Source organism: Molothrus aeneus, chromosome 11 (genome assembly GCF_037042795.1).
Source record: "Molothrus aeneus isolate 106 chromosome 11, BPBGC_Maene_1.0, whole genome shotgun sequence".
Taxonomy (NCBI): domain Eukaryota; kingdom Metazoa; phylum Chordata; class Aves; order Passeriformes; family Icteridae; genus Molothrus; species Molothrus aeneus.
The window spans coordinates 12,351,321-12,469,791 of NC_089656.1; the positions used below are offsets into that span (position 1 = coordinate 12,351,321).

The 118,471-nt window shown below is 39.6% G+C and overlaps 1 protein-coding gene across 1 annotated transcript; it reads left to right on the forward strand.

Moving 5' to 3' along the window:
• The first annotated feature begins 12,294 nt into the window (after positions 1–12,294).
• On the forward strand, positions 12,295–114,223 carry SMPD3 (sphingomyelin phosphodiesterase 3). Its single transcript, XM_066557534.1, has 8 exons — positions 12,295–12,469; positions 78,382–80,005; positions 91,841–91,916; positions 98,224–98,379; positions 102,318–102,407; positions 103,313–103,376; positions 108,678–108,840; positions 109,661–114,223. Exons 2-8 carry the CDS (start codon positions 78,674–78,676, stop codon positions 109,760–109,762), a joined length of 1,983 nt encoding a protein of 660 aa, XP_066413631.1. The 5' UTR covers positions 12,295–12,469; positions 78,382–78,673; the 3' UTR covers positions 109,763–114,223.
• Positions 114,224–118,471: the final 4,248 nt, after the last annotated feature.

Below are 118,471 nucleotides of genomic sequence, written 5' to 3' on the forward strand. Positions count from 1 at the left end.
CCTAATGACAACATTCTGGTGTTTAAATAACAACAAAAAGCACATCTATGTTATTTTATGACCTCTGATTAGTTCTGCACCTCTTCTATATTGCCATTAGATTAAATGGTAAGTAAATATATTTCTTGGCAAGTTTTCATATCAAGTGACACTGACAGCTTTTGGTAATGGTGATTATTATCATGAACAGTAAAAAAATTAAAAAATCCATTTTACCAGATTCAGAAAACAGAGAAACAGTTAAGGTTGTATTCAGTGCCTCAGCTGACTTACAAGAACCAGCTGTTCTTGATTTACAAGCTCCACTACTTGGATGGTAGCTTACCTCAGAAGAGCACAGATCATACCAGAAGGTAGAGAGGATCAAGTACAAAGAAATGTTTGTGGGTTTTTTACGAGGAAATAAATGTGGAAAGGAGAATTGATATTGTGTTAAGCTTGAAATGAAAGTCAGATAATTCAAAGTTATGATTCTCATAATTAGAAATGGCATTTCCCCTTCTCTGCCATGACACTGCAAAGCACCTGCTCACAGGAGCTTCACAGCAAACAGATGAGAATCTTTTGCTTCGGAACCCACCTGTGAGCTCCTAAACCAGAAGATGTCTTTGCTGAGCTTTCCTGGGATGCAGAGGAGACTGAACGGTTCCAGTAAGAGCTGATATGACTTAACCCAGCTGGAGCTTTTACCCCACTGTAACCTTTTGCATAGATGAGCTCTTGAGGGCCCAGACTTCTCTCCTGGGTGAGTGCTGAGCACAAATGTGAAGTTTTGGTCTGGAGCAAAGCCTGTGGGTGTGGCTGGGCTTTGTGCAAAGCTCTGCCTGTGGAATGAAAAGGTTTCCTGCTGCCTGTCTTGGCTCTGAACTTCTGCTTTGTTCAGCCCCTGAGGAAGCAACCTGCAAAAAATGAACTTGCAAGATGTGGGAAATAAAGTTTTGAAGATGCAAAGCACATAGCATTAACAAAAGCAGAACTGCCAGTTGGTAAATAAGCTTAATGAAGAAATCCTACATATCTTGACAAAAATCTTCTGGACACAATGTACAAGAACAAGCAATGAATATCCCAACAGTCAGTCCACCTCTTTTGGCTAATATTGAGCCTGCTCTTATTAAGAACAAACTTTTTAAGTAAACTTTACACTAAAAGTTTTAAAACCCTGTTATATGAGCTAATGCTTTTTTCAGTTCTTATTCCCTCTCCCAGGAGAAATGATCTTCATACTGCATTCAACAAATATGCATAAGCATGATCAAAAGGGTATATATTATTTATTTCTGCATAAGTTGCAGAATTCCCTTGCTTACTTGGGCACTCTTAAGCATTTGAAAATGAAAGATATTTCACTCATCTGCCAAAGTAGGTGACAGAACCTTTGACACCAATGATCTAGGGGAATGCACAAAATAAATTAGGCAGGCCTGTTGCAATAAATTGACAAATTGCTTTTACAAAACTGCTCAGCCCCAAATCATATGCAGTAATTAGCAGAAGAGGTTCTTAGCACCTCGTCAGCATAAGGAAATTCAACACTTTGGATGTCACTGCCCATGGCAGGGGATTGGACTAGATGACCTTTAAATATCCCTTTGAACCCAAACTATTCTATGAGTAAACACTTTTTCTAAAATTGAAGTACCATATAAAAGAATGCTTACATTTTAAGTATACAACTTGACTATTGGAAAGCTTCTTTTAGCAGGAAATATTCCAATAGCAATGGGGATTAAATAGCTTAAAATCTCTGGCACTTCTGCCATCATGTCCCTTGAACTGTTATCTTGTTACTTTTCCAGAACACATGCCTTTATGGAAACCATTAGTGAAGAATGGGGCAAAATCTTCCTTGGAGGAAATTGTGCCCAATTCCCCTTTCCCCTCAACCCCCTCAGCCCCTAAATTCAATTATTGATTCCAATTTCAGTGAAGATACGACTATTAAAATGAAAAAAACATTGAGAAGGAGAAATGAAGAGTTATTTAAATGGCTTTAAACAAAACCACATTTCTGTTCATTCTCAATTTCACATCTAAATGGCTTGCAGCAAATGCTCAGCATAAATAAAAGTTCATAATCCTTTTAATAATAATTTGCCTGCTGTTTAAATCCATTTTATTTTTTGGTTAACTGAAGATACTTTGGAAAATACCATAAAATCATAAGAAACCAATTACATTGTTTGTTGGCACAATCCATTTTTTATGTCACAGGGTGTGAAACTGCTAAAATGCTAAAATTGGAAATTCAAGGATGAAGCCATGCAGAAAAAGAACTCTGAGTAATAAATTATGGTGTTAAGTGTCATCTTCATATTCTTTTAGTTAGCATTGGAGAAAGGAAGTATTTAGCACAGAAATCCAGTCTGAAGCCTTCAGTTAGCATCCAGCCTGGGCAGTGTTTTGAGGGTGAGATGATCTTGGACCTATTGTACAGTTTGAGGTACTTGTGCACCTACCACAGTGAACACTTTCAAAAAATGCACTCAAGTGCCTGCAGGAGATAAGAGCAAGGAGCTTGGCAGTCTATCAGTTGAAAAACAAATCTCTCTGATAGTAGAAAACAAAAATGTTTCACTGGAGGAGAATATTATGTCTTATCAGGAAAAAATGTTAACATCTCTCCAATTCTGAGTCAGCAAGTCACTGAGATTTCTACCAAATTCATGTGCTTAGGTTCACCCTCCCTCCTGATTCACTTGTTGCATTGTCCTTAGAGGAATTAAGGATTTAAATAATCAGTAAGTTTTTAAAACTGACTACCTAGTGGGAATATCTTTAATCAAAAAATCGTTGAACACCTAGCTCTAAACACTAAAATCTTTCTTTCAAATCCAGAAAGAATCACACAATAGAGCCAACTAGAAAGATCAGCCCAAGTAGCCACAAATGTCTTCAAATGCTTGCTTGTGGATTTTTTGGTTTGGTTTTCTGTTTGTTGGATTTTGTTTTCCACCAAGAAAATTAGAAAGAAATAGAGAAGCTGTTCAATTCTAGACTTTGATCTGATCTTTTTGATTTGTTTTTATTACACAATGTGTTCATTTTGTCTCATCTCTCAAATATTTTTCCTCAGAGATTTCTGCTTTAGCAGACATTGAATTTGTTTTATAATGCTCATTAAACTTTTTCCTAACTATTTATTACAGTAATTTTTTCACCAGATAGGCAGTATATGCCTTCAGTATGGACTAATACTTAATGAATCTTGTTTTAATCAGCTTAATTCTTTCCCTCCTCCCTGTACTACTTAATGATCTATATTCAGATCAAATATTTTTGAAATAATCTGTTACTCAATGTTAATCTGAGAATCAAAGTAAATTTTTTTACTAGAACCTAATAAGGCAAACTGTTTATGGCAATTATTCAATATTAAACTAATTTGAATTACAAAGCATTCTGAAGTTTCCCAACTTGGATGTCCAAATGTAGGCAGCTTGATCTATGCTTAGGAATCTAAATTAATGGTCTGGCATTTTAAGCATGCTAAGTAATTTTTTTCTCTAATAAGGCTTAACTAATTAAATCTAGCCCAAACTTAGTATTTTTAAAGGATTATGAAAGGGGCAAATACCTGGTTTTCAATTCACAAATAGCTTGCAAAATGAATAATGATATTTTAATGTTTTTATACTAAAAAATACCATGATAAGTGGCTTTCTACTCCAACATAAATAAAACATTAAACAAAACAATAAAACCACCCATAACATCAATGGAGTTGTCTTCTAAAAACCAAAACATCCAATTCAAATGAATAATGAAAGGCTTCAGCACAGTTTTTATGCTTACAGTATTTACTTATAGATCATCTAATTTCCTCCTAAGGCTAATGTGGAAACTGGAAGCTGCTACCATACACAATCAATAATCCTCTTAGAAGCTCAGTGTGAGATACAGGAGACATTGCCAAAAGTCGTCAGCCAGAAATTAAATTCATTTCAGTTTTGTTGCTGTTGTTTTAAGGAGAAAGCAACTCAAACATTGCCCAGTATCTCTCATTTTGCTTACTGACTTTTCTTTGCAAAAGATGATGCTCAAATCTTCTAAAGCTTTTTCTGACTGGCTGGACCTTATTAACACAACTTGAATTTGGAGAAAAAGCAATAAAACATTTTGTAGTTCATGATTTCTGTGAAATGTTGATTGCAACACAGAGGGCAAATTCAGCTCGTCAGTCTTTACTGCTATTAAAAATGCCTTGGGCCCTGAAGAAGGCTGAGTCACTTTGTGGGGGAAGAAATTACCTGGTTGCATTAGAAAGTGGAATTCCAATAAAAGATCACATCTGACAAAAGGCGCACACATTCTTCCTAGGGACAGCAAGAGGCAGAACCAAGTAGACTCAAATGTACCAGATGTTGCGCATTTTAACTAATGCTGCTCTCTGACAACATCAAATATCCCAATGCTCTGTGTGGATTGGCCTCTTGCATACTGGGGGAGAGAACCCATTTCAGGCCAACATGAAAAAATCCAGTTATGCAAAGCAACTGAACCTCTGAATTTAACTATAGTGTCCAGCAGTATTTTCCAGTTTGTGTTCTTGAGGTCAAGCCTAGAGAGTTACTCTTCTAGAAGTGATCCAGCCTGACTCATTAAAATAATAACATTTTCAGAGAATGATTAGAATGGTCCACCATTAAATAGCTGTACCTGGCACTCCTAAGGAATGAAGTATTCAAAAGAATTATCCTCTTCCTCTAGAGTCACTTAAATGTCTAAGTTATTAAAATATTCATCCCAAGTGTTGAGTGATAAATCTGTAGGCACATTTAAGTTTTCCCACCACTGGGCCATCCAGAAAAATAAACATTAAGCATGATTTGAAGAGCTTTCAAGTCAAATGTAAGAACAAATTCTTAGATTCACTGAAAAATTATTGCTCTGATGTTATTTTTTCAAGCTTTGAACAAAAGCTCTGCTAACTCCTTGTCTCCATAAGGGAAATTCAGACACTAAGAACTGAAGGGAAATAATCAATACAATGTGAGTTGTAGGGAGGAGGTAGTCTGTTATTTTGAAATGTCTGTAATCCTCAAAACTTGGTAATGCTATGCAAGGGGAGAGAACTGCCAAAAATCAAGTTAGGAGATTGCACATACCACTTGGTATTACTTTCAATTCTGATTAAGTGGCAAGCCCAAAAATCTGGAAAAGACAAGCATTTCATAAAAATCAACATAAACTAGTAATCACGCAAAGTACAAAGGACTAATCAGAAAAATCCTTAAATTTAGTAACTGAGATGTTAGAGTATTTTGTGTACTGCACTGATTTCTGGTTTGCTTCTGTTTTTTAAATCAAGGTTCCACTTTACTGGGGACTTTTATATGTTATATAACTCCAGTAATGAAGGAATGTGTCTGCATTCCCAAGGATGGGCAGTGAACAAGAAGGAATACAGATGAGTGTACAGCTCCAAACAGAATGATCAAAAATCAGAGACATTTTTATTTGCCCAGAGAAACCAGGTCTGTATTGTCTATTTCATGTCATTAAAAGTGCTCACAGGACAAGAGCTTGAGATGCCCTGATGTTTCTGGTTATTAGGACAAGACTAAAAGCAATCATCATCCTCTATTGCTCACTTGGAAGCTACAATTATCCTGGCCAGTAGGACTTGAAAAAGGATACCCATTCTCCCAGAAATCTGAAGCATAGTCTACTAGTCTGGATAATTACACTGCCTAAATTTCAGATCCAACCCTAATTATTCAATTTGCTGAGCAACAAAAAGATCTGAAGCTGGAAATGAACATTTGGCTCCTGCTTTGCTGTCTTTTGTACATTCTACCTAGGAACATAAGAATGGATTGTGTGCCTTCACCCTAAGCCTATGTGTTTTTCTGAGTGACTGTCTAAATTCACTTTTACATTTTCTTCCACTAGAAGCTTCCTAGATCTCAAGATATCTGTCAGATGGGCTTTAAGATGAGATTTCTTAGACTTCTAATGTAAAAATAAGAGAAATACAGGTCAAGAGAGAGAAAAAAAAAGAAAAAATTCAGACTGCTTTCCAATCCTGATGAGGTAAAAAACAATTTTCCTACAAACTTCAGAACATCTTGTTCCCGGAAGATATCCAGATACTGGATAAATCATTCACCCTCATTACCTTATAAGAGGTAACAACACCTCTTACGATTTTGAACTCAGTACATTTTTTTGGCACCAGATAGCTGATGGTAGCTAACTAAGCTAAGTGTAATACTGCTGTCTTGAACTTAATATTTCTTTCAACTCTCAGAGTTTAAGTGAAAAAAAGTACAAGAAGTTGCTTTAATTGTGCTATTTTTAACTCTCAACATTTTATAAATGCAATCTGCTCTATGCAGTTGATTTGACTACAATTTATATTAATGAAACATTTCAACAGCACAATGCTTTGTAATAAAAAGCATGTAGCTATGAGCACAACACTGATTAAAAATTAAGGTTTTGGTGGTGGTCTGAAGAAAGCTTTGTTGGGTTGCACCCAGTAACTGAGAGGGGTTGTGGTGCTTTTTTTCTCCCCCTACACAGAAATAACCTGTCATGGTTAAGAATTATCTCAGATGAAATGTATTGCATTTTTTTTCCCTGTTAGAGGGAGATAATTCTCACCCATCCACATAAAAATTCCATCCATAAATTATAGGCAGCCTCAAGCTTTAGTACCATAAATACCAAAAGAAAATACTTCCTGTCAACTACCAGATGTCTTCATATCTTAATCTATGGTAACTTGCCTTCTGGTTGTGTGGTCCAACAGGTGATTTAAAATAAATTTTGTAAGGCTGCAATAGTGGTTTTGTACGCTGCAGGCCTTCAGCTCTTGATGGTAAGCTGAATTTAGAAGTAATTGCAACTCTCTTGTCAAGCAAATCCAAGTAATTTTGAAAGCCAGGGTTTATGGGCATTATTCTCATGGTATTTAGGAAGATGAATGAAATAATTTTATTTTTAAGGATTCAGTGTTTAATTAGCACACTTGTTGTACTAAACTCAGTTGTAGGGACATGAATTGTCTGCCTGACTTTTGGAAACTAGCACTTGAAATTCTGCTCTAGAGAAGCTAAACTAAAATTGCAGCAGGAGATAAAGCACACTTGCTTTTGGGGGACCATGTCAGTAAAATATTTTTCATTATCAGTACAACACTATTAATGAAAAACTACCTAACTCTACTCTCTGGATCAAGTTTTACCTTCTAGTACCTTCAGATACTCTTCAGAGACCCCTTATCCTTCCTTGGTGACAGCAGGACAGTCAATATAAAACATCATCTTTACTTTACACAAAGCACAGGTGCCTTATAATTAACAAGACATAGATTTCGTTCCTCAGACAAAAAGCATTCCTGCTTCAAGTTTCTTTCTGTTCATGTAGGCTTCACAGCGAGGGTGTCAGAAGCCATAGCATAAAGTCAGACTGGAAAAATTAATTTCCCACTGTGGATACTAATAAATGGAAGTATGCAAATAAATCATATATCTAAAAAATGTCTCTTCATAGCAGTAACAGAACAAAATTTTCTGGCAACAATTCCAATACCTACGCCAATGCCTCACTGTTCACTATACCTTGCTTTCTTTGCTTTTTTCATTCTCTACTTTTATTCGTCTACCTGACTTTTTTCCCAACAACACACTCAATTAGAGATACTGCATTGTGCTCCATTTCATTCCTGCAAACATGACAACTGTTGTCACCTTCTGTGAAGCCCACTTGATCACCTTCTTGGATTCGCCAAATCTCGGAGAACTACAGTAAAAGATTGGACTGTCTAATTAAAGCCTTTTAGCATTATTGTCTGACAGTTCCCTGTCATAATTCTGAAGTCTTGCACATTTACAACTATTTCACACTTTTTTTCCCCTCCTGGTTTGTTAACTGATGCTCTAAAATCAACTGTTTTCTCAGTTCAGTCTATTCTGTCTGTGCATTTGACATCTACGCTCAATCAGTGATAAACAAACCATTACAACTCCATAGATAGAATCCTGTGCCTTGGTATCGCTTACTGATAAAATATTGAACCTCCAGTGGCAGAATCATGAAAGGCTTATGCAAGACACATCAAACCAGTTTGCAGTACTCTCTATGTGAATTGGAAGGTCTAAAAATAATTTCAAAGCCCTATTTAGGTAGCGACTATTTAAGGCCTGATCAAGGCTGTATCTATGAATTTTTAAAAACAGTTATATTTTTTAGCAAATACCTTGAATTTCTTCTTTTATATATCCTTTCAACTTTATGAGACTCTAACTGTATATGGCTGTGCCATTTATTTTAGTTATACCATTTGGCACAATCTCAGCTTTTCTATTCTGTTAACAACTTAAGAGAAATATTCTTACTTTATTCTGTCAGTTTACTTCTCTGCAAGGCAAAGAGAATGTTGGCCCTGTATGGTTATAATTTACTGAGGATGAGAAAATGGAGGTAGTGAGGGTGAATCATCACATCTGCTGTTCTTTCATTTAATAAGAACAAACCTTCGAAAGCATAATTGGGCAGTCCTTAGACAGAATGATCAGTGATCCTTCAGTATGTCTAATTAAATGTTTACTAAGTCCATCAATAAGAATTTGGATGTACAAAACCTAAAAAGAAGAAACATTATGGTATCTGTTGAAAATAACAGTAATTTTTTCTTGCTTTCCTTCATAAGATGGATGACCTACTGAGATAAATGCAGGGATTTCATTGAAATTGGGAAGAAATTTAATCTTCTATCTGGGTTTCCCTGAATCTATCTTATGTGTGCAGGAAAATGGGAGTCACTGTCTCCAGGGTAAGCAGATTGGTTGCTGCTGACAACAGCACACTACAGCTGCGGTTAGCAGAAACCAGAATCCACGAATCCAGTGATTCAGCTGTACTTGAATGGCTGATGGCTCCTTGTGTAAGAGCTCAAAGAACTTTTCATATTTGATTTGATAAAGATATCCCAATTTTACTTCCATCTGGAATCAAGTGTAACTGTAAAAACCTTAACCTAGCCAGACCTAATTCCAGATTTGAAGGTGGTTCTCAGGAATTTCTATGAAAGTTTGGAAGCATAGCAATGTTTGTTCTTCTATTTTGGTGCTCAGAAAGTTACAGTTCAGAACAGGGGGTATGAAAGAAGAGAGTAGGATTGATGTGAGCTTTTGATTAACTAAGTTACAATGCATTTAAGTTACTTGCATTAAATTCTTTCAGGCACTAAATCCTTTAATTAAAGATAATTTGAACTGTGTTACAGCTTGAACTAATATATTTTGATTATTCACAACTATTTCAAAAGTATTTTTAATGTGTCTATATTTCTATTTTTCTTCTTTGCAAAGCAGAACGTGGTTAGCAGTTTAGCAGGACACTTTCAGCTAACAAACTTGGAACAAGAACAAACTCGGCTTCATTAAGATGAATAGGGTGGGAAAACAAAGAGCAATGAACAGGAGTAGTGGTAGCTGTCCTCCACATTAACACTAAAAGGTTTGCTTACTTGTGGCCTTGTAAATTGGGAGTTCCCTATAGCTGCCTACACTCTTGAAGGTTTTCCACAGGCCTCATGTTGGCCTCAGCCAGGCTCTTTGGCAGGGCAGGTTTCCACTGCCTCCATCTCAGGCAGCCTTCTGGAAGGGGAGCCCCAATTGCACACTAAAGGCCAGCCTGGAGAAAGTACACTCAATTGTTATCCAAACGAGATGCCAAACGGAAGAAATTGTTTCTGTAATTTGTTCTTTACTATATCAAACCCACATCTTGAATAATACCAAAAACATTTGCCATATATTTTCATAAGTGCTTTCCACATGTACAAATGTGTTTCAGCCAAACAAAAGTTGTAATAAAGTAAATGCTGTTTTAAACTCACCTACTATACTTTGCTACAACTTCCTTGTTGTCATCTTATTGCAGGGATCCCATGCTGTTGTCTCCTTACCACAAAAGTTTCATACCTTCTTGGTGTTTCTCATGGGTATCTCCTCCAAGCACTGACTCATTCCTCTTCACAAAACAGCCAACTAAGTGCAACACCCAGCCACCCCACTCTTTTATGGCACCCTTCTTCTCATTGGTTTCGGCTGTGGCCTGTTAAAGTCAGGCCTGTTCCTAATCTTTCATAATTGGCCCAGCTGCAACTCCTTAGGGGTAAGATTACTTTCTGCACTATCTTTATTTTCTTATATTCTATCCCCCTACACTTTCTAATGCTGAAAAGTTCAGCAAGGTAGGGAACAGCATAAGTAATTCTGAGCTGAGTGAGTCGTGTGGAAACACTGGGGAAGGTACTTCAGGAAGCAATTTAGCAGTCAGCATGTAGCAAAGATGAGAATAATTATCAAACAGCTGTATATACTCCAAAGACTTATGCTGTGATCAAGTTAACATGCTGGTGGCATAGAATGTTGTATCATATCAGGCATCCATTACAACAAATCTGGCAGTACTTTAAATCCATGAACCACTGTGCAAAGTGTAACATCAGTGTCAACTTCTCACCCTTTCAGGATGGCTGCACAAGAGACCTTGCTCAGTAGGGTGTGACTGTGTGATCCAGTTGCTGTCTGGGAAACCTACTACATTTAAGAACTGCCCAAAAAAGCATCCAAAAGTAGGCAAGAAATCATTATAATATCTACCCATTGAATAAAGAGAAGCAGTAAACCTAACTCCTACATCACTGATTTAGAAAAAACCACATAGGAATGAAGACAACCCAAAGGGAGGTTTTGCAAAGACAGTGTAAATAAAACATATTGCTCAGTTTATTTGGCTGCCCCAGATTTCTGTCATATTTCTTGAAAGCTGGCAGTACAGTAGCTAAAACCTTCTCCTAGATGAGGGCAATGCTTGGAAAACAGGATTTCACAGCATCAAAAGCAGGGACCTTCGTGCAGCTCAAACATACTGGATCCTCCACACAAGGCTTCAGCATCTTTCAGCGCCACATTATTCAGGTGAGGTGGGAGCCCAAATATCTAATTTTACTTGTTAACTATTTTTTTAAAATAATACTTGATTCTTCTATTGTAGTCATTAGCAAAGGAATAAATGAACTTCTAATTTAAAACTACACTAAATAATGATTTTTCTTTTGATGTCCAAGTAAATAGAAAATGCTTGGAAGTACTGTACCATTTCATTTGTAAGTTAACTAATAACACATCCTGCTTCAGAAAATTCTTCAAAACTACATGAAAAGCCCTGTATAAACAGAGATATCAGAGACAGCTTTCTAAAAACCATCTGCAATTGGATTACAGGCTTTTTTGCTACATTTTCTGCAGTGTTTTGCTTTTGATGAGACAGAGACTGTTTAGCTGCTCTGAACAGCTACACATGTATCATACAACATACAATATGTATCTTCTATCTTCTGAATCTTGGTGGGAGGAAGGGAGGCAGTACAGCTTTCAGGACTCTCTCAAAAACCATAAGAACTATACTATCACTTCTTTTTCTGCCCCCAAAAAACTGACAAAAATGGACAGTCAAACGTTATGGAAATGCCCCCCATATTAAACCAGAAGAAGAGCCAGAAAGACAATAGTTGGGAGCAGTAAAGCAAGTTTAAAATCAAGATAATGTGACTTCCAGCAGTTCTGATGTTATTAGAGCTTCTCCAGTCTGAACAGAAAGATTGTACTTCTTATATTCAGCAACTTGGCTTTTATTATTATTTTTTTTAACTTATGCTTAAGGTTAAGCCACTGTAATTTATTTTCAAGATAGCATACATTCAATTTGTCTCATATAGGCTGCAGAGTAGCAGATTTTGTGCTTTCCTGTACTAAAAAGAAGTTTTTTCTGCCCCCACCAAAAAAACCCAAAAAAGGGCAGAATCAAACATTTTGGAAAGTCTCCCCACAAAGCGCAGCGCCGCAGTGCCAACACCCCGGCGCGGAGCAGCCGCGGGCTCCGGGCGGGCGGAGCTCGCCGCTCGGGGGGCGGCGGCTCCAGTCCAGGCGTTCTCCCGGGGGGCTCCCGCCCGGGCAGCGGCGCTGCGGCCCCCGGCACCGCCCGAGCGAGCCGGCGCTCTCGGCGCTCCGCAAGCCAGGACTACACCTCCCGGCTGTCCCCGGAGCGAAGCCGCCTCCTCTCCGCAGGGCGGCTGGGAAGCGTGGTCACCGCCGCCCGTTCCGCTCGGGCACCGCCCGGGCCGGGGCCCCGCGGAGCGCAGCGGGGCGGGGCGGGGCGGCCGCAGCGCGGCGGGCGGCGGGCGGAGCGCGGCCCCCCCGCGCCCAGGGGCGGGAGCGCGGCGCCGGCCCCGCCCGTGGCGCTCCGTGGAGCTGTTCAGCGCCCAGGTGCTGAGTCTCCCCGCGGCTTACGGAGGCTCCGGCGGCGCTCCCTTCTCACCGCTCCCCGGCGCGGCCATGGCCCCGGCGCTCAGCCGCCTCCGCCAGGCGTTCTGAGCGCTCGCCCGCCCGCCGCGCCCCGGCGTGGATGCAGCAGCTCCAGGCGCCCCTGGCTCCGCGGGGGAAGGCGGCAGGTAAAGCTTTTCCCTCCCCGCCCCATCCGCATTGCATCTCCGCCCGCCCTCCGCTCGGAGCTGCCGGCTCGGGGGGCTCTTGCCGAGCCGAGAGCCGGAGGCTGCCGGAGGCGCGAGTTGTGTGCAGGGAGCGAGCTCCGCGAGGCGGACCGCGGGGAACAAAGCGGTGCGGTCCAGATGCCTTCTGAGTAGTTTCGCTATTTTAGTTTCCGGGGAGTGGGGAAGGGAAGAGCGGGATGGCTGCTTAACTGCAAATATCTGTACTTAGTTAGATGTAGGGGGAAAATACCCCTACGTATATTAATGGAATCATGGAATCACATTGTTATTCTCATGGTTCAGCCGGGGAAAAGATGTGTTTGTCATACAGGTAAGATAGTGCTATAGTCAAGCCTGCAAAATGGTTTCCTTAAGTACCCTCCTCAACTGTAATGCTTGTATAGATTTTGCACTGCAATGATTTCTTACTTCTTTTCATGTGGATTACCAGCCCCACTGAAGAGCTAGGACAAGCAGCAGAAGGTCAGAGTGGCAGCCACAGTGTTTCTGTGACAAGGTGTCAGAAGAAGAGAGGAAAAAAATCCGCTGTATTTAAGGCCAAATGGCAAGTTGCACCCTACATGAAGTCATTTAGAGCCAAGCATTGTGCTGTTATGCCTGATGCTTCAGGCTTCCTCTCAGTGCTGGCTGATGAATAGGGAATTGAGCAAGCGTATTAACCATGCATAATCAAGCAGCAAGTGTTCTTCAGTGCTTGTATGTGTAGCACCTTCTGTCACAGGATCAGTGAGTATTCCTGAGCTATCAAAAGACTGATTCACCCTAAATTGAGTAGGATGCAGCTGCACCCTTTTTGTGTTGTGGGTAAGACAGGTTAACTTACCCTTCTGAGAGTGCCAGGGGAAGGGGAAGCCTGGCAAAACAGAAACTCAGCACTTTTCTCAGGTGTAGATGGTGAGAAAAGTTTAACCCAGGAGACTGCACGGAGTCAGAGCAGGAACTTTTACAGTTTCTGTGCTGATTTTCAAAAGAAACTGAAGAACCAAACTAAGATTCAAAAATTGCTTCCTTTAGAAAATCAAATGCAATCTAATAAGGATACTCTTAGCATTTTGTTTTAACTTACTTCTGCCCTGTATCGAGAATTTCTTTGTGTATTAAGTATCTCCTCTCCCTATGTTACTGTATCATTGTCAGAAGAAAAGAGCCAGAAAAAAAATTGCAAGCAGCAGTAAGGTAAGTGTTAAAAGGCAAAATCGTGAGACTCACATAAATTCCTATAATATTAAAGATATTAAAGATTCTCCAGTCTGGACAGAAACATAGTCCTTCTCATTTTCATTATTTTCATTGACTTGGCTTTCTTTTTTTTTTTTTTTTTGTACTAATTATTATAGTTCAGGTATGTAATTAATTTCTAAGATAGTGTGCATTCATTTTGTCTTATAGAAGCTGCAGATTAACAGATTTTCTACTTTACTATAATAAAAAGAAGTTGAATAGATTGAATGCAATCTGACAGTCATCTCACATCCAAAAGCTCTCCTTCCAATATGCACCTTGGAAATGCAGGGGCATAACATCTGGCTTTTAACAGTAGCCTTTTAGGGATCAATTGAGTTAATAATTAAAATAGTGCTTTACTGTAAAATTAAAAATCAATTTGTGATTGATTTTTAATTTTACAGTAAAGCACACATGACTGTGTGCAAGGCAAGCTTCCCTTCACACCAGCAGAATTAGATTTCCTGACACAGCTCCTCCCCACCTCTGCCTTTCAGTCTAAGAACCATCGAAGCCTCAGAGCACGTGATCACTATGTGTGATTTAAGCGATGCTATTGAATTTTTTCCACAGGGAACAATTACTATAGAGTGACAAGTCAACCATTTTGATCTTAACAGATTCAGCTCTGTTTAGTGATGGTAACCACAGCATACTCTGCCTAACCCAGTCTGAATATCTCACTGTAGCAGTTTGCTTCTCATTTAAAAGGACACTGTTAAACCTTAACATAGGTTCTCATTTTTGGGTAGGAATAAGAGGCTTTATAACAGAAGGATGTTGTAGGTGGTTCAGCTCTATGTTTGCAGTTTGCTGCTGCCTGCAAGAGCCCTCAAGAAGCCACTAAAATATGAGAAAAGCTAAGCAGCATGCTCTGACCACACCCCTACATTGCCATAATTCATAAACCAAGACTCTGTGCTTGCTGCCACATTCTTATTTCTACCTGGTCAGTTAGGACAAAGAAAAAGCTGCTTTGTCCTAATGAAGCCACTGCAGCATGCTTTTAATAGAGCCAACAATCTGGGCTTCCCAAAATGTATTAAAAAGGGCTCTCGTGTTTCCCAGCATTGTTTATGCTAAAGGCTATTGCGAATAGAATATTTCTGCTAATTACTTGTATGTCAGCTTGGGCAATAAACAATCAATATTTTACTGATGTAGAATTCACTGCAACTTTCTGTGTCCAGTTATCATGCCTTCAGCACAGTAAATTAAATCTCAAGTTGCAATTTCTTTGTGGAAATGTTTATTTTAACTTCCAAAGGAGACTGCTGAAGTCATGGAAATCTTTCCATTACACTTCAGTAAAAGTCTATTTTTCAAAAAGACTTGCCCAGAAACCTGACCTGGATATATTTTAATGTCAGAGCCACTGTTATGATCGCACTACACAGCAACACATTAAGGGTAAAGGTTTTTAAAGATTAAAAAAAATTATAAGGACAATCTGTACAAAAATGATATAGTTAGTAATCAACATGTGCTATAGAAAAGCAGAGACTTTTTAACTGCTGTCTGTATGAGGGAGAATGACAGGACACATACCTTTATATGGTGTGGAGAATCAAAGTACTCTGTATTACCAAAACATCTTTTTAATATTGTCCCCTAGGTATGGCTGAGATGGCTTATGTATTTTCTACAATTCTGAAAACCAAAAAATAATTGCATGTATTGTGTAGTGCCAATTTTCTACTGAATTGTAGCAATTCTTAGCATTAAACATAACTAGATTTTACTTACCCCCATAAATGCCTGTAAATTGTTATATGATACTCCCAAGTCTACTCTTTAAAAAAGGCATTTAAATGCACACTGCAATAAGCAATTATGTACTGCTTAATTTTAGAAGAAAGGGCCTGCTAACTAAAAAGGAGCAATCCCAGTGACTTGCTTCAAGTATCAAGTAATGTTTTCAGTGATTTTTGAAGGTATAGCTTCTAAGTATATGACTGTAATGTTTAAGCATTAGTTTTAAGTTCTCCACAACACTCCCTAACAGAAGAAAATTGTAGCTGCACTCCAGGCATATTGCTATAATCATGTACTTTCATGTCTCATAGGTCAAAGCCACTCTAAAATCTGGGAAAATGTTAGACTGTGATTGAATTGTGACATTGTTGTAAAAGGGACAATCCATAATTTGAGCTGACAGCACAATGCTGACAAGATTTGCAGAAATATTCACTTCCATTTTATTTTGTCTTGAACAAGTAGTTTCTGAGAAATGGGCAGTTTGGAGACAGTATTTATGTAGATCACAATGAATACAAGGTTTTCCTCCTTGTGTAAGTTCTACTCAGCTTTGTTTCTCAGCTTGGGATGGGCGCAAGAAGAGAAAAACTATGGGACAGAGGGCAAGCCCTGCACATACAGTTGTACTTATCCACTGGGAAGTCACCAGATTTTGGTGATTCCTGACTTGGTCATGCACATACTGAGCCCTTTGAGGGCTCTACTGTCAGCCACTCCACTTTTACTCTAAAAGGAGGTAGAATGCTGTCACACCTTAAAGAGGTGACCAGCAAACATCCTCTTGAGTTAAAGCAGGAGCAAGCAATTTCATGATTATAGAAAATTTCAGTGAATGTGAGGGAGACTGAGAAATCTCTCAGTCTTGGATCTTGTGCTGCAAGTTTGAGGTTTAACAAGCATATTTAAAGAACAGATCAGTGTGAGCTGACCCCAGTCTCCTCAGTGGGAGTAAGTGCCTGGGCAGAATGCCTGCTTCTCTGTCAGAGATGATTATTCTCTCTGGCCTAATACTTGATAGTTTGCATTCTTCACTCACCTGCTATTTTACAGAGCAGAGGTGATAGGCCTGGACTAGCACCTGTTTGCAAGAACTGCACAAAACAATTTGTTCTGTTATTTTTCAGATTTCTTTCTTTGCTTTTTTTGAGATGTGTCTGAGGCTGTGTCAGCTATCAAAAATTACACTTGGGTTTTTTTAGATCTCTTGCTACTTGTCCTCAAAAATGCAACTTGACAAAATTTGCAAATACAGACACATGAGGTATTCCACATGAGACACACAGGACCAAATTATTGAAAATTTCTGAAACAAACGGAATTTCCATTAGTTTCCATTTAAGATGGTTATACAGTCTTGTTCAAATTTGGAACCAAGATGTCTCAAAAATTATAAGAGAAGAGTAATCTATATACAACCAATATTCCACTCAAAAGAAGTTTATCCTCTGCCTGTCCACTTATCTTTGTGCCAGCATAAAAGGATTATTCTTGCTACATTTTCAGTAGAGAGTTGCTCTGGTGACATGGTTTGCTATTTTTGCTTTGGAAGTGCATTAAAACTTCAGCATCACTAACACAAAGCAGAAAAACTGGTATCCTAAAAGTATGGGAAATTATTTTTAAAGATGCCCTTTGTTAACATGATTCACACAGCATCTGTTGAAACTTGCACTTTGGAAAGTAGTGTGTGACCTATGACACAGCTCAACTACAGAATAAAAACAAGATTTAACAGTTCAGTTTTGAGATAATTAAAAATGCATATTCTTCATATAATAAGAGGATGTTTACTCTAGAAATATGTTACCAGGGAACAGGTTACAGTTAAAAAACATAGGCTGAGAAATTCTGATTTAAAAATGAATTACATCAATGCTTAGACTTATATCACTGTCTTATAGGGAAAAAACCCACAAGATGCACTATGAGTTCAGAGCAAACTGCAGAGAGCGTGTTCTGGGCTCTGTTCTGGGTAGCTGATTGCTGTCTCAAGGAGTACTGTTAAGGAAAAAAGTTTAACGTGGGTTTACTGTACAATCACACCCCCACCCCCACTCCCTTGTCTTCTAAAAGGCATCAACTTGAACAGCATTCTATTACTGTTACATAATTGCAAAGTTTAACCACATATAGCTGCTTAAATCTGAAAGCTGAGATAATAAATGTAAGGCAAGTATTTTCTCTGAGGTACTTAAGACTTCTGTTAACTGCTTTTCCTCAATCTATTTCAGTATTAACAATAGCAAAAATACACTTTAAAGTGACAAGCCATATCTGCCACTCAAAAGTATACAAGCTTCAATGTATTTTAAAACTCACTCAAGCAAAAGAGAGATAATAACTGGATTCCATCTGTCCCTCTTGACTATTTCTAAATGAGTTAACATTGATTAACAGATTTGCTTTAAGAACACGGTTTTGGTGATTTTTTTAGCTCTTTCCCACCTATACTGTGCTTCAAGCACAGTAGAAGTTTTTCACTTTTAAGCAGGATGTCTTGCTTCAGTCTTTTCTCTGCCAATAGAAGAGTTAAGTGGTCATTTTATTTCTTTCACTTACTCCAAACATTGGTACAGCCATGTTGGAAAAAGGGGTAAAATTCCATAGATTTCTTTTGGGTAACTGCATTGCAAATAGGCTAGCAGGAAAATTCATGATCAGCAAGCTGTGAAACTTTGTTTTCCTACTTTACTAAGAAATTACTGTCTGGAGAAAAAGTGGAGTTTAACCCTTTCTGGGAAGAGATAATATCTAAGGAATGTAAGCAGCTATCTGTTGAGGGGCTGTAGTTTTCTGTGCAGGCTACTCCATCCTTCCCATATGGCTAAGCCTAACTGCCTGTCATTGAAAACAATCAGAAATTCTGTCTCAGTGAGAAATGACAAGTGAAAATACATCAGAATTATAAGTGTGCCCTGAAACACTTCAAATATCACAGACTAGAAGAAAAAATACTCAGTTCCTGACTCCTTCATCACAGTTAATTCTGTGGAATCAGCACTGCCATACAGATGAGAGATCAGAGATTTATAGCTTTTCCTCTAGCAGTCCTTCACTGAGCTCGAAGCTGAACTCCATGGATGACCCTGCCTGCAGAAAGAAAAGACAGGGAGAGTCTAGAAAACCCTGCATGGATAGGAATCTCTTATCTAAGCTAAGGAACTGGCAGCGAAAAATGAAGAAAGATAAGAATCTTGTTAAGTTTATTATTTCTTTGTGAACTAGTATGTGTTAGTAGATCTAGTCAGAGGATAGAGAGCAGTTGGTGTTCTCTTGTTGCCATGAGTGAGAGCAAAGAAGGATAAAACCCCTCTTGGAATTCCTTAGTGCCTCTTTGAGAGAGAAAGAGAGGGAAGAAGAGACCCTGACAGTATGAATTCCTGTGCAGGTGGATACAGACACTGCTGGCAACAGGCTGGAGATGGGGATCCTTGCTAGTCCCAGGGGATGCACATACAACCAACCCCTTTTTCATGATAGAGCTTTAAGCTGTTGTTACTCTGCAAGCATGGCAAGACAGAGCAAGTAAAGAGACTCTCTAGTGTAACACCAGCCCTTCATTGATTCTAGTCCTGGGGAAACTTTCCTTACTCCCACAGCAAAGCTGGAAAAATTCCTGAAAGAATCCAGTCCTGATAAGGTGCAATTATGTAAATCACTCTGTTTACTGCCAGGGTATCAGCTATATGATAAACATTCCTTTGAAAGGACAATGTACAATGGAAATGTAGCACAGGAAGTTGGCTACCACAGCCTGGCAAACCTAATTCCAGTGTATGTTGCTGTAAACATATAGGAATACCTTGGATATAAAAGGATTTTTATTCACTGTGAGAAGGCCTGAATGGCAATTCACTTGCCATTTCACCTTTCATATTAAACTATTAGCTTTCAGATAACATGAGTGACAGAAGAAGGTATTTGCAACTTTTTAAAAAGCAGTTTCCTGAAAATTTCTTAGAACCTCAGCTGTAGCCCAATATCCTCTTCTTTATGTCTTCCAAAGCCAAACATAATTCCCTAAGGTGAAAAAGTGAAAAAGTACAGGCACAGCTAAATCTTTATTGAACACAGACACATTTGTTGAAAGTTTCTGTGATGCATAGCACACACACTGCTGCTGCACATAGCTAATTGCAATAGTCCTGCAAGAAAAGGCTATGGAACACAGAAGAATCAATGTATAGACACAGAACCCTACCCTACCAGACCACTAGGTCAGCACAAAGTAAGTGCTCTTTCTAATTTTGACTCTTTGGACTTTCCAAGGCAGCCTTCACAAGTAATTTACAGCAAATATGTGATGTTCATCTCAGCCAGCTGATACAATGCTTGCTTTCATTATTTCCCAATGGCAAGGTCCTTCAAGTCTAGCTTATACATTAACCTTGCAGATTTTACACATTAAGCTTTAGTCAGCTAAGCCCAGTCCTAAAAGAAAGAACAAAAGAAAAAAATCCCCCAATGTCAGTGTGTCATTCTCCTCATGACTTAATGCTTTTAACTATTACTTCTCACACTGTTTTTTCTTGCACAAACAAGTTTCAAATGTCACACCTAAGAGGAGGAAAAGGAAATTTTGGTTTGTTTAGTTACTGTAAATAAACACATCCATTATGCCCATTCACTCCTTCACCTGCTAGTGTGCCAGCAGCTACCTACAATTCTTCAAAAGGGCTCCCTAACACAGCCACAAAGAAAGTTTTCCCCCATGCAATCTCAGTTTCACACGAATGTATTTCCTTCCCATAGAAGCTAGGAAAATCCTGACAGATGGAAGAACCAGTAAACAGCTTCAGTCCTGGAATGGCTTCATATTAACTCTATGTCAGGCAGAGATTACAGCTCTAATTTCATAATCTGCCTCTGAAGAGCTGCTTCTGATAACACTGCAGATTTCTCCATTCAGAATTTACCTATAGAGTCTTTAGATCTGTGCCACAGCTGTTCTTACAGAATATGTAAAGTCACTTAATTTAGCTTCTTACTGAACACATTATAGGTGAATGGAACAGCATGCCATGCCCTGTTTTAAAAAGTATGAAAAAGAATGGTAAACTCTACACAGTGATGTTCCTATTACTTTAGGATGTTGCAATGAGCATTTCTGGCCAACTGGGTGTGACTTGCTTGCATAGTTTTGATAAAATGTAAATCTATTTAACTATAATACAATGTAAAAACTATGATGAAACTAAAGCCATGATGGAAAGATTTTATTAGTCTAATATAAAAATTGAGTTTTTATTCACTTCACACTTCCTCAGCTATATTGGTGGGAATTCCAGCTGGTGTGTTAGGAATTCTCTTTGGTAACTCAGATTATTTAAAGCATGAAATCTTGAAATCTTATGAGGCCTAACTTTTTTTTTTTTTTAAGAGGGAATTAATTGAGATTCCTTTTGGTTAATAGCATGCTAAGTAGTAGCTAGCTCCTTCTAGCCTAGCACGTAAGTAGATTTTGTTTGCTCTTAAAATACCCTTCCAATCACATTCTGGTGAATAGTTTTATTCTTCTGAAACCAGTTTACAAGTTATTTCAAGCAGAGTAAATTATCACAGGTGGTGTGTTCACCTAACAACAATGACATTTCTTAATGTTCATGGGGTAATGCTTGGCTTGAACCCAGACTACAGAGCACATCCTCATACCAAGAAGGGAAGATAAGTTGTAGCTCACCAGTTTCCTCTGCAGCTTCCTTGGATTTGGATACTTGCTCTTCTTAGCATAAGACATCTGTAGCTTCACATAATGAGAGAAAAAGTATATTAGTAACCAGTTCACTGTTGAAGATTTCTGGACAGTTGCAAATTTCTTTGCCTCTGCTGGTTATATTTAATCATATGACTTGGCATGATCACACCTGAGTACCTCACTTAATAGGGTTTTGGAGACAATCTCTGCTGTCACCTTCCTACTGGAAGTCACATTATGGAGTTAGGGAGTTGATTTGCCTGAGACAAAGCCAGAAAAGAAATTAATTTACTCTCACTGTCATCTATGCTGCTGTCTTGAATGTTTTCACTTTTTGTGCACAAAGGAAAAAAAGGCCTGAGCAATGGCAGAAAAACACTGTGTAGCTTAGTAAAACTTTTCTGTACCACTAGAATTACTTATTCCACTGGCATAAATTCTGTTACCAGTGTAGTAATACAGCTTCAAGTTTCTAGCCCAGAAGGGATGAATGTATTATGAACACACTTCGACCAGCATAAGAGCATCACACTGTGAGAAGACCTGTTTCAGTGGCAATGTTTAGTTTGGATGCAAATCTTCCTCAGATGGACAGCCCCTCATGAAAGGCATTAAATGACAGGTCTAAATTTATCCTGGAGGTCATGAGTACAGTGGGGAAATGAAATCCATCTCACTAATTATCAGTTACTACTGTAAGCACACTCAGATTTCTTTATCATTAAGAAACATTAAGTGTGGAAGAAATCCAGAAGATTACAAACAATGACATCTAACATGCAAATCAACTGGGAGTTTTAATCTTCTGGGGCTTCTTCATTGTGGACAGCTGCCAGCTGCAGATGCTTGGCTGACTAATTGGCACTAGCAATAAACAATATTTGTTTGTCCAGGAAAGGAGCAGAAGGTCTGAGAAAGGATTACCAATATACATTAAAATGAAGAAAAGCTGCTATGTCTCTATTTAAATTATTATCTGTGTGGTTCATTTCTACAACTGAAAATTGCACTAAACCCAAGTAGTTGTTTATAAAGCTCTCAACATTATCTAACTGAATCTTAGCTATTGGAAGATTATAAAACAAGTATAGTGTACAAAAATAAACCAAACTGCTACTATAATAAGGAAAACTATACTCTCAGGGCTTCATAAAGTAATTTTGCATCCAGACCTGACTGGCTTACAAGCAAATAGAACTTTTCATCAAAAAGATTGCTAGATTGTTTAGCAATATGCCAGCCCCTGAGCTACAAGACAATCTATCCTATCTGTAACATTGATACCAGCACAGAGAAGTTATTATCTAACTTATTGACTGAAGGTAACAATCTTACACTTCTCAGGAGCTATTACCTGACTTGTGTAATATCTGAAACTACTTAGATGCTTCTTGCAGTGATGGGTAGAGTTACTGTGCCACAACAAACAGAACTGGATTAGGCCTTCCTTGCATTCAGACGTGCAATCCCCCAGACAGAATTCAGGGAAAAGCTGTCAAATTGAACAAAATTACTCTAACATTTTCAGGAAAAAAGGTGAAGTGATAGACAAACAACTTGCAAAGGAACCTGTAAAAAGGAAGATGCAGAAGAAAGCAGCCATTAAGAGCCATGGATGAGATTGAGAGGATTGAAATGTAGGATATTCATGTGCAGCAACAATTGTTTTAAAAGCTTCTGAATAAAAAATTAACAGCTGATGGCATACTCACTAGGACTTACATCTAGTCTGAGAAGGAGAGCTGTTAAGATAGTGAGTGAGCCAGCAAGACAGATGGCTGGTGAAGGAACTGACACTGCAAGAGCTGGAACATTCAGTAGGGAGGAAAAACAACAGCTCTACCCATGAAGGGACTGCTGCCAAGCACGTAAGTGAAGTGAGCGGAATCACACAATTTCAACAGTTTCTATAAAAATGTCGATGATGTGCTGAACTGCAGGCAGTGTATAGGGCCCCAAGCTGACAGTTCTGCATCAGCACAGAAGCAAACAGACAAAGGAAGAATTAAAAGGTCATTACCTGAAAAACCAGCAGCAAATAGCTCAGAGATGTGAAACTACACAAGTGAGTAAAAAGACACTGTACGAGTGAGGAAGTGCTCAATAGGCATAAGCACTTAACTCTATCACCTAGCATTCATTTGCAAAGACTACCTCTTGTATTCAATATGAAAAACAGTGTCAGAAGCAAAGTTTTATGACATCACCTCACCCCTCCTCCCCAATTTAAATCTTTCTACTAGGAATAAAATAGTTTCCACAAAGCTTGCATTTCTCACAGCTACAGATTTACTATCAGTAACATTCCAGACATTCATTACAGTCAACTCCAACACCTGTATCTTGAAACCCACTAAATATTTGCAGTCAAGACTCCACATACTTTCAAATATTTTTTAGTACAATCCGCTTCTCTTTACACTGATAAAAAGAATCCTTGAACAATCTGGCCATAACATATTGTTGAAAATTGAGTGAATTCAATGCACAGGGTTTAGGGGTTGTAGGAAGAACAAGTTTGAGAACTGAACAGCTTTTCATGAACAAGGAGGTGTTGTGAGGTCTCATGAAAACTGATCTTGAATTTTGATACCAACATGAGGAGAGATAGTTCTTACAAAAAAGGAGGTTTAGAATAGTACACCAAATGAGCACCTTATTTTAAAAAGTTTCTACATTTGCTTTCAGTTACCAAGTTGCTCTTTCCTATTATTTTTCCTTATTACTTTTCCAGCCCATTACTGCTGCCAGTCATTGAAAACAAGAGGAAAAGTGCATCCTTCTTTTGAGTTCTGTGATGGTGTTTCTGTATTTAGCATTAGCACACAGACATACACTGAAGTACATGTTGTTTTCATTAATTGTGCACTGTGTAATAAGTGTTTAAGCTGCACAGTTCAAGAAAAACAGCTCATTGCTGAGGACAGATCTACAGAAATTCTTTAAGCACTGATGAATCTATTACCACTACTGTAGCAGAAAAATTACTATGGCATAGACAAGTAGAATATTAAAAATCATTCCAAAATTCATCCAGAATATGATTATATTTCTGGTATTTGGGAAATTAGATTACTTTTCAAGATGCAGAAAGATTTTAATACAGAGGCCAGGCAAAGTAATTAAATAAACAGTATGGGACGGCTCCAAAACATTATAGATCACACATTAATGCAAAAAGCCAATATAATTTTGAAGAACTCATGTCAGCCATCAATAAAGGTAGTAGGGCTTATTCATTATTATCAGTAAAGGCACCTTTTCCCTGGTTTAAGAACTGTTTGTTGAAAGTTTGTTGCATAGCATTAGCAAGATACAGGTAAGGCAAAGCGAGGCTATTCCTCAAGAGGGCACTGACACTGTATTCTGAGGCCAACATTATCTTCGAACAAATACAACATTGAGATTAATAACATACAGATCACACTTCATCTAGAGCAGAACACCGGCGAACGTTTCACATTTCACACTGCACCAGAGCACCTGGTTTCAGGGAACAGCAGAATCTCTGACCAAACCCCCTGAGCCATCACCGCCTCAGGGCCCTGAGCGTCCCTGCCTTCACATCGCTCTCCCCACCCTCACACTGTGGCCCCACCCTCACACTGCGCTCCCCGCCCTCACCATGACCCCCCACCCTCACATCGCGCTCACGCCCTCACCACGAGGACCCTGCCCTCACACCTCACTCCCCGCCCTCACCACGAGGCCCCGCTGTCACACTGCGCTCCCCACCCGCACACCACATCCCCACCTTCATACCACATCCCCGCCCTCACGCCACATCCCCACCCTCACACTGCATCCCCACCCTCACACCGCATCCCCACCCTCACACCGCATCCCCACCCTCACACCGCATCCCCGCCCTCACACCGCATCCCCGCCCTCACACCACATCCCCACCCTCACACCACATCCCCACCCTCACACCGCATCCCCACCCTCACACCACATCCCCGCCCTCACAACGCATCACCGCCCTCACACCGCGTCTCCGCCCTCACACCGCATCTCCGCCCTCACACCGCATCGCCGCCCACACACCATGCTCCCTGCCCTTACCATGAGGCCTCGCGCTCACACCACAACCCTGCCCTCACACTGCAGCCTCCACCCTCACACCGCAAGGCCCCGCCCTCACACCGCACTCCCCGCCCTCACACTGAGGCCCTGCCCTCACCGAGGCCCCGCCCCCTCTGCGAGCAGCCAATCAGAGCTCCCTCATCTCTGCCCGTGCCGTGAGCAGCCAATCAGAGCTCCCTCATCTCTGCCCACGCCGTGAGCAGCCAATGAGAGTGCACACGGCGGGAAAGCAGGATCCGCATGGCAGCATGTGCGGGTGGGCAGATGAGCGCGCTCCCTCAGGGCGGGCGAGGCCCCTCAGGAGCCCGCGCCGGCTGCTGCTCCACTCGGGCGTGTCACAGTAGCCTTGCAGAAGGAGGGAGAATGAGGGAAAAGCCAGGAACAGCAGCAGCTGAGAGAGGCTGGTTAGTGAGAGGCGCAGCTGCCGTGTTGGGATGTCGTGGGTCATCTCCTCAGAGCGGGACTTCTGCTTGTAAAGCTCTTGGTTAGTGTTGTGGAAATAAACCCTGCTAGGCAGTGTGAAGCAAAAAGGTGTTTCAGTGGCAGTAGCTTTATTAAGTAATTAAATGTTTTATTAATTAATTTGTTGGTAATAGATATTAAGCATTGTTATAGAATAGACTATTAGGCATTGTTCTAATACATAATTTTTTTCATGTCAGTGTGCAGATCCTTCCCCAAGCTGTACCGAGCTGAAATCAAGGCCTGGTTACAGTTTCTCTTGAAGGAGGTGAGGTTTAGGGCAGATGTGCCCATTTTCAGGGCATCTCATGAGGGACCAGCCCAGCCCTCAAAACGGGGAGTTAGACAAAAAACAGCACCAAATGATAAGTAAGTGTTGCAGGACAATGTCTCTCCTCTGAAATTACTGAGAAATGATGGAAGCACAGGAAGCACATGGATATTTGCCATCCTCTTCCTCTTAAGTGAGTGAACCTGTAAATTGGGTAAGCACTCTTAATCCTCAAGGGTAGCCTGGGGTGGCTCTTCTTTAAACCTTCATCAGCTTTTATTGAGGCTTTAGGATCTTGGGATCAAATTGATTAGCTATTCTGTGTTGTGTTTGCTCAAGGGACAGGAAGGAAACATTAAATTATGCCCACCTGGGGTTACTTGCTAATGAATAATGTAATTATACCCCAGGGTATTAGAAGGGTTTTACATTTAATCCCATATGTTTTTGTTTTCTCTTAAGAATCACCTACGTTTAGATAAGCTAGAATTAACATTGCCTCTTTGAGAAGTCTGTATTTGCGACCACAGTAAAAATAGTTTTTGTTAGAAAACAAGATGTTTAAATTATCAGGGCAGGTGGCAGAAGTAAAAAGCCAAGATGCATATGTTTTAAAGGCAAGAGTTCCTTAACAGATGCATGGAGACTTCTCCATATAGCTCTGATCACAGCAGAAAAATGATGGTTCTTTTTCTATGTGGCAGTTCAGAGAACTAATGGAAAGTGACTATCTAGTGTAACAACTATATGAAGTGGACAAAACTGTCATTTCAGTTTTAAATTTGAACCCAGAAACACAAACAACTACTATACTGCTAAATTCTGATATCCTCAAATAAACTCCAGCAACAGAACAACTTTTATTTGTGTCTTTGGGACAAAGCATTGTGCTGAAGGCAGAATTTTGGCCTTGGTATTTCACATTTTATATTAAAGTTCAAAGCTGTGAAAGCTTTAAAATATGTAATTCAATCTCATTTTGCACAACACTTTAGGAAATGAATTCTGGGGTGTGTGTTAAAGCTAAGTGATACCATTCTAGCCCACGTAAATAGCAAATGGTTACATTCTCTTTCACACCTGTATAAATTTACAGTTGGATGAATATTCTGCTTCTGTCTTTTTTTTCCCATGGTGTGTAAACTGGGATAATTTACAGACATTGAACCTGATTTGGTTGCAGGAAAAGTAAGGTGTGAGGGATTGCTACATTTTCCTTCAGGCCAGCTCATTGTTCTGGCTCTTATTTACTGTCTGTAGCAACACCTCAGGCTGATATCAGTGAGGAATTGGCAAAAGGAAGATGTGCTCAGTGCTGGCTCAGAAAGACAAATATAGAAATAAAAAAGAGGCTAAACCCAAAAGTGGATGGTGCCAGTAAATGTAGTAGTGGTAGTAAGCTTTGTGATTACAAATAGACTTATTCAGTAGATTTACTCTGTATGTCTTAGGTTGCCTCTTACTTTGTTCCTCCTCTGACAGAAAAACATTGTCAGGACTCCCTTTAGTGACTGCAGTGTTGGTTTTGAACGTATGAAAATTGATTTTTAAGAGCTTGGAGCCAGGTTTTCAAGTACTTGGCATCTATAATTGGGGCAGATTTTCGAAAGAGGTTAGCACTGACTGTTCTGAGCTCTTGTGAAGATTTGTCCATTTTGATTTTGTGCCTAACTGAACTGATTTGTTGAAAATCTGGTCTCTGTAGCAAAGCGTGACATTCTTAGAATGCTGTCAGGGCAGTAATAACACTTCCAAGGAGAAAAAAAAGCTGTACAGCACCCCCCCCTCAGTTCAGTACCCCAAAACTGCCACCCAGAACTCAGAGTATGAGTAAGGCAGGGTTGTAAGCCGGTATGTGTTGCCAAACAGTTTTCTAGGATTTCACAGTGTACAAGTATGGTTTTGCTACTTCTGTTCTGGATGTGTTTATTTAAAGTAAAAGCTGCTGTGAAAGGAAGCTATAAATGCTAGTTATAAGAGTGCAAAAATGTGTTTGGGAAGCCACAAGAGGAAAATGCTTTAATTGAAATGTACTGTAGCTGTTGTTAATAATTTTGTGAGTTCTGAGATAACTCACAAAGTACTGCTTCTAGAGTTGTGCTGCCTTCTGACCTGGGGCCTGGGCTGAACATTTTGATTGTCCATCACTGTAATCAATAGTGTGAATCCTACTGAATTTGATTTAGCAGTGTTGAGTCCTATGTTAAAATAGTAGCAGCATGAACAAAATGAATGTTTTGTGTTGGAGAAAAAAATTTAAATCAGCCATGGGCCATCTTTTTTACTGGCAGAGCTGTTACAGGGTGATAATATTGATTGATGTGGTCTTTCTGGCTAGTTATGTCACTTACTATTGCAGATTACTGCAGAAGATTTCTATTTCTGTTTTCAAATAATTTCTTTTATTTGAAATTAATTTAATGTCCATTTCTGCAATGTTTTGGCCTTGTCTTTGTCTCTTAATCACTGTCTGAAGAATGAATTATTAATTGTTGCAGCGGAAGAAACAAACCAATAATTTTCTGTGGCCTTTTGAGGGGAAAGACAAACCAAACCAAACCAGAGCTTTATTTTTGCACACATTGTACTACTTTCCTAGTGTGCTTGCATGGTTGAAATAAGGATCTCCAATAATCCAGGATAAGCAAACAATAATATTGTAATTTCCATGTAGGAAGTATGTCTACCTGCTACGGTTGCATTTACAGAACAGCTGAGTGAACCTCTGATAAACAAATGAAAATAAATTGAAAATGACTACATTTGTGTTGATACCTCTCAGAGCAATAAGATTCATTCACACAGAGGTGATAAGGGAAAAGAGATGAGCTGTTCTTGAGCTACCTGCTTTCCAGACCTTTCATAAAACTGGAGATTAGGGCATCATGCTATTTTTAGCTTGTACTGGCAAGCTAGCTGGAGTGAATTCTAGGCTTTGAAAACATTAATAAATTAGAATAAGATGGTGATTGTAGAGATTGAAAAAACTTGCATGAAGGGAGCTGCCCATAAACAGTCACTGCTCTGTGAGTTCCAGGTACAATCCCGTTTTGTTTCCATTTTGTCTGGGTGGTTGAATGGAGGTTGTATTTTACTTGTTACTTAACTGTCCTGTTGTGCCATTATTCTGCTTTATTGGTGTCAATTGCAAGTAAGTTTTTTGTTAAAGATTTTGACCTTTGGCTTTGGGAGGTATTCTAGTGTTCCTTGTTAGCCATGGCCACAAAGTTCTGGAGGTTGTTGTCCTAGTACTGTTGCATATGTACACACTAATAAACACATGTAATGGGTCTTCTGATGTCAGTGTGCCATACAGATTCTATATTTACTGATTTCAATTCCACATAGCAGTTGCTAATATTCCATCTCGTGGTTGGTATATTTTTTAGAAGTAGAACTTGTACACTGAAATGGCAAAGCAGAGCCTGTTCTACTCTGCAGTTCCCAAAGCTATTTTCCCAGGCACATGACTTGATCATTGTGCTTTCTCTCGGTCCTTTATGGCATGTCACAGGGGTAAATAAACAGCTTGGGAAAGGGTGTGTTTTAAAAGATTTTTTTTTTTTTTTACTAATTATTTAGTGTGTTTAGTCTGTTTTGAAGAAATCTGAAGGCTAAAGAAGTCTCACAACACTCATAAGCCTCATTTTGGACAAAGACTATTTGATGTGCTTATGATAAGACAGCATCCTTTTGTCACACTTTTTGGAGTGGGTGGGTAACTTAGGTCTGTTTTACATCTGTATCCCTTGAATGTCCTTCTGCAAATGAAAATTTAATTTGGTGAGGTTAGTACACTGAATTTGATTCAGCTGGCTCCTCAGTGACATTGTGAGCCCATTATGGCATCATTACTCTCCAATTACAGGCATGAAGGTGAGAAGTGACCTAGTAATGAAGGGTACACACCCAGAATGGTGCAGTGAGAATTTTGCATGAGGCAAAATGGGAAAAAATCTACTACACTGATACCTGCCAAAAGGCTGTTTGTCATAAGTGACTACTTTGAAAGCGTCCCCAAGAAGGGCTTGTGCTGAGCATTGCTGTGCTGTTGCTGGGATGTGTCTCAGGTGCAGATATCTACAATTTCTACAGTTTTATGTACTGCATAAAGTTACTGTTACTTGTACAGAAACAAGGTCAAGCAGTTTGGTACCTTTATTTAACTTGCAAGAGTAATGTCTAAGCTGCAGTTTAAAATAATCTAATATGGACTGAAACTTTCTGCTTTAGTGCTTAATGTTCTTTCAGTTTTGAAAAAAAAACTTGGTGTCAAATGTACTCCAGAAAACACAGATATTTACTAGCATTGTTATTTAATCAATTTAATTGTATTCTGTGGTTTAAGATATTAAAAACTAAGTTTATCTGCCTTTCCAAAATGTCCTTTCTCTTGTGTGAGTAGAATTTTGTGACAGTAACTGTTATGAGATCCTACAGGATACATTTTAGAAAAACTGCACCTGCTGTAGGATGAATTTATTGGGACTGTTCTGAATATGCTGCAGTAAACTGAAGGCTTGAGAGGAAGCAGCAGGATAGTAAATGTCAATAGCAGACAGAGTCCATGTAAGTCACATCATATTGAATAGTTTAATACTGATTCACAGGGATGTGTATTTTCATTCTCAAGGAAGATCACACCCACAGAGGACTGGTGGCCAGAGAAAATGGAATAAACCTGAGCAGCAGGGAAACAACTTCTAGTACAGGAAAAAAGTGAAATCTAAGAAAACTGAGGCAAAAGCTGCACATCCTTTTCACAGGATGTATCTGAAAGTTAAGGTCTCCTGACAGGAAGTGATCCAGTGGAATATAAATAGTGAAGCTGTCAACTGGCAGAGCAGCAAGTAAAGTGAGTTTCATTTAGATTCTCTTTTTTCTTGTATCAATTTATCTACAGGTAGTCACATAAAGATACCAAAGTAGTCAGCTCTGGTGTGGTGTGCTGTGGTGCTGTGTAGTACTTTGGTGATGCAGACTCAAGCTCAGTTTCAAAATGATGAAAATCAGTGCTGCTACACAGTTTTTAGCTGCATCAATGCCTTGGTTTAGTTAACTGTGCAGGGCTGCATGAGGTGCCAGTGACAAGTGCACAAAGTACCATGAAAACACACATAGCAGACAGGAAAAAGTGCAAACCTATCTTATCTGGTGAAGGTTCACAGTGGCCAAGTCAAAAGTTCTGTGAACAGATGAAAAATGGATGTCTTGCACATAGTTTAGTTACTTCTTGCCATTTAGAATACTATTAAATTATGAAATGTCATCTTGCATTTAAATTTGTCCAGCTTTCTGCTCTGGTTTGCTTTCTGGAAAAAATCATTGAAGTTTTCTAGGTGCTATGGAGACAGTGCTGATGTCAGAAATGTTTTCAGTGGGGGCCTGGAACAGGGAACCAGATGGCTGCAGTTACTGGTGAGCATGGCTGGCTGGTGGTGCATAACTGAGCAGGGGAGTGCAGAGCAGAATTGCTGAGCTGGCTGTGGATGGTGACTCACACTGGCAGCAAGGTGGGAGAGCCTGCAGAGCCTGGGAGCTTTCCCCTGGTGCTGCAGTCACACTGTGCCCCATGGTGTGCCCACAAGCACAGCCACACCACATGGCTGCACTGGCTTCAATTCACGCCAGCTCAGGTGCCTCTCATTTGCAGCTCTGGACCAGATTACACTGCATGTTCAACTCTGGGGCTTTTTTCTGTCCCAGGAAATGATGAAATATATTTCTGATACTCATATTGTCCTGACCCTTATAGACCTTTATTTTCTCGGTGACTTCACAACTTATGGGGCTTTTATAAGACCTGATGCCCCAGGGGTGAAGAGACAGTATAGGTGTAGCATGAAGTGTCTCTGTAAATGAAATAAATTCTTGGGTTTTTAAAAGTATTGAGCTTTTGGGTAATGTTAAATATTGTTGCCTTAAAAAACTTAGCATCTTGCATTTAACTGGAGCAAAACCAAGAACAGTACCACCAAAAAAGCTTTCCAAATTCCAGACTTCTCCCACACTCTGAGAAGAGCCTCCTCCTCTGTGAACCTTGAATCCCATTTAGTGCAGTTGCCATCAGTGCAGAGCTCTGCTGCTGAGGTCACTGGCTTGGCTCTGGAGTCAGCCACGCTGCTTCTCCTGCTTGCCTCTCCAGCTCACGAGTGAGGGGACCTTGCCAGCTGATTAACTCTGCTCTGCTCTGGCTTATCTATTGTGTCACTTGCTTTTACTTTTTATTCTGAAGTACAGGTCAGCAAAGAGTTTTTGTGGTTTACTTATCCAGCTTTCTAACAAGCCTCTTTTATTTGACTTTTCCTTGTGTTTAGAAGAAGCTGCTTCTAAACATTTCTTGGGGTCACCTTTCTTCCTTTGAAGTCCTTTGAAACTCTTATTTGCTGTGATACCTGTAAAGACTTTACAGTGGTTAAACATGCTTGTTGTGATGTTCACTTGTATTTTCCAGTGACTCTGTTCAGTTCTCTAAAAATAAAATGAAATATTCTGTAAGCTCTTCAGAACAGAGATTGGCTTTTTGTACAAGTGTTTAACACAGCAGGGCCCAGAAATCCAAGCAAGGGCCTATAATACCACCTCAAGAGAGAAGAAAAAATATTTCCAGGTATGAATTATTTTTCATAGGAAGGTAAGTGTGGGGTGCCTTCAGGAATCATTCCTTCATAAGGAAATGTGCATTAATTCTAAGAATATGCAATGATTTCTAATCAGGCTGACATATCTACAATGGAAAGATCAAGATTTTTTTATCAATGATATTTAAGGCACCAGTAGCATTTCTGTGAGCTCAAATGGTCTATGTGCCAAAAGTATTCTGCTGGAAACCTACAATTATTCTGTAAACTTCAAAATCCAGAATTCAAGATGAGAAGAGTCTGAGAATTCTGCACTTGATGAGCTCAGGCTGAAAGCTGGAGAAAAAGCATTTTGCCTTTTATGCATTCTGTCAGCTACAACAATGCTAACCAAAGAAAGTGTCATCTCCCTAGAGTCTCTTTTCAGACAAATGTGCTACAGGGCAATAATGAATCTTAAAAGAAATTCATGATGGGAAAAAGCAGTGTTTTGCATATAAATGTTTCTAATGGAGCTATGAACATCAGTCTTTTGCTCTATTACTTTGAAAAATTCCATGTGAATCCTTGTAGCTGTTAGTAATTCAAGACATTGAAGGTGCTATTTATTTTTATTTGTGTTATGTTCCTTATAAAATATTAAATACTCCTTTGGCCAAAATTACTACTAACTCTTTGAGACTGTACAAAAATATTATTCATAACTTCAAAAGCTTAAGTTGCTAATGGGTGACTTGGATAAACTATGATTAGCAGAGAGCAATTCCTACTGATCTCCTGGACAGGAGTTCTTCATTCTTTACTGCTGGATATTGAAAAAAAATATAGACAACATTACAACAGTCCTTATTGATTCTAATATCTTCAGTGTTTTGTTTTAGAGTCAGAAATGCAAGGGTTTTCATGTGTCACATCACCAGAGGAACACTTTCCTTAACATGTTATACGTTGTCTCACTTTAATAGAGACATCTCATAGAACTGACAGATTTATAGTTACTGTTCAATCTCTACAGAAAAGTAGAATTTACATCAGTTTCCTATTTCTAATCCCTATTTGAGATAGCATTCTGTGTAGCATGCTTTCTTTTCCTTAGTAAATCCTGTTTAAAAGATTTGGCTGATTTCAGAAATTAGTTCTGCTCCATTGTTAACTTCACAATTCTTCATTTTCCTTTGCTGTAAATCTGACTTCTGAAAAAATCTGTTGTTTTTTAGACAAAGGCAAATTTTTTTTTTTTTTTTAGTTTTTCTGCACAGAAATTCATACTCCTTCTTATAAAAATGGTGAAATTTGATTTTAGTTAAGTTTTAGGGGAGTGAAATTAATTTAATTTGGACTGCCTTTGTGTTAAACTGTGGTTCTTCAAAAGCCCTCAAGTGGTTTAATGTACTGATTGTAAGATTTAGGGACTGGGAAGTCTGGCTTCTTTCCCCGATGTTCCTTCATGTTTTCTCTGTGTGTCAAATTGAAATCTTGCTTCCTTCTGCCTTTAGAAATGCTTACAAATAACGCCTGAAAAATGTGCTGATTTATAGATGATAGACAGTGCACACAATGTTTAGCTTTAGGTTTAGGTATTGGAGTTCTGTGGGGCCTTGTGCTGTCCCCCTACAGGAAAACTGTTGTCGTTGAATATTCTTAACTGCCAGTACTTTCTGAAAATATAAAGACATTCTTTAGATAGATACCCAGGTGTTTTTCTGTTCATGATTGTGTTTTTCTACAGTTTAATTAGAGCTGAATTTTTAAGCTGGTGTGGATTTATCAGTACAAGTGACCTTTTCTGCTGATATCTTCAAGAGAACAAGGATGGAGAAACAGGTGTTCTGGCAGAAAGTTCAAAATAGAATAATTCAAAGTAATTTCAAAGGCCAAGGGAAACACTGAGGTTACACTTCTGTGAGGAGTAGTCAGCTTGTGTGGCTTTGTGCCACACAACAGCATAAAACTGTTGTGTGCACAGCATCTCAACTAATTCAATTAATCCTCTGCCCTTTTTGGGTGGGTTTTTTTTTTCCATTTTCAGTGGAAAGATGTGGGCACTTCTGTGAGAAGTGCATTTCAACTTTGTAAGTCTGAGTAAAAATAGTTGCTTTACAGAGCTCAGAGCTGTCTTCCCTGCTATGCCCAGAACATTTCTTGGATATATTTGAAAGCAAAGAAGAGCACAACACTTGGGCTGTGTCTTTTATCACTTCAGATAATGTTTAAATGTAGTATGATAAAATGTGGAGCAGTTTTGTTTGGAATAGGTTTTGTCCACACCTAATTGCTTATAAGAGATGCAGTTGCTAATTCACAGCACAGCTAAATGACTGCCAGCTCCTCACAGGGACTTGTGGCACCAGGAAGACATGCTGAATTTATCACTTGCATTTATATTACTTTCCTTTGAAAAGTGGAGCAGTCTATATTTACTGTCTATATTTACTCATTCTTGATGTCAGGTGGATGTTGATGTGTTGTTAACTCTGATGCTTGTGCTAAAGGCAACAATTAATTTAAATAATCAGAACTCAAAATAGGAAGAAACAACATATCTAGGGAAAGAGAGCATTGTAGTGTTACTTAAAAGCTAAAGCACATCTGATAAAAATAAAAGTTGCAGTTTACAAAAGATTCCTTCTGCCTTCTGCCTTGTTTGCTTAGGTGAACTGTAATAGGAGGTATGAAATATTATAGAAATCAATGTTTGTTCAATCCTTAAAGACCATTGAATTATGAATACCAAGCTTTTGTGGAATTATGGTAAGGAATAATTAGTTTGCCATTCCTGTGTCCTGCTTATCAGTCTATGGTAAATATCTTACAATGTCTTTCTTTACCCTTAATCCAAGACAAAGTAAACCAGCTTCATATATAACCAGTTTGGATAAGCACTGAAAATGTTACATACTTAGAAATTCCAATACTTTAAAAAATGTAACTAATATTACTGTTGCTCTATAACAGAGGACACACTGAAGAGTAAGTGAAACTCAATATTGCACATTGGATAGGATGAAGGGAAAATAAACTGTAAAGGGTATAGATGTGTAATCTAGTTACATAGACTGGCAAAGCAGCACCATCCCATTGATACTAATGTGGTGTTGATGTGACTGTTTTGATGTAAAGTTGGGGATTTCCCTCTGTAAACCTTCCTTTATATAAGAATCAATAAGTAAGATGCTGTGATTTTGCAATTTGTTTTCTCTTTTCAGAGTTGTGGGAGATTTGCACGTTCTGTTGCAGTGTGAAAGACTGATTTATGCAGAGTTATGTGGATTAGGCATGTGCAATTAAATACATAACATAGATTTTAGATTTTTTTGTTTGCTTGTTTGGGTTTTTATTTGACTTTTTCTGTTTTAATCTAAAAACAAGGGGTAAGTAGCTCTTGTCAATAGGTAAATGTATCTTTCAGATGTGTTGCTAGACTGTGGCTATCCAGTGCAACAAAACACGAAAAAGAAGTAAAAATCCACATTAGAAATTTATATTTTAACACCATCTGAACATAGGTGTCAATTTTTTTTTCAGCAGGCCTGCAGTTGAAATGAACTGCATTGAAAATTTTCAGAGTAGTTTACTAATTTCTGTTATTACTGCAATACAAAGCAAGTACTGTCATATCAACTGCAATGAAGTAGTATCTCTCCAGTCTTTTTTGTTTAAATCTGCATAGTGTTTATTCCCATGTCTTGTACTACTGTTCCTGGATATAATAAATTTTGCCTTTAGCATTGTAAGGAAGGCACATTTCAGAAGACAGTTACTGTATCTATGCAGAATTACTCAATTAGGTATGACTAAGCCTAAACAAAGTATCAGGTATTTCTGTCAGTGATATGGCTCAGAAGCTACTTCAGTGTAGGTTAAAAACAAACAAAAATGTGTAGTCTAGCTAAGGGTTTGGACTTGTGCTTTCATACTCCAAATGATGACTCAGTGATATTTTGTACTGTGGAAATGTGCTCTGACACATGGTGATCCATCACAATGAATATGTGATCCCATAATAAGAAGTACAGAGATTAATGTTTTATTACTGCAGGGTAGCTTTTACAAGTACATATGTAATGAGAGGTAGCAAGGGGATTGCAAAGTCTCCATCCTTCTAGAATTAATATGGAACTCAAATGGCCTAAAAATGAAGAACATTATGATCCAGGAAAAGTTAGCTGGCTTAAGTTTCATTCTTCCCCCCATCATGGCTCGTTACTGAGGAAAATCCTTTCCATTGCTATTTTGTACAAAATGATATTCAGCAAGAACAGAGAGTGCTCATATCTCCTAGATGACACTGAGCCCTCCCAACAGCCATACAGAATAATTTTATCTCTGCAGTGAAATGTCTGTAGTTCACACTATGATTCTTTCACTATGGTTTGAAGTAGTGAGGTAGCTCCTTTCAATAGTTGGTTCTTTGTGTTCTTCACCTTAGAAATTACTGATAAGATAGGAAGAACAGCACTATGTCTGCTTGATTCTGCTTTCTGTCCTGCTGTTGGGCTTTCTAAAATTCACAAGCATGATCTGGTATAGAAGGTAATTACTCCATAAGTCAATACTGTTCTCCTTAGTAATTTTCAGTTATGAGTGCTGGGAAAGTTTTTGATGTCATCTGTTCATTCCCTCAAATTGACTTGTACTGACTAGTAAAACCAGCTTTGACTTGAATATGGGGGAAGAGCAAGGTAAGGAAATCTACCCATGGTGACCAGGGTCATTCTATTTTGTTGTTTTCTTCTAATTCAACACCAGTTCTGGATATGATAAACAGAGCAACTGATGTGTAGCCTTTGAAATCTGGTAATGGTCACTGAAAGCTACAAGATGAGAATTTTATACCTGATTAGCCTCGATTTAGTCAGTAACAGGCTCATCAATTTCTCAAGATGCAACAAGACAACTAACAGCCTGCTACACATTCTACAGCTGTATCCTGAAATATGCCTGTAAAGGTCAGGGAGTGGGGCAGTTTAAAAAAACAGACAAACCCAGGAACAACTCATAGTGACGAAGGGTCATGGAAAGGAGAGGGAAGATGATTATCCAGCCAGCATCGCAGCTTAGCAGGGACACAACATTAATGCAGTTAATCTGTATAAACCCATTATAGACAGCAACTAAAAATGGGGGGGAAGGCATGCTCCTGAAACCTGGGAGCAAGGAGAAATCCACCTCGAGTTTGATTAGCTATGCATGGTACTTGCCGGTACCAGCACGTCACAGTCACTCGGTAACTCAGCAGGTACCTTGCTGATTTTACAGCTGACATTTGGGAGGTGGGCACAGTGGCAGCAATGCTTCTCATGTCTATTGTGTGTCACTGTATTCCACTGTACAGTGGAATGTGATTTAAGGAACAGCCCTAAACTTATTGAAATTGATGGATATTTTGTTTATCTGCAACTGTGCTCTCAGGTTGAGTCCTTTAGAGTCCCATTTTGTAAAACATTCTTGAACTGTCTTCAAGCTTGTTGCTTTCCCCCAATGATCTGCTGTCAGGAGAAAATCAAAGATTGCATCTGTTTCTCATTGACAGAATTAATAAAATAGAAGCAGACAGGATACAGAGCAAGTGCAATTTCAGCTCTGCTGTTATGCATTATTCTTCCCCAGCAATGGAAGAGACAAGTTCAACTTGATATCCTGCAACAGCCCTCGAGGTGAATTCCTTTAAGTAAAGCTGTCAATTTCATCATTACATCTCAAGTTTATATCAGAAGTTCTAATGGAAATATATGTAGCTTCTGTTATCTTTTCTCTCACTTTAAGGAGAAGGAAAGGAAGAGTCTGATGGCAGAGTTGTTAGATTGATGTCCAAATTACCTGTTCCACTTCAGGGACTTGCATACTTGGTTGCCTGCCTGCTGTTAAATGTAACTGGGAACTTTAAAGGGCTCTTAAATTCTGTGGAGGTGCTTGCAGGGTTATACCCTCATTTTTCTTCTGCTCGCTGCTTTGCTCTATGATGGTTAAAACATTTAAAACCCTAGTTTGAACCATCTGTTAGATAGATCTAATATTAAATTTTGGAACTGACTCAATACTCAAATCAGCAGATAATGTTTTGAATGATATAGCAGCATGTTCAGACCAAGAAGGAAGAAGTGCAGTAGAGAGTTAGAAGCTTTTGAGAGGCTGTCTTTTAATTAAAAAACCCCCTCCCAAAAACCACAATAGGGAGAGTGGAAAATTAAATCAGCTCATGTTAGTTAGTGCCTTACCTCTAAATCAGTTTTTTTGGCACCAGAACCAAGCACTGTGGGAGATGGATACGAAGCAATTTCCACTTGGAATTTTATTTGGGCAGAGAGTTTGAGATAATTATTACAAAATTACTGTGGATCTATAGGGGGAAAAAGTCCATAAAAACTTTTGATTTACTACATTTTTAATAATGTAATTACTCTCTTGCTATAATAAAATATATTAAAATATTGCTTAAAGTATATCTTGTTAACCACTCAGCAATCCCAGACATTTTTAAGCAGTGAAATTAACATTTGTTTAGAGCAAATAAAATTTTCAAGTTAGAAAGAGCTTATAGAGAGTTACAAGCTGTGCAGGATCATTTTTCATCCATTTTTCTTTTTTACCACAGTAATTAGGCAAGTTGCCAGACAGCACAATGGAAAAGACATTTTCTTTAATAGAATATTTTTTTACAGGCACTGCTGGGCACATACAAACATCTCCTGTATTTTTGTTCCTGGTGATGCTTTCTCCCTGGTTGTACTTTCCATGAAAAAGACTTTGGGTCATTAATTAATTTTTTCTAAGTTATCTACAGGGTCTTTGGGGTTTGAGGCATATCAGCTAATAAGACAACTGCTCACATTGGCCAGAGTGTTTCTGGGGTTTTTTTGTCCTTGAGGTACCATGAGGATACTTGATATGGAGCAATGTTAACAAGGGTGCTGCACAAAGAACCTTCTGGAATAGCACATGCAAGAACTGTGCTGCAGGTTTTACAGCAATGCAAGCATTTGCATGAGTGTAAGAGCCCTCCTGCAGCTCAGCCACTCGCCTCTGTAGCTCCCTCTCATCCCCAGCAGGATTCTGTGTCAAGAAAAAATACTTTACTGCAGTAGCTCCTTAGTTCTTTGTTTTACATTGATTTTCTATCATTGTAGGACTGGCTGTGTTTTCAAGAATATTTTCTTTGGCTGAAATGCTGAGTGCTTTTTGCAGACAACCAAGCTGCAGAGAAGGTTTTTTGTGTTCTGTCTCATTTAAAAGGCTGTAACACCATTTAACTCCTGTTATTGACCCATGGTAGCTGAGGTTTCTAGAACCTTCAGTGTGATTTTATGGTATTTTTGATTTTATTGAAATCTAGTCTACATTTTTTGTGGATTTTGTAATGTCTGTTTTTCATTCTGCTACTGTAGTTCAACTATTAGAGTATGGATAATCAAATCTGGAGTTGATTTTGAGAAAATCAGACTCTCAGCATTAGCAGTTCACTTAGTAGTTGGAGGTACATTTATTTTCCTTTAAATATTTTTGAAGCCTAAGTTTGAACTTTCAGATAGAAAATTTGAGTTGTTTGGAATTAAGCTGGTAATAAACAGATAATTTGAGTTTAAGCAGTTTTCATGGGTTTGAAATGCATGACCTTGAAAAGGTTTTGTATTGTAGGCTTTCATCAGCACTAGTGAGCTATTTAGCAGAAACCAACCTCTTCTCTTCCAAAGTCTATTGTGAATTCAAAAGCCCTCTTCCCAGTGCTGTAGATCTTTTTTTTTACTATAGTTCAGTGAGTTACTTAGCAAAAATATACCTCTTCTCTTGCAGAGGCAGCTGTCTTTTAATGTTTATTGTGCCTTTTAATTGAGACTCCAGTCCCAGTTTGTGTTAATGTAGCCTTTTCAGGAGGATAAAATTCAGAATACAAAAATTTGTGTTAGGTTTTAAAACTTTAAAGGCTTTTTGTGGGTTGAGCAGATTTTGTATTAGTTTTTAAGGCTTTACAGGCTTGTTTTGAATGGAGCAAATTCTGCAACTAATTGCATCCAAAGAATCTCTGATGCTGGTTACTGAGAGAGCCCCTTCTTTACTTTCCATTTCTAAAAGTGAAATGCAAACACTTTGTGTGATTGCTGCCATCTTCCAGAAAATCTGTGCTTTTTTTTTGTGGGATACGTTGAGTGGCTTTGGCCATTTTATTTAAGCTTACAGCACTTGGAATCTTTTAGTCATAGCACAATCATAATGCCTGTGGTAGACTTGATTTCTGTACAGGGTCTGAATAATTGGAGTCTGAACAATGGATGTTGTGTACATATGTGATTTGATGTACTAATACATAAATAGCAATAATAATAATTATGTGCAAGCTGGTGCAGAACTTGTTGCTGAACTAAAGGGAATTAACTTGAGGATATAGAGGAGCCATTTTCCTGTGACTCTTAATTGCATATTCAGTTGATACTTCAATTAATGCACTTCCATTGCTTCACTGTGGGAGGGGCATGGCCTCATAAAGGATCCACAAAATTACAGTGACAAAATGGAAGCCCAGGGACAGGAATGCCTCCATTACAGAGGTTGGGCTTCTTCTGCCCTGTGCTTGCAACATGACCTCAACCCTTCTGTGAGCTGCATCTGAAAATGCTGCTGGGAGAGGATGGGTCTGTAGTTCCAGACTGTTTCCACTCTCCATTTCTAGTTACAGGCCAATTTCACCTGGTACACTTAGAACTGGGAGACTACAATTAAATACAGGTTTTGTACAAAATTACTGTATTTCAAAATTTGCATTCTAGACATGGGGAGTTTTTTCATTAATTTTTTATAGATATTAGAATTCAAAGAAACTGAGGGAGGAATTGAGGACATTTTTCTATGCTAAAGAAACTGATTTTAGTATTAATATTTCTAAGAGTAGGAAAAAATATCTGCAGTTAAAATTAATTGCATATAGAAAACTATGTTTGAAGTAGTTGCAAGTAAAGATATTTAAGATTTTGTTCATGGAAAATGTAGCACATCTTCCACTACTTAGCTTCATGTGTATAATATACTGTTTTACTTGAAGATCTCTGTTGGGGTGGAACAATTTCTCCTAGAATATACAAAGCTTAATATTATTGTCTGGCACACATCCTGCTGAGGAACCTGGGAAGTGTCAGAAGTTTGGTTACTCAGACTGAAATTTTTTCAGTTTCTTGCTTAGTTTGGAAGATCATATAGCATGTCTCTGTATGCTATATACCTGCTGACAATTTTTTATTGCAGAGTCTCCACCTTTTTGATATAAAGTGATCATATTGGCTACAGAGAAGTAAATAAATAGTTGTGAGTCATGTTATTATATTGAAAGTATTGCTATTTTGCAATCTAATCACGAAGGCTTTTCCTTAGAAAAAAATAGGACTTGGATATTCCATCTTCATTCCTCTCTACCATTTTCCCATGTTTATAAATGTGTTGCAGACCAAGTTGTGATTTTTTTAAAATCAACTTATGTGACCCTTTCATGGGTGACATTCTATTCCCTTAAACTGCAGCTGGCAAATGGGGAAAATGGGTCACAACCACAGAAAACTGTTCATAGGCCCCAGATATCTAACTTGTGTTTGTCTGGCTGGTAATTGGTTAGAAAAATCTGAGCAGGAACTGCATCATTTTCTTCTGTGGTTCCTTCTAAGGAGCAGTCTGAGAGCTGAGCTACAACAGCAGCAGCAGCTGCTGTGCTTGTGGAGCTCAACACTGATGGAAGGTGTTCACTGCTCCCTTCAGTCTAAAACAGATCAACTGATACATTTTGAGCTTGTAGTGACAGCATGTGTAGAGATATTTCATCTAAAAATTAATCCAAAATTGAAGTCCCTGTTAGGCAGCTGATGCTCTAAATCTTTGCTGTTTCTTTCCTCTTCTGCCCCTGGCTTTAAAATGCTGCAGGGAAGCTCAGAAGCTTGGTAGTTTTCCAGCCAGCAGGATGAAGTTGTAGCTGCACTGGAGCAGCTCCTTAGCTGTAGTTCCTGAGCCCAGGGTTGCTGTATTCTCTTATTTTACTGCATTAGCTGGAAGCTTTGTTCAGACTTAATACAAGCAGGAAGGACCTTTTCTATATAGAGAAGCTGTTTCATTATGTAACTTATAAAATAAGTCTTCTATCTATGTAAAATGTAATCATTTCTCAAAATTGGCAGTCACCTTAAAAAATAATATACAAAGGCATTTTTAAATTTTAACTATGAAGTACAAAATTGGATTATTTCAGACACATGTGAACCAATTTAAAATAGAAAACTAATAAGTACTTTTCATTAAATCTGTTGATATTTATTGACTGATAGCTATGTGTGAGTACTTACATTTTTAAGGGGAAAAATTTCTTTCCTGCTTTCATTTATTAAAAAAAAAGTTTAATAATCTTCATTTGTTTGACTCAGAGGTGGTTCTTTTTATTAAAGATTTGCTGTCTCATTTTTGAAAAGCCCATTGTTTGCTTCTGAAAGGTCCTTAATAGAGCTTTAATAGGAGACTAAATTTGAACAGCCAGAAATATTTGAATAAAAAGTTTGCTCATTTTCACTCTGGATTGTTTAAATTTTGATCTTTAGAAATGCAGAAAGAAACTTGAAGATGTCTCTACTCTGCCTCTGCTGCAACTTTAGCCTTTGAATTTTTTCTCTACCAGCAAAATCTTGTATGTACTACTGATTATCTACATAATTATTATTTGTTACTCTGCACATCAGAATTTTACGTCTGAAATGAGATATTAAGAAATCTAATTTCTTTTGACTTTTGGGGAGAAAAAATTTATATACTTAGATATTTTACACACAGACTGTTCTAAAAATGTTTGAAGTACTGGATTGTTGTAATTCTTGTAATTACTTCTATCTGATCAAAGTGATGTTGAGTTATGCCTCAGTAACTTTGAGATATATAAATCTAATTTCTGGTTAAGAAACAATAGTCTTACTTATGCAGACACAAGAGAGGACTGAAAGAAAGCACCCATTTACATCCTGTTTAGGCAAGGGTTTTTTCACTCCTTTTCAAGGTCTTGTGTAACAATGCATGAAGAGCCAGGCCCAAGAAATAGGCTGAGTTTACTGGGTATTTTTTCCTGAGGAAACTGGACTTTTGTTTTATTCATAAATGTGAATAAAAAAATGGATTAGCACATCAGCCCCAGCTAATAGTTAAAGGAAAAGTTGCAAACACCCAAGTTCTATCCATGTGTTCCAGTTGGGGACCAGAAATTTGTCACTGCTTAGTAAATTTAATGTACAGGGAACTTGTATGCAGTAAAACAAACTGTATGATTATATTTATAAATGTCACTAATTTCATGAAATAGGAGAATGGAATTGTGTGCCTGATTGCACATGGGAAGTATGAATTAAAACAAAGTCTACTGGTCCAAATGTTTGATTGTTCACAGCTGATGGTGAGCAGGTGCTTCATAGCCAAGTCTTCCCAGCCTCTGCACAGCTGAGAAAAGCAGCAGTTTCCATTTCCCACCTCAATCCAGTTCCTGCTGAAGAATATTGTAGAAAAGGAAATAGATGATTCTTCATGATTTTTTACATGCATGGGTTATGTAGAAAATATGGACTAACTGAAAGTAAAATAATTTGCTGAATAGGATTTTTTTTCTGTTTATCTCCTGCCTTAAGGAAAACCAATTTTGAACCAAAATTATTGAATCATTATGCTTTTTTATTTTCAAAATTAAATATTTAGGGCTTTCATTAAAAATTCCTTTTTTTCACTTATTTTCTGAAGAAAAGTTCTAAAATCAAAACACAATTATTCAAAATTACTGACTTTGAAATCAAATTAAGACAGAAGGGACACTGGGTCAAAAATTTTCTACTTCTGAGGAAATATTTCAGTATTTTAGACCTTTGGCTGTCCTGAGAAAATAATTCCATAGAGAGATTTTCACAGGAGCTCACAGAATAGACTCTTGCATATTTTGGACTTCTTTTAAAACCTAGACCCAAAAGCATTTTCAGATTACTGTGTAGACATAACAAAGGTGAGATCAGAGATCTTTTGAATTCTACAGTGGGGTGGGTTTTTTGGGGGGAAGGGTATGTGTGTTTGTTTTCTTTGGGAAATGTTGTCTTTTTACAAATTTTTAATTACTTCTTTGCATTTAATTTCTCCTACAGCTTTCTTCATTCTGTATTGGGTACTTGTTTGGTGTTGTTTTGTTTGTTTGTTTGCTTGTATTTTGGCCTAATTTCTTTTTTTCCTGTTTGTTTTGCTCATAATTTTTCTGTTAAAATTTTCCAAAGATCTTTACAATAGGCTCACAATTTTAAAGTACATTTTGTGTTTGGAAACCATCATGTTTGTGTATAGGAGATCTTTTCATCTCTCAAAGGTTCACAGACATTGTGGGCCTGGGTTATCAATAATCAACTCAGCCATACTCACAGTAAAATGTTAAAATTGTATTTGCAGGTGTTGCTTGCATAAAGCCAAATGTAATTACTAGGGAAGTCAGCAGGAAATGGAATTCACTTGTTCATGTACCAAGTTCTCAGCTGACTGCAGTGATGAGCAGCAGGACTCTTGTATGTCCAAGTGCTCCCCTGCAGAAAGTCTTAGAATGGTTCTAGAACCTGTCATCAAAAGTTTGTCCTGTTATTGCAAAGGCTGAACTTGTCCCATGTAGAAAAGTCTTTAAATCACAGCTGGTAGTCCCAAGCTTCCTACTTTCTTTAAAGTCAGATTTGACCAAAATGCTAGCAACCAGCATGGCTTTTTCCTTTGCTTAACCACAGGGTACAAATGTCAGGTTTTTAACTGCTGAATCCCACTGAGGAGAATAGGTTGCTGCATAGTGATTTCCAAATAGGTCTTTAAAATTAGAAGGCAATATTATTATTGGGAAATTATACAAAGTCCTTCTTGTTTATATTTTAAAGCTTTGCATTAGAAATATTTTGTGGAGCATTAGTTTGTCATGCTGTAGTAGTCTTCAGGCAGAAATTATGTTCAGGGACCATTAGCCTACCCGTGGTTTTGTGAGGAAACACTAAACTGTTGGGGCTGGGAAAGTCACTTGGTTTTGTTTTATTTTACAAATCTTCTCAAGAATTTGATAATGGAATGCATTCTGGAATGTTTACACCAAGTAGCTGTGTAATCTTGATAGAAGTATTTTGCTGGGAGGATGTTTTTTCTTTTCAAGAAAGCTGTTTATAGCTCTTGAGTCTAGAAAGATTGGTGCATAAAAATTGACTTGTGGAAGCAGAGATGGTTATTTATAGGATAAAATGTGTGTTAGTAGCATTGCAGAAGCTTTTCCTTCCTTAAAGTCTTATATAGTCCCATTACTATTATGTGTTCGTAATCATTTATATTTAATCTTTCTTCCACTAATAGCTGAGTGTAGAGCTATTCTCACCTTTGGTGTGCTAAAAGCAGAAACCTGTGTGCTAGGACCTGGTGTGAATATTCACCTGTGTGATTCCTGTTGATGCTAACAGAATAACAGAGCAAACTTTTTTAGGACCCAGATCTTCAGTCCAGGGAAGAGAGGAATGTGTGTTCCTGACTGGCAGGTCAAGGAAGGCTCTGTCCTCTGATGTGGCCAGCTCTGGTGCAGTCACAGGGGCTCTCTCCATGAGGACAGCAGGATGGGGCTGTGGTCAGGGTCTCTGCAAAACTGCAGTAATTATCTGTCACTGGATGAGGGGATGTGCTGAAGTTTGCTGCTGAGAGAGGAGGGTGCTGAGTACACTGCTGGAAATATCCACAGTTGGCTGCTGAATGGCGGAAAGAGAAATGGATGGGGTTTAAAAAAAAAAAGAGTCCTGAAACTTCTGACATTAAAATTGTTTAGGAATATGCATATTGAATAGCCTGTGTTTATTGGTGAGATACAAATATTGTAAAAAATGAAGATTTTGAGCCTTTGGGAAGTCAATGTGTTCAGATACCTGTGGATTTAAACACACCTGCAAGTCTGCCATTAACTTTTCTCTGTATTGTACAAAATGTTGAATCAATGCTTCTGAAAACTGATATGGAGAATATGTCTTTCTGTCTGGCTGATTCAGAATGAAGTAGTTCAGAAGCACAATGAAAAGCAGTCACTGTTTTGTCTTATCTCTTTTGTGCCATATGTTCCTGTACTCAGCTGAAATGGTGACTGTATAAGACTATCCAGTCTTCTCTCCAGGATTGTCTGAACTGTGTAAGGGATTTCTGACAGGTGTTTGTAGTAACTGTTGAACTCAGAACTTGGTTGTGCATTTCATGTTGCTTTTGCCACTTTTTTGCAAGAAATTTCCCAAGTGATTGGAGCATATTTTGCTTCAGAAATGTCGATTGTAAAGCCTTGATTACTGCAGACAGTGCATGAGGTGCTCAGTAATTCCAAATGGGTTTTGTGGAACGGATGGTAGAACAAAACCATAGAGCTAAATTGCAGGAATGAGGCACTGATATAAAGTAAAACCTTTCATTACCTGATTACCAAAACCATCTCTAATGGCCATGATTTGGCACATACCTTTCTCATGCTTTGCTTAGCAGAGGTAAATATATACAACTCTGAAAATGTTATTGTTGTACAATATTTTTTCAACAGAAATCTGCTGTGTATCCCTTGAAGTTTTCTCTGCAACAGGCATTGCTGAAATTTATGAGAGAATAGTAAATATGCCTCATGTGAATGATAGCAAGGCAAGCATACTGGTGGTAAAAATATATTTTTTGGATGAGGTTTTTTATTATTGTTATTTTGTGTGCTAGTTTTAAGTCTATTGTAACTGGAAAATGCTGAAATGTGGAACTTCTCAGTTGTGGCAGAAATTAGTGGCGGGGCTGAGTGATGTAGTTGAAAGTACAAAACAAATGTAATGCAATTTATTTGTCTTTGGTGACTTGCACTTCTCAGGAAAATCTGAGGTGTCTATTATGTGTGACAAATGTGCTGGTGAATCCAGGCTGGGAAACATAACTTTTGATTACTACAGGGAATACTGTACTTGATTTGTTGGGCAAGATTTGCCAAGAGCATAATGAAAATTGCTTTGTCATTTAATAGATGCTTAAAAGATGCAGTTAGCTTGGATGAGGTGTGAGGGATCTCTCTTAAGCAAGTGGTTACTGTAAACCCCAGTACTGCTAATACCATCTCCCCTTTGTCTTCTGATTGTCTTGTTTGCAAGATTTCTGTTTGTGTAGTTTTTGTGCTTCAATGTGCAGGATCTTGTAGCTATAACAGTGTTTTACAATATGGGTGGGGAAATTATTCATGTACCATTTGTCACCTGACTGTAAAGCACGATAAAAAGTGATTATTATATTTTTTTAGTGCAGATAGTAATAGAACTGCCTTGTGGAGCATTTGATATATATTCACCAACTGGTATGCCTAAATCAATGACAGAGTTTTGTTTATATGCATCCCTTCTGAAGGTTGTACAATTACAAAGCATTTGATGTTTGACCAGCTGGTGAGACGTATATGCAGAGGATATTTATTAACTTTTGTATGGAAAATTCTGAGGGTTGGTACAAGATTTTATCAAACATTGTTGCTCGTTCTTATTTACAGCACACTGTATAGTGTGCATGGCAGTTACCTGCATTTTTCTTAATAGCATCTGATACACTATTATGAAGATCAGGAGCCCAAATATTAACAGCCACCCCTAAAAGGTCACCTCTTATTCTTTTCTTAAACCTATTTAATTTTTGTTGGTTTCCCAGGCAGAAATTCTGTCATTGCAATTGCTAAATATATTAGGGTTTGGATATTGGTTTCAGTTTAAAAGGGAAAAGCAATAATAGAAGGGAGGAGGGAATTTTTGAAGCCTAAATAACTGCCTGTAAAAGGCTGTTGAATTTCCAAAAGAATGGCATGTAGAGAGGTCAAAAATAATAAATAACAGACTTAATAAAAGATATAATGAAGCAAGATTAAAGCAATAAAATATCTAATGCAAAGGACTGGTGATTTCTTTTAGTCACATTGGCAGTAATAACAAATCTCTCATGGGAAGTCTTGGTCAGTTTTAGACATTGACATATGCTGCTGTTCTTTAGGCAGAATTTGCTGGGTACAGAGAACAAATTAGATTATTTCTGTAAGCTTAGAGGTTTACTGATATGTAAATCACTATACATATTCTGAGTGATTTCACATCTAAGGTTCTGTGAAGTGTTAGAATTCTCCAGTGTGAAGAATGAACAAATAAAGTCAGCATTTGTTTCTGAGTGAAAGTCACTCTCCCTGCTCTCCAAGTAGCTGAGGGGCTGATTAAACTGGCATGGGCTATCAGCTCACACAACAAATATTCTTCTTTGGAGCAGAAAGGGGAAGACACCAGGTGCAGGAGAAAATAGGGCTTCTCTTGCTGTGACCATTAAGTAATGAATGATGAAAGACACAGAAACTCAGATACAAAACTGCCATTGCACCTGTTTCTCTCCTGCTGTGGTATTTCGATGGTGGAAACACTTTCTAAAAGTGTTTGAGAATAATTTTGGAACCATGTGTTTACCTTGCTGTCTCAGGATCCCACTGTATTTACTGTGGCACTTTGTTGTCCGTTTTCAGGGATGGACTTCCTGGGAATTCTATTTGAGTCAGTGAAGTAAATTCTGGAAAGGAGCAGCCCTTTGCAGCATCTTGCACCTGACCTTTCAGAAGCTGAGATTCCAATTTCCTGATCCAGATGGTTGAGGAAATAGAATAAGTCTCTACAGAATCTTTACAGATGCAAACAGTTCATTAATAATTCAAATTGCCTGAATTAAGACAGTCATTCCATTCTTTATTTGGTGTCTGAATTAGTGTAATCTTATTTCCTTTATTTCCTGTACTGCCTTTACCAAATCTTATTTTGATATAGCATATGATTAGGCCATGCTATGAAATAACATGCTGTAAAGGGTTCTATTGAATGACTTTGGTCATAAGAATATGAACAATGATGACTGGAATGTATTTGAAAAGAAATCTTTACATATAAGACCCAAAACAAATAGCCTGTAGCATTATATAATTATGTGCACTCATTTGCAGTTACATCTCAGAGTGACAATCTGGTCTAACAGCAATTTGAATAAGAAGTTCCAAACATAACTGGGTCTTCTGTTCAGTATATTCTATATATCTGGTTTCATGTCATTTTGGTGCTGTTTATATATTAGCTGTTTTAGCATTCAGTTTTAAAATTGTTTATAGTTGTTTTGTCTTAAAAATGAGGTAAAGTTGTTATTGTTGCAAATGAGCAGCTCTTTCACTATTAGATGTTTTGAAACTAATCTTGCACTTCTATTTTGGGCACTAAAGGTGTCCTTTCTCACACAGAGGGGTGTGAGAATTCTTAAAAATGCTAAGTTATAAAAGGAAGTAGGTGATCCTATGAATTTAATTTAAATAAAGTTTAATAAAATAAAATTTAAAGGTGCTTCTGGCCAAGGGGAACAATATGGAAACGAGTGGTAACACTTAAATTTTATGGGAAAAAAATTCTAATTTTTTCAACTCTCACTGTAAGAAATGTTATGTTTAGATGGCAAGTTCATTCCAAAGCTGCTGTACAGAACTCTGTGTCAGTCAGCCTGAAATACTGGTTATTCCATGCTGCCCAGCCTGGATTCTCACACTACAAGAAACAGCAGAGCCCTGCAGAGTGAGGCTTATGAAGCTGAACTGAGCTCAAGTGGAGGTGAGATTCTCTATTGTTCAATCAAGAGGAAAAGCTCTTAAATACTTATTTGAAACCCTGGTTTTTGGTTTTTGGCCATACCTGCTTAATTATTTTGTTGCCAATAACCTTTATTAGTGGAAACTGGACTCTCCAGAAAAGTACTAATCAGAGCAGGTTTGCATTTTTCCCCCGATAGTAAAATTGTAAATGCACCAAGCTGCTTCAGTCCTTCACCTTGTGAACATTTCTTTGAAACATAGATAATTCCTCTCTCTTCTAGCTTTTTTTAATAAAGGGATTTTATTTGAGAGGCAAAGAGTTGCCTGATTTAAATATTTACCTTTCTAATAGACAGGCTCTGTAATGCTGGGCTGTAGAGTTCACTTGCACTTGGTTGCACTTTGGATTCTACAGAATGGAATGGTAAAGTAACTGCACAACATGAAAGACCCAGATCCCCCCCTCTGACACCTGCAGTCATTAGAAATGCCATTTCTGCAAGCATCAGGCACAGCTCTGTGAGTGACAAGGCTTTGTGGCTTCTTTTGTCAGGTAGCAATTGTTAGGTTATGTGAACATGAATACAGAAGGATTTCCACATCCAGTAGTCCCACTGATGATGGCCAAAGCATTTTGAATGCTTTTGTGAAAGGTCAGCTTTGTTGGTGGGAAACAAGAAAGGGCAGTGGTTTTAGAGATCTAATGTTAGGGGAGGTGAAGTGGAAGAACTGAGACGTGGGAGGGATCTTACAAGCAGCCAAGGCACTTCTGTTAATTATATTGCTTTTTAATTTTTTTCTTCTAAAACCTCTAAGGAACTGGAAAAGAATGAAGTTGAGATTTGATTAATGGTTGCCTAGACTGCAGTTTAAAAGAAATGGATAGAGTGCTTTTGAAATAGATTTGACTTTTAAAAAAGAAAGATAATCTGTTATTGCTCTCTTTCTTACATCATTGTCTGGCAAATGAGATACACTTTGAAAGAACAAAACATAGCTGAGATACCAGTGTGACAGCACAACTAATTCACAATCACAGAAACTTCCAGAAGCCATCAGATTCACGTTCTCTGTTGGTTTCTGCAAGAAGAGATCACACTACTCCTACATGTGTATAGAGGCATCGTGTACTATAGGTGCCTGCAGTGCCTGGAGTGTTGTCCTGGTCAAAAATAAACATCTCCTAAGCACTGAGTAAACTCCTGCATGTATAAGAGACAGTTACATAAACCTTTAGATTAACCTTAGATTAATTCAGGATTTGTCATGGGATATATCACAGCCCCTGGGCATCCCCTTAGCATGTCCACTACAAGCAGTGTCTAATGAATTCATAAGTTCTGTCATGCACCACGTGCCTTTGACTGGATCATGTCAGTCTGTATTGTGCAATGGAATATAGAAAAGGGCTGCACTAATAGGAATCATTCACTTGGTCATTGAGGCTATCCTGGAGACACAGACAAGCTTAATCTGCATGCATTGAGATTTTGACTTTTTTCCTGATAGTCTTCTAATATCTAGTGTTTTGTTACTCTGCAAGTTATTCTGCTGAGATAAAAATAATGGAAATATGAGGTGCTCTTTTCTTTGTTTTAAAATTTAAACTGCCATTTTTCCTGTATATAAAATTTGATCTACAAAGATAATGACTGTTATTATGATGACTAATTCAAAGGCTTTTTCCAGTTCTGACCATTCTTCTGCTTTTCCACTGTAAATGATAATGAAGATATCAGAGTGAAAATTAAATTTAGCCTGTTCTGTCCTTAACATGACTCTAGTCAGATTGAAAAAGTTGTTGATGTATATTTTTTCGTGACACTGTTTTGAGGAGTATAGACATGTGTAACTTTTCTTTATGAGGCTTTTGGGTTTCTTTTTTGTTTGTTTGTTTGGGTTTTTTGCGGTTGTTGTCTTTGTAGGATTTTTGTTGTAGTTGTTTGTTTTTCAATCTAAGTTCTGCTTCTGCTCTTTCCCCATGTAGGACTGGTTGTATTTTCCAACAAACCTCCTCTTCTTTTTTTTCCCCAAATCACTAGTGCTATCAGTCTAAATTTACCTGATCCTGAAGCTAACAAAAAACTCATATGACTGCTAATAGGGAAAAAAAGAAAGACATAGAGCCTGCAGTTACCATGCCAACACTGTTCCCTGGGGTGCAGCAACACAGAGATGGATGCTGTGAAATTAAGATCTGTGTGATAGGTAGGAGGTACCTGTGCATGTGACTGTGCTGTACTTGGAGCTTTCATGTACATTGTATTTTACCATCTGTATTTTTAATTTTATGCATTAATCTGGTCTTTATGTTGTTCCCTTCACTCTCTGTGTGCACACTGCAGTTTGCTATTTTTGTGGAATGAGAGAATTTGGTGTTTCAAAACATACAGTGTATATAGTAAGTTTCATGAAAAATGAAAAGAAAAGGGTAAGATTTGATGAAGAAAGAATGACTTCTGGCTTGAATTCTATCAAGGATTTAATTGTCTCTGTAAAGCAGTTGGAGTGCTACTCTACTCTCACCTCACACGTGCACAGTCTGTTTGAGGGGGCAATATGGGGATAAGCAAAATGTTTCACAAGAGAACCACTAACAAAACTCACACATGAGACTGGTGCAAGACAAAATTTACTTTGTATTGCCCTGCTTATATGTGATTTTTCCATGTTTGCTTACAGCTGATCTTTAGGTATTTGTTAAATATCAAAGACAAACCTCCTTTTTCTCAATGCACTTGATGTGTTTACTTAAGGCTGCATGATTCTAGGAAGTTACAGCTTGCTCCTCACTGCATAAGTACTCCTTCCTTAGATTCTAGAAAAGGGCTCTGTTCCATATTCTCTCCCACTCTGTGCTTTGTAGGTTGATGGGATGACAGGAGATTAGGGAATATAATTCTTAGTCAATATTTAAGATGGTCATAAATCAATAGGACTTTAATTAGAATTGTATGTTACAATTCTACAATATTGTCCCATTTGAATGTTTTGATTTAGTGACTGCTTTTAAAAGCTCTTTTTAAATACCTTCAGACACTTACTTCCTGAAGCAAAACCTTTCTGAGTTAAACACCTCCATTTGTTTTCTTTTTTTTTTTCCTGCTGCTTTATTTGTTTCTCCATCCTCCAGTCACAAATACATGCAAAGCAGAGGCAGAGCTGTTTATAACATGGTGAGCTTGCCAGGTTGGTTTACTTGAACTTTTTTTGAAGACTGCGGATTGGTTATGTAAGTAGAAATTCTGTGGGATATCTTACTGACACTTTTTCAAGTCTCTGAGAGGTTACTTTGTGCACTAGGAATGCCAGTCTTGAAGACTGAGACTGAAAGCAGTAGAAAGCTCATCAGCTCCTAAATTTAAAATCTGTTTAGATTTTTTTTGTGGGTCATATTAAAGATAACAGTCTTTAACTCAATAGCAGCTAATTAAAAATATTTAAATTGCAATGTTTTTGCATACTGATTTTTGCTGAGGTCACAAAGCAGCAAAGTGATATTCATGGTAACTGCACTTATATAATGTCCCAATGAGGTTTCCTTCCTTCCAGGCCACAGCTACACCAGAAATGTTCAGCACAGCTGCAAGTGCACTTTGTCAGTGTTAATAATTAACATTCAAAAAGAAGCTAAAACAAGAACTCAGCCAGAAAGGTAACTAAATCTATTACTGTTAGTTATGTGGAAGTATAAAAGGGATTAATATATGTTGCAGTGACATTTTGAAAGCTGGTCTGCTACTGGATAGAAACTTAGCAAAGCAAAATATGTGGTTTGTGGTTTAGATCTACTGGGTGCAGCTATGTATACTGGGGACTTACAAATTAAAATTTGAAAGTAGCTGAGATACTAATGCATCTGAGTCTTGTCAACCAGTGGCTCCTTCTGGGAGGGTTTTTTTGAGGTGGCCGCTAAAGCCACCTACCCCATATTGAAACCTTTCTATCAAACCAGGCTCAATGAAGCTGTTCTTGACATCTGCAAGCATCATGTTAATGAGGCTAAAGTATAGAAAGGTGGATGAGAGCAGAAAATCTAATTAGGAGCTGCTGCATAACAGCTGTTACATCAAAACATAGCACAGATAAAGGAAAAAAATGCAGGTGAGGGGCACTAATTTTGTATGATAAATGTATATTTTGTGTGTGATAATAGCCTGTCTTGGATATATGTCTGATACAGTCTATCTTGGACTGCCTCATTTGCACAGTAAACTGCTTCCCTATACTCCATATGAAGAAGGAATTCCTTGAGCAATTGAGGCTCACTCCTTATTTGTCTATAAAATCTGACTGTGAAAGCCATGGGAGTTGTAACTCTGACTTAACAAAGATTTTCATAGCATCAATCTTTTCCTGTAAAACCTTATGAGTTAATTAAGGTGAGGAAAAGGGTCTGGAGCTATAAGTTACTAAAACTTACTATTTTTCATGCTTTTAAAAAATTCTCTTCAACAGAATTTATTTTTCAGATTGTAGCCTGTAGGGATTGAGTATTGATCAATGTATAAAAGTGATGAACTTTTCCCTTGAAAATATCCATAATCATGTATTGCCTTAGCAGAATTTTTCTTGTAACTAAAAAAGCCTTTATCTCTAGTCTTACATCCTCAGTTTTGGATTTCTGTTGGTCTTTTAGCAACTGAATTGCATAATGCCAAATTCTCCGGTTGGAACTGGAGTGAAACTCCTGTTGCCACACAGAATGACCACTTGACACTATTCTTGAATGCCTGCTGATACCATATTAAAAAGAACTCTGTTATATTTGTGATCCAGCTGGAGGAAAACTGTTTTTTCAGAAAAACATTCACTTGCTCATATTAGGAAATGAACTAAGTAGGCCTGAAATGTAACGCACTTGTAAAACAATGTGGATAAATTAACTTTCTGTAGAAAGTAATGCCACTTTTGCAGCTATGTTAATGAAAAGAGCCAGGAAACAATGGGACATGGCAGCTACATGAATCCTGAAATTAAACTGAAATTTTTAGCCCTAACTAGTGGTTAAAGCAAGGGGTTTTATTGTAAATTACAGAAAATCAGCTCACAGAGGACACTTTAATCGTGATTCCAGGCAGAGCACCTGGAAATATTATTTCAGTGGTAACTCTAAGTATGGCATCTACCTACCTTGCACTGCAGAGGAAATGAGTTTGGTATGCTGATGCATAAGTGAGGCCATGCCTCTGGATTAACCCCATCAGCCTGTCTGAATGAGGAAGTTCCCCATCTGATTGAAAGTGTGCCTCATGAATATTAACTCACTGCATTGGGAAAATACAGAGCAGATTACAACATCTAGTTAATAAACAGATGCCTTCTCTTTAGCATGTGTTGCCCCTTATCCACTCCCCTTTTTTCAGGAACGTTTTCACAAGACTGGCATTTGACTTCTCCTGTGGTGGATTAGTTTGTCAAACAAAGAGCAGAAGCCTGGGGTTTGCAGCTTGGTGGTGGCTGTGCTCGTGTGCTCTTCATCTGCTGAGCAGCTTTCTGCAGCCTTCAGTCCTGAAAGGTGCACTTCAAATGGAAACTGTACATTCCCAAGTGAGCCCTGATTTGCAAAGTGAAAGGGAAAATCACAGTCAAATAGTGGGCTAAAAAGGAGCTGGGCACAGTTGATCCTAATCCAGGGCTGGCAGCAGGGATTATAGTAAAAATATCACCAGCTGTATGGCACTGGCAGTGGGGGTCTCTCCCAGGAATCTCTTTGAGTATTTAGTCAGTGCAGCAGAGTTGTGTGATTAGGACTTCCCAGGATGATATTGAAGTCTGTTGAGTATCCCCATGCAATTCTAAAATCTGAGAATAAAATTGGCCTTGCTTAATTACTGCCCAAGCAAAAAGCTGGAGTTGAACTGTATATCTGAGGAAAAAAATACTAATTAAGACCTCTATAATATGCTTGTAATTTTGATATCATGGGAAAGTGATTCTGAGTTTTGCTATGATGCTGCCTGACAGGGCTCAATGCTGCTTCCTTCCTTGCTTTTGCTTTTAGGAAAGCTGTTTGGATCATCCCTCCTAGCAGATCTTGACAAAAACTAAAAATTCCCAAACTGAATATCTTATGTTGATGTTGGTACTGGTAAGGAGGTAGGTGTACTTAATGAATCACCAAAGTCTTCAAATTATTTATTGGTTCCTTTTGGGAGGCATTGTCTTAATGCCAGTGCTTAAGATTTCACTTTGTTAATGTTGGTTGTCAGAGTATTTGGAAATTTTATATAACTGTCACTCTTCAATGCTGTTGAATGTGAAGAGCTGTGAAGACTCTACTGACTGCATAAAAAAATTAAAATCCTGGTAATGCAGCTTATCCTGAAAAAGGTGATATACAACAGTCTCCACATAACCTACCAAACAAATGGTTTTGTTCCCAACATACAAGTATTTCAGTGTGCTTGATAGTGATAGAATTGTTTAGATCATAAATTTATTAAACTGGAGCTTTGTATAGCAACCTATCAAAATATACATTGATAGCTAAATTAAATATTAATTATTGTAGTGGAGAAAGAGAGAAGAAAATAAATAATGAAAAAATAGTGACAGTAAAAGCAATGTTAAAATTGGATGGGAGAGCTGATGTGTTAAGAGAATGCAGAACACCAAGTGATCAAGGTAAGGAGAGGAGCAGTTCAAGTGCAATCACATACAGTGTCTCTGCCATAAAAAGAACGACAAATAAGAAATGTTTTCAGACATTCTCTACTTTGTTTAGGGATTTTCTAAAACACTTCACCATGAATGCACAGAAAGTGGAAGTGACCTTTGCGAAAAAAAAAAAAAAGAGCAACAACATTTAATCTGAAAACTCTTCTCAGAAGGTTTTGTGTCAGTGTCTGTTATGGTGTGAACTACCAACACGCGTTTCTGCTGAGGGGTTTGTTTTTCTCCTTTATGTTACAGTTTTTTTCTTATATTCTTGTTTTCTATTCCTTGAAGCTTATGCTGTGCAAGTGTTTGCAGGCACAGATGGGCAGCCAGGCATGCAGGGTTCAGTAATAACAAATAATAATAGCATTTGACCTCTTTTGTCTGTACTGTGATAGCAACATGTATTGCCTTAGCACTCTGATTGCAGTGCTCTTGTCAAGATTCCTGGTTTTTGCTGCTGGATTCTAAAAACACTTGATCAATTGATCTTGGAAAGTGCTGAGCTTTTTCCCTAAGTCCTTCATACTTGGCTATCATCAGGTGAAATTTTTAGCAGTTTGATTCTGTCTGTAAGTAGAGGTGAATGAATCAATAAATGTTTAATGATTTTCATTGAACTAGAGAATCAGGAACATATATGTAAGAGAAATTTCCTCTTTCTGCAGTATTGTTTTGTAAAATTAGATGAATAATACAAGGATCTCAATAGGACACTGGGAGCTTTCCTTGCAGACAGTAACTAAAACTATATTTTTTTACTTTCTGGAGAACTTCCTGTACTGTATGCCCTGCACTTACTAAATTTTTAAACTTGTATGGATAGAAGGTTTGTACTATGTGAGTCACAGGTTGTTTATTTCTTTGTATTTTAACAGTGTGTATTTTAAATCTGTTTGTAATAGCACATTTTTTCATATATAACCATGTGCCTAATTCTATTTATAGCATCACCATAATATAAAATATTGAAAATATGATAGGAAAAGCAAGTGAATTTTTGAAATTTCCAAAATGTGAAAGGCTGTTAGTACATGGTGTGAAATCCTAGTTCAAATCCAGAGCTGCAATGTGACAGTTCCAAACTTTGCAGCTGGTGCTTATCTGTGTCTGACAGAGCAAAGCTTGGACTTCAGTAACACACCCCCTAACAATTCAAGTGTTATTTAGTTTATAGATGCATTAACAAAGACCCTTTGCAGTTGGAGTCATTACTTTGCAATCCTTTTAAGGAGAACTGTGAGCTTGCTGGTTCTCTGATCTTTATCCTATCCCAGCCTAATAGGGTAAGAGTAGTTGGGTAAATGACAGCAAAACCCTGCTAGCAGCCTTAAATAAGAATCAGCCCAGATATGAACAAAGAAAAAAAATAGTGAAAAGCTGTAACATGTATTTTGGAGAGCCCTGTTGTTCCACCTTTGTTCAGTTTTCTATACTTTGGGGATAGGAAGCAAGGACCTCCCATCTCTCCTAAGTGCCACTGCTTTAGGAAACTCCCCTATCCAAAATGGGGGATTTTGCTTCCTCCTTACCTATTTCTCTGAGTGTTTTTACTGTCTTCCTCTGCATTTTGGAATTGTTTAGACTAATATTCTCTGGGCAGTGCTGTATGCTGGAGAGGTCTGGGTTGAAATTTCCTTGATCCTCTAAAGGACAAAGAGCTAACTGACCATGTTGATAGATCAGTGGGGGAAGGAGGGAAAGCAAACAAATCATTAAATAAATTAGTGTTGTTGGCTGATACAAGAGGATTTAAATAAGAGATGCTTAGAAGAGATTGTTTGAAAAGACAATGATGGAAGCTCTGTGAACCCTGCAAAGCAAAGATGGAGACTTAATTTAAGCTACTGACTTCTGAGGAGATGAGAAAATCCCACCTTTAATGCTTTGTGTGGGGGGAATTCTTAATTACAAGAAACTCGTTGCTCTTTCTGTAGAGGAGAAACAAAGGACTGACTTGCAGTGTTGGAAAAGCCAGAGCTGTAACACTAACTCACTTCCCTGGTGGCTTTCTACCAAAGACATTTTTAAAGGCATTTGAGCACCAAACTGTTCTTTGTGCCTTTGAAAAATCCCTTGTGTGAAAGCAAGGGTGATTTAGAAAGGCTTATCATTTGGAAAAGCTTTGATAAAGCCTCATACTGGTTTCACAAGTTCAGAACAAACAATCTTAATTAATTCTTAATAGGAACCTGCTTACAAACTCACTCCTGCTTTCTCGAATGCATTCTTAGTAAAGAGAAGGCCAGAGTGAATGTCTGGATACTTGATGTGGATCCCTGAAAAGGATGAGATGTGAGCATTGGACTCTGAAAGAGGTGCCTGACACAGAGCAGTGCTTCAGATCCTTCCTGACTGTTACACAAATGTGTATTAAATTTTCCAGACTGCATCTCCATATTTATTCCAGACTGGATTTGCTGCTAGTGCTTTCCTTCATGTTTCCTTCCTAGCTTATTCCCAGCTTCTAAACCATGCTGCCTGGGATCCTTGCTGAAGTCATTCATTTCCTTGGCATCACATCTTAGCCTGGTTTGGTGTAGTCAGGGCTGTCTGTCAGGTTGAAAGTTCTTATCAGTCTTGGGCTGCACATCACCACAAAACTTCCATGAAGGTTATTCCATGGAATATGCACAGGAACAAATGCTGCTCCTGGGCTACAAACTGGGTTTCCTAGTAGAAAATCAGCTGTGCTGTTTCCTTACACTGGATCCATGAGGGGGGTCCCTGTGAGGCCAATCCCTGGCTGCCACCCTGGTGGGGCAGTAAGAGAATTTCTGCAAAATGCTGTAAAGCCTTTGAAGGCAAGATGTAGATCATATCAACAGTGATGGGAAGTGCTCTTCATGTGCTCGTCAAATACCCATCTCCACACAAAAATACATCTTGGTGACTATTTTTAGGATCATCACATCCAATAAAATTCCAGGTTTTTCTGTATTTCATTTATTTTCAATAATTATACTTATGCTGCTGCAGATCTGGGGGAGAGATGCTGCATTTATACCTTTGTTTAATGGTAAAAGTAGCTTAATCTTCTGATTTCAGAGCTTGTTAACACAAACTGCCTTTGAAAATGGTAATTTTCCTTTAGTGAAATGGTATTAATGGGGCTAAAACTTGCTTGGTAGCTGCATGACATTTTTAAGAATTTTGTGATTTTTGTGTGCCATGTGGCATCAGTTTACAGTACTCAGTGTCCTTTTTAAGGAATGCAAGACTAGAAGGGACCATCTGGGTTATCAAATACAAAGCCTCACAATTTCAGGCAGAGAGAAACAGACCTGGTGCAGAAAGGCCCACAGAGTAGCTTTCTTTCAAGTATCCTCCCTTGCCAAATACAATAAAGTCATCCCCAAAACCTTACAACAAAGTAAAAAATATTTTTAATTAAGGAGAAAGAAAACTACAGTGTCAGGTTTTATCAAGGCCAAGAAGAAAAGCTGAAGAGTAATGAATTGCATACAAGTTGGGAGAAAAGAAAGAGCACTTACAATTAACTGAGAACAGTATTCAGAAGAGTTCTAAATTTTTCCAGTTTGCTTATTGCCAAGTGCATTTCTAAAAGCAAAAATGAGCCCTGCTTGGCACACAGGTTGTGTATAAACCTCTTACCAATTTGGAAGGGACATCAAAGCTATTGAAGAATGTTTGTCCACGGCACAAAGAACTATGAGTCTGAGCTACAGGGAACATTTCATTTTATTGTATAAATTACCTTTATCTTTGAGAGAAATATAAACTAACAATTATGAATAGATAGTCGAGTAATACAACTATTGATTGTAAGCAATTTTTAGTGGGTTGATTTAAAGTTAATTTTGAAAAACAGCATCTTTTGTTCAGAGAAAGGAACTGCATGTTACCATAACATTATGCAGACCAGCTGCCATTACAGGAGCATTTATTTTAATAGGAGGAGGTTTTCCTGCTGTGAGGGGGACAGGCAGTTGTTTCATTCCTTCTTGAGTGCAATTCTTTTTTCTGTCTTAGTGTCTCTTGGAAGAGATATCCTTTTTTCCATATCTGTGAGACAGTGAACAGGTGTATGTATACTTAATGTATCTGGAGTATCTTAATCCACAGGGGCATGTACTATATTGAATTAATCTCCAGAAGAGAATTACACAAGGGAAATTCCTCTTCCCTTGCCCCTTCTCCTTCTCTGTACAAAGAAGAGAGAGATATTCCTACCGAGGATTAAGTATTTTTTATGCTCTGCATATTATCTGTGATTACTTTAAATTCTTTTTTGTTGCTTTTAGGAAGGTTTTGTATCATAAAATAAAAATAATTTAACAGTGAAGAAGCATGAACTGGCAGTGTTGAACATACACCACACTGATTCCACCAGTTCCTTCCTACAGCTTTTACATGAGTGATGATAAAATAGCTTAACAGTTCTGCTTATCAATATTAATATATGCAAATACATCCAGGAATGTTGCTTCAGACCTAGATGCTCATCAGTTCTTAGAGAAGAAGTCTTGGGTGAGTAAAGTCAGGAGTGTGGTTAGCATGGTACAAAGTTCCCTCTTGAGGATGAATTTTCCAGTGTTCCTGATTGGTTTTTGACAAGTGTCCCAGCTCCTGCCTGTGGCCAACTCCTCTAGCTCTTATTTAGATATAGTTTAGGCAAAACTTTACTGATTTGATTAGAAATTTTGCCTGGCAGAGATTGAAAGATTTGTTTCTATATGTCATGTTTAATTTATATAGTATCAATACTTATTCAATTTACAATATTAACAAATTACCTAAAGACAAAAAAATGCCTTTTTAAACATACTAATATAGAATTAGAACAGTAGGAAGGAAAATTATTAAATAACTTTGTAGATGGAAACAGAAATTTTAATTAAAATAATTAGGGTTACCTAATGTTTCCATAAAGCCAAGGCACAATATAGGAAGTACAGAACACTAAATAATACATTCCAGAATGTTAAGAAATAGAAATTAAAAAACAAAGCAGAATAAATTAAAAAAAAACAACCCTTGTGTATTTCTCCAGTGTTTGTGGAGCTCAGATTTTTTTTTCTTCTTAATGCCAGACGTTTCTGCCAAGGCAGGTCCTTTCCAAACCCATGCAAAGAAAGAGATTCAGATTCTGTTTCATCTCTTATGCACTGTTTAATACTGGTAGGGGTTTTTTGCCTGTTACTATCTACATCTGGTTTAAAAACTGTCCTGTTGGAGAAAAAATTCTCGTTAGCATTTCCAGCGCAAACACATAAAATAAAAAATCTGACAAACAATGCACAATACTGAACATAAAAAAAAATGCTGAAGAGCATTTAACACAGAATTTCTGAGTGATTATTGTAGCAGCATTGTTCCTGTGAAAGGCAGCAATATCCTGATGGTTAAATAAGCAGCATTACTGCTTTGTTGGGAGCTTCTTGCATTATTTTTATGAAAATTATATTGCTTGGGTTTTTTTTTCTTATTTCTCATTGTTTCTGTTGCTTTGCTATTTGCATGCAAAGGGTTATCTCTTGCTAAGTTCCCCTCTTCTGTCTGCAGGAGACAAGGAGCAGCTTTCAAGAATCCCTTTGCCATCATTTAGTAGATTGTACTGAGTGCTAATGGTGCTTTAAATTTTATCTTCAGTATCTCAGGGTGTGATACTAAATATGAGCTGAAGAGTTTCAGCACACTCAGAGTGAACAAACCTTCTCTGGTTAAAAATGAAAACCCCAGAAGTGACTGAGAAGCACCTTTGAGCAGACAGAGCCCTCTGCCTAGCAGACAACAGGGCTGGAATGTTGACTCTAACATTTATGTTTTCCCTCAGTAAGATAGAGGAAGAGTTGGGAAGAAATAATTTCTTTTAATTCCTTCTTCTATTTACTATATTCTCACGTGCAATTAGCTAGAATTAATTTTGAAAGAGTCATTCTGGATCTCTGCTTTTGCACAATGGTCTCTGCTCTTTTGGTAGCTGAGCTGTCAGCTGGCTGCCTTTGCTGGTGAATGAGGCTTCAGTTACCAGGAGCATTATCAATCAAGGGATGATGCAATTCTGCCTCAAGGGTCTGATCTTTCTGGGAATGCATTTCTAAGAAGGCCTCAAAATTTTCAGACTGAAAGGTGAAGATTGCCCTACAAGAGACAAAGCCTAGCTGAAGGAATATGAGAAATAATTGTAGCCCTTACACAGCAGCAGGTAGTGCTGCATGAATCTTTCCCTTAGCCCTTAGGTCATGGCAAGTGAAGCTCTTCAGCCTGTTTCTAATGACAATTCACTGGAGGATTCCTGTGTGGGTCTTTACAGTGAAAAATATGAATATGCTGAACGCTTCCAAGTGGTTCTTTGGGGTATGTATGTGTATTTATTTGCTTTGTCAGAATTTGTTTTGGGGGGTGGGAGTGGGAAGCTGAAATGAATGCAAAAGAAAGTAGATAACAGTGTATGTCATTAATGTGAAATAGTTATGGCTGCTGTGAGCTGCTGCTCGTGGTATGAGCCTTCTCTATGATCCAAGCATAGCATCTGTCTTCCCTGTATTCTGCATTTGCACTGACATAATGATTCTGAACTTAGGATCAATAAGCTGAGAGAGTTAGTCATTATATATGAGTACTGTGTTTTTTTCCCAGGGAATTTAATCAGTAACACCATACACAATTAATTTGAACAAATCTCAGCAGGGTACAACGGGATCAGGAGCAGGAATATATTCTTAACAGCCAGGCAACACCTACAATAACTGCTCAGATTAAAATTAGAATTTGAATTAAAATTCAAGTGATAGCCATTTGCCTTTAACGAATTTCTTGGAAATAATCACTGCTGAAGTACACATTAAGCCCTTTCATTAACCTCTAAAAGAATGCCTCTAAGTGTTGCTCCTTGGCTGAGATGTTAATATGCTAGTCATGCTGATGACCTGTTCACAAAAGCTGAATTACCAGCTGCATTTGCATTGATCTTCAGATGAAGAGTGCTGTTTCAGAGCTGTGGTGTTCTCCAGCTACAACTGTATGCAATTATTTTAGTGATAGTACAACAAACATTAATTATGTTGATGAAAATGCATCCATTTTTATTATGATGAGTATGAAATATACGATTTTATATATATGATGGGCAATCTTATACAATGAATAATAATTTTTCCATCAAAGGCACGAAAATAGACAGTTACTGCACTCATAAAAGATTATAGTGAAGGGGTGAGACACAGGGCAAGAAGCTGACTGATCTCAGTGGGGAGAGTGGCTTGAGTAGCACTGCACAGATGATTGTTGCCTCAAAAAATAAAATTGCCAATTTTCAGAGGACAGCTTCTCTTCTGATATGCTGACTAGCTGAGGTCCACAGCTCATGGGGTCCTGACCAGGGAGGTGCCTCCCCAGCAAACTGTGCCTAAATCTGAGGTCAGTCACAGCACAGAGCTCAGCAGGACTGGCAGAGGGGACAGTGACCGAGCAGGGGCACACAGAGGCTCAAAAGCTCCTCTAGGGGCAGGTGGCAAACGCAGGAGCAGAACTTCCCTCTGCTCTGAGCCTTTCCCCAGCTCCTGCTGCTGGCTGGGAAGTTTCTGGATCACTGTGTGTGCTTGTGGTGTGCAGTGGGCAAGGGGGCAAAGGCAGGGTCTGAGCTGGGACCGTGGGTGACGCGGATGTCACAAATGGTGAAGCACATCTCAAGGTCTCTGAATCAGAGCTCTGTCCTGTGCTGGCTGCCATAACCTGGTCATTACTCTGGCCATGACCTTTATCCTCCTGATACAATAGAAGAAAATAATGCAAATTCTGTAAAGTTACAGTGTTGGGTTACTGTGGAGAGGTCACCCTTTGTTCTGGCCTAGCAGTCCAATTAATAGCAATGATGGAATTAACTGTCTCTGAGAGATCAAAGCTAGTGATGAGACACATCTCTGCTTCCTTCCTGTAATATTCCTCTTTAATTTAGCATATTTTGAAGGTAGAGTTCTAAGCCTAAAAGCAGGTAGAAGTGCTATGTTGAAAGCAGACATATGCAGTATAAAGACAAATAAGTAGAAACAGGGTGTATTAGCAGTACTCATATCTTTGTGTCCATTAAAAGAAAACCATGAAACAGAAAATGTTATGCAGAGTTAAAAAGAAAGGCATGTTGTAAGATTTGAGCTTCCTTCTGTGTGAATGGCAAAATATTTTGTTGGTGATTAGTTTTTATACGTGTAGTTATACCTAACTGTTCCTGTTGGGGGATTATTCCTAAAGCAATAGTAATAGTAATAGTGATAGTAATAATAATAATAATAATAATAATTCAGTTATATTCCCCAAATATGAAGAAATATAAATAATACAAGGGATTTTTATAATGAAAAAAGAATGTGGTCACAGCCCATAGGGAAAAAGAAATGGGGACAAATATGTTTAACACCTAGTAAATAACTAAAAACTAGGGCCAATAGGTTTGTATCATAAAGCAAAACAGTTGATTGACACTTGTGCCATGATTACTTTTAATATTTGATGGGAAAGTTTTCTAAATTATCTATTTATAAATAAGATTTTTTTTTCTATTGAATTACAGCGTAAAGTCTGTCCTAGCCTCACCATATGAAACTGAAATGGCAGAAGTTAACCCTCATCAGCTTCCAGCCCCCTGGTATGAGGCACAGTATCAAATAATCCTCAACTGTTCCTCATTCAGTATTACTCAAGTCCTTTACTCTGTGATTTATCTTAAAATATAGCACTGCTACTGGTGAGTGTTAATCTGCTTTTTCAAACATGTTTCAAAGCATATGCTAAGATTACAAAGGAAGGTTGTCTCCTGAGCCCCAGGAGGGAGGTTGCTCAGAAGGTCCATGCATGGGTAGAAAAAAAACTTAGAAAAATTTAAAATTACTTTTAGAAACCCCCCCCAGAAAGCAAATAAACCTTTGAGATATTTCAACGTTTCAAATATTATACTAAGCACAACATAGTAGAGGAATGGTTTGGGTTGAGCTCTGTCCTATAAAATAATGGCTGTCTGTGCTGCCTGGAGTATTTTGGAGTTTGAGGTTCCTGATCTTTTTTCCTCTACCAAGTCAAGTTTTCCTTTGAAGTACTTTTTTTCACATGGCTGTTGCCACAAATAGATAGTATGAGTTTCTTCAAAGACTGACACTGATTGTAGCTGATTTTGGCATTCTTGAAAAGCCACAGCTACAATCTGAGAAAGGGTTAGGCCTGGCTGAATTTCTTGTGGCAAATCTGTTATGTGGATTTGTGGGTATGAGCCATTGTAGGTGGACTTGGTGAAGAACTTTCAAAATAGGCTCCTAACTTAACATACACTGGGAACTGTGAAGTATTTTACATAAAAAGTCATGCATAAATATGTGTTACATAACCACAGCAAGCAGCTGCAATGGAGCAGGACAGGCAGCAGCCCCCAGCCTGCCTGGAGAGATCAGTGTAAATTACAAAAGCAGTTGGTTCCTCAAAACTTGTTTGCCAGAGTTCTTTCAATTGAAAAGAGGGATGAATGTGATAAAACAAGGCAGCTATTTGGTTTCCAGAAAATATTCACAAACATAGAATTAGTGCTTTTATTTGTTGTTGCTCTGCTTTGTTTTCAGATAATGCTGCAGCACAGAAAATACTGGGTTGTAGAAAATGGAAAATCATTTAAGATTTTATTTTATGTAGAAAATGGAAAATTATTTAAACCTGCATTTAAGTTACAGTTGACTTCAAAGAACACCTCTGATTCTGAAGGAGTGGGTTTGGAACTGAAGTGAATTTGCTTTGAATTTACTTCTATTCATGCCTTCCTTTCTTCTGTTAGTTGCTTATAATTTCATTGATGTATCTACCAGTGGTGCACATAAAAACATGGTATGCTAATGGCATAATTAATATGCCAAGCAGCACATGAAGGCACCTTGACAGGTTTGTGGTTTACCAACACTGTTTTACAAGATTAGGCTGGAGCTCTCCAGCTGCCTGACGTGAGTTGTTTGCTCAGTCTCTCATAAAGCTGAAAATCAAGTTGTTATCAGCTGAGTGAGCAGCAAAGTGTTACCATCTTCAGTGCTTACCAGTTGGGCTTCTTTGCCTTAGTGAGCCAGCCATTATTTTCAATTAGTTTAAGGATAATGAATTCAGAGCAATTTTGATCTCAGCTACAAAATTACTTGTGTAAATGCTTAAGAGAGTTGGAGATACAAAGGAAAAAAAAAAAAAGATCACAAACTTTTTAAAATTTAGTAGAAGAGTTTTTTTGTCTTTGAAAGGTTGAAATGATTGGATCTTGCACCTTACAGCTTTTGGCCAGTAGTCCAGTCCATCCCAGCAGATCAATAATCCTTTGAAGCAGAGTGAGCAGAGTAACCTGCTGGTGGTACCTGTGCTGTGTTCTGTGCCAGCTCAGTGAGCTCAGCCCTGGCCAGCCTGATAACCCTTCCTACAAAATGCAGCAGCAATATTTAGGGACTTTGCGGTGGTTTTGGCTGTAGGGCTCAAGGGTGAATGAATGTGGCTGGTAAAGGAAAGCCCTTTGTTCCCTAGGAGAAGGAGACTCATGTTAGGGTGGCTGTGTGCAGTGGGGATTGTGCTGCTCCCCAGGTGTCTCTGGGATAGCACTCAGCCTCTCACAGCTAAGGCACTTGTGCCTGCTGATCACATTGCAACTTGTCCCTTTGTGTGAAAGGTTTGCTGCTTAATTGCATAGACATAAGTGATTTCTTGTCACCTGTAGCCAAGGCACAGTGGAATTGCCAGTTCTGCTGTCTTTGCTGTACAATATAATTTTATGTCACTTACACCAGGCCTCAAGTCCCCTGATTTAGAAGCTTAACACCTGTCAGATTCATAGGACAAAGTCAGAATAAAAATTAATGTTCTCTTTTGTGAATTCCCTTCACTAGAGGTAATCCAAAGGCTTTATTTCTTCAGTTTTGCTGGTGCATTTACTGCACATAACAATAATTATCTGAGATAAAAATTTACCGTTCTTTGACTCCCATTGATAGTGAAGTTCATTACACCCCCATTATAATTATTACCCTCTTTATGTATACCTTGTTAAATACTTCAAAAGCTGGCATCTAGGGGATGCTGTTTTAAGAAACTATTTAAGTGATCAGGATGAATTATGTAAGATATTAACAGTATGTTCCTTCTACATCAAATCTTACAAAATTTGGGGTGCATAATAATCAGAATTATACAAATAATATTATTCTGTCTAACAGTTCTCTGACACTTTCCCAATATGCATTGGGAATTGCAAAAATGCAAATTTATCTCTGGGAGCAGTCCGACTAAGACAATATAGGAGTAAAAGCCATGGCTAATAAACAAAGGGTATCTCTGCCTGCAATACTCAAGTAAATGTATGTCCTGAAAAGTGTAGCACAGGCTAGGGGCAGCCAGCAGAAATAGAAATGCAACTTATAGCTAATAAGGCTAATTACAAAAACCCCCAAACATTTTTGTTTTATCAGTGAAGCTGAACCATTCAAGACATGGAATCTTGGCTCTTGGTATGTGACAACTTCAGCTGTGTAGTGGGGATCAGTTAACGTAAAGGCACAGAGATTACCACTGTCAGAAATGTTGCTTTTCCCAATTTGCACCTTTTTCCTTGTCATTTCTTTGGCAACTGTTCTGTGACATGCAGGAGATAATGCAAACTTAGACTGAAATATGATTTTCATTTCAGTGCTGAAGAGCTTCACTTCCAAGAACACAGCATTCAATATATGAAAGCCTGCTTTTCTATTAAAGACAATTGAATTTTTAGAAATGTATTTCTGCTCTGCAAAATGACTCTTAAAAATTGAATTCTGAAGTGAATCATAGGGCAAAATGAGTTTATTTAATAGCAGGACAAGACTATGCTGGTTTGGAAAATGTAGCAAAAGTCTCTACAGTTTAGGCATTGCTATTGACAGTTCTCTGTGGATGCTGTACTGTTTAGCAGCTGCATGAACCTAATAATTTACACAGGTATTTTACATGCCTGAGGATGCTCTTTGTAAATAATGGACTGCACAGTAAGTCCAAAGAATGAAACAAACTTCACAAATACATCAATGCAGGTCTTGTAGAACCAAATCCCTATTTAACTCACTGTAACAACTTGTGCAGAGTTTACTAAAACTAACCTTTTAAAAATAGTTTTTTCGTACTGTGAATATGCATCAGAGGTATGGTTAAAAAAAAGGCAATTTAAAAAATTTTCTGACCATATTTGGACCAAATTTTAATGCACTTCATTTTTTACCCCCCTGGAATAGCAGTATAAATCCCTAGCAGATTTTTGCTGAACCATTGTAACAGTAAAGCTTACCTGAGTGAGTAAAAGCAGCAGTAAGATCTAGGATGTTTGCTTTGCATCCTAAAACTAATACTGAGATTGAGCTGTTTATACTGGAGGTAGGCCCAGATCTATTTTGGAATCATCACTTCTGATTCTCTACAGTTTTGTTATTTGGACTGAGATCTTATTTAACTTGTCATATATTCAAGTGTATGAAAAGATCATGCATGGAATGCCATGCATGAAAATCTAATCTGCAAATACCACGCGTTCGTGCTCTCAGCTTCTGGTTATTTATTAAGGAGCAGCTGCTTCAATTAAACATTTTACTTTTGGTCACAATAAAAAACTAGTAATAGCTTGACTCAGTACTGACATTTTTAAAAGCATATTAAATATTTAAACAATTTTTTTTTCTGCTGATGGCTAAGAGAAGCATCTAGTTACTTCATTTGTTGGTGATCACATAAGATCACTGCAGAAGGTATTTTTAGATGGAAGCAAACACTCTGTCCCTCTTGCTTCTTCTGGATATAGGAAACCTTCTGATTTTGTTCTGGTTCTAAGAGTAAATAGAAAATGGGATGTAAAATGAAATATCTCTATATTTCCCTGATCTTTAAAAATGCATGTAATAACAGAAAAAACTACAAACATTTGCTGTATTTTTAAGGAACTAAAAGTCCACAGAATAGTGAGGTGAACTTTGTATGCATACCTCACTAAAGTAGCTGCCCATTTGCACTCATTCCTTGTTTTTGTTCTTTTAGATTTTTGCCAGATTCTGTTACTGGATTATGCTACTCTCTTGGTTTAGAAGTGGTAGAATGTTGGGTATTTAGCATAGCTTCTTTTGTTTCTTTTCTAAATATGGACCACTTTGATTAACAGCAGTACAATTTTGATATTTCAGGTGTGTTATGGATTAAACATACATTTTGTATAACGCAAAAAATGAGATTAGCCTTTATTCTTGTTTTTCCATAGAGATACAAAAGCTTCTGGCTTAGAAATAAGATTTCCCTCTCCCTATCCCACCTCAAATTTTTTGTTCATTTTTTTCTGCCAAGTCCTTTCCCAACTCATGCAAAAAAGCAGTAATGTCTGAAGAGTAGCAATCTCTGAAACCTGGAACCTGAAATGTCGAAAGCTGAGGCCTGAGCCTGGATCTGTTCTGCCAGCAGAAAATATGGGAGACTCTTGGGCAATTTAATGTACAATGCCAGAAACCTGGTTCTTATCAGGCAATGTCAGAAGACTTCAAAGGTTGCTTTGTGGCTGAACATTGCTTCCTGTGCTGTAACAGTGAGGCATCCAAAACAGACTGAGCATGTTCTCAGTTTGTCAGATGTCTTAGAAGGCGAAGAGGAAGGATCAGCATTTTCTGTGTAATGCAATGGTTAATAAGAAGTGAAGAAATTTTAGGACAAGTGGGAAACATATTGCAGTCCTTCTGTTTTGCATTCTTGTGAGAGTCAAGAAGATTTTTTTCAAGAATGCCATTTTGGTGGCAAGCATATTTCCAAAAAACATTGCAGGGTTGTGGAAGGGAAGGGAAGCACCCCAGATTTGTATACGCCCGTGGTTGAGAAGGAACCACAAAAGTCAGAGGCTTTTAAAAAGACAGTTTTATTGGTAAATTATACACTTGGCATGGAAATTGGTATGTTAGTCCCTTATCTTCCCATGTAAACACAGTGGTGGATTTTGAATAAAGGGTAGAAGGAAAGAGAGAGGGAGAGACAGAAAGATCAGCAGTGCTGGCTCCAGCACTGATCCAGCAGCCTGGGATGTGCACACCAGGGCTTTGTGGAGGTAGGTTTTTATAGATAAATTTTCCCTACCCTCGAGGTAACTCTCTCTCTCTTTCTATGCAAGCTGTTACAGTGTGCAGTTCATTCTTCTTGGCATGTCTGGAAAAGAGTCAGAGCCCTTTGGGGGTCAGAGGTGGTCTTGTTTTCCCCCTACTGAGCTGGCCTTTGGTCCACGTCTGCTTCCTGACCTCAACCCCATGGCTGGGCTATGCTGTGCTTATTCCCAGGACCCAGAACAAGGACATTTGTCCCAGAAAAGTACTGCTCCTTGTCCTCAGGCTTCTGCAGGGGTGTCTGTACAGATGTGTAGCAGCAGAATGTGAAGTGGGTCAGAAGATTCTTGACATGGATCTTTTTAGATACCCTGTTCCCCCAGAGCTGCCCAGCCTAGCCAGGATAAATGTGTTACTGTGAGGAGCCAGCAAAGCCTCATAGTTAGAGCAAGCCATGAGGCTTCCTGGAATAAACCTGCACAACATCTTCTCCCTGCTTTCTCAGGGATGGTTTTAAGACAAGTCACCACATAGATCTTGTGGTTTTAAATAATTCTTGAGTATTTGAGAGATTAGTAGCTTTGTAATATCTGAGCTAAATTTAGCTATGCTTTATGTGAAGATGGCAACAAGTGTTCTTTTAGAGTGTTAAGTGATTAGATGGGATAATTTAAAAAATCACGTCTTGCTTTCTGTCCTCTTTTATGTGTTACTCTGTAAAAAGAAAATATGAGAGGATTGGCACACTTTAGTCTACCAGTGTATTGCAGTGACATGAATTTACAAATAAGTAAATGTAATATTTTTGCTTAAATTTCCTATCTTTTAAAAAGCTGAAAGTGTCAAGTGCTCTGGGTTGGTTTTTATGCTGGTGGGTCCTTTTTTTTCAATAGATGTGTGTTTGGCTGTATGAAAATATGCAACAAAAGTACTCAGCCTATCTTGGTGCAATTTGATTGTAAAAAGCTTGAGTTTGAATTCTTGCGTTTTTGTCAGAGTGGCTTGACATAGAAGCAAGTTTTGGGGGAAGGACTTGGCATTTATGTTTTGAGTTTTGAGCAATGCTGGGTTTTTTATGATTACCACCATACAATTAGATCACTGGGTCCTGGGGAAATACACCTTTGTCAGTAGAGATGGAAACTGTGTGTTAAGGAGTCTAGTTTTGGGGTTTCCATGAAAACTTATCCAAGTTACAAAGGCTCTGTTTTCCAATTTTCCATAAGTAGAAAATGAATAAATGTACTTTAATTTTCTTTATAGGGGTAGCTGTGTTTTAATTCAGTCGCATTGTATTTTAATTTCCTTTATAAAGTATTTAAAGAATTGTAGGTAAGCATTTTTTACAGAGGAACAGATATTTATTGGCAGGAATTTGTGTTGGATTTACTGTAGGTTAAGGTAACTTTTTTTTGGCACCTTTAAGAACAATTTCAACAGTATAAAAATATCCACTCTGGGGAAAAATGATTACTTTATACTTCTATTGAGCTGTCATGGAGTAACCAGAAGCCTGGAGGCTCAAAGTGCTGCTTGAGAAAGTACAGCTTTTCATTTTACAGGGAGCCTGTGCCCCTGCTAATTTATGGGCAAGGCATGGCTGTAGTCAGACCTCTGTAGGATTTAGATGGTGAAAGACGAGTAGGGAAAATTTTATCTCCACTTCTGTCTTGTGCACCTAAAGCCAATATTGTTCCATCTCACTGGGTTTTGTTAAACAAACCATCTACAAGGATCAGATTTATTTAGCCATTATTGAATTACTCCAGCTCCTGTAAAATACGAGGCTAAAGCACACTAAAAGGTGATTTTGTAAATAAAGCCCATTCTGTTTCTATTGTATAAACAGAGCTTAGTGTCACAGATTCATACTTTTGTAGGCTGCAGTTGTCTCACTACTGAAGTTCACCAAATAAGGTCTCAAAACAGAGTGTTTAGCTTTCCAGGTGCTGAGTGAGATCACCAAGTGGTCAGATTAACTTTTTTTGTCTAAATCTTGCCTGATAGTAAAGCTTTTCTGAAAACCTAGAGCTCTTTGTATTTGCAGTTACTTTCATCTATCAATATGCTATTGATCCTACTTCTTACCAGTTCCCAAGATCATAAATAGGAATTGATAATTTGGAAATATGTAATTGTCCCCTGTACAAGAAGTGACAGTTCTGCTGTTTAGGATTTTTTTGGTATTAATTCTGAAGTAGCTACTTTAACAATGCAGTCAAATTAATGTTTTAAATAATGTCCTTGCAGATCAGAACTGACATTGGTTGCTGTTACTTAGTTTGCATAACCATGATATTTTTAGAGGCATTCGTGGCATTGGCCCCTCTAAAATACAACAGAAACTGTCATTCTGCTTCTATTTCCACTGAAATAAAAATAATTGAAGAAAGTTTGTGGAGTCCAGATTTTCAGATGAGTCTTCATGCCCTCCAGTGAAGTAGAACTAAATGCCCTTGTAAAAGGTTCCCACATGGCTTGTATTTGATTATTTAGCTGATGTTCACAGGCTGGTACTGGTACACTCACAGAGTGCACAAAGCTTTGGAGGTGTATTTCAGAATTTGGAGCTGTACTGGTGAAGTTTCTGGGTTTGGGTCAGGCCTCCAGGGAGCAATTAGTACAGCTGGTGTGTAAACACAGCATTCATTGTTGAAGTGCAGTTTGTATGTGTGGAGTAAAGAATAAACCTCTCCTAGGCTTGAGAGGTGTGATGTGTCCCTTCTGCATTTATGACTCTGGATGTAAGGTTTGAGCAAGTATAATCTCTTGTGTCAGGATAGACTCAGTGTTGCTTGCAGGAATATGAAAGATGATTGTTTTCTACAATAATGCACTCAGCTTCAATTTTTCATCCATTTTGAAAGAAAAAAAGGGACAAAACTGACATGTTTTTAATGCTTTTCAATGGGTTATAATTGTAAAGATCTTTTTTTAACCTGTGTTTTCACACATTAACATAATTGAATTTATATATTTTTTTATTAAGTTTAAAACATAACCCAATTTATTTAGGTAGCAGAAGGTGTGTGGGTATGGTTTTTGGCCTAGGAATATGATCTGGGACTACCAAATTCAGGTAATTTGCTTTTGGAAATGGGAATCTGCTGCCATGGCCCACATAACTGTAAAGCTCAGAGCAAGTTTTACAGTGTGATCACAAACAACTTTTCAGCACTTTGAAAGAAAAGCTCCCATTTTGAGTGAGGAGATACACAGGGCACCAGGCCAGCCCAGTTTCTCTGCAGGTGCAGCCAATCTTTTGTCAGATGAAGGGGATGACTCCCACTCACACTGGTGCCCACAGGTACCTTGGGCCCTGCTGATCCAGCTCCAGCCCTGTGACCAATGGGCTCCAGCCCTGGTCCAGCTCCCTTCACCTGTGGTTAATAACAGCACCAAATCTCCTTCAATGTACAGCTTTGGAGACGTTCAGACAGAGGCATCACTGAGATTCCAAGGACTCCTTAAGAAAATTTAGCACCTCCTTGCTTCAAACACAGATTGCATCATCACAAATCTACTCCCTGAATATGCCAGAGGCTTGAGCAGTCCCCTGGACTTGTGGGGGTGCTTTGGGGTTTTTGACTGCAGACATGTGCTTAATGGCTGACATTTCTGCTATTCAGGGAGACTTTAAATTCACACTTCTTAGTATTTTATTTTTTACAGGTTAGCTCAATTAAGTTAGACATCTTGTTTATGCTGATTCTTGCCTGTTGGCTGCCTATGGACAAAGACAAGGTGCAGAGCAGCCTGGCAGTGTTTGATGACCTTTAGAAAGGAGGGAGAGAGTTTAGGCAGAAACTGGTAAATGAATGTTGCAATGGCAAGTCTGCAAAAACATTGTCCTCCTTCCCTTCTCCTCCTGCCAAATCCTTAGTTTGAATGGGTTCTGCTTTATTCATCAGTAGCAGTGATTCACCAAATTCAGCTTCTCATACCAAAGAGGATCCATGTTTTCCCCAAGTTTTTACAAAGATTTTCCTAAGCTGTAAATTGTTACTGATCTAAGTGGAAGTTAAGGTGAGCCAGTAAGTTCTACCTAAATTCCCTTCGCCTGGATGGTGAACTCTTTCATGGAACGAGTCCCAGCCAGGATGAAAGGATTTCAGATAGAACATCAGGCTGTGAAGTGATCACAGGGGAACAAGGAAACATCTTCATTAGAGCCACTGACCCCTTGAGATGGCTGCATCTCTGTAATTACAGCCCTGTAATCAAGCATGGAAAGCAGTTCACGTGGTTTTGGCCTTTTGGAGTGGGTTTTTTTTCCAGAAGGTTAGTTAGCCGTTGAACTAGACTCTAATTAAAAGCATGTATAAGAATAATCAGGGGAACAACACTGAATAAAGGAAGGAAGATTTTATGAAGTGTGTCTGGGAGGAAAACCAGATGAGAACAATGAGGAAAGCAAAAATTAAGTTGTGGTTTGTCTAATAAGTCTGAATGACGTGAGAGCCTGAGTGAGAATTCCCTCAGTTACCCCAGATCTTCATTTCACCTGTGCTCAGTTACAAGCACTAATTTTTGTGGTTTCACATGGTCTAGTGGGATCATTTTTGTAAGACTGTTTTCTTTGATTGAAATTACAATGACAATAAGTAAATCAAGGTAAAACCACAGCCTAAATAAACTGCTTTTCTAGAATTAATTTTTAGATAAATATTGCTACAATCTTCACTGGAAACCAACTGTTAGGATTCAAGAAACACTACTTTTAATGAATATATGTAAATTATGATGTGAAGTTACCCATAGGGTAATTTTCCAAATCAGTTAGCCACTTCAGCAGTTTTATTCTGTTTTTAAATAAATAACAGTTTAAATAAATCACTGTGCCAGTGATTTACTTATAGTTTTAAAAATACAGTTTACTGTATTTTTACTGTATATAGGTGATATTGCTATCACTTTTGAAGAAAGTTTAGTTGTCTGAATTTGAAAGTGTATTTTAGTTTCTAAGCAAAAGGAAGTTAAAACTTTTCTGACCATTTCTAGACTGTTCTCATAACATGATTATTGTAAGATTTGTTGTTTTTCTTCTGTTTCTCCTATCACTTGTTGACTTGTATTGTCCTTTATTTAGTTTGCAAGCAATGCTGGAGCTAGAAACATCTCTTTTGATCTATGATGTCTCCATCATACTTCTGGGCATAATTATGATCATAAAAATCTTTGAAACCTTTCTGCCTGATGTCTTGTTATCACTAAAGTTGAGATGTTCCATACTGCCACCATAAAAAAAATTAAATAAAGTCTATTTTTAGCCTTCAAACACTCACAGAGTAATAAAAACCACCAAACAACGCTGCCGTTTACGTCTTTGTAGCATACAAAAATATCTGTTTCATTGCAATATCTTAAATTCTCCCTTAATCTCCCAAACCCCTATGAATAAAGCATTGGATTACCAAGTAATACCCTTCATCACAAGGAATTAGGCACTTTAGCTTTAGGCTCCATCTAAACCGTTGCATTAGGAGAGATGTGACTGACGTCATGTTTTCCAAGTTCCTGTTGACTCACATGGTGCCTTCCCTCACCCCTTAAGATCTTGCTGAGATAAAATCTGCCTCTCATGACCCTCTTAATTCTCTTTTTTGGGGTGGCTTTGAGGCACTAGCATGCATAGGATTTTCTAGCAAGGAGTAGGAAACTTAGTTCCAGTTTACGTGTGTGCCAGAGAGTCTGTGACAGAGCTTTGGCAAGTTTTGTGATTGCTTTCATCTGGAAGTTTAGTAAGTCAGGATAATAATTTCCTTGCAAAAAGAGGGTTTTTAATTAGGACCTTGACATGTCTATGTCTTCTGTCTGCAATATGTAAAAATTTAATGGACATCCAGCTCTTCCCTTTATACCCTCTTCCCTTTTTTCCAGCTATTATATTTTAAAGCTTGCTGTGGTACCAGGGTTTTTGTGCTTCTGTGTAATGAGTTGTGGGAATTCTATTAGAATTCATGGAATAAAATGCATGGAATACAAGTGTGTACTCAAACCATTATTGCCTCCTCACTCCAGCAGGCTGGTAGTGAGAAATGCAGCTGGCACCTGGTCAAAAATCCTCCTGATTTTGAAAGATACTCTCCCTTTTTAAGGCAAAGGAAGTGTAGGAGTCACCAATGTGGCCTTGAACCATCATACAGCCTTTAGTGTTTACAGAGAATCACGTTCTTGCTAAAAGTTGTTAAAACAGACCTCAGTCCAAACCAATCTGCTTCATGACATGGGCTGTGCAATCTTATCCCATGGAAAGATTTGTGATTGCATTAATTTTTCTTCCATTTTTACAAATACACAGTAGTATGTTGGATCTGCAGTAAGCATGAATTCCTTTTACACAGTATGTCTCCACAATCTGGATAATGGCTTTTGTGAAGCTGTTTTAGTTGGGTGTTTCATGGTTTGCTGGACAGCTTTATCTTGTAGATTTATCTTGTAGATTATCGATACTGCAGTCCATAATAAAACTGGCAAGAGTTGTATTGAATTGATTCTTTTTTTTTTTTTTTTTTTTACTTCAGCACATCACCAAGCAGGCATTCACTTCTCTATCTACAAAACTGTCCCTTGGTTTCATGTTCCCCAGGGAGTTGTAACATCCTGTCATCATATGCTCAAGGAAACACCTACTGAAGACATAATTAGGCAATTTTTTTATGGATCCATTGTGCTTTTGCATTTTCTTCTGGTCTTTTATTTTAAAACAGTAAGAGTCAAATTGACCTTATATTCTGCAACACTGCTACACCTTTCACCAGGAAGGCTGTCAGCCTGAAAGTTGGAATATAGGGCTTGCAGTCTGTCCTCACTTCACAGATCCCAAACACAACGTTCTGTTTACCCTTGGCACTGCTGTAAACAGGAATATTTCTGGTCTGCTGAGTGATTATGTAAATAGGGCTTTTATAAAGCATTTTAAGCACCCAGAAGAACAGAATAACTTCTTTAGAGATTTTTCTTTTCTAATGGTAATTACATAATTGGATAGGTTTTAGGTTAATTTTTTTCCTATCTGATGTGTGGATGCCAGAGTGACTTTTGAGCATTTTTACTGAAGGAGCCTAAAAATCATCCAGAAAAACAAATCTGCCAGGCTCCCCCCTATTATCAACCTCCCAAAATGCCTTTGGCACTGAGTAAATGCCAAGCATTTGTTATTTGGCACTTGACTTGTCCCTTATTTCTTTGAACTCAAACATGTTGCATAAGATCGGTGAAGTTATGCTGAGCTAGTAATTGAAACAAAACAAAAAACTCCCAATTTCTCCCTTGATCCAACCTTTCCAATTTCCATCTAAATACAATAAATATAATAAGTCTTTAATTGTTTTGAGAAAAACTCAATCTGCTTTAACTTCCAATAAGTGCTACTTAAACTTTCAATATGTTTTGTCTTTTGTTTCTGCAGGTTTCTGTTTTGCCTCTGGAGAGTTTCATTATGGCAGCTCCCAGTGAACAATGACATCCTTTGACAAATACAGATGCCAAAAAGCCAGACAAAAACAGTGGCCTTGTTTCATTTTTACTCCAACACAGTGAAATGGTGCTCTTAAAGTTTTGTTATTGACTCTCACTGGAAAAAAACCCAACAATCTCCTGACCAGACCTTTTTTCCCCATCCCTCTCCCAGTGTTCTTATGGATGCTTGACACAGTGACATCATGTAGTAGGCCCTGAAGTGTTGTCATAACTGAGTTGCAATGGTTTTATACACTTCTCCATTTCCCAACAGCTTTCTGTCAGTTCTGCATTCTTTTTCCTGGGGCCTGATTTTCCCATGTTACTGGCTAGCAGACAGGCTCGTGGGCTCTTTTGTTCCAACCACCTATGAAAAACGTCAAAGAGCAGATGACCCATGCTATTTTCATGCACTCTGCATCATTATCACCACTCCCATCTACCTGGCACTCTTGGTGGCCTCTCTTCCTTTTGCTTTGATTGGCTTCTTGCTCTGGTCCCCTCTGCAGTCAGCCAGAAGGCCCTATATCTACTCCAGGCTGAAAGACAAGAACCACGCCAATGGAGCCACACTGCTCACTGAATGGAAGGCAGCAGGGACTGGGAAAAGCTTCTGCTTTGGCAGTGCCAATGTTTGCCTGCTGCCCGATTCTCTGGCAAGATTTAATAACGTCTTCAATACACAGGCCAGGGCTAAGGAGATCGGCCGGAGGATCCGAAATGGGGCGAGCAGGCCACAGATTAAAATATACATAGATTCTCCTACCAACACATCCATCAGTGCAGCGAGTTTCAGCAGCCTGGTCTCCCCCCAGGCTGGAGATAACCGCACTGTTAATGCTGGCATCAAAAGGACAACATCAATGGAGTACAAAGGAGACAACTGTGGCTCAAACAACGGCGAGGAGAACAGAGAAGATAAAGGTGGAAGTGGAGAGCCACACGAGGGGGAAGAAAACACTTGCATTGTCCGTATCAATGGAGAGGAGAATGGCCACATGTCAGACACAGAAGCAGACACCGTCAACGGCCAGGCTCATGCCAGTGGCCCAGCAGAGCCCTCACTGGAAGGTGATGCAGAGGTGTCAAAAACACCAAACCACAAACAGAAGGAAGGAGATTCTGGGAGTTTAGACAGCTGCTCTGCCTCACGAGAGTCCCTAGTCAAAGTCCGTGTTGGAGATGGTACAGTGGACCAAAGCACTGTCAACAACAAGCTCCTCTACAAAGCTTCAATCATGAAGAAGACTTCAGTGCGGAAAAAGAAACACACAGATGAGACCTTTGATCATGAGATCTCTGCTTTCTTCCCTGCCAACCTGGACTTTCTGTGCTTGCAGGAAGTGTTTGACAAAAGAGCTGCGGAGAAATTGAAAGAGCAGCTCCATCACTATTTTGAATACATCGTCTATGATGTTGGGGTCTACAGCTGCCACAGCTGCTGTAGCTTTAAGTTTGTGAACAGTGGTCTACTTTTTGCCAGCCGCTATCCTGTTATGGATGCTGCCTATCACTGTTACCCCAATGGAAGAGGAATGGACTCCTTGGCTTCCAAGGGAGCCTTGTTTCTCAAGGTAAGAGCCTTTCTGAAGCTGTAAGTATTGACTCTGTATATGTGGCAAGTTATACAGTTACATTATTTTAGCATTTCTTTAGACTGCAACAGAGGCAATATTCAGATTTAGATTTCCTGATATAACCTAATGGATTATAGATATAATCTTTATAGGATTTGTAGCCTATAAATGATGGATGTGTCTGAAACAATGAGGGACTATTGGAGGTAGAACTCAAGTATAATTTCAAGACTCAAAATCTGAAGTGATTTTCATGATTGTTGAATTTCTTTCTTTATGGAAATCTCTGTAAGAAAATGCATAAATTCTAAGCCTCATAACATGAGTACAGTACAATGAGCATCACTGTTGGAAACCAGCTTGTGCTCGTTGTGTGTTTGTCTGGCAATCAAAAGACAATGAAGTGTCTAAATGTCAGTATAATAAAACTGAAAGGATTGCAGTGAAAGGTATGGCTACTCTGCTCTCTTGCTTGCAAAAGAATTAGTAAGGAGAGGTATGAAGAGGAATAAACAAAATAAACATGCCTGGGACACTGGGGAGCGCAGAGCTTTTTTGCGTTATTAACACAGTTTACATAAATTAACTGATGGTACAGAGGACAGGAAGCCTGGGGTTGTAAGTCTGTAAATCATGAAAAGCAGAAAGTCTGCATTTGCTTTTCCAAGACCTAGTGGCTGCTCATGCTTAGCTCTTGGGATTATCTGGCTGTGCTCTTTCTAAACTGGAAAGTGGGCTTTTCTAATTTGTCAATTATCAAGAACCAAAAATTTTTGCCAAAGATCCAAGTCTGTAGACGCAAACCTAGAAAGATCTGAAAACGTCCAAAATACTGAATTTCAGATTTTATTATTTAATCACAGTTTAGAATGGTTTCACTAACTAAATCCTGAATTTATTTTCTAACATTGGCAAAGTACATCAGATGCTCAAATTATATGTACTTTCTAGTCACAAGTCCTGAACAAAAGCCATTAACAACCATTAAGAATATGGATTGTAAACAGGGATCAGTGGGAGGCTTTGTACTCCATTTGTAGTTGTTAACCAAAGCAAAAACTTTTGGTACCATGACTTGTGTAAGAAAACCCCCAAATATTAGAATTTTGGTTCTGATAATACTTCAGTATTTCAGGTACATTGACATAAACAAAAGCCAATCCCTATCTGAATACAGGTTTCCAAATCTGGGTCTAAACTCTCTATGTTGCACTCTTATGTGTTTATAAACAAAAACCATTTATTTTTTCATCACAAATTTCTGCAGGCAAAAAATAAGCATAAATCTTGGGCAGTATAAATATTTCTGGGGTCACAAAGACTACCCTTGAACATATGCAAATATTGGGGATTAAGAGATTAAAACCAATCTGTTTGTAACTGCCCATTGCTGAGTCATTGATTTGCCACCCTGCTAGGCAGGCTGCAATGTCTCCATTTCTCTTGCAGAAAATTAAGCCTCTTTTCAAGATTCCACTGGGAAGATGAACTTAATTATGGAACCAAGTTGTTAAATAATGTTACGGTTGAGCAGGGAATAGAGGCCAATTATTACAGAGTTCCAAAGATGACTCCATTCGTTTGAACATAACAGAGTTCTGCCCAGACATAAGACTGCTTTTCCTCCTGTCTGTGTCATTCTGATATACTTTTTTTCATACCTAAAATATTTTTCATTCTAAGTGTACTTTAACATGAATTTACTTTCTCTCTTAATTGTACATTAAATGACCAATTGCGCATATTTCATTTCTTTAATGCCAGCAACAACATAGAGTAGGAATAATTACTTAGTTTTGTCTTTGAAATAAAGTAGATTTAGAGGCTGTCTTTCTTGATGTGGTGCTTAGTCAGCAACTGGGTGGGTGTGGACTCCAGAGACAAAAACTACATGCAGTAAGTGAAAGCCTGGTTGGGTTTTGAAGTCAGCAGGAATCAGTGCAGTAGGTTCAGAAGCCTGGGGCTGTTCCACAGGGCAGCAGAAGCTGGCAGAGGGTACCAGAGCTCTGGGTGCAGGTGCTGTTCTGGCCAGCACTCTGCCATCCCGAGGGACAGCTCATCTCCCTGCTTCCAGGTGGGACTTTTTCTGGCCCTTACAGAATTCTGAATGTCCATAATACCAGCCAGTCCTACACAGAGTTTCTCTGGTTTTAAAGAAAGTAAGAGAGCCTTGCAGAACAGGGGTGTCCTAACCGCTTCCCCCTCCACAGGGGCATGGAGCAGAGCCTCTGTCCTGTGCAAACCCTGGGCTTTTAAGTTCCTGACTCCTGTGGAATGCAGTGTTCCCATTTCTAAAGTAGAAAAGGCATCAATTGAGTTTTATTTTGGAAAGACACTTGCAAAGACTGTTCTCCTTGCACAGCTTCCATCTCTGAGTAAAAGAGCAGTTGCTCTCTGTGTTGGTTAAAAGCCAAGAGTTGTGCAAAGCAATTGAGGGGAGAAGGCTCATATGTTTTGAAAATATGGATAAAGCCAGTTAATGCTTCCACTCATGGGAAAGATGAAGCCTTTATTCCAATTATTCTGAACCTTAAGAAAAACCCAACATCTAAATTCAGAAGACCGTTCAGAGAAAGAATCTGATTGTTTTTTAGTAAGTAGGATTGTCTCCTTACTACAAATAGAACTGTTAGGGAGATAAATTAAAGGTCTCAGAACTAAATATTTAAAGAAAGTTGAAGTAATTTGAAAATGACAAAACTGCTTTGGGGGAGTCTGATACAAAACAGATCCCTACTGGCCTGGCACAAGTGTTTTGCACATTTTTTTATTTTAGAATGGGTTCTGTTTCCCATGAATAAGAAATTATTTTCCATTGCCCTTGTCTTCCCTGCCCTGTCTTCACTATCTAGATTGTAAAGTTCAGGTAGAGATTTGGAAGGATTTGAGAGATTTGCTTAGTCATACAAAATTATTTTACCTGAGAGACTTACAGAGCTCAAGGATTATTATTAGTAGCTGTAATAACAATCAGCTCTTACCCACTGCTTTTCATTCCTATGTCTCAGAGTGCATAATGAAGAAAGGTCAATATGTGCTTAATAGAAGGAGAAACTAAAGTACAGGAAGGTAAAGTGATTTGATTGTGGCTTAGCACCTAGGGTGTCACAACCAAGAAGCCAAGTTGGAAGTAAATTACAGAGGCTTTTAGCACAGTTTCATGCTACCCAACAGCTATCTGTGTAAAGGAAGTCTGCCTCTGCTGTCCTCCTAAGGATGTCTGTCACAAAAGGTGCTGCTGCTGGCATTTTCCTGACAGAGACCAGACTGGTTTTTCCATCTTTAGAGGCTGCTGCTTTCCAGGGCAGGATGAAGACACGAGGATGACTTAGTTGTGAGGAGCCATTGTGTGAAGTCCATTTTCTGCAAAGAGGACTAATTTGCATTTGGCACTTGGAGCTCTTCTAACTCTACCAGTGCTTTTGTGTTCTGATCTGAGGGTCTCATTGGCATGTAAGAAAACCACAAAAAACCAGCATATATGAAGGGGGGAAATGTCACAGCTAAATGACAGTTTCATGTCTGAAGTGTTAAACCATTGTTCCTAGTTGCCATAAAGACTCAGAGGAGAAGTTAGCAAATACATAAATCAGCCAATCCATTTTCATACTTTGACAGTCTGGGCCCTTGGGAGACTCTGCTGAGACTCTCTGTTCCAGCCTGGCATTTCACATTCATTTAAAATGCTGAAGAGAAGAGCCCTGCAGTCACTTTGTAGTTTTATAACTTCCATTGTCTCTGCTGCTGCTTAGCTGCAGACAGAGGTGGGCAGGGGGCCTGGCACAGCCCCTGTGCTGGTGAGTGGCACTGAAAAGCTGGCTTGGACAGTTCTGTCTGGAGCATGGTGCAGATTTCAGCAGCCTCAGCTCCTCTGCAGCTGCAGCTTTGGCTCACACATGATGTTAATGCACTGTAGTTTTGATGGATTTAAAGGGAGTTATAAAATGCACATCCTTTTCAGAAACTGGATGTTGATTTTACAAATCAGCACTGTCAAATCACGTTTAAAAGGTGTCAATGAGTACTGAGCAGAAATTGTGCAATGCATCACCTGTCTGTAATTTACTAGATGGTTTCAAAATGTCAACATCCCTCTTTAGACAGAAGATTTAGTGGGCAGCCTTGGTTACCCTGTGCCAGGGATGCTGTGTGAGTTTTGGACAGTAGTGCAACAAAACTGGAAAGCATCCTTAACTTGACCTGGTGAGTTTGTCCATATTTTTCCAGTGTAGCAATCTAATAAAAACTCACTTTTGGTGGCAAATTTCACCTCTCTTATCCCTAAATTGTAATATTTGTAACAATCATGTAAATCTCAGCTAGATTGTAGATGCACAGTCAGAGTAGGGAAGTGAGTGAAAGAGGCATCATTCCCAAAATGGCTGTTGACTGAGAGAGAGGGTTTGGAGGCTTCTTGCTGCCAATGGCACTGGGAGATACAGATGGTGTGTAGAAGGCTGTGCTTCCTACTGTTCCTAGTAGGAAACTATTCTGGGGTTTGGTATCTGCCAAAAGAGTCAATTTTAGCAAAAAAAAAAAGAATTCTAAGTTAAAACAGAGTATGTGAGCATAATGCAAAACTGCTTTCTGATGTGGGAAGTTTGAACAGTTAATAGTATTCTTCAAAATCAAAAGGAAAAAGAACATCTTGTGGATTTTGCTAGATTTCTGGAAGAAGTTGTGTTTAATTAATATTAATTCCTGAGGTTATTAACAGATTTACTTTTCAAATTCTCTGAAAATGAAGGCTGTTCTCAGGGAGTACAGTAATTGTGCAGAGAACATGTCATTATTCATTGCTTAAAGGAAACCTAGCAACCTTTGCTCTGTGTGCAAAGCTCAACTTGTTTTCCAAAGAGCTGATATGGTGGTAACAGATGGTGGAAGGAGCAGCAGCTCTGATTGCAAAACTGTTTTGAAGCACAGTTTTACTGTTTTCTCCTCTCAAGGAGCCTGCTTTGTGTGAGAAAATAAGGGTTCCCTGAATTTACCTCTGTGATTCTCCTTTTTGATATTTCTGATGCAGATGCATTTCACTTGGGTAATTTAAGCTGCCTTTGCATGTGAGCTGTGCCTGGAGTGCAGGGGCAGCTGCTGCAGTTCCACACTGGGTTGAGGGGAAGATTTTGGACCTCAGGATTGCACAGGAAAGGGGAATGGCTCCTTTCTGCCCCCTGTAAAGAACACCTAGAGCTTCCAGTGGTTAGATTTCCTTGTCCTTCATCAGTTGGCCAGCACCTACAGTTATCCCAAGATGTATAAAAGAAATGTCTAGTGCTGCTCATGAATTTGTTTAGATGACTCTAAAGCTGTGCCATTTAAGGCAGGAGGGTAACCTAAACATTTTCCACATGCTGAGTTTCTGCTGTAAAATGTTAATGCAGGAATTGGATGGAGTCCAATAAACTGAGACTTTCTTAAAAAAAGAACAAAAAAAAGACTCTACCATGGCACTGTACCATGTTCCTTCACTTTGATATAATTAATGTTATTAATCATGGTCCTTTTCCCCTTCATTAATGGGGATAAATAAAAACTGTTGTGCAGAATGAAATAAAGATTTGAGAAAATGTGAGTTGTGGGCTTTCTTCTCTTCAGAAGAGGAAGAGCCCTTCATTAGTGGCACCAATTTACAGCCACTTTCCCTCATATATATGTTTAATGAAGCTTTGCCAAATAACAAATTCTCTGAGTTCATGGAACAGTAATTGTTGCGCATGGCAGGTGGGAAAAAATAGGATTCTGAAATAATCAAGTGAAAATGTAGCTAGAAAGAATTGCAGAGCACCACACAATTTTGAGCCGACTTCTATAACATTTTAAACTTCTTTAATATACTTAAAAAACCATGTTTATTATAATAAAATAGGGATTTAACTAATGTGTCTTCTTTAGAAGCTGCTACATATTTCTGAAGGCAAAAGGCAGAGCTGTTGAAGGATGGAAAATAAGATAGATCTTTTTGCACCATGTCTCAGCTAACCAAAAATACACCTTTCTTGGGAGTTATGACTAATCTAAGTCATCTCTGTGGGACAAGAATGTTTGAAGTGGGAATGGGAGTAGCTGCAAGTTTTCTTTGGCATCTTCTCTTAGCAGTAACAGGAATGAGGACTGGGACAGTTTGGCTGTCCCAGTTAGGTTCTTAATGCTGCCTCTCCTGCTTGTATTGGAAATTTGCTAAAATGGGAAAAAAGTCCAGGAAAGGTTGATACAGTTTGGAAGATTACAGAAATATTGTACTGGAAAGAAAACAAATTGTGTTTTCCATTTCTTTCTTTTCCCTTCCTCACTGCTAACTCATTACAATTGCATTGGGTTACATAACGACATCCCCAGTGCAGGGGAACAGGAGGCACAGAGCACATCCCAGGGCACCAGCCCTGCAGTGGGTGTGGAAATGCCACTCCTTGTGCATTGCACCTGCTTTATCCACAGCAATTCTCTTGGGTCTCAGGCTCTTTTTAAGGGAGCTTCCCTTGAACTTAAACAATATTGGTTACATATGGTAAGATGAATATTTCTGTGGGAGTAAATCACTGTCACATCAACTGTAAATTCTGTTTCTGTGCCCTGCACTCACTCTCTCTTTGAGGTGTTTTATTTCCAACACAAAGAGTTACTCAAGGCCCCTGCTCTGATGATGTTCTTTACAAATGCCATGTTCATACTTCTGTTTTAGGGAGAGAGGTTTTGTTTTTCCTCCCCAGAGCATGCAGAGTTTCTTTCAGCCTGGTTAGCTTTTCTTCATAGCATGACCATCATTAGTGTGGTTCCTGCCATGACTGTGAATTCATTTCCTGGAGAGTTCTGTACTTTGGTGACTTCTCCTCCTCAGAAGAGCAATGCAGGGAGCAGCACTATGGTTACATTTACTTCAGTGGCAAAACTGACACCTCCATGGTCACCTGAGTGGATGAAATGGAAGCTTTTGCTCATTTACAGCCCAAGATGAGATTAAACTATACTGGTTGAGGCTGGAGCTAGACTGTGGAGATCCCAATTCACCTGAAGAAGTCCCAGTGTTACAGGCAGGTTATTTACCTTTCCCAGCTCTGGCTTTATTGGCCACATGGAGATCCTGGGGTAACAGACTTTGTGAAGAACTTTTGCCATGAGTATGCCAAAATTTTAGCTCTTATCCAGTTTGCATACCAGGATTTGCTTCCCCTGAAGGGAGAGGCAATCACGTGTGCTTGGACTTTTATGTTAATAGCTCCTTTGTTTTGGAGGGTAAACGTTTAGGAAACTATTTTATTTTGCATATTTTTGAATGGCTCCCTCCTGGCAATCTGAAGCTTCTAGAAAATGTCACTAAAGATTAAGTTCTCCTCATAACAAATGTTTTGGGTTTGTGTATATATTATTGGTCAGTATTTGAGACTCTAGATTGGTTCTTTAATCAAGTGAGATTTCTCATGCACAATTCAAATTTTTAATCATTAAAGAGCATTTCCTTCAGAGCACCTGATGATTTGCTGACACAGCCATGTCCTGTCTGAAGCTGTTTTTCAAGGTGGTAGAGAAATGCCCCAGTACTGAAGTAGCATTCTCATGGGTTTTGTTTAAGTATCTGTTGATGCTTTTCTTGACATCTATCATCCAGATGTGATAGAATTGTTTTGCACTGCTGGAACAGATGAGTGTAAATATAAACTCTTAAGAGACAAGGTATTTGTCAAGTTTGCAGCTCTGTATACTTACTGTGCCAGAATATGGGAAACATGAGATATGCAAGATTTTCCAGTTAGCCCAGGAAATTCCCATGGTAGCAAGCACTGTGATTAAATTTCAAGTTATTTTCCCTTGCTGTAGCTCTAAAATTTCAGTTCTTGCTACTCATTAGTTTTTTTCCTGTGAACAAGAATCTTTCTGCCACAACCTTGCTGCCTTGATTTCTTCCATGAGCCATTTATTATCTCATACCAGTCTCAGTGGAGGACAGACCATACCTCAGTCATGCAGGACAAGCTTTTGCAAAACAATTCTAGGAATATTCCCAGTCTTGCACAGCAGTCCCAGTGTGATGTCTCCAACAGATTGTACTAATGTGCTGTGGCACTGAGATGAAATCTTTTAATAAAATCTACTTGATGTCAAGTACTTTGGTGTGCTTGACACAGTCAGTGCTTGGAAAACAAAAATTCAGAGAGGTCACTTTTGCACTTTCTTAATTCGTTTGCAGGTAGGGGGACAAATGTAAATATGCAGCAGCAGAAAATGGCATTTTGGATTCCAAACACACCCTTAGCAGGATTTCCCCCTTAAGGGAAAAACTCTTTTTCCCATCCGTAATGAGATTTTTATGGCCCCCTCCCAAGAGCAAACAAAATGTAATGGTCAGGGTGGTGTAACAGGGATCTGAATCCACTCTTAGCTTCTCAATGTTTGACTAATTTGATTATTGCAAATCTAGTGAGAATTGGAATAAATTTTGCATATTTCAGCATAATTGTGAAAAAGGCTAATTTTTAATGTGAAAATTATATAACTGGACACTTTATTAAACCACAAATAGGTTCAGTCAGTTTTAATTTTACCTCTAGAGTTTAACAGGTTATCACATACCTTTTCCCTCCTGTGATCATTTAAAAATAAATATTTTAAAACATCGGGACCTTATATTTAGATATTTTCTTCCTCTACATTTCCATACACAAAGAGGAATGGTTCATGGCACAACCAAGACTGTATGGTGATTTTTAGAAAGCAGTGCCTGAAGTAGGTCCCTGCAGAAGGACAGTTCAATAAATGTGTTATTGACACACAGCTACCAATGCAGAGCAGCTGAGGTGAGCTGAAGTCAGGCTTACGGTGGCAGAGCCACTCTGGTTTATTTGTTTACACCTATTTCCTTTGTAAATGTGACTGTAGATGTTTCTTCTGTGTTAAGCAGCTAAAATTACATGTGTGAAGTGCTGACTTGGTGTGGTGGAAGCAGAGCCCTCCTGCCAAGGTCCACGTTGGAGGCTCAGCCTTGTCCTCCTGCCACGTCTGCAGCATCCAGCACAGCCTGGAAAATGCAACATCTGAAATAGCTCCTTGGCCACACAAAAGAATGCTTTCATGTAGAATTACAGGGCTTGTAGTATTTCAGAGGTCAAGTAGGTTTCCTGTCTGCACAACCCACAGTCCTTGTCCATCTGTGAAATACCAAATTAGACTGAATAAACAGAGTTTTCTTACTATTTTACTTCAGACTGTATTTAATACAGTAATGCCTCTACTGTAGCTGGGAACTGACTAGGAGGATGCAAAGGTATTTGTTTACTCTCCTAGTAGTTGTCACAAATATTTGCCTCCATGATGATTATACACCAAATATATTCAGTTTCGTGGTTGCCATCAGTACTGCCTGTTAAAAGAAACTACAAGCCCCTAAAAGTCAAAAAAGCTGGAGGAAACGTGAAATCTGGGAGACAAGCTGCTTTGCACTTCCATGCTGGCATTTTCCAACGAAATTCAAATTATGCTAATGTCTTCAGCTCTTGCTTTGGAGCTTTATTTTTTAATCAGAGTGTTTATGGAAGCCCCTCTCCCTTCCTCTCCCCCTGGGATTGTGAGTTCCAGCAGAGCCCTGGGACACCATCCCTGTGGGCATTTGCTGTGCTCAGCCCCTCCACAGAGCACAGCCAGGCTTCATCCTGGGCCATTTCTCACAATCCTTTGAGAGCAAAAGATCCCAAGTCCATCTCAGCACAGATGAGCACACAGGCTCACTGAACAATACACATTTATTCCTGATTAATGGAAATCAGTATGATCCTATGCACAAGCTGGGTGAGGAGTACAGGGCCTTGTCAGGCACTCCATTAAGGCTGCACAGGAAATTCTAAAGCCAATTTGAGCTGACTCTTTTTCTCAATTGGGCTATAATTTATGTCTGGATGTGCAGCTTTTACAATTAAATCTTTTCTGCTTTTTGAATAGAAACACTGGAATGATTCCATCTGCTTTGGTCAATAAGGGGATTATTAGGAGCACATTCCTGCTCTAAGGCAGAACACTTTATGTGCAGTGTTCTCCTTCCAGAGTGGGGACACTGGGAGGTGTGGGGCATCCACACCTGTCCTCTGCTGCAGGAAACACTGCACATTTGCAAACAAGTGGAATTTATAGTTTATAGTTTAGGGGCTTTTTAATAGCATTGAAGAGAAACCCTGAGTTTGAATCACTAAGTTTGGAAGAGATGGTTCATTCACATGCCTGTCCTAGACAGCAGAGGAAATAAACTGTTTTCCACATTTCTACTGGAATGGTTTATGTTGCATTAAAAAGTTGGAGAGAAAGCTCCTAATGGTTCAGCAGTGCCCCTGAGATGTGCAGGCAGGAGGGAGAGGTGTGAGCAGCTCCTGCAGCACTCCCTGCCAGCCCTCCAGCACTGCTGCCACCCTCTGAGGCTGCTCAGGAGCATCTCCAGCTCTGGGGCTGGAAGCTCCAGGGATTGCCTGTGCTTGCCTTGGCTCCCTCTGCCTCCCTGGAGCAGGTTAGCTGAGTGGGAACAGCACTAAGAACACCATCAATATCCATTTGTAAAACTGTCTGAAAAAGGACTGAACAGACTGAGGACAGAATAATGCCAGTTGTTTATTACCTACTCCCCTGGCTGGCACAAACCCTCAAAGTTAACAAGGCATTGTTAAGTACAAATGACTTCTAAATTCACTTACTGCAAAGCTGCCTTTTCAGTTATAAAATATATCAGCTGGTTCTTGAATAGCTGGAAAACAAGAAAACCAACCAAGCTGAGAAAATGTTGGCCATATGAAATGGAGCTCTGCTTGTTATTTAGAGGTGTCAGATAAAATTTGAGCCTAGCCTTGTGAAGTAGAGTCATCTGTGGTGGTGTTTTCTGAGCCCTGGGTACAACTTTCCTCTGTGGGCATTTTCTTTAATTCATGCAGTGTTGCCACATAAACTGTCAACAAGAAAACCACAGACTCAAACTAGTTTCTTGCCACAATACAAAACTTATCCATTTTTCATTTGGAATTTTGATTTGCAGCCAAGTCCTGAACTGCCAAAATTACCAATAGAGTTGAAAACCTAAACCAGAGCTTGATTAAAAAAAAAAAATCAGGAATTTATTCTAAACCAGAAATTTATTATAATTTGCTTGTGTGTCTACCTGCAAGTACATTTTTAAAGGATTGTAGCTTAAGATATAGATGAGGAATTACATTACATTCCAGCTTCCCTGGAAGCTCTTCCTCTTCTGTGTGTAAGAACATGATTCCAGGCAGTGTTTTGTGTCTGCTTGACAGGCATGGGGGCTGCTGCTGTGAGCTGAAGGATGCAAACACTGCTGAGGCACACCAAGGCCCCCAACACCTTTGCAGAAGAATGTAAAAAATCCATTAAAATCCAAAACTTACTGTGGAATGGAGAAAACATGATCAAACCCAATATCTATTTAATATTTCATCCTTTTTCCTGGCATTTTCCCTTTTTCATTCTAGTCATACACAGGCAGCAAGAACCAGGCTGCTGGTAATACTGGTTTTTGAAGCACTGGAGTGGTGGGCCTGAATTGTACATGGGAATGAGACCTGGGCCAGGGAGCCTGTGGGACTGCAAAAACAGGAGAAAGGAACATTTTTTATGTGTGCAGATCAAAATCAAAACCCTGAACATGGTGATGAGCAAAGGGTCAGTGTGCTGGCCACAAGCCCCAGTAAGATCAGGAAGCCTCAGTGTGTGTCTCTGGGAGCTTTTTCTGGTTTCAAAATGGAGTTGGCTGGAAAGAATGGTAAAAAAGGCTGCACAGATGGGCTTGGAGGTAGAGTTGTATGAGCTCTTCCACTAATCACCTTTTTGTTTCTTCCCTTCCAGGTGCAAGTGGGAAGTACACCTCAGGACCAAAGAATTGTGGGATACATTTCCTGCACTCACTTGCAAGCTATTGCAGGTACTGTCCTATGATTCTTCTTTGTTTGTCACTATTCCAGGCCTGGGGTGGTAATTTTGTGCACAAGAGCAATAGTGCAAAGAAGGGTAGACAAGTATCCCCAGCCCTTCACATCTTCAGTCTCAGAGTAATTATTATGGGGCACAGACAAAAACTATCCCTTGGGAGCTTCTCCTTGCTCTCTCTTAACCAAATACTGGTATTTTAGAAATATATTACTATCATTGTTACTCAATAGCATTTAACAACCCATACTGTATCAGCATATAAACAAAAATTTATTCGTACATAACTGGGGGATAATCAGAAGTTACATGGGACAGTAATTCTAGCTGCCGATTTCTGGTGGAAAAAGCCACAATTCTCTGGCTTTTGACCTGCAAACTTCATCCATAAATGACCAGCAAGTTAATGCACTCACTGCAAAATCCTCTTGGTTGTATGTTTTAAAACAGTTCTGAACTTAGAGTAGGTGTAGTTCTAAGAACCAAATCTACAGACCTTTACTTTGAGTATGATCAGCATTTTATTTAGCCAGAGGGTTGGACACCCTTCCTTCATTAAACATGGCTGTGATTCTGGTGCTGCTGGGAGCAGGAGAGCCCTGGCAGAGTGGCTGCTGCCAGCCCATGTGCTGGGACCCAGGGCTGCACGTGGCTGCAAATCCGTGTGTGAGCATCTGGGGCTGCTCTGCTGCTCCTGCCTCAGCCACACACGGACCTGCCAGCAAAACTGACACTCCCTCCAGTCCATCACAGACACTGCATGGTTCTAAAAAAGATTAATGAATTTTTCAGCTCCTTTTTAACAATGTATCATCCCTCTCTGCTTTTCTATTTTTAACTTACGGTAATGTACTGTGAGATTACGGAGATTTATTGCTGTTCCAGTTTAGTATAGTTTTTTGGGTTTTGTTTCTAGTTTTCAGTCCTGTTCCTTTCCTAATCCTGTATTCTCAGTTAGTCCTTGATAACTACATTGTGAAATTCCTAATATATTAAAGAGGAAGAGGGGGGAGGGAAGAAGAAAGGGGAAGTAATGTTCTATTTTCAAAGTCAGCCTAAAGTTTGTTCAAGGGTAAAACACAACCTTTTATTTTCCTGCTTTGTATTTTTAGGCTTATCTTGTTCAAACTACATTCAACTAGAGCAGACAATGATTTAAGAGTCAGTCCCTAGCTATTTTGTATTTGTTTATGTAATGAAATGGAAAACTAAAGTTCGTAAGTTCGGCAGAGCTGTGCTTTCTGATTTGCATCATTTGATTCATAACATTCATGCATTGAACAAATTATCCAAAACCCCAGTTTAACGATGTAAAGATGTGTATCTATAAAAACAAGCAGTGTTTAAAAGGTCAGCCATTTAAATCATCTTGTCACACATGGCTGAGTGCAACCTGGTTTCCCTTCTAGGATATGTAAACTTACACTTGACAGTTCTGATACTTACACAAGTTTAAAGTGAAATGATCCAACTGCTTATGATCAGGGACCAGCTGCTAATGCTTTTCTCAAGGTATGTGCTGGCTCAACTCTGTTCTGAGCAATTACTATTTGTTCAGACCTGACCCTCAACCTTTTCAACAAACATTAGAATTAGATGTAGCTTTTCCTCACAGGTCTCTGCCTGGTACTGGTTGCTGCCATGAAGAAGCTCTTTATTTCCACTGTGGAAATTGCTGCATTTCAGTGACAAATGAAGGGATCCTTTAATGAGATTTGATGTAATTATTTTGCAGGGCTGTTAATTTTACATGGTTCTTTTATGTCTGTTGATTAGTCAGTGATTAATGTTCTGGCCAGGTTTTGCTGCCTTGAATCCACCCACGTCCCGAGTGCCATTGAGTCACAGCTCAGACACCCCACCAAGCCATCAGTCCAGAGTTAGCCTCAAGCTACTCCAGCCCCAGCTGAAGGGATGAGGCCTGCTGGATGCTGTCTCCTCACCTGCTCCCATCCCTGTTCTGCATTTAGTGTGAATGCAGCCATTGGCAGCCCAGCTGCTGAACTCACACTTCTCCAGCCCCAGTTTCAGGCTCCCAAGCCTGCACAGAGCTGAAGCAGAGCTGAGAAAGCTCTCTGAGTGTTTGAAGCTGTGGTGGTGCAATCAGGAGTAGCTCCAGTGCTGAGCATCCTCAGGCAGTGATTCCAGTGGTGCTCCTGAAGGAGCAGAGCCGTGTCCCCAGCAGGGCAGCCTGGCCTTGCCCTCCTCTCAGCTGTGCCACCCCAGTGCTGCACTTGGCTGGGGACCTGACCCAGCTGAGAAGGAGCCCAGCAGAATAAAAGGGGACTCTGTTCCTTTGGGGTTTAGGTGGTTTGTTCTTACTTTGATTTATTTTATTTCCTCAGTCCACCCTGGATTAAGTGCTACAAGTGCAGGGGCCTGTGACACAGCCTGTCTCACAGCTGAACCGAAGCCTTTGGTTTGTGACTTGGAAACAATTTTTCCTTGTGATTAGGCTTCATATCCTACACTCTGCAAGGTTTTTTTTGCTCTTCTTCCCCAGGTTCCCTGCCAATATATCCCATACTGCACTTCCTCCAGTAGATTTTTTAATTTCCCGTGACTAGGCCTGTCTGTGCTTTGTCCAACAAGCACAGTGCTCCTTGCAAGGTGTGTCAGACTAGGATAGAACAGTCAGTGCATAATTCTTGCCTGAGTTCTGACTGAAGCCAGGGTTTCACTCAAGTGTTTTCAAAGTGAATGGAAACGGCAAGTATGATTATTCTACAATGAACAAAGGTGAAGTATTTATTTATGCTGGCTGAAGTTTCCCATATTACCCTTTCATCCTTCTACAGAATTTGAAGCTGAAAGGAGCTTTCAGAGAATTCAGAAATGCTGACTGCAGGAACCCATCAGGACACAATTATGTGCATTTTTCCAGGCCAGTTACTGAAGAAAAGAGTGCAGAGCAATTAGCACAAATCTGTATTCTTTGGCTAATCCCTGGTGGCAGTCAGATCACTGATTCTATCTGAATGTTTAAGAAGTTGAACCTTTGCTGGGAGTTACTACCTAGTTCTCTTCTATCAGTATTTACTGAACTGTTTCCCTGAGTGTGCTGGATGCAACTTAGGCTTCTCTTCTACCTGGATGTCTGATGAGTTCACTTATCTTCATCTCCAAAGTTATTGATCATTGGGAGCTGCTGAGACTGGGGTCTGGGTAGTAACTCCTGTATGTAGATGTGTGCAGTGCCTGCTGAGAGCTGCAGTCAGCTGGATAATATTAATCTCAGAAAACAATTACATTCAAGTCATTCATTAGAGGGATTCATTAGGGAGATCCCATCTTGTGTCCTGGAAATGGAGCTGCCTGTGTGCCCCTGCTCCCAGTAGTGCCCTGAACATAGCAATTACTGCTGTGACCTCTATGGGGATAGCCAGGGATGCTGGGCTGTCACAAGTGCACACTTGGCTAAAGACAGATGGAAGTCATGTTCCCAGAGCTCCAAGGTTCACCTGTCAAGCCCTAAGGTTAAAAGCTGTGCAGGGCTGTTACCAAGGCTCAGCATCCTCAGAGAGAGCTGTATGGCACTATGCAGTTAATGCTTTCCTAGTAACAGCAATGTATCTTATCAGACACAACACCATTTTGTCTGTGTGTCTTTTGTTATTCTCAAGATTTTTCTGTTGGAGAATTTTACCTTTCTCTGTTTCAGTTAAGTGTGTTTGCTGTATTTTTCATGCTGATCTGGGACAGGTTACTGCCTGAGTTTTATGCCCATGTGGTAATGGGCCTGTTATTTTATTTCTCATTTGGTGAAGCCATGCCAGATGGATAATTCACAGAAAATGAGTGAAACATCCTTGACCATTCAGGAATGTAAAAGCACTTCTTAGAAAATGAAGCCATTTATGTAATTGGGACTTTGTGGGGAATGAGATTTTACTGCATTCTTATCAACAAGCACCATGCCTAAAAGTTCCTTATGAGGAAACAATGACAGGTCAGAAAAAGTACAGCCTAAGGAGAGGAGACAGGAGAGGAAGATTCAGATGCTGCAAAAGGAGGACAGTCCATGAATTTGAATGAGCTTCACCAGGAAAGAGGAAGCTGGGACAGCTTCAGGAGGAGAAAGCTCTTGTCCAAGTGTGAATACCTGATGGGAGGGTGCAAGGAAGGTGGAGGCAGCCTCTCCTCACTGGGGTCCAGTGATGGGACAAGAGGCACTGGGCACAAACTGAAATCCCATTTACACACAGGAAAATGGTGTTGATTGGAAGGATGACAAAGTTACAGATCAGGCTACCCAGAGGTTATGGAGTCTCCAACTACAGAGATTTTCAAGACCTGACTGGACATGGTCCTGAACAACCTGCTGTAGGTGATCCCTGCTTGGGCAGAAGGGTTGGGCTGGATGATCTGCAGAGGTCCCTTTCACGTTCACAGCTCACACATTCCATGGGTCTGTGATTTCTGCCCTATCTTTAGCTCAGCAGGAAGGATCTGTTAGTCACGCACACCTTTTGTAGTGAGTGTCACCTGCTCCAGGCTCCATTTGTTCCATGTGACCTATTTCCTGTGCTTTTGTTTGGCTCCATCTCCACTGTGGGGCTTTCTTGTGCTGTCATTGCAGGGGCTTTCCCAAGTTGTGTGAGCAGGGTACAATGGGAACCTGAGGGACAAGCAATTTGAAACTGTAGGTTAGGGAATAGATCTGGGAAACACATCAGCTTTTATATTACAGCCCAGCTGGTAAAGGTTTGTTACGAGTAACACAAACAGAAGAAAAAAATCAGGGTTTTTGCTGTTGGAATTACCAGTCTGAAGAGGTGAGTCAGTGTCAGAACCTACTTAAAACCCTCTTTCCCTAGTCATGTTTTTTTCAATATATCTTTTAATTATTTAGCATCGTATCAAATAATCCTTGGTTGAACATTTCTGATTCTGTTTGTATTTAACTATTGATTTAACTCCTTCCTGCTCACCCCTGCCCTGAGATGATGTTGAAACTCCAACCTTTCACAGGGCAGCAGTGGTAGGAAGGTGGAGCCCTAGTGGCTGGAGCCTGTGTGTGCTAATGCAGTGACAGTGCTAATGTTGCAGGGCTCACTTTTTAAGAGTCTCTAAAGAGTCCTGGTGACAGCTGCATTTGAGATGAGTGATTAATAAACTGTGAGGATGCAGAATTAAATATTCACCATCTCCACAGTGGCCTCTGAAAGAAGCTCTGGACATACATAACAGGTTTTACAAAGTAGTAAATTATGTCAAAGTAAAATTCTACTCAGACTAAATAATTTTGGGCTTGCTGCTTTTCCTTCTGATTCTGACACTTGAAAACAAATCTTTTATTTTGAAGAAAAGAAATGTTGTTCTGACTTCATATATCTTTAAAAGTCTGAAACAAGCAAAATTATAGCTGTTAACACTAGGGACAGTGAAAACAAAATAAAAGGAAAGACAATATGGTAAATAATTGTTTCTAGAATGCATCTTTCTACTCCTTTGACCACATCAAAATGATTTGCTGTAATCATTGTAAGAGAGAGACAGTAATCATTTTTTGTTAGACTTCATGTCACCTGATGTGCTTGAAGTTAAGTGTGGTTAGTTGCTGTAATTAAAGAGCTGTTTTGTGTGTCAGATGGCTCCATTTGGCAACCAATCAAGCTCAACCCTTCCATGCAGAACAGGGCACATCCTGGTATAACTCCCCAGAACTGGTGAAAAGAATCCTGTTCTCTATTTCTGGATTTCTGCCTACCTGAACCTGTTTCCAACACATACCTTTGAAAATATGAAAAAACACTTCCAGTTTAGGCATCCTCTTCTTGACCATAAATAGGTTGACCTTTCCTCAGATGGACTGAGTATTCAGTATTAGTAAGCTGAATGTACCATTGATGTATATTTACAATTTACACTTGAAAGCTGAACTTTTCCTTTTTAAAAATTAGAAAGCAAAGCAAGATCAAGTGATTTACCCCAGAACAGACTGTCTAGTTCTGTCTGAAGTAGGATTTTAACTCTGAATTCCTGATTATAAACACAGTGCATCAGATTTTCCTATGACAAGAAACATCATTGTTTTGGGAGTTGTCTGCAGCACAGGGAACTTGTCCTCTCATTTCTTCAGAAGTGCCTGGCTCCAGAAGGAGACACTTCAAATCACCAAAAAGTGAGTCCTGATGGAGCTCCCAACAGGCTCAGCACTGTGAGTGCCCTTCTGGCCACACCATTTCTTATCTCGCAGCCTTTTTCTCAGGATGTCTGCCAATAGCTCAGCAGCTCATATCTGGCTGAGTAACATTCTAACAGGAGGTCTTACTCCTTGATTTGTTGTTTGTTTGCTGCAGGAGACACAACTGTTCGATGTGAGCAACTGGATATGCTTCAAGATTGGCTGTCTGAATTCAGAAAATCTACCTCCTCCTCCAGTACAGCCAATCCAGAGGAGCTGGTGGCTTTTGATGTACTCTGTGGAGATCTCAACTTTGATAACTGCTCCTCTGGTAAGACAAGGTTTGCCTTTTCCTGGTGTCTACTAGTCCTGGAGAGGAATAGGAATGTTCTTGATCCCTGTGGGTTAAAGCAGTATATGACTATATGCTAAATTATGACTGCCTTCTGCTAGGAAAATCTTAATTGCTGCAGACATTTCTAAAATAGGTATGAGCTTTGAGTGTGAGCTACTCCCTTGGCTCATGCCATGAGGTCTGTGGAATTATTAAGCATGATGGTTTTTAAGGCACAAAGAGCAATAATTTGTGACTTGTGGTAGCAATAATGAGGACAGATCCAGTGGTTTAGTTTTGAATTAGGTAGACATTTACTGTTCAAGAGTTTTAGTTACTGGGAGACACCTGTATGGGATTTTTGTGGAGAAAAAGTAGTAAATTCATGCAGTTAAAAATAATTTGGTAGTACATATATGCAAACATAGGAGACTAATGCTGCAGAGAGAATTCAACTTTGCTGAATCAGTCTTGGAAAAAAATTAACTGATGCTATGTCCTTTTGAGTTTTTATTTTTTATTTTAAGAAATTTGTTTTTTTTCTTTTAATTGGATGCTGAGGGTACTAGAAAAAGAAATCCACAAAACCATAATTAATGGGTGGTGAGCTCACAGAGATGGAAGCTTTTTCCAAACCTGAATATTATACTGTGTAACCAATGTGGAGTGCAGAGTGTTGTGTGTGCATCCTCTGTGCCTCCCTGCTCTGTCCAGCTCAGGACAGGCAGGCACAGGGACAGGCTCAGCACAGGGACACTGCCCAGGCACCTCAGGCTGCAGCTCCCACAGGGATTCAGCAGCTCAGAGCAGGGTTTGTGCATGCACAGGTGAATTGGGAACAGCACCCAGTGGATTCTGTGGTTTTTATAAGTCACAGGTAACTGAGATAACCTGTACCAGAAGCAATTTTAACAAAAAGCATTGAGCTAAAAACCCCCAGAGTGTAATCTCTAATCTCATTACTTGTACCAGACACATGAAATGGAGGATTTTAGCAAAGTTTGGTAGAAAAGACCAGCAGCCCAAGCCCCAGCCCTTGTCTCACTCATTTCTAGCTCATATGTACAAACAGGGAATCCATCCCAGCCTCACCTCCCAATGAACTCAGAATGGTCCCAGTGCTGGCTCCTGCTCCCACTGCTGAGGGGAGCAGGGAGTGGCAGTGGCTGCACAATGCTGCAGTCAGACAAACACATCTCAGGGGGAAGAACAGTGCAGCAGAGGTGCTGAGGGTTTGAGGGAATCCAGGAAGGAAATGGTCAATAGCAGCTCTCCATGTGCCCAAGGCTGAGGAGCTGCAGCAGGGCTGGGCAGGGCAGGGCCTGGGACACAGACAGACAGACAGACAGACACATCTGCTCTGGTCTGACCATTTCCCTTCATTTTCACTGTTGGCTGCATGGAGTAGCCTGGAGGCAAAGGTGTCCATCAAGGAAATAAACAAGCTGCTGCAAAGGAAATGGGAGCCTGCCCAGTCAGATCACAAATGGAGAGTGAATGGGCTCTGCAGCACGAGGACAGAGAGATGCAGTGGAGCTGGGAGGTAGAACATATGGTCAGGACTCTCCACCTGAGAAGTGCTGGCACTCTACCCAAGATCTTTCACAAGAAGCACAGAGCATAATTAATGCAATTCTGAGCTGTCTTTTTAATGACAAAGCAAAAATAACAATTTGCTTTTGCAAATAATAGCTGTAAACATTGCAACTACTGCTACAGAGGATTGAAAAATGGGTTATAAAAATTAATTTTATCTTTGCTATCTCTGATGCTTATTTATGTTACCCTCCCCTTTAAAATGCACCCAGCCTGGAAACTGGAATGAAGCTGGCTATTTAATTTTTTTTTATTTTCAGATTTCTTTCTTTCCATATGTACTAAGCAAGATTAATGCAATGTTTTAAAGTTCTCCCTTTTTACATACTCATTGTTTCAGGGACATTTGCTAGCATTATAGGTTGAGTATCTTAAGTTGTTTTAAAGCAATAATTAGCTTCGTGTAATTCTCTTTGTGATTTTCTGTATCCTTCCCCACTCCACAGACTGATACAACAGCTAATTAATGTTTCAGTGAATACCAAGCTTCTATTCTTAGTTATATTGACAGTACAGTTTTCAAAGATCTTTAGGTCCATGAGTGACCTTATGCTTATGACAAATTTTCTGCAACTCAGTTTTACAGAACATTATGGCAACATTTGTACAGGGAATTCACACTTAGTGGGAATGTTATCAGAAAGTTCCTTACTGTTATCAGAAAGTTCCTTATGTTGCTTTCAACTAACTTGTGTAAAAGTCTATTATGTTTTTAAACCTTTTAGAATAAGAAAAAAAGCCTTCCAATCAGATGGGCAAAGTCTTGTCTCATCAGCTGTGACTTGCCATGGTCAGTCCCACTGTTGTAAATTAATATTTTTTAATCTATCTTGGTTTTGAGGGAGATTCTGTAGACATATGATACAACAAGGGAAAACCTGGAGAAATGAAAAATGGCAAAGATTTCATCTTCTACTTTTCCATAAACATTAAACAAACCAACTGGCTGCTCAGACAGAAAGAACAATTCTTTGTGTGGCCCACGTGGCAGAACTTAGGGAAGGTCAATCTTCCAATCATCTGCTACAAGTCCAGGATTCACTGAAAAATTAGTTTTTCAATCTCCTTGCAGTTCTGAGGATGTTGTCAAGACTGAGAGCTAGCTGGGAAGATGTAATGAGCCAGATGAACTGTCAGTCAGCTGAACTAAAGACTCTGAATAACAAAATGGCAAACGAGCCAACAGCTGTGAGCACAGCACTGCTCCACTCCAGCTTTTTGTTCAGCAGAGAGATCAGCAGCTCCTTCCTCGGCAAGAGCAGCATTTTACATGAGGAGATTTCATGTGATCCTTGGTGTGTGAGCTGGGCTCTGTCTAAGAGACACAGCTCACAGTTCAGAGTTTTGTTTTGGACTTTATTTCCCATTTTCACGACAGCAGCAGCAGCAGCTCCAAACTCAGGTGAATATTCTCCCAAGAGAGAGCCTTCAAATGTTTCAGCCTTGTAAAAGCTGTAAGTGCTGTGAGGAAGTTTTCAGGGGCTGTTTGCAGTTTCTTTGTCATTTAACAGTGGAATTGTAGCTGTTGGCACTTTCAGGTTGCAGTTTCTTTCCCAGTTATGGTGATTGTGTTGATAAGCAGCACTCACAGAACTGGAACCTGCTGGTTTGCTCAGGCTCTGAAATGCTGATGTGTGCAGTTTTGTGGGATTTCTTACCAAGTGAACCTTGGAGCTTGGTGTGCTTTCAATGCAAGGAGCACAGTAGCAGCTAGGAAGAATTTAATTTAAAGTTTGATAGTCATGGTGATTATGTTTAGAATGGCTTTAATGCTGCAGATAACATCCCAAGCAAATTATCAATTCCCTGTCCTTTCTCTGATCTTAGCTTGGAAAACATTCAGTCAGTGAATTCTTCTGGAGCAAAGAAAGCATAAGGTTTTATCTTCAGACTTACTGAGATGTGTGAATATGCCCACAAACAGGCATTTCCTTTGCCATTGGGAAGCCAGCCCAGCTCTCCTCTGGGTGTTCTATCTCAACAAGAGTTTTGTACTGTGTAAGCAAACAATGGCAGTGGCACAGGGGGGAGATACACTGAAAAACTCTCTTCAGCTTAGAGCTAAAAACTACCAAAAATATCTTCCACTGAAAAGACTTGGTAAGAAAGCACAGGAAAGCACTGTTAATAGCATTTGCTGGAATTTCTGACAGAGGCAAGATCCTGCTGTGCAGTAAAGCTGTGGCTGAATTGACTCAAATCAAACCTTTGTATTTAGGATTCTTCTACTGAGGAAAAACGAGGGCTTGGTGTTGCTCCTGTGTCAGAACACAGAGCTGTGCACAGGTTCACAAGCAGGAGCTGATGTGCTTTTTCCTGGGCTTGTTCTTTCCCTGCAGAGGACAAGCTGGAGCAACAGCACTCTCTGTTTACACACTACAAAGACCCGTGTCGAGTTGGTCCTGGGGAGGATAAGCCTTGGGCAATCGGTAAGAGTTCCCCAGCTCTCAGTGTGGGAATGCTCCCTTCTGCCACCCACAGCCTGCCCCAAGCAGCTGCTGCTTCAGCTGACCAGCAGCAAGGGTTTGGTGGAGGACAAATACTTATAATTATATAATAAATATTATATAAATATATAAAAATTAAATAAATATGCCATAATAAATATAAATATATTTATATTTATTATAGTATTTCTATACCATAAATTTCATAGACTTTAACAATATCTCATGGAATAATAATTAAGCACCAAACAGAGATCTTGAACTTCATTCCACATTCTAGAAGTGCATCAAGTACTGAATGCATCAAGCTAGCTGAATGTCTTCCCCAAATATTCTACCTTTAAAATAATCTCTAGATTACTTGTAGAGGAAGGTAGCCAATTTATTGTTTCTGTACTTTGTGCATGCAGTGAAAGCCTGCAGCTTCTGCTCAGAGTGTTCCATTTGGTGCTCAATAAATAGTGAGGATGTAACAAAGCAAACCAACTCCAGAAATTTGTAAGGTTTGTATTACAAAAGATTTCCTGGAACTCTGAGATATTAATACCTGGTGAGACTCAGTTGAACTCGCTGAAGTTTTAGAACAGGAATTAATACTTCCCCCAGAGGAGCTTTAATAACTGTGAAGGTACTAAAGTTAAGTAGAACTTTTTAATAATGAGGTTTTACTCTGTGGTAGGAGAAAAACAAATTGGAGTCATGGGGGCTGAGAAAGTGGAAGTGTGGGGACATTTGCAAGGTGTCAGGCAGTAGGGAGGTCTGGAGAGAGGTGAACACTGCTCTCAGAGCAGTCCCCTCTGTCCCACACACCTGTGCCTCTGCAAGCTGCCCAAGAGGCACATCCCAGGAGCTGTGCTGGGACACTCACATCTCCCTTCTGTTCACAGGTACCCTGCTGGATCCTGAAGGATTATATGATGAAGAAGTGTGCACCCCAGATAACCTACAGAAGTATGCAATTCCTAACCTTTCCACATGCTTTAGACAGTTCTGAAAAAAGCAAGTTCATTGCTTGCTGTTTAACATTTCAGATGTTCAGACTGAGAGGTATTTTATGGACTGAAAACAAAACAAATAATCAAAGTTTTACCCAGGGGTGTTTGGGGAAGAGGATAAAAGGGGCTGATTCTCTAAGTCAAATAGGGTTGGCTTCAGTGGGTGGAAAGATGAGAGAGCTGCAGGCAGTGTGTGTCTGTCTCCAGAGCTGGTCCTACCTGGGCAGGCCCACGGCACAAGGAACTCCAAGCACTCCCAAAAGAGGGCATGGCCAGCTTGTCTGAAAGTCTCTGCAGGCAGCCAGTTCTGAGGTCACTGCAAGGGGCAGCAAAAAGGAAATGTAGTTTTCCTCAAATAAAAACCCCACAAAGTTTAAAACACCACCCCCAGTTCAACAGCTACTGAGTTACCCATTCACTGCAGAGTTCAATACACCTAAACCACCAGCTCAAAAATACAGACAGGAATCAAACTGCACAGCAGACAGAACTAAAAACATGGCTCAGAATCTTGCAGTGATACTAGTGCAGCATCATCTCTAAGCAGTGTTTGATATTCCCAAACAGGTGTCTGTGGTTTGAGCTAGGGGAGTTATGAGAAATACAAAAATATCTTAATTAACAGAAGTCTTAAGGTAAATTTCTTGAATACTTGTTTTTTAAATAATATGCCAGTGGAGAGAAATTAATAAGCTTTGTACATTTTAGAGCAGCACTTAATTAATGTGGCAATCCCTTTGTCACCTTCTCTACCATGAAGGAAAGTTTACTGTGCTAAATAAATACCTCAGCATCATGACTAACTATAAAAGATGTTCTAACTATGCATTACCAAAATATGCTACAGAGGTAAAGTTATTTAAATTAAGAAATCAATCCAGATGTTTCTGTTGACACACATGATGGAAATGGCACATGACAGGAGGTTGATGTAATTACTCAGCAAGCACAGTACACTTCATGGCATAGATGGACACTTCATTGAATGCATTAAGTGAGGCCACACCCTGAAGTTTTCTTTCAGTTTTGAACAAAGAAATTGAATTCTAGGCATCAAGTTTGGCTTTAGTTTACATCCAAAATAAAATTTTTTTATAGCGAATCCTGCTTTGCACATTTGAGACATTACAAATTTTCCAGACATTTCTATTCACACATTAAAAACATAACTTTAGTACATGTGAAAGGGATTTCTGGAAAGCAAAAATAAGGTAATTTGGCTCTACAATCAAGTTTGCTAATGTAAATCTATATATGGTTATAGCATTTTATCTTATGCCTCCAAGAGCAGGTTTGGAGCATTTAAAAAAAACCAAAACACCAAAGCAAAACCTAACCCCCTTCATCCCCTAAGAAAACCAAACCAAACTAAAGCCCAAAAAGACCCTGTGTTTTAAAGTGGCCTTTTCAGACAATGTGTCACAAAATTCCTTTTAGGGTATTATGTTTTATTCCCTGAAGAGTTACTGGTGTTCAGCAATTCTGTTCCACTGACAAATACATGACTGATTAAATAGGGAGCCATCAAATAATCAATAACAAATTAAGAATATTACTTCTGCTGCCTCTGGGCATGCACAGGACCTCTGGCTGTGACAACTGAAAAATAGCCTTGAGTGCTGGGAGCAGAATGTACATAGGGCTTCTTGCCTGCTAAGTTGGCTTTCAATTTCTGCAATGTGTTACAGTTCTTTTGCACTGATGAAATAACCTCTAGGAGACTGTAAACCCCCCTGGCTCTTTCTGCAGCTCTGCAGGAGCACAGGGCTCTGCATGTGTGCATTTGTAGAGTGCTCATGTATTGCAGAGCCATGGTTTCCATGAGAGGCCGAGGGAGCCTGTCCTGCTGTCTCTGCAATGGACTGGCAAACAGGGAATTTGCAAGGAAATTCCAGGAAATGTAAAGCAGATAATGGAATCTGGGCTTTGAAGACATTTAAATGTTAAATAGCACAGTGGCTGTGGGCACTATCTAGCTAACAAATATTGTTCACATACACAGCAAAGCAGGGTACTGCCTAGAATTGATCCATTCTCAAATTTTTCCATAATAAACCTTAATAAAGCTTTACAAACATTCAAATTGGCAATGTCAGCTATCCAGAGAATTATTTCTTCATCAGCACTCTTCTCTGGTTTATAAATAAAATTAAGTATTTCACATTACTAAAATAAATAGGCCAAAAAAGCAGCAGAACAACTCATTCCTAACTATGTCTTTTGTGTTAAGCACAGTGTATGTGAAACATCAGACTAGAACAACAGTCTTGGTACAAGTAATAAGTCATTTATGATTATCAAATAATTAATTACCTAGATGTAACAACCTGGGCCCTGCCACAGTCCTGGAAGTCACACAAGCTTTTGCTCAGAAAGGCTTCAAGAAATGCACACAAATAATCCCATCTCACAGAGATGACTGTCATCTTTAAGTTAAGTCCTGGAATGAAGCCAGTTTAATCTCTGAACCCTGACCAGAGCCAGGTCTAGGAGAGCACATTGCAGCACAGCTAAGAAAAATTTAAATGCAATCTTTTCCAGTCTCCTGTGCTGGTCAGGGGCTCACAGTTCTGTGCTAAAGGCTTCAATACCAGTGAGAAAAGTCTTCCCTGGCTCAGGTGCCTCTGGCCAGAATGAGAGCTGGTCCCTCGAGGTCTGGGATGAGGGATTTTTGTTTTATGGCTCCCTTGCAGTCACTGCTCTTGGTGCTCCTTGGCTGCAGCTGGGTCAGCACCACACAACCAACCAACACAGGGATGGAGCTCTCTCACTCCAGCTCTGGGGTACCTGGGACTGAAACCCTGTCAGGGAAAAACAAAGTTACAATTATTTCATTCTCCCTTTCTTTGTATCCTATGAACCAAGACAGTTATTCTGATAAAATTGAGGTTTAGGTGTGCTCAGTCATGATTAGAAATGTTCTCTCAAATTGTCAGGGTTTAACTGGCAGCATGGCTGAGCCAGCTGTCCTGGAGAGACAAACAGCAAACCCCTGTGCACAGAGAGGTGCAAGTTCTCAGCAGCAGCACATGCATGCACTTTTACAATTTGCCTCCCTCATGTATTTGACATTAATATTTCCCTTCAATCAGCACTTGTGCAGTTAAGTGAATACCCAGCACTCACAGACTTTTCAAAAGACATAACTGAAGCTGAAACAAATTAATGTCTTAAACTAATGCATATATATTTTTTTTTGCAGTAGTGCTGCAGAGCTAATCAGCAGTTTCTTCTAGTTTGTTACTTAATTAGCTTTGCCAAATATAAATACAATTTTTGAAAGAGGTCAGTACCATCAAAGAACTTGCTTCCTTGAACCTAGAAAAACAATCTAAGGAAGTGAATAATTTGCAAGAGCTCTTTGGAGAATCAAAATGGGGTGCAGACAATAAGCTAATTTAATGTGAGTTATTATTAAAACAAAGCGACACATAAAAGAAAGTTTACTTTCATAAACTGATTACAGTAAGCTCTAAGAACCTTCAATACCTCCCTAAGTCCAAAGGGGAGTTAAGAAAAGTTCTGATCAGATGACTACATGATCAGTTTTGCCATTGTTATCTGCTGCAGCACAAAAAGTGCCACTTTAAATGTACTAATTGACCCAAACTTAGAGATTATTACACTACTGAGACCTAATCAGCTGTAGCCAGTGCTGGGTCCCCTCTGCCACCAATCAGGTCCTTCCAAAATCCCAAAATCTAACAAAGCAACCATATGAATCTCACACATTAAAACATACCACAAGTGCTCATCCCTTGTTTTTCCTCCATTCTCTACTCCCACATGTCTGCATTAAAAAAATTCCTGAACCCAGCCCCATAAAACACTTCCAAGTCAAGTCTTAAAAACCAGGTGATCAAAAGACCTTATTTTTCTCCAAGGTGACATTAGAGGCTTTGTGCCTGCAAGGAGCCAAGTTCATGGCTCAGTGTTTCTCCTGCAGCTTAAAGGCTTCATCAGCCCTTGAAAGGGAAAACACAGAGCCCTGAGCTCAGGTTGGGGCAGGTGAGTAAAGGAGATTTTTGACGAGGTGTTTTGGAAAGTTTGTTTTTTAAGGCAGATTTAGCAAAACCACAGCCTGAGCAGCCCCTGTCTGTGTGGGCTGTGCCACCCACCTGTGCTGGACTTGATGTCACCCAGGCACAATCCCCAGCAGGGGTGGGTCCCATGTCCCATTCCAGCTTTGCTCACATGGCTGGGGCTGTTCCTCTCAGTGCTCCTTTGGCAGAGCTCTGAAACAGAACACAGGAGGGTAAAACAAGTTTCCCTCAAAATCCAACACAACAGGAAAACAGCACAGAGCAGCACAGGATTAATGCAAGAACAGTGTCAGGGACCCTTGTGAGGTACATGGTCCAAGGTCACGTTCGAAGCTGGGCTCAGTTCAAAGTTAGATTGAGTTGCTCAGGGCCTTAATAGTCTTCTGTTTAAAGCCTACAGGTAATGTTTAAACACCCAAAATAAGTATTTTAATGGGAGAGCAGCATCTTATTTCCTGGAACACAAGATTGGTACCTAGAAAACCAGTTCTCAGTTTTGAGTGCTTCTGTATGTGGCCTTGGGCTGGGTAATCTCCTTGCAAGGTGGGAGGGCAGTGCTAGCACACCTGCTGAGTAACTCCTCCATGTGGGGGAGTCTGCAGTGTCACAGACAGGAACCAAGCAAATTAGGCTGCCATTTCTAGTGAAGGAAGGGCTTGGGGTCCAAGACACAGTAATCTGATGCTGAAACCTGCTCAAAACCACCCACCATGTGCCCAGATGGTTCCTGCAAACCAGTCCTCACCCATCCCCTGTCTGTAAGGCTGGATGTTGTCATTTCAGGAGCTGGTCTGATCAGAATGGAGAGGTTTGTATCAAAGTGCACAGGTTTGTAAAAGCAATTCAGGAAACAACTTCCTCCTCTGCCAGTTTCAGCAACACTGGAAATCAACAGAGGGGCTCTGAGCAGCCCTATAGCACTGATAGCAGGCTCCCCTCTCAGTGTTTGCTCTCCTGGCTTCAAGGGAGCTCTAGGGCAGCACCAGTGATACCAAGCCTGCCATGAGGCTTTAAGAGCACTGTCAGCAGTTAGAGCAGCCTCACACTGGAAATCACATTTGGAAAAAGATGTGCTTTACAGCTTTAACAGTCCTTTGGGACTGGGATTGTCCTTACCAGGGACTTGGAGAGAGCCTTGGGTAAGGCGAAAATGGCCAGGATGAGCAAACATTTAAACACTAAAACTTGCTTTGTTTGTTTTTTTAATGAAACAGGGTGCTGGAAAGTGAAGAAGGAAGGAAAGGATACTTAGTCTATCCCACCAGCAAGAACCATGGTTCCAGTCAGAAGGGGAGGAAGGCATCACTGAAGGGAAATGGGAGGAGGATTGACTATATGCTCTATACAGAAGAAGGTCTCTACCTGGAGTGGAAAGTGGTGAGTTTCAGAGTTGCCAAAAAAGGCTGTAACTTGCACAACACACTTCTCTGAATGGCACTGCAGCCTGTTCTGCTTGGATTAACATCCATACTCCTGGGAGGACCTGCTGCTTTGCTGTTTTCCACTTCTGCATGCAGGTACCATGTTTGTAAAGCTACTGCATAACAAAGTTGAGTTTGAAGATTCCAGCAGCAGCACTGATAGATGTACTGCTCTTCTAAAACAACCAATCAACCTTGATTTCACTCCTGTTAAGCTTTTGCCTGTTTTGCCTGATGCTTTTCCTGTGCCTGCAATCTGAACATTTTTAAATGTTTTCAAGTGTCTGGATGTTCTTTTATGCCTATATAAACCTGCCTAAGTTACAATTCTGCAATATGTAGGCAGAAGATGACACGAGAGAGTACCCAGAGGGAGAACTTGTAGGGTGCAGTCTGCTTCCTAGTGTAGGGCCTTGCCTTACAGAGCTCCATGATGTAAACAAGGAGCTCATCCACATCTGTATTTGCCATACCCTGCACATGGATCACCTACTGCAGCACTGCAGATGAGTCTGTCTGGAACAACAGAGATGTTACTGTAAATGGAAAGAAAAGGCCCAACAGATTTCATCCAGAGCAGCTCAGCTGCATGAGTGGCTCACTCACCCTCTGCAGCACACTGCCATGCTCTGAGTGGCAGCTCCCCACCAGCACAGCCAAACCAGGCTGCTCCCACGCCTCTGTAGTACACTAAGGTAGTTCAAAGAGGCTGAGCTGTGATGTGTGGAATGACAGACCGATTTTTCAGCTCCTTATCTTTTGTTCTCCTTCTGCAGGAAGTGGAAGAGTTCAGCTTTATCACCCAGCTGGCAGGCCTGACTGACCACCTTCCAGTAGCAATGCGTCTCATGGTGTCTACAGGAGAGGATGACCCTTAAAACCAACCAGCTCAGAGAGATTACAAGAGGGAAACATGAATGATATTTCAAAAATATCAGAGGATAAGAATGAACTATTCTGGTGCCACGTTAGGAAAGATGACCAGACCTGACCTGGGCTACTCCCAGAAAGTACCAACAATGTGGATCTAAAAAGGGAAGAAATGGAAGGGGCTGTGGCCAAAAGCCACTGTCACAGGTGGCTCAGGCAACAGGGCAGGCCTGTACTACAAAGCTTTCACTGTGGACTGAACGGAACCGAGATGGAAGTCCTAATTCCTTCTGAACCAGTGCCATTCTTACTAAAACATGTTTTTATACTAATATATAGCACAATTTAGTTTGTACTTAGTCTGTGAGTTAGTGCTGCTCAATGGTTTTTTGCATCATTTCTTTGTCTAACTACAAAGCTGCAGCTTTTTCTCTTTCTTTAGCCTGTGACAGTTGTAGTTCGCGCTCGCAGCAGCCGCATGCGCCCGCACTGCATGCACGGGAGGAACCGGGCAGAGGAACCTGGCAGCAGGCAAGGGAGGGCACAAAGCAGGCCCAGCCAAAGCCTCCTGGGACTGGAAACCCTTCTGTCAGTACAGGTAGACCTTAAACCAAACAACTCTCTTCAATTTGCAGACCGGTATCTTCCTGTCTGATTGAAGGATAATTAAAAGATTTGGAATTGAGACTTCAAGAACACAGTCCCACCCTTATTCCAGCTGTGCTCCCACTGAAATGATGAACTCTTTTGTCTGAATGATGACTCCAGAATCAGGCCTTCAGCTTTCTAAATGCAACCTATTCCCTTAAGAAGAAATAGTTTCCCTGTAATGTCTTTTCTTTCCCATGTGTGGGACAGTTCTGAATTATGGTATGGGATATGTATGTTACAGTAGAGTGAATAGATTCCTGTAGTACCATTGGTAACACCAGAGCCAACATTCTGCCTTAGCTAGAAAGGGTAAGTGGGAAATGAATTGTAAAATGCATGCTAGATATAGAGTCAAAAATAAAAATAAGTGAAATTTTGGGGGAAAAAGATGTAGAACAGTGTATGATTGATAAGGCAGAATAACCTGACCATTTTCTAAAGGAATCAGTACACTTAAAGGGGAAGTGGAACGTGGCCAGAAGGAGAGTAGAGAATAGAACTGTGACTCTTGGCCTTAGGTAACTGCTTCCCAGGAACAGAGGCTGTTTTGATGTCTGTGAGACACGATTCTCCATTTGTTATGCACCCACAGACTTGAACGGGGGTCTTGCCACCTGAATCATAATTCTTTCCATTAAAACTCTTCAAATGGGGGGCTCCCCTCTGCCATCTTGTCCCCATGACCTGACCTACCCAGCCTCTGTAACCTTAGCAAAAATAATGAAAACCTGAGAATCAGGTCCATAATGAGACTTGGCATTTTTTATGGATTTAATTTCAGAGGGTTTGTGTTGTTGGGAGAACAATGAAACCTCTTCTGTTTTAACCCTCACTTAGTTTCTTCTGCCTATTTCCTGTTCTAGTTTAGTTTTATTTCCTCTTGCATTACAAATCCCCTGTGTTAAGAAGAGTTAACCCAATATTAGATGTACTCCATTAAGTAACCTGTTTTAGTTATGCTGCCCACAAACTCCTGAGGACGCTCTTGTTTTGGTTTAGTTTACACTTGCTGTGAATCAGCTTGAGCTAAATCAGAATAGATCTAAATTAGAAATCTCAGTCTGCACAGCTTCTGGTACTTGCTTAGTTAGCTACAGTTAACAACAGAACTTGTACTTAGATCTGATTTTGCAAATAGAGAAACTCGTAGTAGTCATGAGAGTACAGGACTAACAGTATTGGCTATTCCAAGGAGGCAGCAAGGCCACTGCTCACACTCTCCCTCTGCACCTGGTCTTGACTCATTTTATGCCTCGTTTTCCAGTCCTGGGGTTCCTTCAGCAGAGACTGCCTCTCAAAAGTGTACTGTGCCAAACCATGGGGTAGTCTGAAGTGTAACCCATGGCGACTCAAAAATGGAACCAGACTCAGCTCCCCTTTTTATAAAATTAGGAATTCAAGTTTACAGAATCAGAGACTCTAGTGTACTACCCCAGTGCACCACCAGTTTCCCACTTTGTATGTCTGTCTTTATACAGAGGGTGCACATATGTGCAATGTGTTTTTCGGGTTTCTTATTGCTCCAGTCAATTCAGAAAAACTTGTACCCAAACCAATGCTTTTTAATCCTGTTTTCTACCTTGCTTGTATTTTATTAATCTTTTTTAAAAAACCCAAACAGTACCAGTAGCAATTTGTGTGCTGTCCAGCAGATATTTCTCTGTAGTAGTAAGACTAACTACAAGGTACAGTATTTTTAATAGTTTTCCTAACAATGTAAATTAAAATTTGATATCAATTTCACCAAGTATCAGTTGCAGGAGCTGAATTTGACACTGTGTGGGATACAAACATAAAACTACTGCCAAACAATGTTACATTATTTACAGTAAAACTTTCATGGTCTAAATTACTTTAAAATTTGTTCTGTGGCTTTGTGCTGACTGAAAAATCAGCCACTTTCATCAGCTTTTTGAGATATGCTGAGAAATGTTTTTTCAAACTTGAAGTAAACTGTTTTAGATTTTGATGTTCCTAGTTCCTCAGTGCTCAAGAACTGGCTGATTGTAAAATGCTCTCTTACACAATACACAGACATTTAACCAGTGTAAGTAGTTCTAATTTACTGTCTTGGGGATGTGGCTTTGCAAGGGAGTGATGCTGGGAGGTTCAGCCTTGTGGCACCACTGTGCAGATGCTCCTTGGTTTTTGCATGGATCCTGTGCCTTCTGCTGCCTTGGCAGTGCTTGCAGGGGTCAGAGAGTGTCTGTAGCAGTGAGCTGGAATGAACAGGCTTCCCCTTCCACGACAGTGACCTCCGGGAGAAAAATGAGTTTTGTCTACACCACTCCAGCCACCACAGTTCCATCCAACACCCCACAGAGAATCCACCCAGGCAATGCCTGTACTGGCACAATATCAATCATCACAGGCCTTAGGCACACACTATAGAATAAAATATTTGCATTAAAAAAAATTGGGGGGGGCAGGGCTGGGGTAAAGAGACCACACCCAGGAGAACAAACCCTGGAAAGCTTTTTCAGATGTCAATCCTACTTTGCTTATGGATAGCATGACCCAATTTATAAGTAGACTATTATAAGAAATCAAGTTAAGCTTACTCTACTATGCTTATCCCACTTTGTACTGGGATTTCAGGCATCTTCAAGAAGTGGCTGATAAGACTATGCTTGGTTAATACCTGCCCCTCACCAGGGATACTGCAGATGAAGTGAAATCTTTTTATAAAAGCTAGATAACATCTTCTGTTTCTCATGTTCAATTTGCATTTTACAACAGCACTTCTAGAACAAGTGAACAAAAGGCGCAAAGAGGACAGTAGAAAACCAAGCATTTCCAGGAGTTTTGAAGTGTCAGGTCCTGACAAAGTTGGTAACTTTAGATCACTTCAAAAATAGACCCTAGAGATGGAGCCACTGAGCCCAGGGAGGTACCCCCAGCCTCATGCTGGGGAAAAGGCATTTGACTCATTCCAGTGGTGCCCAGTTTTACTCCATCCCAGCCTGGACACTTGGCAGAAGCTGCCTAAAGCCCCCAAACAGAACCTACCAGAGCCTGGCTCCAGGAGAAGCCTGAGCCCCAAGGTGTGTCCTGCTGGCTGCAGAAGGAGCTCACCTGCCCTGTGCCAGTGTCATCATGACAGTTTTATCCCAGGAACACCCTCTGTTAGTCTGGCTAGACCCTCAGGCCTACTTGTTGGGTGAGACAGTAAGATTTAAGGAACATACCATTCCAATAAGGATTTTTTTCAAATGGCCTTTGTTTGGTGGTCAGGTGAAGCCAATCTGACTGTCCCCAGTTTGGTGTGTGAGCTACCCTGGCTCACACAGCAGCACAGCAGTGTCAGCACATATCATCAGCTCAGAAATGAAACAGTTTGGCCTCCTCCTGGCACTACAGGATGAGGACAGAAATACAATCCAAGCACTTTGAAAACCTCCCAGTTTTATCCATTATGAGGGTCAAATTGTTACTGAAGGTCTCACTTTTCCATGCCATTTTCTTTTAAATATAATATTGATGCTTTTAAAGACTTGTATTATTGCTGAGGTTTAGAAGTCCTGTAATAAGAATAACCTTTTTTTTATTTCAATGATTTTTCGGTATTGTATCCTTCTGGAACCTAATGTTTTTATATGGTAAGCACACACCTTCTGACATTTTGTTATAAATGTATTAAAAAAAAGGAAAAATTTAAATATTTTCATTGGTTTCTTTACCTGCAAGAAAACCACAATCACAGACCTGATAAAAACAAGGTATTTTAAAAAATATGGAGGGGTTTTTGTCTTTTATTGGTGCTGAAAGGAATAACTGGTTGATGCAAACAAGATAATAAAATTTCAAGGCTCAAATGATTCTGTGCTGTCACTTTCTCTGGTTTTGTGATGTGGAGTCTGATGTCACCAACACAGATCTGACTCCAGATCACGGTCTGGTGGGTGGGTCAAGTGCAGCTCACTGTGCTACACCTGTTGTAGTGAACTTGCAGAAGAGAAAGAGTCCTTTAACTCCCCCTCCAGTGCCCCAAGAGCCCCTGCATAGCCCCCTGAGCAGTTTTGCAGCCTTCCAGCAGAGCATTCCCTGTGCATCTCACACCATGTCCCTGCTTTAGGGACAAGGCCCTGCCCTGGAGCCTGGCCCCAGACTGCAGGACAGGGCAGGCTGCAGGAGCTCAGCTGGGCACCACAACAGGCCCCTGAGCTCAGGGAGAGCAGCTTTTCATCTCTGTGCTGTCCAGCCAAAGATAAAAACCACACATCACAGCCCCTGTACAACTGTTGATTTAACAGAACAATGTCAAGAGAAAAGAATCCATTTAACTGGTTTAGTCTTCCCAAATGGTCCCTTAAAAGCCAGTAGGGAACCCCTCCTTGAAGAATTTACTTTTTCCACAAGCAGAAAGGATGCAATCAGTGGATTTCATGCAAATGAGATAGAAAAAGGACAGTGCACAAGTTTCTTGTGATTGCCTCAGGAAGGCAACACCCCATCCTGTGAGACAGGACATTAGAGATGATTTTCTGCAGCTTTCTCCATTGCCACACAGGTGATTTGTGTCTGCATTCTGATGCTACCACTGCATTATACTTTGACAGACTTGATTTTCCAGTGGTAGATTCCTAGACTGCCTCTCTTGCAATGCCTGACCTATTTTCCCATTGCTGCAGTTGGTTATTATGTGAGCAGCTCATGAGTGGGTTCCCTTCCATGAAGTGCTAAGGAACTACAAGTTAAAAGCACAGTAATTTCTTGGATATTTGCATATTGCAGACAGTTACAAGAACAAGTACAGAAAACTGCAGCTCCTTCCTGCTCCCTGTGCCAGGAGCTGCAGTGATGAACAGCTGCCTGTGGGTCAGCACTGGAACAGCATTGCCATCTGCCTCCTTAGCTGTTTTACAGACTCTCCTGGCCAAGCAAAATTATTGAAACACAAACCTGCCTATCCCACTGAAATTCCTGCTCAGAATGCTGCTAAAACCATCATTCTTGTAGCCCTTTTCTTTGACTATTTAATACTTTGGTGTAGTAATTCTCCTTGTTGCAGCAAATTGAAGTAGCTCATCTGCATTTTCTTGACCTTTCAGAAGATTATTCCAGATTTCCCATCTACCACTCCCTAAACCTGTATGCCCATTTTCTTCTACACTTTCCCTGACATTTAGGAAAGCCTCCAAGAAGCCACTTGTGAAATCAGTGTGTGGGGCTTGCTAGGAAGACTGGCAGGAGAACAACAATCCCAGTTCTCAAATTTTACATAATGGTCGATTTAACCACTGCTCCTTACAACTATTAAATGTGGACAGGAAGAAATATGCATTAAATGAAGAAAAGATAAAAAGAAAAAAAATAGGAGGAGAAAAAATAAAATCTGAGAATAGTTACACAAAAAGATGGAATCACCATCAACATTCAACTCAGGATGCATATTCCTCCTTCCCAAACACCCTCAAAACTCCTTCCTGAGTCTGATAAACATTTCATACTACTGCAGATCAGTAGATCAGATGAGCTCCTGAAGTTGTGCTCAGCCACTGATTCATCCCCTGTGGTACCAAGAATCACAGCTGAATGGACAACTAATCAGAAAAAGATATTAACTATAGTAGAAAAATGCTACAGCTTTCCTGTGTGCTTTAAAGGATGAGATAATTAAATATAACCACAAAATAAAAGGACATTTTCCACATGCTCCCATTAACACACCAGCTTTCAGCTGGCTCCCCTGTCTGTAAATGGAATTCCTAGAAAACAGCACCTGCTTGCTCTGCCCCTCTGGAAGTGTCTGTAAGCTGATGCTTCACCTTCTGCTGCTCCCACAGGAGCATCTCACCAATTCAGAGTGCCCACTACTGCCAAACACTCTTTTCCCCTTTTGTAAGTAAACCTTTGATGTCTCTGAAGCCAAACCAAGCAGAATAACTTCAAAGTGCTCCAAGTGCCCTGTATTTGGTAGCCAGGTGTGTCAGAATATCCTCTGTAAACACTGCAACAAAAGCCTAGAGCTCCATACAGCTTTCAGTGTTACACTACAGCTGACCACCAGGGCTTGTGCCAAGCTCTACTGAAGCTCCTCAAGCCACAGCAGTTTTTGTCCAAAGCAACCAAAAGCCTGAGAAGTCCCATTCCTATTTGCAAATGATTTGACCCTCCCAAATCCCAGCAATAAGATGTGTCAGTGTTCTGAGCTCAATAGGGACCTTAATGTGATCCTGAACACTGGGCTGCCATTAGGACACGGAATATTGATATCCCTGACTGCTCCCCACCCAGCTGAAATGGAATTTGCCTCCCAGATACACACATTGAACACTATCAGCTACTAACTGAAATCCTTCTGCCTCAGTGAGACCAAACAGAGGATGGTGGCCAAGACACTGCAGTGTCAGCCCAGGGAGCCAGAGCTGCCTGCAGGGGACAGAGGCTGCAGGGCAGGGGGGACAGACCCACAGATGTGACCTGGGACCCACAGACACTGAGCAGGGTGATTCACACAGAGCTCAGGATGCAGCTGTGCTAGGAACTGCTTTATTCCACAACAATACTACTGCAATTTTAAGATTCTGGATTCAGGGATGTCCCATCCCTGGAAGTGTTCAAGGCTATGTTGGATGAGACCCTAAGCAACCTGATCCAGGGAATGACAGCCTGCCCATGACAAAGGGGCTGGAACTTGATGGTCTTTCAGGTCTCACAGTCCAACCAAATTCCACTTCTATTGGAGTTAGGATCCCAATATTGCTGGATGGAACGTGCCTGGGCTCGTCTGACCCTTGCTGCTTGACCAAGGACAGCAGCTGTGGTGTTTCACCTCAGAGACACTTTTGGCTAAGCTGGATGTTGCAGCTGGTGCTTGGGACAAGTCCAGGCAAGCAGGAACTCAGGTTTACCTCTGGTGGAAAGGCTTTAGGCAAAGTGAAGGAAAAGGAGGCGGGTCCTGCTGGAGGGTTTTGATCCAGAGCTTTACTGGTACCACACAGGCCTCTGAATGCTGCAACAGCTCCAACAGAACCAAGAACCGCATGGTCCCCGTGGCTTTTGAGCCTGGGGAGAGGGGGAGGGAAGGGGTAGGTGTGCCACCAACCAGGTGGGAGGGGGGAAGTCTCAGGGGACAAGTGACACTGGGATAGCCCAATGTCCCCAGGGCTGAGAGGCATCTTTTGAACGTTGCCAATGAGACGATGCCCTTGCTGGAATGTTAAGATTGATGGACAGCACTTAGCAAGGGGGCAAAGGGGAGGGGAAGGGAGAGGTTGTTGGCACACCTGAGGGAGGAACTGGGATAGCTGAAACAGGCTATTACATCACACTGCAACACACTTCTGGAATTCTGTGGATTTAAACAACTGAAGGACTCTCCAGTGCTGCCACAGCATCACATGGTGCAGTGTCTGCTCAGAAGCCTCTGAACACCTTGGCAGTGTGATGTGGGAGTTCAGAACCTGAAATTCCCCAGTGTATCTGATCCCACCACAGTGAACAGAAAGAGATGATGAGGGGATGACATCTTTCCACATCAAAAGTGACAAGGTGCCTTTCTTCTCATTAAAGAGGTTTGTGAACTTATCTAAATGAGTAGAGGATTCTCAGTTTGAACACCCAGCCCTGCTACACTTTGGGTAATGCCCTCACTACCTTTTCAGACCTACCTAGGTATAATTGTTACCTTCTTTGTAACAGGTTCTTAAATACCTTCTAAATGCCAATTGGTAGTTTTGAATACCCAGCAAAATCCAGCTGTATTTTGCTGGGTATTCAAAACTACGAATCGTATTTAAAACACTTCTCCTGAGGTCAACTGCCACATTTCCACCAGCTCCAGCAAACCCACACAGAATGTTTTATATTGCTTAGTAAGGACATCAGGGTATCAAGGAACAAAAGGCAGCTGCAAGGTCTGCAGGACACCAACCAAACAAAAATCCTGGGCCTAGCATGGTGCTAAGCCCTATGCTAAATATATTGCTAATGAAAGGTGTAACACACAAGACAAACTAATTCTCAGTATGCAACCTGGTCCATTATCTCAGCCCCAAAATCAGACTGTTATGAAACAGGTATTTAAAACTCTATTTTCTGTTATTCCTTGGTTACATTTAATT

Coding starts and splice junctions, on each gene's coding strand:
- SMPD3 (XM_066557534.1), top strand. CDS start 78,674: ATGGTTTTATACACTTCTCCATTTCCCAACAGCTTTCTGTCAGTTCTG. Junction 80,006..91,840: donor AGGGAGCCTTGTTTCTCAAG/GTAAGAGCCTTT, acceptor CTTCCCTTCCAG/GTGCAAGTGGGAAGTACACC. Junction 98,380..102,317: donor CTTTGATAACTGCTCCTCTG/GTAAGACAAGGT, acceptor CTTTCCCTGCAG/AGGACAAGCTGGAGCAACAG.